We start from the raw sequence: 139,665 nt of genomic DNA, 5'->3' as shown, positions 1-139,665 counted from the left end.
TGAGTAAACAAAGATCCTGACCGGTCACGTGTGTGGGGTGAGAGCAGGTCGGTCCGTTACCCCCACACTGACAATGAAAAAGAAAGTCTCCAGTATTTCCGAAGGGCGCAGGTGGACCATCTTGTCCAGCAGCGGTAACTCGAGATGACACCGGGAGACAAAGGGAAGCCATTTCTGGAAAGGGCGGAGTTTGCTTCCGTGCAGGTAAGGCTTGGACTACGGGGCCCATCCAGCAGCTGAGGGGGGTGTGGAGAGGGGAGGGAGTCACACGGTTTCCTTTCTTGGCCCAGACAGCCCTTAAAGGAGTTCCGCTTATGACACCTCCCTAAGCTGCGCATATGTTACGTGTGTTTCTCTGTAGATGTTTTATCTTATGATACTAAGTGAACAAATGGAAGATTCTTTTTAAGGTGGTAGACGCTGTTCTCCCTGTGGGGGAGGCTCGCTGCTATTGGCGCTCCTGAGAACATGGGAAAACCCGATTACAGGCCAGTGGGAATAATTAGGGGACTCAGACCAAGGACGGCTTCCTGGAGGTGGTGGAGCTTGGAGAGTGGACGGGATTTGGTTTGGATCAGGCCTTCTTGACCTTGACACTGTTGAAATTTGTGGCGGAGAATTCTTTGTTGTCGGGCTGGTCTGTGCCCTGCAGGATTTCAGCAGCAGCCCTGGTCTTTACCCACTAGACGCCAGGGGCCCCTCCTCCCCCAGTTGGGACATCAAATGTTTCCAGAAATTACCAAATGTCCCCTGGGGACAAAATTTCCCCAGACGAGAACTACTGGTTTAAAGAACCATAAACAAAGTAGAAATGAATAAAAGCCCAGAACTTCTTGGGAGTCTCTGCTTGCGGGTACTCCTCTCCTTTCTTTGGCTTCTAGGCCCATGAGAGACCAGAGCAGCTGCTGGTCCAGGCCCCACGGGAGTCTGTTTCCTGCCCGAGCTCCTGCAGGTCTGCCCACAGTCAGGGCTGGGGGTCCCGTGACCCGGGCTGTGGCCGGAGTCAGGCAGGGTGGTTGCAGACACCCGCCCACCCCCCACCCCACCGCACCCCCTCCCCCGGTGCTAGAACACGTGCTTCCACCCTTGCCGGCCAAGGAGGAACCCGGAGCCGAGAGGGAAGTGCCAGGCTGCGGCTCAGCAGAGGCCAGCAGGGACGCATCTCTGCCCCCAGCAAGTCCAGTCTGTGCGGCCCCGAACTGCAGCCTGGCACCAGAGGGACTCTGCGGGCACCGAGCTCAGTCCCCTCATTTCACTGTGGGGAAACTGAGGCACGCCATGGGGACAGAGACTCCAGGCTGGCCCTCGGTGTCCTGATTCTCGAGGCATACAAGACTCCTGAATCATGAAGGACCTCAATGTCCTCCAGGCTTCCCCTGGTTGGTAATTTCTGAGCAGCTCCCGCGTGCTTTGCCCTGGGCTCAGACGAGTCTCTACAGCCCTTCACCCGTATTCCAGAAGCCCCCTGATGCCGGCTCCTTGTAGGGGCAGAGGACCGGAGGGGCTCTGTGTCCTGGAGCATGGAGGACCAATGGCAAACCGTGTCGGGCTGTGACATGTGCAGCGAGGGGTCAGCCCGCCGAGGTGGCTGTGGCTATGGTGACAGTCCCTGTTGCCCACTAATCTTGCACGAGTTTCAGAGAGACAGAGAGACCCAGTGTGCACACCAGGGAGGACTGCGAGTTCCCAGACCGCCCAGGGACCACCGTGCCAGGGGTTGGGAGGCGGCGGGGAAGGGTCACTCCGGGCTCACCGTCCAGCTCTGCTTGGATTTGCCTAAGATTTCATTTGAAGCAAAGAATTCTGCTATTTTAAAATACAAGTTCTCAGGATGTCTGGGTGGCTCAGTCGGTTAAATGTCTAACTCACGATTTTGGCTCAGGTCGTGATCTCAGGGCCGTGGGATCGAGCCCCACGTGGGCGTCCATGCTCAGCGGAGAGTCTGCTTGTCCCTCTCCTTCTGTCGCTCCTGTCTGTCTGAGCTTTCTTGAGAGCTCTCTCTCTCTAAAACAAATAAACAAATAAAATCTTTAAAAAACAAGTTCTCAAACCACAAAGCTGGGTTGTCTATGGTTGGAGACCACCCTGAGGGCTAGAGAAGCCAAGGCAGGCGGGGGTCCTGAGGAGTGAGGACAGCGTGGGGCAGGGAAGGACGGCGGGCGGGGCTGATGTCCAGGTGGTGGCGGGCTCTCCCTGACCTGTGGCTGTGGACCAACCCCAGAACTCGCCCCCGTGCTGCTGGGCTCGTGGACTCTGGGGCCATGCGTCTGGACAGGGCTCAGCGAGAGACAGCTTGTCTCTGCTCTGCGACACCAGGGCCTCCGCGGGGACCTCAGCTGGGGTGGCTCCTGGGACGGAGACCATTCAGCAACTGAGGGCAGCGGCCACCTGCAGCCTTCTTCCCTCACATGCCAGGGCGACTGCCACACGGTGCTCTGCTGGGACAGGCCCCTGGAGCCTGCCGTGTGGCCTCACCGTGGAGCCTTGCTTCCTCACCACGTGGCGGTTACTTTTGAAGAGGGGGCATCCCGAGGGGAAACATCTGGAGAGGAGCCGTCCGAGGAAGCCAGACAGAGGCCCGTGGGCCTTGGTGATCCGGCCGCGGGGGCCAGGCAGCGTGACCTCCGCAGCACAGTGTTAGACAGCTCAGCAAACAGCTAGACTCGAGGGGACGGGACACAGCCCCTCTCTTGGCAGGATGAATGCCAAAGATTTGCAGTCATTGTTTTTAAAAACCACCACAATGACAGTTACTGAGCCTGTCCTTGGTGCTAGGTACCGCCTAAATGCACAACCGGCCAAAACTATGGGAAGGTGTTGGGAGTGAGCATCCCATCCTACAGAAGAGGAAACTGAGGCACAGACAGGGTAAGGAGAGCCTGGTGCAGGGCTGGTAAGTGGCAGAAGCCATGTCCAGACCCACGTCCCTCCCCTGGTTGAGAACCACCTATTTCTGCCAAGTGCACTTAGGATAAACTCAGCCTCCCAGCCCCGACAAGGAAGACCTTGCCTCATCTGGCCCTGCCCTGTTTCTGCCTCCTCTCCTGTCCCATTCTTCCCACTCAGGGAGCTCTCCAGCCACACTGGACATGACACACGGGCCTGTCGGGGGCTCTGCCTCAGCAGTGTCTCCTCCCACGGTCCACTCCCCGGACCGTTGCTAGTCTGCCCCTCTCGTCATTAGGCTCTGGCTCCCGTGGTTCCTCCTCCCCCCATCCTGGCCTGTAATGCAGACTGAAATGATTCCACTGGTGTACTGGTTTTATGCTTGGCCTCCACCTGGTGGAGCACAGGGTCTGAGAGAGGAAGCTGTTCCTTTCTTGTGGGTGCTGGCTCCATCAGCACCTGTCGAGGCCTGGCAGAGTGGGCGCTCAGCGGACGCAGCCCGGGGGCCGGTGGTGAGTGAGTGAGTGAGTGTCCGCCTCCGCGCCAGCTTCTCCAGCACTCCGTCGCCCTGCACGGTGCCGGCTCGCCTCCACTCACCTGTGCCCTCGCCGTCAGACAGAGTGGAGGTGTGTTACTATTCAGGGCGGACTCAGCGAGCGTGTGCTCAGCTTTGGGGGGGGGGGTTTCAAGTCTGTGCCACCCCCGCGCTCATTCCAAGTGTCTGTTTGCCAGGTGGAGACACCAAGGCCTTGAGCTGCCCAGGGTGGTGTAGCTGGCTGGTGGTGCCAGGATCAACACAACGCCCTCGGGGCTATCCACGTCCACCTCCCCAATGAGAAAAGCAGTCCCTGGATGCGAGGGACTGGCCTGGGGTTCCCTGGCTCCTGAGTGCAAAGCCGGGGCTAGAACCTTGTCCCTTCCAGGGTTCCTGGGCCCTCCGAGGGCTCCCAGACTCCCCTGCGGTACCCTCCAGCCCAGGCCCTGCCCCCTGCACGAGGGCCACCCCTGTGCTGGTGAACAGGACCTGACTGACCTCAAGGAGCCACCCTCCTCTAAAGAGGGAAGAAAAGCCCCCCACCGGCGTTTCCTGTTTCCAGGAGAGCCCGCCAAGGGCTGCCTCCGTGCCCTTCCGCAGTAGCAGCTGAGCGAGGTGCTCCCGGGGGGATGGGCGGGCCGCAGACCTGCAGGTTCTGCACAAAGCAAGGAAGCTGACGTCACCAGAGGGAGGTAAACAGAAAGACGCTTCCTCTTTCGCTTCCAAGGGCTCCTGCCCGATTTAGAAGGTTCTCAAACTACAGAACAATTTCCCTCCCAGCCTGGACGGGAGCTCTGTGACCTGTTCTGGGGCTGCCCCCTTTATGGCACAGAGAGGGTTAAAAACAGACAAAGCGGGTGGGAGTCCTAGAGCTGGAACAGAATCCCAGAGCAGGGCTGGGGGGGCGGTTTCCATGCCAACAGCTGCCCCACCCCATCCCGTCCCCTTCAAGGGTGGGGAAACTCAGTCCCCAAGGGTTCAAGCCATCTCTGCACAGATGACTTGAACAGACAAGGCCTCAGCCCTGTGGTTTGGGGGCCCAGGAAACTCGCCTCACCCAAGCAGCTTTCTCACCATTGGCTCCAGATGCCTACATGTCCGTCGTCGTGTGATTACTCCCTGGGGTGTTTCGTCTCAGCTGGAGCAGCAGGGACACCTCGGTTGGGAGGAGCTTCCATTCTGCCACAGCAAGTCCTCTTCTCTCTCTGGTCTCAGTCTCCTTCCCAGAGGAAGGGGCTCCGGCAGCTGCCTCACAGAGCCACTGGGAAGACTACTGAGGCACGGTACGGCCGGAGTGGGTGCTTCAGGCTGCTTTCTGTATAGTGGAGATCAGGATTATACCTTCTATGGCCATTAAGACTAGGCAACACGTGACAGAAAACCTCTAAAAGTGGTAGTATGCAAAATGAAAGTTTGTTTTTTCTCATTTCAGAAAAATCTGGGACTACACAGTCATCAGAGACCCAGGTGCCTCCCATCTTTCTACACTGCCATCTTATCCCCTTGTGGTACAAAATGGCTGCTAGAGAACCAGCCATCACATCCTAGCTCTGGGGAGCAGGAAGGAGGAATGAGGAAGAGGGTCATCGTGCATTTGAACTTTCCTAGAAACTTCACATAATGGCTCCTCACTCATTCCTATTTTCAAGAAAGGAGGGAAACATCATTTTTTCAGCTGGGCACATTGCCATCACCAGCAGTACAAAGGTTCTGTGAGTAAGGAAGAAGAGGATAATGGATACTAGGAGACCAGAAGTCTCCTACACGCACTCCTCAGCCTTATGGTTGACAAAGTGCTCTATTAACTGGAACCATTAATCAAATATAAGGGAATCAATATCAGAAAAAATAAAATTAGGGGCGCCTGGGTGGTTCATTCGGTGAAGCCTCAGGTCATGATCTCGGGGTCCTGGGATCAGGCCCCACGTCAGGCTCCCTGTTCAGTGGGGAGCCTGCCTCCCTCTCCCTCTGCCGCTCTGCCTGCGTGTGCCATCACTCTCACTCTATCTCAAATAAACACATAATTTTTAAAAAGAAGGTAAAAATGAAATTAAAATAGATTTTTTTAAAATGACCCTCTTTTCACAAAGACAGCACCAAAACCAAGAAGGAAGCCCCTGTCCAGGCCAGACCAGACCCCGAGCCAACACGGACACCCAGAAGTGCACGAGGCGGCATGAGGTTGGCAGGGACACAAGGTAAGTGTCCCGTCCCCGCCTTCAGCAGCCCAGATGCCTTGGGGAGGAGCCCCCCGGGATGGCGAGCTTGAGCCTGATGCCCTCATCAGGCCCCCCGTGAAGAAGAGAGAGGAGCACCGAGTGTCCTTTCTGAGTGCCCAGGCTGGGAGGGTGCTCTGTAGCCTCCTGCGGCCAAGGCCAGCGCCTGCGCTCAGCTGGCTCCAGCCTGTGACACTTTGATGTTCCCCAAACTGGAGTCCCCGGAGCCACGTCGAGCCGGCGCGTCCTAACAGGTATTTTTCATCACAAAGAAAGAAAAGCCCTCGTGGAAGAGCCGCAGGTGGCCTCGAGGGCAGCCACGCCACGCCCGCTCCCGGGGCTCATCCGTTCCGTAGCCGGGACTCTCGTGCCAGCCCATGACTCCTCCGCAATTACGGTCCCAGGAGCTCCGGGACCTGCACGTCCGCAGACCAGTCCAGTCAGTGCCGCCGGGCAGACGCTTATGGGAGGCCAGCACCCGCGGCTGGAGTTTCCTCCGGGAATGAAAACTGCCCCTGAGGGTGTATCGTGGTACCTGCGCAGGGCTGCCGGGGAACCCGCCGTGAGCAAGGATCCCAATTCCTGCTCTCTGAGCTTCAGGACAGGAGCCAGGGCCCAGGGTACGAGCCGGGGAGGAAAACGATGATGGGGACGCGGGTTGTGGAGTGCGTGTCGCCGAAGACATTGATGTTTTGGATCAGGTGGCCCTGAAGACCTCGGTGAGCAGGTGACATCAGAGTAAAGACAGAGGAGGAGGGGAGGGAGGGGCGCAGGTTCTGGGCAGAGGAACAGCAGGAGCAAAACCCCAGGTGGGAGCAGGCCTGGTGGGCCAGAAGAAGAGCCAGAGGCCAGGGTGGCCGGGGCAGGAGAGAGCAGGGTGGAGCACCAGGGAGAAGGTCGGAGAGGACGTGGGACTGGACAGGAGCTGCGGCAATTCCGGGCCAGAGGGCTACTGGGAGCTGCTGTCCTGAGAGGGGAGGCGGGGTAAGGCCAGGGTCCAGAGAGGCGTTTTTCTGTCAGGAGAGGGGCGGGGCGAGGCAGGAACGACCTGGGCTCTGTCCTCAATGTGCAAACCAGCTTTAAGGAGAAGCGAGAGGCCTCATGTTCATTCATTCATGTGAGACCACCACCCAGGCCTCAGACCTGGGGCCCACGTGGACGGGGTCAGGAAGGGCATGTAGAATGGGGTGGGGGGCAGCCAGCTCTGAGCTCACTGGGAGTTTTCAGGGACCTGGCCAATAACAAGGGCCCATCGCAAGTCCCCGGCCTGTGCGCCTGATGGTCCTGGCTCTGAGCCAGGAAGGGGTCTTCACTCGGAGCTTTTGGATGGAGGAGTCCCTGGGGAGGGGGTCTCAGGGCAGGAACAGTCATGGGGAGTACCTGCTGGGTCAGCCAGGGCTGTGCCAGAGGGGAGGCTCGCTCTGTGGGGAGGTGGGAAGGGAAAATGGTATGGAAGTTTCTGGAAGGGCCTAGAGAATTAGAGGCCGCCGCGCCTCCTTTAGTCAGGTGGGAGTTGGGTGTGGGGGGGCCCAGAATGCCGATCAGCGGGCTGTAGCACCAGGGAGCCATGGAGCACCCTGAGCAGGGAGGTATAGGACATTCCGATCACGGGCAGAGCAGCTGGGGGCCTTGCCGGACACCAGGTGCCACCCCCAGGCTTTTGCTCAGCTCGGTCCACACCATGGGCCACATCCCACAGCAGAAGGCAGCAGTGAAGACCGGACCCCTGCCAACAAGTGGCCTCCAGCCAGGCAAGTGCTCCCAGAGAGCCAGGCAGGCTCCCTGGGGCTATGGCATCTGCTCAGGAGGGCAGCCAAGGTCAGCTGGGAGCAAAGGGGGCGCCACCAGGCCAGACTGGGGACCTGAGTGCCAGGCTGGGCATGGAGGGCAGCCCTGGCTAGGAGGCAGGTGGGGGATTGACCAGAAGGCCAGGATGGCAAAGACGCCCCGAGTAAGGTGCTGGTGAGCGATGGGATCAGGTTTGGCAGCAAAGCATCAAGGATCTGCTCCGCTGCACACCGAGGGCTCGCTGGGCCTCTGCGATGGATGGACACGTGGGCTTGGCTTCCAGCCCCAGCCCCACCTCGGGACGCCCCCACACCTGACTTCTATGAAGTAGGTCTAAGGGGAGTCCTGGCCCAGAGCATGGGGTGTGGTGTGGGTCTGTGGGAGAGGCATGACCAGGGACCCTTGGCTCCAGGAATCACCAGCTGTAAGACATGGAGCCGCTCTAGGAGCATTCGCTGGTGTGAAACGGGATGCCCGTTCCCATCTCACGAAATGTGGCAAAGGTCCGGTATAGGGCATGTAGGCAACGGCGCGACTCTACAGATGGCCCTACCACCAACCTGCAGGTCTCTCTTCAAGAGCTCTGCCAAGGTCGCAAGTTGTGAGGGCGCTGAGACCGTCTGGCACGTGCTGTTCACGTGTTGCTCTGGCTTGGTGTTCCCCGCAGACCCGTCGATGGAGCATTTGTCAAATACACCAAGTGCAGTTGGGCCAGGAGGCGAAGCCAGAGGTGCGGCGGTGAGAGCGGGTGCTTAGCCTTCCTGCCACAATGGCAAAACTCCGGGTGAGGACAAACCGCTTTCGGGAAGACTAGACCCCGGCACTGGCTGTCGCCCCAGTGCCTTCGGTGCAGGGACGTGGCGAGGCGGCCTCCTGACCTGCCCGGGGGTTGAGAAGCCTGATGCAGAAATCAGGGCATGAGATGAGCTCGATCTGTTGGAGGAGAAATCATTTTACATAAACGCGCTTTTGGCTAAAGAAAGATTTCGCAGTAAGGGAAAGAGCAGAGTTCGGGGTTGACTTGGCGCTCTCACACGATTCTTTAGAAAGGGTTTAATTAGAACAGGTTCCAAACGGCTGTAGGAAAACCCCACAGTCCATACTAACCCAGAGACCCCTTGCTAAATCCAGGCTGTGTCTGGGGCAAGGGGCCGCGGTGCTGGGGACAATCGCCCCGTTTGACTTGGATTCCCACCGTGGTATGAGCCTGTCACTCAGTCGCTGAGGCGGGGGGCGATGCGGCTGGTCCACGCCCGGCTGGCTCCAGGCTCCGGGCTGCTCTGTGCTGGGTACGGGGTGAACGGTGTCTCTGAGAAGGACAGACCGACACCAGGCTTAGCAATCCCCCCACTGCCCCCCAGCACACCTGAGGGCACACAGCAGTCCAGCGTCCCCAGACCTCAGCATGAGGCCTGCCGCCCCCCCACCCCGCCATCTTGGACAGTGGTCTGGAGCAGGGACCTGACAGTCTGGGAAGGTCTGGGGCTGCGGGGACCTGCTGACTCCGCACCCCTGACACACGGCAGGTGCTCAGTGATCGCTGCTGTGCGTGCATCGGGGAACCTGTCTCCTGGATCCGTTTTCGGAGACTCATTAAATACTGGTCAACGCCATGCCTGACAAACACAAGGGCAGGCCTGCCCTAATCCAGGATGATCTTGTCCTAAAGTAGCTTCACATCTGCAAAGATGTTTCCAAGTAAGGTCACGTTCCAAGGCACAGGGGACATGAGTTTGGGACGCTTTTCCCTCCAGCTAAGAGTCTGAGGGATCTCCCCCTTCCCCATACGATCTCACCGCTGTCCGCTCATAACGTTCCCATGGGGGGGCTGCTTCTCAGGGGTGCAGGGCTGATGCACAGAGCTGTGCGGCGAGAGGCTAGGGCTCGGCCTGGTGCAGGGCGGGTGGGGGTGTCCCGAGTGGCTCCCACAAGCCCGAGACTGGGTACCGAGGCACAGGTCAGAACCGGGAATGGCCAGGCCGGGGGGGGGGGGTGGGGATGCGGCCAGACTGGAGCAGAGGATGGGGGAGGGACAGGGCGGGACGCCGCGGATGAAGGCCATGGGCAAGTTCTGGGGGGGGGGGTGGCTAGGTGCGAGGATGCCCCTGGGTTCCTGGGCTCCCTCTCCTGGGTTTCTCCTGCAGCAAGCAGACACTCCGGTGCCCGTCCAGTGGGGGAGGAAGACCCCAGCCTGGGTCAGTGGAAGGTGAGGAGCTGTCTCCCTTCTCCAGGATCTGACCCCCAGCGGGAGCCGGAACGAGCTCTTAAACCCATGCACAGGGCGCGGGCTGTTTCCAGGTAAGGAGGACATCTGAGACCCAAAGCCTGTGGTGCTTTTCACGAAATGCACCCTGACTGACTGTGCTGACTGACCATTTGCTGTCAGGGCCCTCAGTCCTCCCAGGAGGGGCTGGAGGGCACTCAGGGCCTGCCGCCTCCTCCCTCAGCAGGAGTGTTCCTAGACGCTGGGAGGGAGTGGGAGGGGCTCCTTCCTTCCTTGAAGCCTTTGGAAGGGCTTCAGGGCTTGATGAGGACTAAGGACATCTCAGTGGGTCAGGGGTGAATGGGGGAGGGGGGACCCAGGTCCCCCAGGGATCCACTGAGTCCCCTGTCCGCCAGATAGCTCTCCGTTCCCTGTGCCCCAGGTGTGCACACGCTCACGCACGCACACGCACGTGCAGAGGCAAACACACAGGTGTGAGTACACACCTGGAAATGCCGCCGCCAGCTGGGGAAGGAGGGATGGAGCTCGGGAGCAGGGGGTCCTCCAGGCCTCTGCCCCACCTTGACCATGAGGTCAGCCTGGCTTTGGCTTTAGAGACAAAGGCCGGGGTGGGACAGGAGAGCCCCCTGCCGCTCTGACCTGAGCTGGCCCAAGAAACCCACCTGCTGGCCGGGGACCTGGCAAGCCCAGGACTTCTGAGCCTTCTCTGTGGGTGGGAATAGGACCAACCTCCTGGGCCGGGACAGAGCGTCCCCTGCTAGGACTGGGCTCCACAGGCTCGTTCAAGAGCCCTGGGAGGAGGAATCCTGTCTCTTGGGGAAAGTCGTACTTCCAGTCTGGCGGCGGAGGCCCCCCCACTCTGTGTCCCTGAGGCCCTGCTCTGTCCTTTCTGAGCTTGTTCAGGACCCAGCTGGGAGCCCTGCCCTGGGTGGTGAAGCGACAGGGAGGCCACCAGCCCTCCCCAGTGTCCATGCCAACACGCACCGTGTGTGGGGGGAGACAGGCCCCACCTGCACTTACAAAGCCCTGTGAGGTGACGGCTTTGAACTCTCACCGTCCTGGGAGCTACAGACTGGACTGACTTCGGCCCAGTGGTCTGAAAAGCCCTTCTAGTATACCGTTCCCATGAGGGAGCTGTTGTTAACTGCCCAGCAGACGTCAGGACCCCTGCAGAGGGGCTGGAGGGCTCGCTCGGGGGTGAGCCTGTCTCGCCCGGGGAAGGCTCTGGCCACACACAGAGCAAGGTCAGCCTCGGGCAGGGGCCTGGGCTTTGGAGGCAGACTGGCCCAGGTGTGCCTCTTCGCGCTGACCACTGGACGCTTTTGGGTCAGTGGCTGATCTGCCCGAGCTTCGGGTCCTGATCGACAAAGTGGGGGGCACGTCGTCATGGTGTTGCAGGCAACGGAGAAGAGAATGCACGTGTCTACATAAGGCAGCGCGCACAGGCTGGGCGGGCAGACTTTGCCAGCATCACCACAGCCTGCCCCTCACCTCTGTCGGCCCTGGCCAGGCTGGGTAGTGTCGCAGGGGGTCCCCCGGAGGGGAGAGTCCAGGAGCAGGGACATCTGTCTTGGACTGAGGGTCCAGCTGTGCCTTCATGCCAGCCTCATGGGGTCCGTCTAGCTCTCCCCCTTCGCAGCTGGCCAAGGGTGCAGGGAGGGCTCGGAGGGGTCTTGCCGCCTCCAGCGCTCATGCCCTTTGCCCCGGACGGGATGTAGGGCAGTACTTTGTCTTCTGAGGAGTGCCACCGGAGAGGGGCTGGGCTGGCCCGAGGCTCCGGAGCCGGGAGCAGGTGAGGGGGAAGGCTGGCTAGGAGGTTAGAAGCCCAGGGGCAGCACAGAGGTCACGGGCCTCATGGTCAGAGGAACACGATGAGGGCCTGAGAGCTGCATTGGAGTGTGGAGGGTCGCCCTAACTGGGAAGCAGGGAGGCAGGTACAGGGGGGCGGGGGGCTTCCTGAAGGGAGGTGGTATCTGATCCAAGGAAAGGTAAGCCAGAGTTACCAGGGAGGGAAGGGGAAAGAGCCTTCTAGGGCAGCAGGAACCACAGGTGCAGAAGAAAATAACCTTGAGTCACCTTGGCCTCTCTCAAGTGCAGGTTAGCGCCTTTCTTCCTCTTTTCCACCCATTCACTGTCAGCTGCCTCTCTTTGCTAGTCTTGATTCCCGCTCTCTGTTGGTTAAGATGGTTCTCGCATCTGTCCCCTCCTCCTGCCTGAGCACCAGCAGCGGCTGACCACAGCGGCAGCTGACGACCCATCGGGCACCGCTGGCTTCCCTGTTTCCTGTGGAAGTCACCTTTTGTCCCCGTCCTTGCAGCCTGCCCGCTGTCTCGGGACATCGGGGACAGGTGCGTGGGGTCTGAAGTAGGGGAAGTACTGTCCACGCAATCGCATTGCTGGAAACACAGTGGTGCTCCAGAAATAGACGGGACCATTGGCTTTCCCTTTTTTCAGATTTACAAAGTGTTTCGTATTTACGAAGAACGTGTCTGACTGTGGTAACATGGGCCCTTCTGCCCCACCTGCCGAGCACTCACACGGCCTCCGCTCCTGTCCCGGACTCAGCGTGGGCACCCGTTGTCCTGCCTTACACTCTTCTGACCCTGGTGTGTCTGTCCACGCTTGGACTTTGCTACCTGATGCCATAGCGCGTGTTTTCCTGCGACTTTATCCTTCTAACTCAGTACTGGGTCGGCGAGTCCCTGCTGAACGGCCAGCACCCTGCGGGGCAGCTGGACCCTCACCACGGACGGGAGGACTTTATCCTCTTACTCATCAAACATCTTGGGATGTTTGGATGTTTGGGAGCTGGGCCCGGGAGGCGATGCACGCAGGGTGCGAATGGCCGGCCTGGGGTCCCCAGCCTGTGGGCGCTGGGCCGGGTCCACGTCGGGGCAGAGCCGATTTCTACCCCAGGACGCCCCAGAACTGCCAGGCCCGATGGCGGCCGGCTCACGGGAGACAGGTGATGGACGTTTCTCGAGCAGAACGGGAGTCGCTCCTCAGGGGAGGGGGCACTGTTGCTTCCATTTTGCCACCAACAACGCAGAGCATTGGCCCGAGGTGACCCGGGCTTGAGAAGCCTGGCGGGACCTGGGCACCGCCTAGGATCCCTGCAGGACCACGGGGCCTGCCTGACACATGGCCCACCACCACTCGGGGCAGGGCCTGGTGGAGGGCTTGTTGGATCTGGTGGCCACAGTGATGGGCCGTCCTTTGCACCGCTGCAAGCCCCAGGAGACGCTGAGCTCCGAGATTATTCAGCCTCCGAGGGAGCCTCGCGGTTCGCACTTCCCAACACGTGGCTTCCTCCTCTTCATGAACATTTGGAAGAGAAAACTACCTTCGCCAGTGGGGCTCTCCAGCTGCTTAGGGCGGGAGGTCAGAAGCGTCTGGCAAGGTGGCCGCCGCCATGCCGTGGACCCTGTTCCGGGCCAGGGCAGAGCGGTGGGCAGGACAGACTTCCCTCGCCAGCTCCTCGGCTGCAGGACCCAAGTACTCGCTTGTGGGCTCTGCACACACCGCGCCGTCCCCTCTGCCTCGCCTGCCGGGCGCTCCTCTTCTCCCTGGGAAACGCCTCTTCAGCTTCGTGGCTGGTCTCAGGGGCTTCTCCTCCTGCCTGAGCCCCCCGGAACACGGCTCTGATTCCTCAGTGCCTCTGCCTCCCTGTCTCCCGTGGGTGCGCCCCTGCCGGCCCAGGAGCTCCTGGGGGGAGGGCTTGTGTTTTATTCTTTGTGCGCCCAGCTGCTATCATAGGACCAGACCTATAGTAGGTGCTCAATAAACACCCCAACAGAAATGAGGACACTGAGGCTCGGGGGTGAGGCGCCTTCCTAGCTAGTGCCTTCAGACGGCCTGGGTCCGGAAAGTGATCGCATCTCAGTGCTTCACGGTGAACCTTTTCTCCCAACATGCTGGTCTGCTCATTTCCTGGAGAAAACTGTTTATTCAGACTCATGTTTTTCTTTGAGGATATGCAAACTTTACCCAGAAAAGTCAAAGCCTGGCTTATATTTTCACATGGAAAACCAGCGAGCCCTTGGCTCTGGATTTTTGCGAGGAATAAATAATTTAATGGTTTAAAAACCAGTTGTAGGGGCGCCTGGGTGGCTCAGTGGGTTAAGCCTCTGCCTTCTGATCAGGTCATAATCCCAGGGTCCCACATCTGGCTCTCTGCTCAGTGGGGAGCCTGCTTCCCCCTCCCCCCCACCGCCTGCCTCTCTGCCTACTTGTGATCTCTGTCAAATAAATAAATAAAATATTAAAAAAAAACACAACAACAACAACCAGTTGTAGTGCAGCTCCGTGTTGCTGGGGAAGGAGAGAGGTGCCCCAGATCTTTCCGGAACGCTTGGTCTCTTGGGCTCGACATACACCGAGCGAAGGAAGGGGGAGGAAAATGCCCTGGAACCCTGCAGGATGAATTTATTCAAAAAGAAATAACAGAAAATGCTCAATAGGCAAATGTCTGGTGAAGGTGCCAAAGGGCAAGGCGGCAGGTTCTTCGGAAGCCGCGGGGTGGGAGGCAGGATGAGGTGAGAGCCGGCCCGGAAAGCCTCAGGGGAGGGCTGACCCAGGCTGCCAGGGGTGGAAAGAGGACATACCCCTGGGGCATTTGGACCCTGGAGAAAGGACGAGCGGAGTAGCTGAGCAGAAAAGCATAGGGAAGAGAGAAGATCTGTTTTTCCGCTGGAAGCCTTCGCACATCTGCGTGAAAATAAATTCGTTGTACATTGCAAAGGAACACACGGCGGGCTACGAAGCCGTCGCTCAGTGTCCGCTCACCAGCGCTGCTGAAATCCCAGCCTGTGTGTGCGGGAGCCTGTGTACACGGATGTACAACAAACACTGAACGAACAGTCCCCCGCCCGTGGCGAGGAGCCCCCAGACGCCGCAGAGCGCGCGTTCGGCGGCGAGGGTTTGGGCTCGGCCGCCTGTGCACGTGTCCGCGTGCTGTGCTCTGGGTCATACGTGTCTACTTATCCTGAAGCCAGAGGACGGGCCCTGAGGATAATTCCCGTAAACCGTGAGGACAGAAGGCCACGCCAATTGCACCTGACCATCGCCATGGTCTGTGCAACGCTGGCCCTCAGAGCAGCCCTGAGAAGTAGGTAGTACTATTCCGTTCGCGGCCCAGAGAGATTGTCGCTGGCCCAAGGTCAAATACTTAGCAAATATTGGAATCAAGATTTGCAGCAGGTGATTGAGAATGAGGAGGCTGGAAAGGTGAGTTGAGGGTTGTAGGGTTCAGAGGGAGGCAGCCCCTCCCACTGGGGGAGGAGTTGGGAGAATGCAGGTGCCGCCAGTACAGGGGATGTGTGTACCCGGGAGCCTGCAGGGAGGAGGAAAGCACCATGCATTTGGGCGGAGGGAGGGTCCCTGAGCAAGTCTGGGTGGTGCAGGAGAGGCACAGGGAGGGGCGGGGCTGGAGACACTGGGGCCACACCCAGAGTCGGACTTGTAAAGATTCAAATGTCCCGCTCTCCCCGCTCTCCGCACGAGGCTCTTCCGCAGCCCCTACGATGTTCAATTTTTCCAGCAGTGGGTGAGGTGGGCGTCATCCCTGTCTTACAGATAAGGGAATAAGCAAATGTTTCTCCCATTCGGTGGGTGGCCTTTTCACGCCCTTGATAGTGTCCTTTGATGCCCCAAAAGCTTTAAATTTTGATGAAGTCAATTTATCTATTTTCTCTTTCATTGCCTGTGTTTTTGGCATCATATGCAAGAAATCATTGCCAAATCCAACGTCCTGAAGCTTTCCCTCTACTCCCTATATTTAAAAGAATTTTCACACCTAAACCACTGCTAAAATGCACAAGGCGAATTTGCTATACACCACGATTTGAGACTGTATCCTCTAACCCCCTTAGAGGGGCCCGTGGGCGGTACAGTGGGTGGAGCGTCTGACTCTTGGTTTTGGTGCAGGTGGTGGTCTTGGGGTTGTGGGATCCAGCCCTGCAGGGAGCCTGCTGGAGATCTCTCCTTTGCCCTTTCCCCCTCCCCCACACCGCGCAGGCGAGCCTGCGTTCTCTAGGTGATAAATAAATCTTTAAAAAAATAAACTCCATTAAAAAATAATTTATTGAGGTGAAATTCCAGAGCATAAAATTACCCTTTTCAGAGTGGGCAGTTTTGTGTGGTTCAGCGTACTCACAACGGCATGCCCATCCCCCTATTTTTGCCTCCGTCCTTTACGGTTTACAAACAATTTTCATATCTATTTTCTCCTTTGCTCTTCACAGTAATCCTGAGAGTGAGACAGAGCAGCAAGGCTGCTCTGCAGGATTGGGGGGGAGGGGATGCCCGCAGCGAGAGCCCCTGTGCAGCGAGCACAGTGACAGCGAGCTCTCGGGCCGGCGCCTGCTGCCCCTTCCCTGACTCCTGTGTAGGGTCCGGCTACGTCCTGCGCTGGTGGTCTTGTTAGCCAGGCTCCATGTGCGCCGCCTTCTCCCTCGCCTGCATCGTCTGCCTTTCCTGCCTCTTGGGGACCCTTAAGAGGCTTTTCCACCTATGCCTTTGATGGCTGGTTATCTGCACTTCTGTGTCCCATCAGCGCTTTCTCCAGGACTCAGGGAAAAGCACACAGTGAGGAAGGAGCCCGTGGAGGACCTCAGGCTTTCTCGGGCGGTAAGGAGTGAGGCCCAGAGAAGCAGAACCTCACGGCTCCGTGCACGGCCGCAGCCAGGCCCGGGCCCATTCCTACCCGGAGTTCCTTTCCTCAAACCCACTCTTGCACGTCTTAGAGGAAAGGCCGCTGCTCTAGCCCGAGCCTCACTGGGCCTTCTTGACAGCTCCCAAGTGTTTACCTCCCGGAATCCTGACCACACCCAGCGTATTTGAACAAACAGGAAGGTGAGGAGCTTGGCTGTCCCACAGCTCACACAGAGCCAGGCTCCAGCCCACATCCCCGGAGCCCAGGGCTTTGCTGCCTCCCTGGGGGGGCTCATGCCTCCAAGCCACATCAGTGAGCCTCTCCGAGCACTGGGGAATCACGGGTAACTCCACTCTGCCCTGTGCGGAGTCCACCAAGAGTGAAAACACGATGGAGAGAGCCAGACAAGGACGAACAAGACCTGTCCTTTTGAAATCAGTGACTATAACTACTTGTCTCACTGGAGACCAGTAAGATCCGGGGGCGCCCGATGGCCTTCAGACCTAAATGAGAACCAGCAGTGACCCACAGCCAATAGGTGACTTAGTGAGTGAAACTCAGATCCGGGAAGCCAGGCTGCAGGCGGTAGGGGCCTCAGCAGGCCGGGAGGGATGGAGGAATCCCTGCGTCCCCAGATCCAGGCCCACCCCGTCCCCCTGTGATTCCGACATTGCCTTGTTCCCTTTCTTCTCAGGCTGATGACAGATGTTTGACACTATTATTAAGCATTTGAGGTTTTTTAAAAAAAATGAATCATAGATTATTTGAACTAGAAACATTCCTTTGGAATCATTTCCCGCTGAGGTCCCCCCCCAAGATTTGATTTTATTTATGTATTTATGTATGTATGTATTTATTTATTTATTTATCTGAGAGCTAGAGTGACAGCACAAGCAGCGGAACAGCAAAGGGAGAAGCAGGCTCCCGGCTGAGCAGGGCTCTGTATGCGGGGCTCAGTCCCAGGACCTCAGGATCATGACCGGAGCCCGTCACACCGTCAACCCACTGAGCCCCCAGGCGTCCCACCCGCTTGGTTTTATCGATGCGTACGCTGGGTTCGGAGAGGGGTAGGGATGTGTCCAAGGTCGGCGCGCAGGCAGAGCTGGGACCGGGACTGGGCACGAAAGCCAGCCCCCTGAGCCCGGTCTGCCGCTGGGGGAGGCCCACGGTCCCCCGGGATCGCGCCGGTGCGGAGCTGGCCAGGTGCGGGCCCTGTCTCCTCTCGGCGCTCCCGGGCTCCATCCATTCCAGCGGTGCCCACCCCGGGTTCCCTGCTGAGCATCCCGGGTTCCTTGCTGAGCATCCCTCCAGCTCTCTCCGGACAGGGCCAGCGAGGTCAACCTGGCTGTTACGAACCGGGAACGGATGGTTCTACCCCTTCCCCGCCAGCCCCTTCGGCCGTCCGCGCCCGGCCCACCCCGCGGTCCAGGCTCCTGGGTCTCTTCACGCCCTGGAGGGCTGGCCCCGGGGCACGCCACAGCAGGTGACTTCCACGCCCTCGGCCCCTGGGTCTGGGCGCCCTCGCCCGCCACCTGTGGACACCACCAGTCCTTCCCCAGCTCGCCGGGAAGGGGGCGGCGGGCGGGGCGGGACCAAGGGGGGGCTGAGCACGCACTTAGCACGCACGCGCCAGGACCCGCGGACCGATTCGGAAATGACGACCTGGCGTCTGGCCCCGCGGACGCCCCGGCCAGACCCCGCCCCCGAGAGACCCCGCCCCTCCAGGCACAGTTCAGGCGCGGCCGGCCCCGCCCCCAGGGGAGGTCCCGTCCCCGAGCCAGCTCAGGCTCCGCTGGCCCCGCCCCCAGGAAGGCCCCGCCCCCGGGCCCCGGTAAGGCAGCCGGCCCCGCCCCCCGGAGGCCCCGCCCCGCGGACGGCTCCTGCGCGGACCCGGCTGCAGGCTGTGCGGCGCCGGGGTGCAGTGTCAGGCGGCGCTGCGAGTGCGCGGGGCGCGGGGCGCGGGGCTGGGGTCGGCTCGGCGGCCCGAGGCGCCCGAGCGGGGTGCGCGCAGCGGGCCGCGGCCGCCAAGCAGCTATGGCGGAGGCCGCGCCGTCCCACCTGGCGCTGCCCTCGGGTCTGCTGGAGCTGTGCGCGCTGCTGGGGCCCTCCCGGGACAGCCTCCGCGGCCCCGAGGTAAGGGCCGGCGGGGAGACTGAGGCGGGAGCGCCCGGGCGGCGGCTGCGGTCGCGGCGCGGGTCGGCCGCGGCTCGCCGGCGTCTGCGCGGTGGGGGCGGAGCGCGGGGGCCCCCGGCCGGGCTCACCCCCCGCCGCGGTCCGCCGGGTGCGGGGACGTGGCTGCCTCCCGCCAGGAGCAGTCGCGGGGGCTGCGGCTCCGGGAGCGGCCCCGAGGAGGAGCGCGGGCTCGGAGGACGCCCCTGCCGGTGCTCCGGGACGCACACCTGGGCAGGGTGGAGGCGGGCGGGGAGGAGGGAGAGGGGTGCGGCAGGGGCGCGGTTTCACGTCCCGGAGGAAAGGGGGTCCTTCGCGTGCCCGGACTCGCCGTCTCCTGGGTGCGGGCGGCGGTGTTGGGGCCGCTCCTGGGGGCCCGCGTCCGGCCGTTCGCGGGGAAGCCTGGCTGCTGGTCGCGCGCACGAAAGGCTGCGCCCCCGACCCCCCACCCCCCCTTTCCCTGTGTCCGGGCAGCCGGAGTGACGCACCCTTTCCCGGAAAGCGCAGTTTGGGACACTCTCAGTCCGCGTCTCCTTCCCGCGCCCTCACTTCACTTTGGTTGCGCGACCCTCGGCGCCTTCTCTCTGGGCTCGGGACGTCCGTACGACTCTCTGTGGCATTTTTCTTCGGTGGGTGGCGATGCCCAGAGGACTCCAAGGTTACCGGCTCCACCGCCCAGTTATCTGGGCAAGTCCGTATCTCGTTCTGGATGACAGCGGAGGAGGTGCAGGAGGGCACCGGCGTGTTTAGGGCGGCAGAGTGGAAGGGCTGAGGTCAGCAGGAGAAGCCAGATAGGCTAAAAATTAACTGGAGAAATGTCTCTTAATCTCCTTAATTTTTTAAAATTGTATTTATTTACTTGAGCGAGGGAGAGAGAGAGAGCGAGCAGGAGAGGGGGAGGGGCGGAGGGAGAAGCAGAAGCAGACTGCCCAGGGGGCAGGGAGCCTGAGCAGGGCTCCATCCGAGGCCCCCCCGGACCATGACCTGAGCAGAAGGCAGACGCTTCACCGACACCGACTGAGCCCCCCAGGAGCCCCATCTCCTTGACTTTAATACAGAGCTGACTTCTATGGTCTCTGGGTTTCCCTCCTTTCTTACTCCCCCCGCCCCCCCACGTCTGCATCCCCTTTTGACCGCTGTCTCCTCTGACCCTCAGTGACCGAGTTATCTCCCTGCCTCTACTTTGCCAAATGGCATTTCCTCCTTTTTCTTCTCATAGGAAATGACCTGGTTTCAGTTGCTTCTGGGTGATTTCAACACACGTGTCAGTTGCCCCAGCGTGAGACGGGTCTCCAGAGCGGGGTGATTCAGCTTCGGTGTGCATAGGGGTGCTTTCCTGACCCAAACAGGCCACGGCTTTCCCAGGCGAGCGGGCTGCTTGCTGCTCTGCATTTTGACTCTTACCCTTTCTATCCTGCATGCGGGTTCTGTTAGGGGTTCGGCAGGAGGCGGAGAGCAGGAGCACGGCAGCCTGGCGGGATGGGCCCAGCTTCCTGGACTGCGCCTCCTTCAAGGCCGGTGCTGACGTTCCAGTTAACCAAACAAATGACTTCACTTGGCTACTTTTGCTCTTACAGCAGTTCTATTCCCAGTGTCCGAGGCTTTTTTATAACTTTGAAAATCCCCATTTCTCTGTGGTTGAGGCATTCCTGCTTGGCGACAGAACAAGCCCAGAGGTATGCAAAACATCCAACTTAATGTGAGGGTAGCGAGGTGTCCGAACTTCCCATTTCATTTCTCGGATGGGGTGGTGTTTGCTCTGGGAGGCTAGTGGCAATGACTTGGAGCCTACAGGTCGGGCCCCATGGGAGTTTCTGGGCCTGCATTTCCCTGCACCCTGTGGTTGCCGTGGAAACTAGGCGTGGGGTGTGGAAGGACCACCGCTAGCCCTCCAAGCAGACAGAGACCAGTGTTCATAGAGTAGGTCACTAAGCATAATTCTTGCGTGCGAAGGCAACACTGTAACGGTTCTTGGAGAGCGTCCTGGCCTTCGGCCTTTGGTTTCTAGAGCAGCAGGGTCCACCAGACTTCCTGAGTGATGACGCCCGTGCTTCTCATCTGTGCCATCCAGTGCGGCAGCCACTGGCCGCACGTGGCTACCAGGTGCTTGAAGCGTGGCCACTGAGGAGCTGGACTTGAAATTTCATTTACTTTTAATTAATTTCAATTTCAATAGCCACGTGGCCCTTCACGGTGGTGGACAGCACAGTTCTAGAGCATTAAAAAAAAAATCTGTTTCCCGTCTTATTTCATGAATGATGACCCATCCTGTACGACGATCAGTGCCACTCTGTAATCTGTAGAAATAAATCCGTGGCGCTGGGAGGCAGGGCGTCGTGTGTCTCACTTTTTGTTATTAGCTCCGGGTTTTTGGAAATGGTTGTTACCGGGGAAGGCTTAGTAAATCAGTGCCTGCGAGAGGAGAGCAAGAATGGGCGTCAGCGGTCCGTGGAGGTGGACCTTGTCTCGCCCGGAGGGGAGGAAGGGCAGTCACAATGCTCTGGGATCCAGGACTGTGCCTTCTGGAACTTGCTCTGGTTATGCAGTCGGACGTGTACAGATGTGCGGCAGTGCACTGTCCACTGCCGCCTTTGCTCAGATTGCACGCGTGACGAAGAACTGAGAGCACACCGCGGTCCCTCTGTAGGGGACGGGGCGGGTATGCTACTGAGTCATCCCCGAGTGGCCCCGGTTGGTCCCAGCTGTGACAGGAAAGTCGGCCGCGCTGTGTGCGTAAGTGGGGAAAAAAGCTGGTGGAACTGTTGGACGGCGCTGATGGTGTGGAGGGAGAGCTCAGGCTGATAAACACCGGAGACGTGGGAAGACGGTGTTTCCTGCACAGGGCACTGACCACCGTTTCTCAGAATCAGGGGAGGTCTTGCCTTTCTGTTCTTTTATTCTTCCCGCATTGTCGTTCGCTTTTAAACGTGAGACTGTGCTGCTTACCCGGCCTGAAGAGACAGCAAGGATATACGTTCAGAGGAAAGACGGTGTGCGATGAGCTATAGGTGCCCGGTCAGCGGACGTTTGGCCATTTCACTCTAAGCGGCCAGATGAGTAGAGGGAGCGAGAGGTAGTTTATTGGTGTTAGCGTGAGAACCGACCGTGTTCCACGCAGACTGAGTGTGCTCTGCGAGATCGCGGAGCCCAGGCTGTGGGGGATGGCAGCACCCGCTGAGAGCCGTCTCCTGTGCTGGACTGGGGACAGGGAGAGAAACCGTACAGTCCCCGCCTCTCCCTCCCAGCAGCTCTGAAGGTGACATAGTTCCCCTGTGCGGGCATCGGTGCTCCAAAGGTGCTGAGCCAGCGGAGGAGGAGGCGGAAGGAGGTGCTCCAGGAGGGGAGGAGGGTGGGGAGGCGGGAAGAGGTGCTGTAGGAGGGGAGGAGCCAGGGGCTTGATGGTCTGGTTTCAGGTGAGGAAAGTCTCCCTCCGGTGGGGGTGAAGGGGAGGGGGTCCCTGATGAAGGTGGAGCAGGGAGGGCGCTGGTCACGTGTCAGGCAGAGTGGAGAGCAGGGAGAAGCCTTGGAATATGGGCGCTTGTGTCTGGAGAATGAGGTTCAGTGGCACACGGCTTTGGGGGCACCCTGGCACCGAAGCAGGCTGGCCCACGGCTCAGGCGTGTGGTCCACGTTGTCGTGCTGCTCTGTGACACAGGCACACGTGTGATACGTACAAGGGATACGTAGTAGTGACAATAACGTACTCAGTTTTCATTCTGGTGGAGGGACGGGCAGGGTCTGGGAGGCTGGTTTGGGCCAGTCAGAGGGTCTGCAGGTAAAAAGCTGGCCCTAGGTGGTAGGAGCCACTGCCCGCTGGGACATGTGATGAGGTCATATGTGTCTTCTTTTTTTTTTTTTTTAAGATTTTTATTTATTTGGGGGAGAGAGCTCATGCGCAAGCGGCTGGGGGGAGGGGCAGAGGGAGAGGGAGAAGCAGGCTCCCCAGTGAGCAGGGAGCCCCATGTGGGGCTCCATCCCAGGACCCTGAAATCAAGACCTGAGCCGAATGCAGCACTTCACTGACTGAATCCCCAGGTGCCCCCTGTTTGTGAGAGTGGCCAGAGGTGCAGGTGGGGTGCCCTGGGTCCGGTGGGAGGAGGCAATGTCATCCTCCTGGCAGAAACCTTGAAGGATGAGTTTGGGGGGAATCTGTAACCCCTCTGAACCATGGGCGAGGTGGCTGCGAGGTTTGGAAATATGCAGATGGGGTGGCCCTGGGGCTGCTCTTGGAGACCTTTCAGGCCAGCGGCCCTGCAGTGTGGGTTCACAGCTGGAGTGAGAGCAGGAGCTGGGGCGGCTCCGCAGACCCGAGGGTCACTGCCTCTGTCACAGCGGAGTGCAGGAGTGGAAGCTCGGGGTTTAGGGAAATCAGCAGGAGACTCATTTTTGAAGCTATAATTTCAGGGACCCACTGCGTATGTCATGTTGGGAGGCCGTTGGGTGTGGTCTGGGATTGGCAGGAAAGGAGTCAGCCCTGGGGGGCGGGGATGGGGGGGGGTCACAGCCTGGAAGGAGCAGTCTGCCTGTGCCCTACCCAGGAGCCCAGGGCGGAGGGAAAGGGCAGAGGGGGGGTTGCAGGAAAGGGACTGCACAGTGTGGCCACCTGTGCCCTGTCCTCCCGGATGTGATGTTTGATGGGAGGAAGGAGTGGATGCACATACTTTCATAGATAAATAGGTCCGAGTGCTGGATTTTGATAGGAAGTTTTTCAAAAGGTTTTATATAACTCAATCCGTGGTTTCCTTTCATGCCTGATGCACAAAGATTTAAAAATTAGCCAATAATATGGATTTCCCGTGTTTGGTCTTTGTTCCCACTGGTATTAACCGTTTTCTTCAACATAAAGAAATCATTGCCTGAATTTAAATCACACAGCATAAAAACAAGCTTTCTGATGTATGTTTACCGGCGGCGTGGTATGGGTCCTCCAAGAGGGAGAGTTCCCCTTAGGTTCCACGATTCTTACTGAAACCGGGTTGCTGGCTGTCCCTTTCCTGCCGGTGACAATTCCGTTTCTCCCAGTGACAGTGACGTCCTTCCTGATGCCCTGAGTCCCTCAGAGATCTTCTGTCACCCACTGCCCACCCCACCCTGGCATCCTCCCACCCTCCCACATGCTTACCGCCCAGCGACTCCTGCCCTTGACCTCTCTGTTTCTCCGCTAGCATGGGGCTGACCTGCCCACTTCGTTGTCTCGGCCTGTCGACCTCGTCTGGGGGCTCGGGACGCAGCCTGGCAGCCGTGTCCGCAGACTCGGCTCTCTCAGGATTCGTAGCCAGACAGAACAGAGATCGGGGCAGAGCCCGTGCTCTTTCTATCATCTGGGGGCAAGAGTGAAAACGTGAAATGTTTTGTAAAAATCGGGTACCGAGTTAAAGTTTACAAATGTTCTGTCCGAATGACCCCATCGTGTAGACCCCGGGCCACCATTTGGTTGCGGGAGGAAGGGTGCGTCTCTTCTCTCTGAGGCCGCCTGTCCTGCTCACCCCTCAGTCTGTGTCCCCAGGTCAGTGGTGACAGGACCGCTGGTGTGGGGCAGGGCGTCGGCACCCCATCTGCAGCGGCCGGACAGCATGCGGGGCCCCCGCCCGCCAGCCTCTGAGGGCATGTGGGGCGTCCGGTGCTGGGCGTTGGGGTTGAGGCCTTGACCTGCGACCCTGCCCCCTGGAGTGGGAAGCTCAGGGATGCGGCGTTCGCTGCTGCGGTCCTAGCAGAGCTGGATTTGAGCTCGGGTCTGCCTGTCGGCCAGGCTTGGAACTGTCAGGCCGTGTGCCCAGGGGCAGCCGCAGAGCCAGACCTCGCGCCGTGGAGTGACTCGCCTGAGCGCGTGACCCCACGGGTTCCTGAAAGCAGCTTCCGTGCTCCTCCCTGTCCTGGGCCGCTGGTGGTGAGGCCCGCGCCCGGTGGCTCACTCGAATTTGTCCCTGCTTCAGGTGTCCCTCAAGAAGGGGGTCGGCGGCCCCTCTCCTCTCGATCCAGAGGTCCTGTCCGTGTTTGTGCCTCCTTTCGTCACTAAGGAGGACGGTCAGACGGCCGGCGTCCCCTCTGCGACTCTGAGCAAGGCCAGAAGGCGCTCCTTCAGGAAGAAGAGGGACAAGCCCAAAACAGAGCCCTGGAAGGGCCTCCCTCCTGAAGACATTAGTGTCCCCGATGGCGTGGACCTGCTCGCCCTGCCGCAGCTCTGCTTCCCAGGTATCCCCCGCCCCGCCTTCCGCCACACCCACGGTGCCGTCTGGAAACCAAGTCAAGAAAGGGCAACAGATGGGGCTGGTGACCCCTTGAGGTCAAACTGCAGGGCTCAGTTATCTTCATCGAGGGGGTTTGGGAGCTGAAGGATATGCAGTCCATGTAGTGTAGCCCCGCATGTCGGAGAACAAGTCCCTGGCGAGGGGCTGTGGGGTTGGCCAGTGCAGTCGGGAGATGTGTTTTCCAGGGATTTTCCCCTTAGATTGGCGGGTCTGTCTTCCAAAGGTCAGCTTGTGGATCAGGATGAGTGAGCCTGCAGCGTCTCCCCCCAGGGCATGCTTTGGTCCGGGCTCCCCGGCCCCTGTTTTCTGCGCCCCTGGGACCCACAGCCCCCGCAGTGGGCGGCCGTCCTGTTTCCCCCGGTCTGTGAGAAACGCCGAGTGGCTGATGTAGAAAACTGAGTAGGGACTTGCCCTTCTTCATCTCCTGTCCGGAAGGTTCTGTCGGGAATGGCTGCTGTCTCCTGGTCTCAGGGATTACAACCCAGGAAGAGCGAGGACAGCCCCGTGCCCGCTGTGCTCAGACACGTTCGCCTCCCCCAGGCGCACCCCAAGGGGTTTGTCTGAGGTTGTCCTCGTGCTCCTTCTCTAGATCTTGCAGAGCACAGAGGGTGGCCGAGAAATGGGCCCTGCGGAGGGACAGGGGGTGGTGGCTGGCCAGTGGCCCGACCGCCCCCAGGTGCCACAGCTGGCAGGGTGAGGCCAGGCTCTGTAGGCCGAGAAGTGGGCTCGTGGGCAGCCCAGGCTCAGAGGTGGTTGCTGCGGGGTCGTGACGAGATTTCCTCTCCTTTCCTCATCCACAGGGGGTATGTACGTGGCCTCGGAGCCGAAGGAGGACTGTGTCCACTTCCTGGTGCTGACCGACGTCTGTGGGAACAGAACGTATGGCGCGGTTGTCCAGTACTATCGGCCCCTGCGCGTATGTGACTGACACGAATTCCCTCGGAAGTCAGGCCGGGGTGGTTTTTATTTTTGCCAAAATACACACCCCAAGCCACCACCCCCGCGACCACTCTAGTGGGTGTGGGTCCGTGGTGCTAAGTGCGCTCCTGCTGCTGGGAACCCCTCCCGCGTCTCATCCCAAAAGATGTTTGTCTCCGTGGAAGTCCCTCCCTCGGCCCCCCTCCTGCCTCCACGGGTTTGCCTGCTCCGGACACCTGGTGTTGGTGGACTCGGGCTGCACGTGGCCTCTGTGTCTGGCTCCCGCTCAGTGGACGGGTTCAGAGTTTGTCCATGCTGGGGCCGCAGCGCCTCTGTCCTCACGGCCGAGTCCTACTGCCGGTGTGTGTGAGCCGCGGCTGGTTTCCCACGCAACCACCGAGGGCCACTCGGGTTCTTTTGCTCAGGGTGACGGCTTTGGGCCTCCCCTGCCCAGCAGGGCCACTTGTGTGACCCGGCCGGCCTCTCGGGAGCTTATGGGGGCCACCATGCACCTGAAGAGGCGGCGTGACCCGCTGCCTGTGTCCGAGGGTTTTCGGGAGCAGAAGGGGCCCCACTGCTTCATCCAGGAAGTCCAGGAGTCCACACTGAGGGGAGGTGGCCGCCTGGATTTTCCTCCCCTCTCTGCCGTCAGAGGCGGGGGCAGCTGCGGTGGGAGAGCTATCCCTAAGTGTCGGGGGCACAAGACACAACTCGATGGGCTCTGTCCCTTCCTGCCCGTGGAGTGGCATGGACACACCTGGTGTGCGTCAGAAACACGGGGGAGCCCCGCATCCTGCTGGGTCTGAGTGCACAACCTCAGTGTTTAGACCGGGCGTCCCCGGGGCAGGTGGCGGGCAGCACGGGGAGGCCACCCCTCATGGCCGTGTGTGTGGGCTGTTGCAGCCATGACATTGACAGCAGGCCCGCCTGCCTGCCTGCCCGGGTCAGGTAGGGGTGGGAGACGAGAGGGCCTGAGTTCTTGCCCCTCCCTGGTAGTGTTTCCAGCGGACACAGGACGGGAGGCTGGGTCGTTCAGGAAGGTGCTCGTCTGTGAAGTGATTGCTATGAGAAGTACATGTTATTTTTATTATGCATTTGAAAAAGGTCACTGCCCTCAGCTTTACCCGTGACTTCCCCTACGCCTGGCTTTTGGGGTGCTCACCTGTCCGCTCGCCTGTCCTCTCAGCACCAGCATGGTTTCGGGGTGTTCCCCGGGCCCTACGTGCCGGCCTCCCCACCCTCCCCGTGGGTCCAGGGACCACCCACGCCCCGCCTTGCGCGCGGCCCCTCCCGGAGCGCAGACGGCGCTGTGGTCCTCCTGTGCCGGCCGCCCGCTCCAGGCACGACCCTCCTGCTCTCATTTAATCCACACCACAGTGAACCGACCCCGCTCTCCAGATGAGGACGTGAGCAGTCGCACGGGGTGGGGGGTGACTTGCCCGGGGCCCCCAGCGCTCTGACGTGTGGGCAGTAGGCGTCGGTTCGATGTCGGTGGCAGACGAACGACGCGCCTGCTGCTTGCTGGGCTCTGCCAGCACCCGTCTCGCAAGACCCTCACGTCCGCACCAGCCCCAGGTGAAGCTGTTGTCACACTCGCCATCTCTACTGACACCCCAAACTACCCTCCATGGGGGCCGGAATGTGGCCCCCCGTGACATGCCACTCGTAAGCTCCGCGGTGGTCTGTGCCTCTGGAATCCCGGCGCCGGATACTTTCTCCAGCTGAGACCCCCCAGCTGAGACCCTCACCCCTGCCCCAGCACACACACAAACGCTCGGCGCTACAGCGTTTTTCCTTCGAGAGCAGAGCCCGCGTTCAGTTCTGTGTCACTGTTCTCACTGTGGGTCCCTTCCCCCCAGGCGGGGTGGGTCTCACCGCCTCTGCCACCTCAGTATGTCATGAACTGCGGACAGCAGGCACCGGGAGCGGGGAGGGGGGTGTCCTGTGTGGACTGGGACTCCCAGTGACACAGGGGGCCTGTCCTCTCTGACTGGGACTCCCAGTGACACTGGGAGCCTGTCTGCTGTGACTGGGGCTCCCAGTGACATGGCGAGGGTACCATCCACACTGACTGGGACTACGGAGGGAGGGCGGGCCGGGCGGTGGGGGAGCTGGGTGCTGTCCAGGCCCCTGCCCTCTCGCTCATGATAGAAGCCGGGAGCGGCCAGGTCGGGAAGTGACACGGGCCTGTGGTTTTCTCTGCAGGACGAGTCGTGTTTCTACAACGGCAAGGCGCACTGGGAGCCGTCCTGGCTGACGGCGGGCATGGCTGGCTGCTTTGTCCCCTTCGCCGTGTGCGTGGTCTCCAAGCTGCCCTATTACAACGCCCTCAAGGACTGCCTGTCCTGGTGAGCCGCACGGCCCGCGTGTCTGCGAGGCCGTCCCCCGGGCTGGTGGGTGGCAGGCGGGCTCTGGTGTGGCTCCGTGAAGGCCCAGAGGCTTCTGGAGGTGGTAACGTGTGGGGCGCTCGGCCAGACAAGGGAGGGCGAAGCCAAGCTGTGGGGAGTAATTAGTGCGGACGATTTGATATTTGGTTTTTCAAAAAGACGTGCATGAGAGATGGCTCTTCTGGCTGAGACAGGAGGCTGTCCCCGTCAGGCCTGGCAGTTCACGGGCAGTTGACGAATCACCTCCCTTGGTGGCATCTTTACATTCATGCCGACACCGAGTAGGAGGCCTGAGGACCTAGAGAGGTTGTGACGGCTCCGGAGAGCATCGCGCTCATTGCCCGTGGTCGGTGGACGACGGTGGCCGCAGACACGGTCCAGCCCCTGGCCACACGCGCCCTGGCCGCCTGGTTTTCATTCTCTCCAAGTTCTAGTCTTGGAATTCACGGCGGTTTTGTGAAAGACAGGGCGGTCCGCGGAGGCTGGCCTTCGTGTCGTAAGACCCACCCGTCACCCCTGGCAAGTCACAGACTTCTAGAAAGATAGTCATTTTGGTTCTCTGCCTGTGGTCGGAGGGACGAGCAGGAATCCTTCCCGGCCGAGCTCACGATCTTCGGAGCTCAAGTGCCAGCGCCTTCATGTTTCAGTTTTCGAAGTGCGGCTTGTCTCCGCACAGGGCGTGGGTCTAGCCTGCGTCTTACTGCCCGACACGAAACGCCTCGTAGAACAGAGCGCTCGCTCGGTCTCCCGCCGGGGCGGCGTGAGTTGAGTGTGTGCGCGTGGGCATGGCGTGGGCAGTGATGGGATGAGAAGTTAGGACAGGGTCCCCGTTTCTTTAGTTAACCCTTCATCTTCAGCTCCAGAGGGTGGGGGGCGCGTCCGCCCATCGCAGTTTCCCCTTCTGGGAGGCGGGGCCGGTGATCCCACCTTCCTCGAACAGAACAGGTTTGGGCCGCACAGCGCCCGCCTTCTGAGGACGACAGCACCTGTTCCTCCACGGGGTCGTTCTCATGCCCCTGGCAGCAAGTGCCGTCCTGCTAGACATTCATGCACATGAGTGTGTAACTTGAAAAACGCGTTTGCTTTCCCTGCTTCTCAAGTTTTCTCTCTCTCCATGGTTGTTGCCACGGGACGGGAACTAGAAAGCAGAAAAAACAAATGACAGAAATCCAAAAGGCGGTTTATAAATGTAGATTCATAGGTTTTTAAAGTGTTTTTCTGCTATCATGGTAGCATGTAAACTGTGCCTCTGTGGACAGACGTTGGGAGAGGATGCTTAGCGGTGTGTGCAGAACTGGAGTATGGAGTCTTTGTTCTTTTGTTTTTGTTTTTTTTTTAAAGATTTTATTTATTCATTTGACAGAGAGATCACAAGCAGGCAGAGAGGCAGACAGAGAGAGAGGAGGAAGCAGGCTCCCCGCTGAGCAGAGCCCGATGTGGGGCTCAATCCCAGGACCCTGAAATCATGACCCGAGCCGAAGGCAGCGGCTTAACCCACTGAGCCACCCAGGCGCCCCTGGATTTTTTTTTTTAAATCAATACTATTCTTTTACGATAAATAACATACAGAAGGACTATTGAATTATCTCCAAATCCTGACACTGACTCCAGGAAGAGCTATGATTTGTTACTTAAAGGAAGAGCATTAGCACGTGGCTTGTGGGCATGCGTGGGGGGCGAGGCTGGGGTCCGGCCCAGGGCACCAAGGCAGGGTGTTCGCCAGCACAGTTGGCTGAAATTTTCCAAGTGTAGACACTGTGTCACCACTACCGCCGTTAACACAGAGAACATTTCCACCCCGCACCAAAGTCCCCTCATGCCCCGTGGTCGCTTCCCAGCCGCTCTGCCCCCAGGCACCTGCTGGTCCACTGTGCGATTTGGTCAGTGACCGCGCTGCCTTGAACAACACGGCTTGAACTGTGTGCGTGCGCATACACCGGATTTTTTTTTGACAAATATAGTACAGCCCTGTAAATGTATTTTCTGTTCCTTAAAATTTTCTTAAAATCGTTTTCTTTTCTGCAGCTGACTTTACTGTAAGAACACAGCATATAATGCATATAATACACGACCGCCTGTTCATTGGCTGGGTCAGGGGTCAGGCTTCTGGTCAGCAGTGAGCCATTAGTAGTTCAGCTTTTCGATGGGGTGAGAAGTTCTACGCAGGTTTTCAGCGGCGTGGGGGGGGGTGGGTGCCCTTAACCCCTCACATTGGTCAAGGGCCAACCATACTTCAAAAGTTAGAATGCGTTTGGGAAACAAACATGGTCAAGCACTTGCTTTTGAGATGTTTACTCGCTGCTGAAATAGGACCCAGGCAGAAAATTGCACAAATTCCTGCTGCGTAACCAGCACCCACAGCAAGAAGCAGAACATGGCCGGACCCCACCCCCCAACACCCCACTCTCCCTGTACCCCCTCTGCAGGCAGGTCCCCCTCCCTGACCCTGGGCGACCATGCCCTGCCGTCTCATGTCCAGGGTTGTCCCCCATTGCCCGACGGCCCCAGAGCTGCTGGCAGACACATGAGCACAGATTAGAAATGCTCTGATGAAATTGGAGGCTCATACTTATTTTGTGATTTGATTTTTTTTTCTTTTAGTTTATTGACTCATCTGAAGCTCTGTAAAGATTTTGAAGTTGACAATCACATAAAAGATTTTGCTGCAAAACTGTCTTTAATACCTAGCCCGCCGCCTGGACCCCTTCATTTGGTAATTAAATCTGGAATTTTGTCTTTTCTTTGCGAATAGCTCAAGTCATATGACGACGGTGGTTTTAATGTTTTAAACTATTTCTTACGTTCTGGTGTGTTTAAATTAGGCTTCTTGGGTTCCTTACAGAATCATCTGATTACACAGTTTCTAAAGATGAGTTTGCCCGGTGGCCCACGATACATGGTGTGGAGCTGGTGATGGCCCCCTTAGTGCTTAACACACAGGTGCATTACTTGCAGAAAACATACAGAATTTACTTAAATTACAAATTTCCCTTTGGTTTATTTGTCTGGGATATTGGGTATGACATTGACTCATGTTTTCTCCTGTCCACGGTGATTCACGAAAAGTACCCGGCTTATTTTTTGGTTTTTCCCAGTGCCACTGTGTTGTTGAATGACTGGCCAAGCGTCCCGGGGATCTGGGTTTCCCTGGCGTGCTCGTCCTGAAACGTGGTTGGCTCTACGTGAGGGTTTTGGGCTAAGGAGAGCTGTGGACAAAGACAGCCCACGTTCCCCCTTTGCTGAGTAACGGGCCAGACAGCTGGGCTGTGATGACACCTGTCTGGCTCAGCAGTTTCCAGACTGATGCAACCACCAGGTGCTTCCTCGTTCTCCGAGAGGCGCCCACCAAATTAGTGTCTCGACGCAGATTGTAAATGTCGACCCTGTTCTGCTCAGTCCCTTCTGGGAGATGAGACAGGGAGATCTCCGTTCCCTACATACGGTTATTCACAGTTGGAAAGCTTTATTTTCTTTTGCAGGAGACATGGGATTATGAACTTAAATTGTATTTTTAGTATCACCCTACAGTGTGTGGGGTCGGGGGGAATCCTGCCTGATGCTTTCCAGGCCCAGAGACAGAGCAGGTTGCCTGTGTACCTTGGTTCCACTCCCAGAATCCTATGTAGGGACATTTTTGGGGGACGTGTTTTGTGCAAGGCCCTCATCTTTATTATGTGGATAATTGGTATTTTTTTATGGTTCAGTGAAGTCATCAGGGTTTCCCTTCTTGCTCAATTCACTTAACAAGTGTTCCCTGAGGACCAGCGAAGCAGGGAACAAGACCAAGTTCAGGACAGGCTGAGGGTTGGCCGTCTGTATTAGGTTCTGCCTTCAAGCATGAGTGAGGCTCGAACCCGTACCAATCTTGGCCCCTCGGAATCTTGGATTGAGTCATACGTGGTTCTCCGACTTTCGCTACCTCGTAGAAAGCTTCCTGGGAGTCGTTCTGGATGCCTCTTCTCTTGCCTCTTCTCTTCACCCCTGCGTTCCCTCCATCGCTCACCCCTGACGGGCCAGCCCCTGGCGTTTGCCTCTGGTTGGCCAACCCCCCCCCCCCGCCAGTGCAGGGCCACAGGCTTCTCCATCTGTGTGACCCGGGGGGCCGCAGGTCGGTCCACGTCCATTCTTCACCCTTCGTTCAGTTCATGCTTCGCACAGTGGCTGCAGAGACTGTTAACATCTCTCCGTTGGACTCTCCTTTTATGCTTAAAACCCCAAATGGCTTCTTGCTGTGTACCTACAGCCAGTTCTACCTCTCTGGCCCCTGTGTCATCACTGTCCTCCTCTGTCTGTGTCCTCACCCCCTTGCCCACTGTTGTCCAGCCACACTGGGTGTCCCTCCGTCCCTCATGGGTGCTGCCCCAGGGCCCTTGCACATGCTGTTCCTGGAAGTCAGGTTCTTCGTGACAGCCTCTGTGACCTCCCACCCCATCTCCATGCCCCGCCCCCTTCCCGCGGAGCCCAGCCCTGTCTGCAGTTGGGGCTCACGCACGTGTTTGCTCCACGTCCCTCTTCTCTGTTGGCCTCCGAGCTGCGTGAGGAAGGGGACCCTGCCGAGCTGCATGTGTGGCACTGTTACACACCCGCCCTGCCCTTACTGCTCCCACAGTTGTGGAGCAGAAGAAAGAACAGATGGGTTGTGTTTTAGTGTTAGCCTGTCGTGTTCTCAGAGCGGGGCCTGCCTCTCGCTTCTTGCGCGTCTGTCTGAACGAGCTGAGCCCGGCTCAGGCCTGCTGCTGTGACCCTCCCCTTGTGGCCTCACCGGCTCTGAGGCTGAGACGGGGCCCTGACCCATCTTCGGGGGTGTTGAACCACCGTGGCTGTTCCTTGTTTCTGAGACACGTGAGGCCAAGGTTCTCCTCTGACCCAGGAGCCCGTTCAGGAATTTCCAGAGCCCACTGCAAACAAACTTCGGTGGCGAGGCCGTGTAGCTGGAGGTCAGGAGCTGCAGTTCCTGTGAGTCAAGTGTGGGGTCATCTCCGGTCCGGGTCGGAAGAGGCGGCGCCCAGCCTCAGCCCGGCCTGGCGCGGCGCCCGTTCGCAGGTGGCGCCTGGACCACTGGCCCGAGGGCGGGAAGGACACCCCACGGCCCTGGCTCGCTCTGCGGCTTCTCTGCCCACCAGTGGCTCTGACCTCGCGGGCTTTCAGAGCTCGGGCCAAGTTACTGGGTGTGCACGCGAAACGTGCCTTTCCCTTCTCACCGTACCTGACTCGCTTCCTGTGTCGCTCTCGGTGGGGAGCCCGTGTGTGTGCGGAGCTGCAGGCAAGCGAAGCGTGGGGAGCGTCTCTCTGAAATGTCTCTCCCTCAGTCTCTTCCCCTGTGAGGTGGGGGGCCCCAGAGCCCAGCTCAGAGGGTGTGGGTCTCACACGCGGCGAGGTCGCTGGCGTCCCTGGTAAGAATGATTGGCGTTTGTATTTAGTTTTTATCTGTAGTTGGGAAGCCGGTCGACATGTTTGTTTTTTTTGAAATATTGAGGGGAGTTTTCCACATACGCTTCACCATTTTCCCCAGTTCCTCGCCCCTGGGAGCGTGTAACTCTGCTCCTCCTTGTTTCGCTACCGTCCACACAGGCGCACCCGCCTTGCTTCTGACGCGTCCTGCTGCCACAACCAGTGGGTGACAAGACGCTGCCGTCAGGGGGCACTTGCAGAAAGTGGTCTGTCCTTGTCCTCTGCACAAGCAGTCACACAGAGCAGTGGTGACACGAGCGGGAGGAGGTGTGGATGGTGACCATTCGTTCTGGAACCTTCTCTAGCGAGGGCTCTGCGTCTCTCCGTGTCTCTCGTGTGTCCTCCTTCCATGCTTTCCCCGGCGGGACCTTCTCTGTCCTCAGATTCTAATCTCCTCCCGGTGTTTTCAGCCCGGCACTGCTCACACTCAGTTCTGCTCCTCCCCAGCTCCGGGGCTGCTGCTGGGACCCTCCACAAGGCTGACATCCATGGTCAGGAATGAACTTGCCATCAAGCTGGAAGGCCCCTTGGCGGAGGGGCCTCTAACGTCCTCCTCCGTCCACTGTGTCCTTTAACACAGAGAGGGCATTTTGCAGATATCAAATGGGAATTGAAGTGTTATTTTGAAATATTATCACTTGGAAAAATAAAGTCTTCTCTGCGATTGCTTGAAGTGCATGTCTTTAAGGCTTTGACAGTTACGTTGAAAATACTAAGAGAATTTGTAACGTGCAGTGAGCGTTCTGGCCAAGATGAACCTGGCCGTGCTTGAGTTAGAGCCTGTGCTGACTGGAACACACGTCCAGGCGTCAGTCACTCTTCACCGATGGGCAGGTTGCTAATGAGTTAGGAGCGTAGGCAAGACTGGCTGAAGGAGATCTTCAGTACTGGATCCGCGTGTGAGCCTCTCTCTGCAGTTGTGCGTGTCTAGACTGTTTGGTTCTGGGACACACACGGTGACAGTGTGAGTCTTCCAGCACGTATCCTAACTCAGACGCCTTTGGCGCCTAAACGGAGAGTCTCGGTGTCTCTCGGTCTCTCCTAGGAGCGGCTGTAAACTAATTACGGAACTTGGTCATCACAGATGTTTAACATGAAGCCGCTGCAGATCGTGTTTCCCTCCCGTGCGGACCCCGAGAGCCCGGTCATCGACGTGGACCTTCACTTGCCGTTGCTGTGTTTCAGGCCCGAGAAGGTGCTGCAGGTATGTGTCCCTCCGGACCTGGGACAGTGTGTTGGTTGGCTTAGTGGGCATCTCACCTGTCATCTGGAGGGCGATTCCAGGGCACGTGTGTTCCAGAACATTCCAGAACGTTCTGGAATGTTCCACCACGCACTGGGGATAGCTGCTTTTTGGCTTCAAGCAGCCATTCAGGACAGTGCACGGCATTGACAAGTAGTGCTTTTTGGGGGGTGAAAGGGGCTTTCGTCTCGGCACATGGAGCTGGGAAACCGGGTGAGAACTGGCTTCACACGCGTGCTCAGTGCTCGGAGCATGGTCGCAGGCGTGCACACGGTGTTGTCGGTTTCCCCAGATCCTGACGTGCCTCCTCACGGAGCAGCGGATCGTGTTCTTCTCCTCCAGCTGGGCTCTGCTGCCGCTGGTGGCCGAGTGCTTCCTGGCCTACCTGCACCCGTTGCAGTGGCAGCACACGTTCGTGCCCGTCCTGTCGCGCCAGATGCTGGACTTCGTCATGGCGCCAACGTCCTTCCTCATGGGCTGCCACCTCGACCACTTTGACGAAGTCAGCAAGGTTAGACCTCGACCGTTCACTGGTGAATGTCAGATCCTTGTGACCCCTGCGGGGACCGGGAGAAGTGGCTCCAAAAGGGTCCCGCAGGGAGGGCCACGTGCTCCGGCCACGGGGAGATGGTGGTCCCTCCCGTCCCTGGGGCTCGTGCCCCTGGTGCCACAAATACACACAGGGTGCCAGTTGCACCATCTGCCTGTGCCTCTGCGCGTGTCCAAGGCTGTAGGGTCCTGGGCGCTGGGACCCTGTGTTGCCTGCCCACCCGCTTAAATTCCCAGGGTTCCGTGGCTTCCTGCAGCTCCAGCGAGCGGAGCGCGGGCGTCAGCGCCGATGGGGCCTGCTCTCTGGCCTGGCTGTGGCCGCTTTCTCCTTTTGTGGCCTCGAGTGAGGTGCCAGCCCTTGCTGAGCCTCAGCCTCCTTGAGTCTGAATGACTCGTCCTCCTGGACGGGGCTCCGTGCGGGGACCACTGCACACCCGCTGACACGGCCGGCGCCCCCGCCCCCCGTCTCGTGTTTCTCTGTTTGGCTGAGCTTCTGTGGTTCCGTACTGCTGGGGACCCTCCTGCTGGAAGGTCCTGTCCACGCCACGCGTCGCTCACAGTGCCGGTGGGTGTGGGCCTCGCTGCACGCAGTGACCTTTCACTCGCACCAGACCCGCACCAGAGCGTTCAGCCGTGTTGTCTCGCAGAGCTTACTGGACACTTAGGTCGTCAGGGCTGGGGTCCCCGACAAGAAAGCAGAAAAGCCGGGCAGCTAAGACCAAACCGCACTGGCACCCCGCTTGACACCTTAGACGAGACCACAGCGGCATCCTGTCTAGCAGCCTCCGTGGGAGTGATGTTTTTGAGACATCCTGAAACAACACCACTATCCCTGAAACACGGGTCACCGTCACAAGTGAGACCGTCTCTGGATGTCAGCCCATGTGACCAGCAGCAGGTGAACAGTAACCTGCTGGGTGGACGGGTGTGTGGTCAGAGCCCTCGCTGGTGCCCATGCTCAGGAGGCTCAAGATGGTTTCTTTTTTTTTTTTTTTTTTTTGACAGAGATCACAGTAGGCAGAGAGGCAGGCAGAGAGAGAGAGAGAGAGAGAGAGAGAGGGAAGCAGGCTCCCCGCTGAGCAGAGAGCCCGACGTGGGGCTCGATCCCAGGACCCTGAGATCACGACCTGAGCCAAAGGCAGAGGCTTTAACCCACGGAGCCACCCAGGCACCCCTCAAGATGGTTTCTCAAAAGAGCTTATAAAAAGTCTAAAATCTGAATGCCAGAGCGGCAGCCCTCTCGGGTCCCCTCGCTCTCAGAGAGCTTTTTTTTTTTTTTTAAGATTTTATTTATTTATTTGACAAACAGAGATCACAAGCAGGCAGAGAGGCAGGCAGAGAGAGAGGAGGAAACAGGCTCCCTGCTGAGCTGAGAGCCCAATGTGGGGCTCGATCCCAGGACCCTGAGATCATGACCTGAGCCGAAGACAGAGGCTTAACCCACTGAGCCCCCCAGGCGCCTCTCCGGGAGCTTTGCACCATCACTCGAGAAACCTGGCCCCACTGCCCGCCCCTCTTCGTGTGGTCTCCCTCTTCATTCCTCGAAGTGTGTGACCAAGAACCCAGGCTCGGAGGGATCAAAACTCCTGTAACAGCAGTAACTGTGCCGGCCTCGCTGTCATGGCTGAGGTCGAAGGAGCCAGAAGCACTTGGCATACAGTAAGTGCCTAATAACGTATATTTAGATGGTGAGCTCCTATGGATTTGTGATGCTGTGATGTCAGGCAGAGCGGGTTTGGCTTTCGAAAACACCTTTATTCACATAAAATACCACAAAGTTTGCCTGAGGAAAATGTGCAAGTCAGAGGCTCTTAGTAGCTTGGCAGAGTTGTGCTGACGGATTTTGGATGTTTTTGGCCCCATCGAGAAGACCCATATGCTTCGCATCACCCCACATGGTCCTCCGGCCGCCCCCACCTACGCGTGTCTCCGTGGATTTGCCCGTCCCACACGTGTGGTTTTAGGGCCGTGGCTGGCCTTGAGAGGCTGCCTTCGCTCAGCACAGAGTTTTCTAGGTTTGTCCACGCCGCCCATCCACGTAGCCGTGGTTCTCGCTGCTGAATCAGATCACGTCATGCCAACGTGCCACAGTTTCTTTGTCCGTCATCTGTCGACGGACATTAGAATTGTTTCGACTTTAGACTGTCGTGACCGGCGCAGCTGCAAGCCGTCCTGTGCGTGCGAGCTCCCGTGCGGACCTGTGCTGTCGCCTACCGTGGGCGGCAGCCGCTCACCATCCAGCACCTTCTCCACCCCCTCCCCCACCCCGCGCTGTGCGTTCCTGTCCTCCTGGCCGTCCTGGCGAGGGGGACGTGGCGTCTCACTGTGGATCTGGTGTGCGTTTCCCCGGCGACTAACACCGGAGCACCTTCGCACGTGCCTTCCTTCCCGTCCTCAGCGCTCACCCGCTGCCGCCCCGCTGTCACGTGGAGCCTGGAGCGTTTCAGAGCAAATCCCGGGAAGGTCCTCAGGGCCCTGTGGAGACTGGCCGCTCCTGGGGAGGAGCCGGGTTCTTGCCACGTTCTTGCCAAAGCCAGTGACTCACCAAGTGACAGACTTTGTGGAAAGGCCATTCAGGCCCTCGTAGAAGGAATGGAAAACGTCTCCCAGTCTGCCTGCAAATGAGGAAGAAATAAGGCTGTGCTCTCAAGTTGAAAATGTGTGTCTTTTTTTAGACATTAGGGAAAAAACCACCTTGTTTCAGGCCGTTCCCCCAGGAACCTTCACGGGCACGTCCATCCGGCAGCTCGCATCCGCAGTCCGGAAGGAGGCCCACTCAGGGACTTGCGTGTTCTGGAAGATTTCAGGATAGGCACAGGCTGGAGAGCGTGTTGGGTTTGGACGTTTTCCTCCGTGGGGCCGGGGACTCAGATGCCGTCGTGCGGCACGCGTGTGCGAGAATGTTCACAAGGGGCCTCACGGCCCACCTTGCCTGTCAGCCGTGTGTTTGGGCCGGAAGACGACGTATGCTCGGTTCCTGTGCTGCCTGGACACGCATTCAGAGCGGGGCCGTCAGAGCGCCCAGGGGCTGCTGGGCGCCGGGCTCCAGAGTGGGACTCAGTGTCTGTGTATCTCGTCCCGCATTAGGCTTGACAAGGAACCCGGTACACAGTGCAGGAATCCTAAGGGTGTGCTCCTTGAGCCCGGGGCCCGGCCCACCCCCAGCCCTGGAATGTTCTCTCCAGGCTCCCTGAAGTGGCCGGCAGTGTTTGTACCCGGGCCGGGGAAAGCCAGAGACCCGTCCGGAATCCTGACTCCGACTGGGGCGGGTTCCATCCAGTCTAGCTTGTGGACGTGACTCATGGCAAGCCTGCGTTCCTTGGTGGGACAGTAGAAGGCGCAGTGTGTGATTTCATCAGCGGTGACGCCGCCGTAGGCAATGCAAAGTGTGTTTTTGTGTTTTCAAAGGCGTCTGCAAATGCAGAATCTTAATCGATCTTTCTCAAACTTGCAGGAAGCTGATGGTCTAATTCTGATAAATATGGATAATGGGAGCGTCACGTGTTCTGATGACCGGGAGGTCGATGTCCCTGACATCCCCCTGCTGGCGGCGCACACGTTTATTCAGAGGTAAAGGTGGGGGTCGAGTGCGCCCGGACGGCTCTGTTCACTTCTGCGCTTGTGGGCTGCGAGTGTCTTTCCCGTCTTACCTTCCAGAGCCACGCTTTTTGTCTTTAGCGTTTGGAAGTTATTTGTGAATGTTTTAAGGTGGAAGTCATTAGTCTTTGTTCTGAACTTGTCTAGATACCAGTTATGGCCCCACTGAGTCAGGTGATGGTCCCGTCCCCCGGAGACCTCCCACCCTCTCTGCCCTGTGGTCTGCCTGTGACTTTTGAGGTTCCCTTCCCCTCCCTCCTTCCCTCTTCTACTCCTCCCTCCCCTCCCTCCTCCCTTCTTCCCTTCTCCTCTTCCCCTAGGCCCTCCCTCCTCCCTCTTCCCTCCCCTCCCCCTCCCTCCTTCCCTCTTCTACTCCTCCCTCCCCTCCCTCCTCCCTCCTCCCCTTCTCCTCTTCCCCTAGCCCCTCCCTCCTCCCTCTTCCCTCCCCTCCCCCTCCCTACTTCCCTCCCTTCCCTCGCCCCCCGCCACGTGTATACAGACCCACATGATGCCCCCACGGGGCAGGATCTGTGTGCTGCCACCACGCCATACAGCGCAGAGGTGGGCGCCTCACCCAAGTGAGCGAGACGTCATCCTGTCTGGGTTCAGGGTCAGGTTGACTAATGTCAACCCCCATCAGTGCTCTTACCGCCTTGGCCCATATCGGGCAGCCGCGGCCTCTTCCTGGCAGTGCCAGGTTAGGCTCTGGCCTGTGTCGTGTGGGGCTCGAGGACTTTCTTGCTGGAGCTGCTTCTGGGGCGGGGAAGGAGCTGTCATTCGTCTGCCAGGACGAGTCCCCGGGTGGGGGGCCGCATCTGGCTGCCCCTGGGTGTGTGCAGGGGAGTGGAGCAGGGTGTCCTGGCGGAGTGTCTCCGGTGTGAGCCTGCAAGGGGAAGCCGACATTTGTAACCGTTCACGTTTTGGTGAGCCGAAGCCGCCTTCCCCCGACTCTGGGAGTCTGACGATTTGGCGCTGCGGGGCCTGGTGTCCGGTGGTTCTCAAGCGTGCGTTTTGGTGGCACGTCCCCCGTGGGATGGGGGCCCTGTGCTCGTCCGTGTGGTGGTGTCCGATTCGAGGACAGACCCGGTGGCTTGTGTCTGTGCTTGGCTGGACCCGCACCTGGTGGGACGTGCCTCCTACAGCCTCAGCCACGTGAGCTAACCCGGGTGCGGTCGTGGCGCCTCGGGAAGGCTCCGAGGCCGCTCCAGGCGACGGTGGTCAGTATCCCTGAGGTCCTGGGGTGCTGGGGTGTCCACACAGGGCCTTTGGTGGAGCGGGACAGGAAGCAGCACCCTTCCCCGAGAGCCCCGCTCCTCCTCACCCTCTCTGTCCCCCATCTTCCTCTTCCTCACCTGCATCTGTGTTCACGGTGTCCTCCCTGCCCCCGACCTCCCCGGCGCAGGATAGGGGCCCCAGCTCTCTGGGGCAGAGTGTTGCAGAGCGTCCAGGTAGGAGGGCCAGCCTTCTCCTCCAGCGGAGGGGTTGTCCCTGCACACAGCACGCAGCGGGGAGGCCCCGGCCACAGGCAGCACCACGACTCTGTGTGGATTCCCTCCCCGCCGCGCCCCTGTGCTGCCAGTGCACGGCCAGCTCGTGTTCCTTCTGAGTAGGGGGTACCTGACCGGGTCCGCTGGGGTCAGCGGGGCTGGGACACCATCCCCAGCAACAGCTTCTTGTCACACGCAGGGGTGAATCTAGAGTGCTCCTCAACCCGCCCTAGCCCTGCCAGCTACTCGGACCTGGTCTCAGCCCGCCTCCCCCCCCCCCCCCCCCCCACGGCCGCTCCCTGCCTGCTCAGGGCCATCCCGTCTGTCTGGCGTCTCACCTTTCAGGACTAGGGTCCTCGAGAGGCCCCCTCCAGCCACCAGCGGGCTCTTTTCCGGCTGTCCTGGTCTCCGATCCTCCCCTCCCCCGCCTTGAGCTCCTATTTGGGGTGTACTCCTCTGTTCTTTTCTCTTTCTTCCCCCTTGAATGTAAGCCCCACCCTGCAGCTTTGTCTGTGGTCCCCACGCAGCCCATGCCCAGGTGGCACCTGGCATTTGGGGGCGCTCAGGAAACACAGGTTGGACTCAAGGGCATTGGGTGTGTGTCTTCTGCAGTAACCCCGGACGCTTGCTGGATGGTTTCCAGAGCTGCAGCCTTGATCGTGCTGGGGAGGCTGGGGAGCCCGGGGAACCCGGGGTGGCCGGATACCAGTGCTGGGTGTCTGGAGAGTGGGCGGCCGTGAGCTGTGACACACAGGCCCTTGGGTCCATCCGGTCCTCCCAGATAGGGCACGGTGGTGGGCAGCCCCGGCAGGGAGGCAGCCTGTGCTGGAAGCCCTTTGTCCTTCCCGGGGTGCGGGGTGCGGGGTGCGTGCTGTCGCGGGGTGGAGCCGGGCAGGGACAGATCCGGCTCTGGTGGAAACGGGAGCGGCCACGGCGGAGGCCCCCGCGGGCTCGGCACGGATGAGCTGTTCGTGTGGAGCAGGGACCGGACGCTCCGGGGACAGGTGTTTGCCATCCCGGTGTAGAAGTTCCCAACGCGCCTTCCCAGCACCCGGAGTGTTGGTGCCCCTGGGAGCGCGTTCTCCCCGCCCAGGAGCGCGGTCCCAGTGTGCGGTGCTCAGCGTCCCACTGTCCTTCCCAGGATCCAGAGCCTGCGGCTGCACCACGAGCTGGACCTCGCGCACCTGGGCGCCAGCACGGACCTGAACGAGGGGCGCGCGCGCCGTCGGGCCTGGCAGCGGAGCCTCAACCGCCAGGTGCAGCACGCGGCCCTGCAGCTGCTCGTGGGCGTCTTCAGGTACCGGGACCCTCCCTGCCGCCCCGGGCGGACGCAGCTGAGGTCCTCGCCCTTCTGGGCCCAGGCCGCCGGTGGGGGCTCATGCCGGCTGCGGCTCGGGGCCGGCCCGGAGTGGGGACATCGGGTCACTGCGGGAAGGAAGCTGGCCCCCTCGGCCCCCCAGCGGGCGGCGGCACTCAGGATCTGTCCCCGTCATCCTCCCTCTGTCTTCACTCCCGCCAGTGCTGCCGCCCTGCAGGGCCCGGACGGAGCCTTTGTCATTCGGCGGCTGGTTCTCAGCTGACAGGGAATGTGGCCCGTGGGCTCGCTGACCCCAGTGCAGACTGTACTTAGCCACGGCAGATCATACGTGTTCGCGCCCAGGGTCGGCCTGTCCCGGGTCGCCCCCTCGTGTCCTCTTTGTCATCTGCAGGACGAAGGAGGGGCTGGAAGGGGAAGAGGGCGGTGACGGTCCCCGGGGAGGGGAAGCCGTGCTTGTCCCAAAGCAGCTGGAGGAGAGAGCACGCCCCAACCCAGCCCTCCCGGGGACGTGGGACTGGGCTTGCAAACCGTGTCCTTTTGGTCCTTTCCGTGTTGCCGAATCGCCATGGCTGTCTCCCGTATTTAAGGATGCTTCCACACTTAGACCGTCTCTCTCTCGTTGTCAGGGACGTGAAGAACCACCTGAATTACGAGCACAGGGTGTTCAACAGCGAGGAGTTTCTCAAAACCAGGGCTCCGGGCGACCAGCGGTTCTACCGGCAGGTGAGGAGCGGGCGGGGCTGGGGCGCACTCGCGCGTCCTGTCCCACGCCCGGTCTGGGTTCCCGGCGCCGTGTGGGGTTGCTCTCTCAGCGTGTTAGTGTTTCCAGAAAGTTCGTTCCAGCTTGCTTGGTTCCTTTGGACCCTCTGGCCCCATCTCAGTTTTTTCCTTTTTTTTTTTTTAAAGATTTTATTTATTTATCTGTTTGACAGAGATCACAAGTAGGCAGAGAGACAGACAGAGAGAGAGGGAGAAGCAGGCTCCCCGTTGAGCAGAGGGGCCGATGCGGGGCTCAATCCCAGGACCCTGGGATCATGACCTGAGCCGAAGGCCGAGGCCTAACCCACTGAGCCCCCAGCCGCCCCCTCCATCTCAGTTTCTTGACGTGCTCTGCAACGTGTAGTTCCCCATTAGGAAATGCACCCATGATATGTGTAGCGGCTGGGACATGTTGACAGACACGTGTGCCCGGGAGCCGCCCCTCGGCCCAGATGGAGACGGCTCCAGCGGCCCAGATGGTTCCTGTCGCAGGCGCACGGCCACAGGGCCCTGCTGTCGGACACGGCAGGGGGCGCTGGGTCGGTCCCCTGCTCACAAGCCCGTGGGACACATCTGTTCGTGTCTGTTATGAGGATTCGTGTCTGGGGCTTCGAGCTGGCGGCTGGTGCCGATCTTAGGGCTGTTCCCACGCTTTCCGGGTGGGCGAGAGCAGCCTTTCCCCGGGGGCTGGTCTCCCTCCTCCAGCAGGAGCTGCTGCCCTGGCCACCGAGAGCTCCCAGGCCTCCCCCTGCTCTTCCCTGCCCGTTCCTCTCTCCCTAATTCCACGTGCTTCCCCCTGCAGGGCAGAGCCTCCGCACCCAGCCTGGGTTAGGGGGCCCCCATGCAGACTTCCAGAACTTTCTCTGCAGAGCTGCCTCAGTCTTGAGCTCCAGGCGGGTCTCTGGGCTGCTGCCCTCCATGGTGCCCCGTCCAGCTGATGACCTGAGGGGTGTCTGAGCTCCTGTGCTGCGGCTCCTCTCCTGACTGAGGTCCACACAAGGTCATTCATGTGGGCTGGCCGGCAGCCTCTGCCTCTCTCTGGGCATTGCCCACGCCCTCACGTCTGCTCTGACGTTTGCTTGACAGACATGCTTCCCCCATTCATGGGCACCCCGGCTGTCCGCTCCCTCCATGCATACTGCCCAGGGCGTAGAGCCTGGCCTGTGGGCCCATGAGATGCTGCCCACAAGGGACCCTGCCATGAAAGGCGCCACAGACAAGCACAGGGAGAAGCCACAGGGATGCTCGCAGGGCCAGAGCAAAGGCGGGAGCCCTGCTCGCAGTCGGGTCACAGCTGTGACCGGCGCCTGGGCAGAGCTCCCTGGTCTGTTGGCTCGTGGGGAGTTCTCTAGCGGTCCCCGTGAGCCATGGCTGCCGCCTCCCATCCCGTCCCGCCCACTCCTGCCGTCATTCATCTGCGGGTGTTTTGCACATGGGGTTTCCAACACTTTCCTCATGGGCCCTGTGCCCCTGAAGCCCTCCTGTCACCCAGCGGAGCCATGGCCTGTGGGCCTGGGCCTTGTTCCCTGCAGGCGGCTGGCCCACAGCAGGGAGCAGTGTGGGGACAAGGTGGGGACAAGCCCTGGCTGCTGGAGGGTCGCCTTGTCCAGTGAGAGACCAGGGCCAGGTCATGGGAGCCACAGGCGCTTGCTGTGAGGAGGAGGCTCTGGTCCCCGAGATCTGGAGTCAGAGGCCACAGGGCACTGGCACTATGGCTCTTGCTGTCATGGGGGGAAGCGGTTGAACTTCTGAAAGTTTGGTGACTTTTCAGACACGGAATGGCGGCCCGTGGCAGTGGCCTGGGGAGGACCTGGAGGCCAGCACTGCCGGGTGCGATCAGTGGGGACAGACGCCTGCTTAGGACCTTGTGTCTGAGGAGCCAGGGGCTGGGGAGAGGCCGCGGCTGACGGGGAAGGGGCCGGGTGGCCGCTTGGACGGCTCGGCGAAGGCCAAGAGCATGGCGGTAAGTGGCCTTCCGTGGTCTGTTTCAGGTGTTGGATACCTACATGTTTCACTCTTTCCTTAAAGCCCGGCTCAGCAGAAGGATGGACGCCTTCGCCCAGATGGACCTCCACACGCAGTCCGAAGACGACAGGTGCCGCTGGCTGCGCGCATGACTCGGGACCAGACGCTTGAGCAGCATGGGTTCATTCGGGGGATGAATGACACTTTGACCAGAAAATCTCACATTCAGAAACATATAACACGTGGGGCGCGTCCCCACGAGCTTCTGTCTGGGGGGGACCCCGAGCGCAGTGTGCACGCCCTGCCGTCGGCCTTCCCTCTCCTGCCGCGTCGGCGCTGCCCCATGCTGTTCCAGCTCTTCCCACACGGTTCCTGACAGACTTCGTTTATCTGTGTCCCTTCCAGGGGACAGTCTGTCCTCCAGCCGCTGGCCGCACGGGGGGAGACAGATGTGGTGCTCCCGCTCTGTGTCCCGCTCGCGTGTGGGAAGAGCGGGCAGCGGGTGTCGCGTGGAGAAGAGGCTTGGGTGCTGAGACGTGTTCTGCGGCCGTGCTTGTATCTACAAGGTGTTGCTTTCTTCTGACCCCAGATTAAACGGGATGCTGGTAAGCCCAAGAAGACCCACCATCGAGAAGATGACCTCACGGAAATTCTCGCCCCCGCACATCGCCCACAGGCGGATGGTGGTCAGCATGCCCAACCTGCAGGACATCGCGGTTCCCGAGGTGCCCGCCCGGAACGCGTCGCTTCGCAAAGTGGACACCACGGGCTGCGGAACCGGCAGCATAGGTGATAAACCGGCCCCGTCCTCACGTGTCTCCCGCCGCCGGCGAGTCGCTGACTGCAGCCGGGCTCTGTCTCAGTGCAGGGGAATGCGGGTGTTGTTCTTGTTTTAGTGGCTTAAGTGTTTGAAATATTTCTCGAGTGTTTATCTTGCAAACTTGTTCGTTACAGGATATGCTTTCTTACCCGTATTTTCCACCCACCAGTCACGTGCCATAGCTAGCGGCTCTGCACGGTTTCAGTGTCCCTCACGTACATGCGTGTCTGTGTCCGGATAAAACACCGTGAGCTGCGGGCCTGGGGAGGTCCCGTGGCCGCTGCCTTAGGCTGAGGCCACCGGTACCCGGTGCTGCCCCCTGGTGACCGCACACAGCAGAGCGGGAGGGGAGGGGAGCACCCGGCCAGCCACAGTGGGGGCCGTGTGTCCAAGAGAAAAGCCCTCCATGACAGAGCAGGCGTCCCGAAGGCACTGCTGGGTCTCTTTTTGCGGTGTCTTCCTCATTGTGTGAGTCTAGGCAGCTGGCTTCCCCTCTCTGGGCCTGTAATTCCTCTTTTGTCAAACCCAGGGATGTTTTTCACCCCCGGCTGTGCTCACTTCACTGTGGGAAGGTGCTCTGCCCTCTCCGTCCTCTGAACCTTCACCTGGAGCTCCCCCCACCCCAGGGGCCTTCCTCTCCTCTGAGTTTCACAGCTGAGACTCTGTCTCCCTGGGTTGAAGGGCCTACCCACACGACTGCCTGGTCCTGGTCCCCTGGTGCCACCGGAGAGGCCCTTCAGTGACATTTGTGGAAGGAATTAGTGGGAGACACACCTGGGTGAGGTTGGCTCTGGGCCCCGGGGGGCTCTGGGCCCCTGGGACATGTGAAGCCTCAGTTTGCACGTCTGTACGATGGGGTTGATGGCAATGGCCTTCTCACAGAGCGGCCGTGCAGCTGGACGAAACCAGCAGTTTCTGGGGCTTGGAGCTGCCCAGGGGCGTATCGTGCTTGTGTCGTCAGCATGACCCTCCCCCGAAGACTCACTACCAGGTGCTTCCATTTAGTGCTAGTGTCCTAGCAAATAAGATCATTCTGAACTCTCAGGGTGCCATAGAAGCGGTGGGGGGGCATTCAGCTCGGGGGCACGTGGAGCTTTCTGGAAGAGGCACAAAGGTTCTCGCTTGCACGGCACCCAGGGCCCAGAAATGTTGACGCAGGCAAGGTGACGGGGACCCGGGTCTGTCCTCGCAGCTGCTGATGGTGCGCGTGTCTCCTCTCGGCTCTAGCTCTGAATGTGAGTCCGAAGCCGACGTACATGTTCAAGATCCCGGAGATCCACTTCCCGCTGGTGAGCCAGTGCGTGCAGGCCTACTACGCCGACTGCGTCGCCCAGCTCACCAAGGCCATGAGCCTCCTGGCCCCCGACAGCTCCGTGCTCCTGGCCCGGTACTTCTACCTCCGCGGGGCGGTGCACCTGATGCACGGGCAGCTGCTGGACGCCCTGCTGGACTTCCAGAGTCTCTACAAGACAGACATCCAGATCTTTCCCGCCGATCTCGTGCGGAGGACGGTGCGGTCCCTGTCGGGCCCCCAGCGCGCCCAGGCCGAGCGGGTGCCCGAGCTGCGGCGGCTCATCAGCGAGGTGGTGGACAAGGCCGGCGAGGCCACGAAGCCCGACGACCGCGTGAAGAACTTCGAGCTGCCCAAGACGCACATGCAGCTGGACGATTTCGTGAGGAGGGTCCAGGAGTCGGGCATCGTGAAGGACACGGACATCATTCACCGACTGTTTGAGGCGCTCACCGTGGGTAAGCGGCCGCGGGGCCCGGACGGCGGGGTGGAAGCTCGTGCGGCCAAGTCCGCCAGCCCCACTGCGAGCCCGTGGCGGGGGGCTCCACCTGAAGGGCAATCGCAGGACCTGCGGGGGGTGAGGGGCCGCCCTAGGGTCTAGGGGAGCGCGCAGAGTCGGAAGCTGCGGCAGGCTCGCTGCGATCCCAGGGCCCGCCCACTGCGCCATCCCACCTCCCCGGGGGGCGGGGGGGGACGTTTCACACGACCCGATGGCGCGGACGGGCACACTGCCTTGTCCCATATTTACTGCCGCTGCCTGGCTCATTTGGGACCTTTCTGCCCACCGCCACCCCCACAAAGGGACCAGTGTCCCCAGCTTGACCAGGTCTTTACGAGCTTACTGAGCGTGGTACGTGGGTGTGCGTGTGGTTTCAAATGACATGTGTGCGTCCGGCCGCATCGTCCGCGATCACGCCATTACTCAGCCTTCTGCTGTCACAGCTCACTGCCCGGCTTATTCACTGGACCTGCCCACGGCGGCATAGCGGGAACAGGGCACGTCGCACCTGTCTGACGGCCGTCAGCAGCATCCGGGCCTCTTACTTTCCCAGACAATGACCTAGTGAGTTTCACCGTGCCCGCCTCCGTCTGTGGTTGTGCCCGGTCTCCCGGGGGCTGGTGCTGAGAAGCCCAGTCGGGGTCGGGGGACGCCATCCTGTCGGCAAATCGCCTCCTTGCCCTCGGGGGCAGCACGGCCCGTGACACACCCATGTTGCCGTCCTGGATGTCCGGCTGGTCTGATGAGCGTCCGCTCACACACTTGGAGCAGCTCTGGTGTCTTCTGTCCATTTCTACATTAGGATGTTCGTCTTTTCCTTGCGCCACGTGGGAGAGCCTTGTGTCCCCTGCAGCCCAGCAGCATCTCCCTGGTCTCATCCAGGGCCCCCGTGGGCAGCCTCGGCCAGCTGGGTCTGAGGGGGACAGGTGCTCACAGAGAGACCTGGGCAGCGGTGCTTGGGGCTGTCGGGAAGGGGAAGCGTGGGCCCCCATGACTCAGCAGCCCTCAGGGGAGACCCTGCCCCTTCCCTTTGGGTGGCCTCTACGAGGACACCAGGGCCAGCCTGTTCAGTGGCGAGGCCTGAGATATGGTGGTGTACGGCCACTGGTGTTACTGTTCTTCGGGAACGAGATGTCCAGGCTGTGCCCGGCTGATCCTAGATGTCACCAGGCTCTCCTGGTGTGGCCTTGTGGCTTCATGGCATGGTACGCTGATGGCCCCAGGGAGCACTATTCTCCCAGTGGAAGATCAGGGTCTGTCCGCACTGCTGTGGCCAGAAGTGTGTTCCACAGCCTGTAGCTGCCTGGGAAACATAGTTTAATGGCCGGACATGTGGACAGTGTCCAGCTTCAAGACTCATGCTAGCAGCGACGCAGAGGATGCCGGTGGGGGGGACCAGCGGACGTGGCCCATGCGGATGGGCCATCGACGGCCTGGTTGTCACTTTGGTTCCGTTCACATCACAAAATGAGTTAATGGTCCCGACCCTGGGACGTGTGAGCCGCTGTAGCACAGGCAACACCAGATGGACGTTTCAGCCTAACAGCCGCGTGTCAGAAAAGCTCCGTGAGCTCAAAGACGAGCGCTACTGTCTTAGAACGAATTGCTGTGGTCTAAGAACACATCTGAGATTCTGTACAGAAGATTCCTGTCGCTATCGTGTCGTCATACATGTTAATAGACATTTCAGAGTCTGGTGTTGACACTGCAGGACCGCTAGCTGCCCCTGACAGGCCGCAGGGCAGGGAGGTGGCCACGTGTGTGAGCTTGGGGCCCGGACTGCCGCCCGCGCTGCGAGATGGGGGGTGTGTGGGTGATGGGGCACACAAGGGAACAGCCAGCGTTTCTGGGCAGACCTGGGGACAAGTGCATGTGACCTGTCTACAGGGGCGCATGCAGGAGCCGTGGTGGTGCATGGCGCCTCCCCAAGTGCGCGGTTGACATGTGGTGCTCATGGATACGCGTGGTGTCCGCAGGCTTGCACTGTCCAGTTTCACTGCCGTCCCAGAGGGGGTGGTGGCCAAGGCCTGCTGACAGCTGCAGGGACAGTTCAGTTAGGCCATACTCACGGGTGGCCGTGATAGCCACGTCCCCGAGGGACCGTCCCGACACCACGTTCTGGAGCTGGAGTGGGGACGTGGCTGCCCTGGACCTTTTCCGTGTCTTTTGGCCATTTCAGATCCAGCATCCAGCGGGCGGGCAGGGAGGACACGGCAGGATGGCACGGCCACCCACCCGCCCTGCCAGCAACGCTTTTCCTCCCCGTGCCTCGGCTTCCTGATTTGTGGACAGGCTGCCAACAGTACTGGCCTCCTGAGGGTATGGGAGGGTCGAAGGGGCCCTGTGTCGTGTGTAGCGGTGTGGAAGTGAGTTGTGTGTGCAGCTTGGCGGCTGCCCAGCTGGGACAGCCACCGTGGCAGGGAAGGGAGCATGTGAGATGGTCATCCCTGCGGTTTTATCAGGATGTTGCATAGAACGCGTAAGAGTTCTCTGGCCCAAACGTCCCGGGCCAGTGTGTGCGGAGGCATGTGACGTAGGCCTGTTTCAGAATATACTGGTCTGACTGGAATGTGGGTGTGTGGAGAGCCAGAGGGGCCCCGTCCTGGAGGAATTTGGGGCTGATGTAGACGAGGAGCCCTGAAGTGTTTGAACGCGAGAGAGGGAGCGCCTTCTTGAGTCTTGGGCATTCCGGGTGCTGAGGGCCGCAGGCTGCGAGGTTGTGCGGGTGTTCGTTCCTGTGCAGGATGGGACGGGGCAGGGGACCCACTGCATGACCGAGGGATGAGAGCAGAGGCAGAACCCGGCCAAGGCAGCAGCAGACACAGGGAAACGTGGGGGTCAGAGTGGGCCGGACTTCTTGGCAGTCGGGTGAAGTGGGACTGGGGTGGTCCCATTTCCACTGTAGGGATGAGCAGGCAGGTCCCTTACACAGCTTGCTTGAAGTCCCACCACTAACCAGGGCGGCTGGGCTCCAGACCTGGGTCTCTCTTTGACTCTAGAGCCCATGACTGTTGGGCGTTTAGAAAGGTTACTGTATCAGGTTCTTCTTGGTTACAAATAACTTATTTGCTCACATAACCAAAGAATACTGAGATAGTGCTAGCTTCAGGCAAGGCTTGATCCAGTGGTGGAGGAGGGTCACCAAGGATCTGGTCTGTTTAGCATTCGTTTCCTCTGAGGACTAGCTCCCCTCATGGCCCTGGGATGCCTGCCACTGGGTCCAGTGCTGCCCCAGGGCTTTGACACTGTGAAAAATGCCCCAAGAGTTACTGTGGCCACCGGGGTCAGGCCACACAGCAGTCCCCTTCCCCGGGATCGAATGCCCGCGCTGGGCATGGGCAGCTGGGGTGGGGAGACCTGGGTGCTGGCGCCCCTTGCTGGCGTCTGTGGACAGTGTCCCGTCTTGCGGGGGCAGACATCTGCCAGGCACAGGCTGTGTATGTAGCTCTAAGAAATCTGTCTTCTCTACCAAACCAAGGACACGAGAAACAGATCGATCCAGAAACATTCAAAGATTTCTACAACTGCTGGAAAGAGGCAGAAGCAGAGGCCCAGGAGGTCAGTCTGCCTCTGTCGGTGATGGAGCACCTGGACAAGAACGAGTGCGTGTACAAGCTGTCAAGCTCTGTCAAGACGAACCGCGGCGTGGGTAAGATCGCCATGACCCAGAAGCGCCTGTTCCTCCTGACGGAAGGGAGACCGGGCTACGTGGAGATTTCCACCTTCAGGAACATAGAGGTAAGAGTGCAGCCAGCCGGCCCGCGCTGTTTGCTGCTGGGAGGGGCCCTTTGAGTGTAGATGTGATCATCTTCCCCCCTGAGGACACTCGGTTCCGGCCTCCCCTTCAGCCTTATGTGTAACTTCGAGAGGTGAGTTAGATGTGTTAATCCAGCTCTGAATACTGCTGGGGACGGAGAGGCAGGAAGGTACTGCAGCCGCGGTGAAGGTGGCCTGTGGGTGCCCCCCCAGCCCCGTCCTCCAGCCCCCCACACGGGCTTGCACAGACTGCCTCCTGGAATTCCAAAGAAAGAGGAGCATTTCGGGAGGCAGGAATGAGTGAACCCTGTTTGAACCGGACGAGAGCCTTTGTGCGGCTGTGCCAATAGGTCATGGCCTTGGTTGGCCAGGAAAGCCTGTGAACTCTCAGACATGGGCGGGGGTCCAGTCGCTGGGACTGGTGTCTGACAGCAGGGTCACACGGATGCCCCTCTCCGGGGCCGTCCCTCTCCTCCCGCCCGGGGCTGGGCTCCGCCTGGGGCACCCTGCCCTGTGCCCCAGTCAGCCCCAGCTCTGCCCCCTCGGTCCTGGGCCTGCCTTCCCGGTCGGGTGGCCGCTGCTGAGGGCCCAGGCAGGTGCGGACAGGGCGCGTGTGCGCACAGGGCAGGAGGATCTCCAGACTGCCGCTCTGCCACCTTCCCTTGTGGACCCGAGTTCCCACCAGGGGACATCTCTCTACCTGCTTCTTCTTTTTTCTGCCTCCACAGGAAGTGAGAAGTACCACCGTAGCTTTTCTGCTTCTGAGAATACCCACTTTAAAAATTAAAATGGTGTCCAAGAAAGAAGTGTTTGAGGCTAATCTGAAGACGGAGTGTGACCTGTGGCACCTGATGGTGAAGGAGATGTGGGCCGGGAAGAAGCTGGCTGACGACCACAAGGTCTGCGGGCGTGCACACCTGCTCATCCCAACCCCCGGCTCGTCTCAGGGGTTCGGGTGTGGCCCTATGAGCACACGTCGGGTTAGACGAGGTCCCTCTAGAGGCACTGGAGATGCCGTGGTTTGCATGGCCAGTGCGTGGCCAGTGGCGTCTGGGGACACTGGAGGAACAGGGGCCGGACTCCGAGGTCTGAGTTGGGTCTTCCGGGCACCCCCTGCTCCAGTCGCCTCCTCCTCCACCCCCTGCCCCCCCGTCCCCCATCCCCCAGGACTAGAGTTCTGGTAGGGGCACATCATCTGCTAGACTTGCGCTTACAGCCCAGGGATCTGTATGTTTTCAGTGACTTGGGCCACACTGGTGGCTTTGAGTACACACAGTGAGGATGGTGCAGGCACGAAGGGCCCGTGGACGGAGGTCCAGATGGGGCACTGGTGGGGCAGAGGGTCTGGCTGTCTAGACCCAGCCAGCAGCCGCAGCCGCGTGCGCAGAGCGTGGATGGGAACTCACACGGGGGGCAGGTCGGGCTGCAGAGGGGTGCATGGCCCCCAGTCATCAGGGGGAAGGTTGGGGAGGCAGCCACCACCCCAGGGGCAAACATTAGAAAGCACAGACACGCCCACGGTGGGAGCACTGGCCTTCGTGAAGGAGTCACCAGGGCCCAGACTGTGGCTACGGAGGGTATCGTCTGTCTGGAGCGGGGAGGGGGCCCAGGGCCTTGCCGGGTTTGGAATGTTCCGTGACTTTCAGACCAGCCATCTGCTCTTATGCCCGCTGCTTTATTTCACATAAACTCGTACAGTCCAGCGAGAGCCTGTGGGCCACAGACCGTCTCTGGCTATTCAAGCCGTGGCCACAGAGCTGAGCGGTTGCCACAGAAATCCCAAGGACCATGGAGCCCACGTAGCTGCAGAACACATGGGCCGACCCCGGCTATAAATGACCAGGGTTTGTCTTAACTCGGACGGACAAAAGCAGTCCCGTGACATCGGCCCCTCACATCCGCCGTCCGAGCGGCCTGGACAAATGTGCTTTTTTGAAGGCGGTGTTGGCTGTAATGTCATCAGGCCTGGCAGGCATTTTGCTGACTGCGTTGAAACAAGTGCCTTCTCCCGCAGGACCCGCAGTACATCCAGCAGGCGCTGACGCACGTCTTGCTGATGGACGCCGTGGTGGGCACGTTGCCGTCGCCCGGCGCCATCTACGCGGCCTCTAAGCTGTCTTACTTCGACAGGATGAAGAACGAAAGTAAGCAAAGCTTGTGTGCGACAGAGCCCTGGTGTCCCGACTGTGCCTTCCGTAGTTTTATCTGGCTGACGTTAGAACCGATCCTGAATGTCTCACTTTTTCCCTTTTTACACTTTAACACATGTATTTTTGCGCCACACGCGTCCTTCTCTCCTCTTCCCGGGGCGCTCTGCACCTACCAGGACCCACGGAGGTGCTTCCCCCTTGAGCTCTGAGTGATGTGCCACACACGCTGGGTGCTGTTTGCCGGGGCTCTTAGTTGCAGCAGCAGCTCTCCGGTAGCTGGTCATGTGCGGTGGGGATCGGTGGATGGCTGCTGAGTGGCTCGCGGAGTCCCTGGCAAGGTCGCTGTGTGTCACGAGTGCGCCCCCCCGGAGAGCCGTGTGCATGTGGTGTATCGACTGGAGCCCGAGCAGAGGTCCCCGGGTGGATGGGTCTTTTCTTCCCCTGGATGTGGTCAGTTTCCCCCGTTAGGAGTTCTCTGATCACCTGCGTGCACACTGAACGTGGCTCTCACATTCTGGAAGCCATACAGACACAGGTCGCATGGGCTGTTTTAATTTGTCGGGGGTGGATTTTTAAGTCTAGGAAATAGCAAATGGGTAGGAACAACTTTATGCATTATTTTAGCTACTTCTGTGTGCTTCAATTTTTAAATGATCTAAAAGCCAGCAGTCCTGTGATTTGCATAAAGGAGAGAACACGGAGGACTGCTTACCTGTTACCATCACTCCAAGCCGTGGCCGCCCTGTGTTAGGTCCAACAACATCAAGTTCATGAAACAGGCGAACTACGGAGGGACATCTTTAGACCATCTCTAGTCCTGTTTGTATGCGCTGTTTTCTTAAATCACAGCTTTGCTGAGACGGAATTTGCACACCGTACGCAGGGACGGTGCACAGCTCTGTGGTTCTAGCGTACTCATGGTCGTGTGTAGTATCACCGGAGGGAACTTTAGGACATCTTCATGGCCCCAGAAAGAGACCCTGTACCACGTAGGAGCCACACAGGCCCCAAGCAACCACTGAGCCACTCTCTCTCTCTCTCTCTGGATTTGCCTGTTCTGGGTGTTTCTCATACGCGCCGCCTCCAGCACGTGTCCTTCTGAGAGGGGCGTCTTTCCTTAAGCTGCTTTCAGAGCCTGTCCTGGAGCAGGTGTCCCGTGTCACTCTGTCCTGGGGCTAAGCGCCGCTGTGCGGGTGGACCCCTCGGCTCACCGTCGTCTGTTGACCATGTGGGTTGTTTGTTGCAAATAATGCTGGGCACACGCGCGGGTGGATTCTGTTTGCGCATGCTGTCATGGCTCCTGGGCACACAGCTGGGGACGCTGGCTTTTAAAATGTTCTTCCAGATTCAGAAAAAACACATCTCAGTTAAGTGTTGATTTGCTTTGGTGCATGTCGCCCTTTGCCACGTCTGTCACCGTCTGTGGGATCGCTGATGCTGCCTGGTCCCAGAATCCCCCGTCCTGTATCGCAGACCCTCCCCCCACTGTCCTGGAACCCCCATCCCAGAACCCCCTTTTCTGGGAGCAGGCAGGATGCTCTGGTCACTGCAACCCCCACAGAAGGGCCTGGGAGGGGCTCTTGTCAACAGTCTTAGAAGCAGACATTGACGGCTTGTTATTTTTTTATTTTTTAAAATTTTATGTATTTGACAGAGATCACAAGCAGGCAGAGAGGCAGGCAGAGAGAGCGGGGGAAGCAGGCTCCCCACTAAGCAGAGAGCCTGACGTGGGGCTCGATCCCAGGACCCTGGGATCATGACCTGAGCCAAAGGCAGAGGCTTAACCCACTGAGCCACCCAGGTGTCTCAGCGGTTGTTATTTTTTTCATTAGGAACAAAATCAGACACTCAGTTCAGCTCTTTATCTCAGTTCTCTGCCAGAGCCTTCTGACTCCTTTACAGACGAGGCACACCGTCACCTTGGTGGCCACCAGCGCCTGCCGGCTTGCTCTAATTGTCCACCTGGCTCCATGCGGTCAAGGCGGGTGGTCTTGGCTCAGTGTCCCTGACCCCTCGTCACCCACAAGAACTGCTCTCGGGTGAGCAAAGCATGACAGGATAGAGGCAGGAAGCCCGGCTTCCATCAGCAGCCTGGGGTCTGCTCAGGATGGAAGGTCTAAAAGTTAAACTTATGAAGTGCTGCACCCAACTCGGCGGGGAGGCACTGGGGGAGGCTGGAGACATCTGTGGTTGGGGGGTGCGTGGCATCCGCTGGGGCGCCCAGGCTGCTGCTGGCTATTCCGCAGTGCCTGGGTCCATCCCCACAGCTGCCACAGCCATGGCTGGAGATGGCCACGGCGCCCAGGCTGAGAGACAGTTCTTGGGCTAGTTGTCTTGGTTCCGTCACTGGGAAACAGCTAAGGTCTTGTCTTTAGTGGATAATCAGCAATGGCCAAGTGCAGACAGAGGTCACACTGCCTCCCAGCTGGGATGTGAGTGGCGTCCCCGTCTTGCCCGTGGTCCGCACTCGGAGGGGGGCGGGGAGGGCCCCAGGACGGGGATGCCTTACTCTCTGGTCTGGGGCCAAGCGTCGGAAGCTCCTGGAGAGAGCAGAGAGTTTACCGGAGAACAGGATGCTAACAGAGCACTTGGGTTTCAGTGCCCATGGCGGTTCCAAAGACGACCTCAGAGACCCTGAAGCACAAGATAAATCCTTCGGCGGGAGAGACTTTGCCCCATGCCGTGGACGTCTTGTTGTACACCCCAGGTGAGCAGAGCCGCTTGCTTCTGGCTGCCCTTCTCAGCACTCCCAGGACCTTGGGTTTGTGTCCGAGGTCAGCCCTGACGTGAAGGGGGACAGGACGTGACGTAGGGTCCGTGGGGACCTGGGGTCTCCGCGGGCTCCCCCAGCTCTGGTTTTCCTGAGGTCGAGTCCATGAGTGGCTGCCCAGCTCACCTCAACAAGCAGAAACCCCCCACCGCATCAGGGAGGCGGCAGCTGGGGTCCCATGGGGACTGATATGGAGTTGGGGGGCACCCCACTGGGACTCTGCCCAGCAGTCCCTCATGCCGCACGGCGCTCTACAGTTTGGACAGCGCTCACACTCACACCCTTTCCTCCGAGGGCGCTTGATCTGGGCCTGCTGTCCCGACGGCTGCGCCCCAGATCTCGCCTCGAGCTGTGGGCATGCGGGCGCGTCCGAGCACACGAGCCCACGCGCACACGGCTGATCTTCATGGTGCGCGGCTGTGCAGCCTGACTCCCGCACACGGGCCTCCCGGCTCCCCGCAGGCTGCGGCAGCATGAAGGCTGGACAGGGACGGGCGCCGCTGCAGGCCTGAGCGGGGACGAGGACGCCTTCACGGAAGCCGTCCTTGTCGGGACTGCGGCAGGAGGGTTGCTCGCGGGCTTACAGAGTTGGGAAACGAAGGACCTCATTCTGGGCGGGAAAGAACCCGTGTCTGGGCGCTTGGCTTGGGCTCACGGAGGGCGCGGTGAGCGACCATGAGCACCGCGCCGTGCTCCCCTGTCCCTTCAGTTCTGCCTGCACAGCATCCCCCAGCTCGCCTGTTCCAGGGCGACAAATGGCCGCTCAGTGGCAAAGCTGTTTCCCAGCAGACGAGGACCCCACAAAGTGACAGACGGAACGTGGAGGAGGACAGAGCCCAGTCAGGACCTGCTGAGAAGGGGAGCCCGGTAAAGCTGTTAGTGGTGGCTTCGGACTCCAGCGCTGCCCGAGCGTTTCGGAGCCAGCTCTCCGGCGCCGCCGCCCGGCCTCAAAGCGTCCCAGTCCCTGGTGGGGCTGACTGTGTGGGGCTGCATCTCCCAAGGGGGCCCGGAGGCCATGGGATGAATACCTCAGAGAGAGCGACACACTTACGCTTCCTTCATCAGTGCCGGAGGGGGTGTGACCGAGCAGGGGTTTGAGGGAAAGGCAGTCGTCACCATAAATGACACTGGGACATCTTGCATCCCTTGGCCGCACCTCAGGTCACGTGGTCAGTTCCCAGCGGACGGGAAGGTACCTGGGGAGGCACTGACGAGTGTAAACGAGTGACGCAGGCAAGCTTATAGCAGCCAACACAGAGGGCCATGATCTTGACCTTGGGGTAGAGAAGGAAACCGTGCGGAAGTGCTAGCCAGGAAGACATTGGTGGATTTGACTGTGAAGATGATGGACTTTAAAAAGACACTTTCTGTGCACCTGTGGGCTCAGTCGGTGAAGCCTTTGCCTTCGGCTCAGGTCATGATCTCACGGTCATGGGATCGAGCCCCGCATCGGGCTCCCTGCTCCACGGAGTCTGCTTCTCCCTCTCCCTCTGCTGCTCCCCCTGCTTGTGCTCTCTCGCTCACTCGCTCTCTGATAAAATCTTAAAAAAAAAAAAAAAGGACAAAGGACCCTTTGAAGAGAGTGAACAGGGTCGTCCGGACGTGGATAGGATGTTGGTAACACAGCAGAGCCGACAACGGGCCCAAGTCGCAGAGAGGAGCCCCGGCCAGCTCCGAGGCAAGCGAGCAGAACGCCCGCCCCCAGAAGACGCCCTCCGCGGCGATGAAAGCTGTCGGCCGTTTGTGCCGTCAGGGGAGTGCAGGCCAATCACGGCCCCGAACCCAGAATCTTCACACCGTTCAAATGGCTGAGATGCAGTGTGTGGGGACTTGCAGCCAGGGGACGTGTGCGCAGCAGGCGCGGGGTGGGGGCGCGCACTGGGGCCGCACGACGGCTCCCGTCCCGGCTCGCCCGCCGCCCGCCCTCCGGCCTTCATCCCCGGCGCACACCTGCTCCCGGTCCCCACTCGGGCTGCTGGTCTTTGGTGACCGCCCACCCATCCTCCACACCCTGGCTCGGGGAAGCCACCCTGGCCGGGGGCCCTGCCCGCTGTCCGTGTTGTTCTCGGTCAGTCGGCGTGTCCCCCGTGGGCACCGGGCCTGGCATACGCAGGGCCCCAGGCGGCACCCGAGGAACGACGTCACCGGCTTCCCGTTAAAGACGTGTTTGGGTTGCTTCCTCCCTCAGGGCATCTGGACCCAGCAGAGAAAGTGGAGGACGCCCACCCCAAGCTGTGGTGTGCTCTGAGCGAGGGCAAAGTGACCGTGTTTGACGCCTCCTCCTGGACGGTCCACCAGCACTGCTTTAAAGCGGGCAATTCCAAGGTGGTGAGTGAGTGCCGTGCCCTCCCACGTGGCAGCTACCCGGGTCGGGCCGTGCGTTCCAGAAGGACGGACACGTCCACCGGTCAACAGTGGTGGGGTACACGTTGCCCGACAGCATCGGCCTGTTTGGTTGCACTAGCCGCACACCTGTTCTTGCCTGTTAATGTCCGTGCGTGAGCAGACGGTGGCTCAGCCGCCCCCCAGCCTGGAACCCGAGCATGGATGTCAGTGACGCGGATCCGGGGTCCTGTCTCGTATCCGCGTCCCCTATCCCAAGCAGACGTGTGCATGTTTTCACGTCTGTGGGGTTGGAAACCAGGTCTTATCTCGCGCTGCATAGTGGGGCGCCCGCAGGCACCAGGGCTTTTGCAATGGGCCATTGTGGGCACGTTTCACGTGCTCCCCTGTGTCTGCTTCCACACCACCCCCCAGCTCAGGGTACGTTCCCGCCGACTGCCTGGTGGGAGGCATCTGCTCGGGACGCTCTAAGCGAAGAAGCTGCTGTCCTGGGAGGTGCTGCTGGAAAGTCCTCCCCTCCTTCCTCCTCTAACATGAGAACAGTCCAGTGGGGTTAAGGACCCCAGCGTCCTCCCCTCCTTCCTCCTCTAACATGAGAACAGTCCAGTGGGGTTAGGGACCCCAGCGTCCAGCATCACTTAGTGTCAACTTTGGTGGCCACGTCCCATCACTTAAAATAATGTGGCCATCTGGGGCCCAGTCTGGGCTTTCCAAATGGCTGCGACCAACAGAAACACCATGAATTCAGGCGCATGTTGCTGGGGGCCGGGCGCATTCTTCTCCGCACCGGCAGCAGACCTCACGCTGGCAAGACTGTGAGGTTACTGAATTATTCCCCCGTAACCACACAGGGAGCCTCAGCCGATAAAGTAACAGGGTCTAGATAAGATACTTACTAAGGTCAGTAGTGCTCGAGCCCAAACAAACAGCAGTTGAGGAAATCCCGTGTATTCAAGTCTAGATTTTTGCTGTGGCATCTTAGTGATGTGCATTCCCGAGTGACCTGTTAACAAGAGAATAACTTAAAATCCTAGTTAACATAAAATCAAAAGGCCACATTACGGGGCCATCTCTGCTGCCCCCAGGCAGGCCAAGTAACAACATCCCCGCAGTGCAGCAAGTTCCCCCGCTTCCCGGAAAACACCCTCCTGCTCGCCTCCTGAGATACTCCGTCCCGTTTCACAAGAAAGAAACTCGGACGTTATCTCAAGAAGACACTGTCTCTTCTGAAACTTGACGTTCACAGCAGTTTATCTGAAGGATCTTTGGGCCACTAAAGAAAAACATTTACTAAAATTATACCAGTTCTCAGATACTTCAAGAGAAAGAGCTTCTTTTTTCTTTTAATACTTACTGTTTTTGGTATCAAACAAGTAAACTTTTTTCCTTTTAAAGATTTTATTTATTTGACAGAAAGAAGGAGCAGAAACACAAGCAGGGGGAGGGGCAGAGGGAGAAGCAGACACAGACCACCCCCCACCACGAAGCAGAGAGCCCGAAGTGGGTCTCGATCCCAGGATCCTGGGATCATGACCTGAGCTGAAGGCAGACACTTAACGACTGAGCCTCCTAGGCACCCCTAGAAAGGGCTTTTTCAAATGATTAATATCTGAAATTAGTAAGCTAGCATCCTTTTCTAATTTATGGGAATATTTATTGGTAAAATTAAAACTACCAATTTTTAGGAGTGGCTGGGTGACTCAGCGGGCTCCTCTCCCTAGCTCATGCTCTCGCTCTCACAAATTAAATAAAACTGGGATTCTGGGTGGCTTAGTGGGTTTAGTGTCTGCCTTCGGCTCAGGTCATGCTCCCGGGGTCCTGGGATCGAACCCCACATCCGGCTCCCTGCTCCGCGGGAGGTCTGCTTCTCCTCCCTCTGTTGCTCTTTCTCCCTCTGTCAAATAAATAAAATCTTGGGGAAAAAAACTACATAACAAGTTTACACACTGGTCCGTGGACAAAACATGACCAGCGTGCACAGGAACGGCTCCCGTGTGACCCGGAGCAGAGGTGCGGGGTGGGGGGGCAGCGAGGCAGAGGCTGGGCCCTCGCAGCCGACGGCGGTCTCTCCCCGCCCTGTGTCAGAACTGCATGGTGATGGCGGAGCAGAACCAGGTGTGGGTCGGCTCCGAGGACTCGGTCATCTACATCATCAACGTCCACAGCATGTCCTGCAACAAGCAGCTCACCGACCACCGCTCCAGCGTCACAGACTTGGCCGTGCAGAGTGGGACGCCCAGGTACCACCGGGCTCTGCGGGGGGAAGGGGCCCCGGGGCTCCTGGGTGGGTGGCGAGCCCCGAGCCGGAGGGGCTCACAGTCATGGTGGGCGACTGCCTGCGGAGGCCGGGCCGGCCACGTAGAGCGAAGCAAGCAGGTCCGTCATGAGCCAAGTTGGGTGACGTTCTCACTCGTTGCTGGCCCTGAGCACGGGGGAGCGGGTCGCTCCTGCGGGCCACATGCAGGGTGAGCGCGGCTGGCACGTGGCCCTGCTCGCCCGCTCCTGGTGTCTGGGCGTCTGCCCGAAGCCCGCGGCTGCACACACGTCACACGGTTCTGTCTGCCCGCGTCACAGTTTCCCCTGTAAGGACGCCAGCCACGCTGGGCTCGGGCCCCACCGTCAGCTTTGACTCGAATGCCTCCCTGAGGGCCCTGTGTCCAAGGACGGCCGCACTCTGACGTCCTGGGGGTTAGGACTCCTGCCTGTCTTTTTGGGGATACAGTGCTGTCAGGTGTATTTGCTTCCTCCGCTGTCCCGCCATATTCAGCACGTCTGCTCAGAGGCTGGCACCCGTCGTTCTGTCTTTGCTGTGGGTCCTGTGCTTAGAACCGGGCCTGGCACACAGCAGGTGCCCAGGGGGAGTGGAGAACGCGGAGGGGTCCCATTTCCCTCTAGGAAGGAGGCGGAGGCTCCGGGAGCACGGTCACGGGGCACAGGCACCCCCAGCTCAGCTGCTCTCCTCCATGCCTTGTCCCCTGAGTTTTAGGGGCACCGCCTGTCCTCAGTGGGGCCCGGCTCAGAACACAAGGAACTGAGCTGAAGATTAATCACTCTTGGGAGGTGAAGGGGCCGCGCCTCGCACCGGCTGGTGCCCTGCGTCAGGGGCTAGACTTGACTCCGTGGTCGTGTCACGGTTCTGCAGAGCAGGCAGCAGACGCTGTGGGGCGACGAGAGGCACCCTCAGGAGACCACCCGCGCCTGCCGCGTGGGTCCCATCCTAACTACTTGTTCTGTCCAGCGGGCAGCGTTTGCTGGGACGGGACGGGGACCCTGGGCTCTGGGCGTGTTGCCGCCGAACTTACGTTGTGTTCACACCCCCAGCAAGGTGTACTCGAGCAGCGCGGACGGGACCGTCCTGGCGTGGAATGCAAGCACCCTGCGGGTGACTGACAGGTTCCAGCTGCCCGGGGGCAGGCTCTCGTCCATCAGCCTGCATGACGGCTGCCTCTGGTGCTGTAAGTCCTCGGGCCCCTGCCGTCCCCGGGTGCCGGAGCCCCGCTCCGGGAAGAGGAGACGGAACGCGAGCTCGCGGCCGACGTCCTTTGCTGTGCACCTTCCCACCTTCCAGCTCGGCCTGCTCTGTGCTCGCTGGCTCCCTGCTCCCCTCCCGTGCTGGCGGCTTCTCAGGCCTCCTCCACGGCCACCAGGACGCCAGCGTCCTTCCACCTGCTGCCTCTCCCTCCTGCTCGCCTCTGCTCTCGCTGAGCCCTGCTTGGGGCGTGAATACAGCTCGTGCCTCGGGAATCATCACTGCTCCTTCCAGGAGCCCCCTGTGGCCCCGTCACTCTGTGTGTGGCCCACGTCCCCCCTGCCAGGCGCGTCTCCACCCAGACCCCGGGAGTGTCTGTGGAGATCGGCCGGGCACCCTGCCGGGCTGTGACGGGGACAAGCAGGGGCTGGGGCTGGAGGCACGGGTCCTGCATCTCTGAGCCTCCCAGATCCTCTGCACTCCCAAGCCTTCCCTGGCTGTGCCACATGCCAGGGCCCTGGTCACGAGCGCAGCTTTCTGGACTCGAAGCCTGTTTTACATGAGGTAAAAGGCTTGACCTCGTTTTGTTGGTTGTGGACTGAAGCACAACCACAGAACCACCCAGGGGCCCAGGCGTCTCCATCACCGCGGGAGGCTCCCCTGCACCGCGTCCCGGGCAGCGCCCGCCCACAGGGCACCCGTTGTGGATTCTGCCGCCGTGTCACCTGTCCTGGGCCTTCCCTGCATGGACGCCATGGCCGCGCGGTTCGCGAGTCTCGTGTGCTCAGGCCACCTGCGATGTCTGGCTCCAGCTCCTCTTGGGGAGGTCGATGTGGTTGTGCAATTACCCGCGACGGCACCCGCGAGTGACCCCGTGTTCACCCCTTAGAGATGCCGTCAGACTCTCCTTCAAAGCTGCTGCCCCGCGTGGCGCTCCCGCCAGCCGCGTAGGAGGGTTCTGGGTCGCTGGCATCTTCACCAAACCCGCTGGCTTTTACCGTCGACGCCCTCGTGGCTGTGTGTGGCGGCAGCCCCCCCGGTGGCCGCAGTGCCTTCCCAGCCATGTGCCGGTGCGCGTGTGCCCTGTGCGTGTGCCCTGCGTGTGCGCGTGTGCTGTGCAGAAATGTCCGCGTGCCGGTCTGCTCACTCCGAGCGCCGTGCCGACAGCTCACGCGGGAGGCCGCCGTCCCCTGCACCCCCTCCCTTTCCCACCTTCCCCCTTTGCTTTTGTTACTCCGTCTAAAGGTAGGAAAGGAGAATTTTTTATATTTAATTTACTTTAGTGTCATCTTAGCTCTCCATTTTTTGGTTTCACTTTCTTGTGGTTGCTCGAAGGATTGCAATTAGCAGCCTGAATGCGGAACATAGGGAGCTCACGGCCGCATCGGCAATTCCATTGACCTCTTCCTGCCCCTTTGGCGACTGTTGTTAAAAGCAGTATCTTTTTTTGTGATAAACCTCCAAAAAAATTTTTTTAAAGATTGTATTCATTTGTTTGACAGAGAGAGATCACAAGCAGGCAGAGAGAGGCAGGCAGAGAGAGAGGAGGAAGCAGGCTCCCCGCTGAGCAGAGAGCCCGATGCGGGGCTCGATCCCAGGACCCTGAGATCATGACCTGAGCCGAAGGCAGAGGCTTTAACCCACTGAGCCACCCAGGTGCCCCCTTCCGAAAATATTTTTAAAGTTTTTGCATAAGTACTGATTTTTGCCCGAACATTTAACCGCTTCTGGAGAAGTCCGTTCGTGGTTTCCTTCGGGCATCGCTTCCCTTAGCATTAAACATCTCCCTTAGAATTTCTTATGACCTGAGTCTGCTGTAAGTGAATTCCAGGCTGACGGACTGGATCCCCCCACGGTTTAGAAATCTCTTTCTGTTGTCATGTAGGTTGTGTGTTCCTGACGAGAAGTCATTCCTGTTGTTCGGCTGAGCACATCGTGTCTGGGTTCTGAGGCTGCGTCAGGCTGTAGCGTGCTCAGGGGTGAAGGTCTTCTCATCTGTCTCACTTGTGGTTTACTTTCATGAGCGGGGGAGACTTTTAACTGTTCCCTTCTAGTATTTCTTTTGTCCATCCTTTCTCCGTGTCTTTTGGGATTTTCGTTGTGTGTGTATGTATGTGTGTCTGTGAACGTATACACACATACGTATTCTAGAATCAGAGCGTGATGTAAACATATACAATAATGTTCTAACATAGTAGGCTACTTGATCATGTCGCCCAGGCCTCCGCACAGCTGTAATTCTTTCCTTCCTTTCCTGTGTTTAGCTTGGTTAAGACCTTAACTTTTCATCATCAGTGTCCTGTCTGCTGCTGGACCTGTCCAGCAAATTTTCATTTCAGCCCCCAAAATTTCCATTTCTCTTCTAAAGTCTTTATTTCCACCCGTCCTCTATCTTCCTGTGAGTTTTTAAATTTATTTGTAATTGTGGGTCGAGGTTGTTCTCTGCCAGATCCTGAGTCATCTGTGGGTCTGCTTCTGTGTGCTGTTTCTTCTGCTGCATTCGTGTCCTCGTGTGTCACGTGTGCAGGAGTTCTTGTCATATCCTGGCTGTTGTGGACATGTCTAGGAGAGCAGATTACAGCCTTCTTTCGAGATCATTAGGCTTTGTTCCGAAAGGTCACTGAATCACTTACTGGCCAGTCCTAATCCTGCAGAGGCTTGGTGTTCCGCTTTTCTGGGTTAAACACATTTCACTTTTGAGCTTAGTCCTGGAGCACGTGACACACGTTCTCGTGTGTGGTCTTCACTTCCGTAAGCGTGGCTCTTTTGGGGTCGCAAGGGGATGCCTGCGGTATGTATGCAGCCCTCCTAGCTGGATGAGCTCCAACTCTGAGCTGTTCTGCTTCTGCCTTCTCTGTTTATACACAGTTTAGGAGTCGGCCAAGGATTTGAGAATTATACGTACATTTTTGGGCTCCCTCATTTTGGGGGTATTCCTTCTCTTCCCAGCCACATTGGCAGCCCCGAACCAGACCCTTGAGCAAGGTGGACCGTGACATAGCGCGAGAACGCTTCTTCCTCGGGGTCCTGTGGAGAACCGGGAAGCACCGGCAAGGAGAGCCTGGGTCTGGGTACTTGGTAGGAGTTTACTTCTCTCTTCAAGGACGTAGGTCTCAGGCTTGATCTCCAGAGTGCATGCACGTGTGTGCGCGTGTGCACGTGTGTGCTCGGAGGCAGGCCTGACAGGGAGGGCCGGCCAGGTGGTGCGCCCCGCTCCTCCCCAGGCGTTTGGTGAGGTGAGCCTGAGGGGCTGTGGCCATCCTCTCTAGCCCAGCAAGGCCACCTCGGACGTCCGCATCCTCCCCGAGGGCTGCGTGGCCGGCTGCCCTTGCTCGGGCTCTGCGTCTGAGGGCGAAGCAGACCTGTTCCCACCCGCCGTGGTTCAGGCTGCGGCCTCTCTGGAGTCCGTGTCTTCATTTGCAAAGTGAACTAGAGTATGGCCCTTCGCGCGGCGGAGCTCGTCAGCGGCCATGGGATGCGAGGGGCCAGGGACGGGAGCCCTCCTCTGTCGCTGTCCTGCTGAGCCCCTCTTGAGCCTCGTCCTGTCCTGGGCCCCTTCTTATCAGGACCCCTTTTGGGGCTCTGTGTCCAGTGCACTGACGGGGGCCCTGGGGGCCAGAAGTGCCTTCCATGGGGCGGGCCCGGGGTTCCTGGCCAGCTGCGGTATCACAGGGGCCTCACCGGTTGGTCCAAGTGGCTAACAGTGCAGCTGGCCGACAGGCCATCTGCAGGACCAGGTTTTGCTTGGGGGAGACCACCCTGACCCAAGCGTCGAAGCAGGAAGGAGAGGGTGAGGGCAGCTCTCGCTTTCCATGACTGAGAACCCCGCTGAGCTTCCAAGTCTTTGGGGCAACCACGGCCAGGGGTGCCCGAGGGGACCTGCGGCCGCCTGCGGGCTCCCCCTCCCTGTGCATCCACCTGGGGCAGCCCCCGAGGCGGCGCCTGCCTGCCCCCGTGTCCGGGTGCTGGTGCGGCAGCCTCAGTGCAGGGGCCAGGGCGCCGTCCCAGCAGGGCAAGTCTCGGGCTGCCCAGCCGCCTGAGGCTGTCGAGCTGCAGCGGCTTTCGGGTCACAGACATTGTCTGAGTCACAGATGGAGACGCACTTGGCGACCTGTGGCGTTGTCACTTTGAATTCTCATCTGCGACGGGAGAAGGACTGGCTGGGGCTCGGTGGGGGAAGGCTTCCCAGTGGTAACGTGATCCCACAGGGTCTGCGGGGCCTCGGAAGGCGCGGCGGGCGGCGGGCTCCCCGTCAGTCACAGCGGGGAGACGGCCCCCGGGGCTGCTGGGCGCACTCGGCCGATGCCGGCTCCTGCCAGCTGCCCAGGTGACATTTCGAGTGGCTTCATCCCTGTGCCCGGGTGCGCCCCCCGGGCCTCACGCTCGCCCTTCCTTCTGCAGGCACCGGGAGCAGTATCGTGGCCATGACGTCCAGTGGACTCCTTTGTCAGGAACTGAAGATCAGCGAGAACTTCAAGGACATCAGCACGTCCTTCCTCAGCTTCCAGCTCCTCCCGGAGGTATCTGTCCGGGCTGCAGCGTCTGTCTGGGCGGGCTCCCCGGGGCGGAGGGCCACCGGCAGCCACACCGTGACCTGTCTTTCAGCAGGAGCAGCTCTGGGCGGCCTGTGCTGGCCTCGACAGCGTCTACACTTGGAGCCTAAAGGACCTGACCCAGCGCCCTCAGGCGGTCCGCCTCCAGGACTGCTCCGAGGTCAGCTGCATGATCAGGGTGAAGAAGCAGGTAAGGCGGGGAGCCACGCACCCCCCCCCCCCGGGTCCCAGCTCTCGCCCTGGCCGCGTCCCCTCGCGGCCTGTCCAGGAAGGACTCGGATTCGGGGGTGTACTGGGTAAAGCACACCTCCAGGGGTCTCCCTTCCCGGGACAGTCTGCGTGTGGCCGACGCCCCCTCCGTTTCTCCCTGGCAGATCTGGGTAGGTGGCACAGGCCTGGCCCAGGGCAAGTCCAAAGGGAAAATCTACGTGATTGACGCTGAGAGGAAGACGGTGGAAAAGGAGCTGGTGGCCCACGTGGACACGGTGAAGACCCTGTGCTCGGCGGAGGACAGATACGTGCTGAGCGGGTCGGGCAGTGGGGAGGGGAAGATCGCCATCTGGAAAGTCGAGTAAACGTGGGTGGACGTGCTGAGCAGCGCTGTGTCCCGCCCCTGCCGGCGCCCCCCCCCAGGAAGGTGGGGGAGGGGAGCCAGTCCGGCCCCCCGTGGGGGAGGGCGGTGTGCCGCGCTCCTGATTCCAGCAGCCAGCTTGGGGTGCTTCTCCGGCAGGCAGCTGGATCAACTTGCTCATAGGCTCTGCCGTGAGGTTACCCTGTGTGTTGTCTAGAAAGTTCCAGAACTCACGACTAGGGGCCGGCACCAGAGCGGGAGGAAAGTGATTCAGCCCCATCACGCATGACCTCAAGTCCCTGGTGTGGCTTCCTCTGCTTCGTTCGTTCAAGTGTACAGTGAGCATCAGCGAGGGGACCGACAGCCTTGGGCTGACCGCTTATTTCCAGCACGTGCGTGAGAGGAGGCGCTTTTTAAATGACAACTTTGTGGCTAAAGAGACTGGTGGCTGCCCTTGCTGGGCCCGCTCAGAGCAGGTGACCCAGGACAGCACCGGGCTCAGGGTGTGTGGCCAGGCTGGGCTGAGGCCAGGTCTGTGTTTCTTTAACTAATGTCCAGTCTTTATAATGAAGAGACCTAGAGAGACTGTGCTACCAAAGGTCACCGGTGAGGAGTTCCACCTAAAAGAGCATCCATGATCGAATTTTCTAGTGACGTTGCTGCCACTCAGTCCCATATATTTCAACCATCTGCATCTTGTCTATTGCCGTAGATGGTCCGTTATTTATCTGAAATGATCTTATTAGCTATAAATAAGTATTTGCAAAAAAAGACCTCTTACACATTTTTACTATAATATTGAGATGTCCCTCCCTCAGTGTCCAGGAGGGAGCATCCCCCTGACAGCACCAAATGAGGGTCTGTCCCTGTCCCCCGATGGACCCACCATGAGCTCAGCCTCAGATGGGGCCGCTGGACCCTCTGCCCTGGGCTTGTCGGACTCAGAGGCCTCGCTGACTCTGAAAGGTCAGAGGGTATCTGCCAGCCTCCGGGATGGGGCTGAGCTCAGAGTGTCCGGAGCCTCCAGACGAAAGCTTAGACCAGGCCTTGCTCTGCAGAACTTACGTGGTTTGCGTGGTCCACATCACAGACCCAGATTTTGGGGTGTTCTGGGAATGTGGTGCAGAGAACAGCCAGGTGGGCTCACGCCCCCGTGACTGTGCTTACGAAGAAGGGGTGTTCCTGACTTCTGGAAGGGAGACTCTGCCATAGCAAAGGACACAAGGTTGAATTCTGCTTTTGTGAACATGTGAAAAATTACAGTCAAATCCGGTCAGAAACACTCATAAATTATTGATTGTCAGTCCACACGTAACCAGCTATTTTTACCTGTCGATAATAAATTCCTTCGTTTATTAAACGCTGATGTCCGAGACCCTCACTTTCCCCACATTCGCTGGTGGGCGACAGCTCCTAAAGTAAGCCGGGGCCGTTTGGGGTTTGCCCTGGATTCACACGAAGCGCACTTCCAGTTACTTTAATGCCGACTTTTCGTTCCCTTTACTCTTGGTGATAATTTCCAAGATCTTACATGACAGTGACAGAGGGGCCGGTGGGGGCTGTTAAGGTGAAAGATCACTTTCTGCCTTCAGCGTCTCCTCTGTGCTCGGGGGACGGTCCATGTTGAACGCCTTGTCACGGGAAGCCCCACGGGAGCTGCCATCCGTGAGACGATGCCTTCCCCGCCTTGGCTCCAGAAACTGGAATTAAGTTGGTACCAAAAAAAAAAGTGTTTATCTTGAATGGGAAGCCAGGCTACTAGGATTTCAGTGCTCCAGCCGTATCTTGAACAAGAGAAGAGAAAGCTGGCTTTGGGGTGCAGCCCTGGGCTACGGCGCCAGTGGCAGGCTTGCCCCACTCCCGCTGACACTGCACAGATGGTCCCTCAGCCTGGTCGTCAGGAGCCACTCTGAAGATGCGAACGCGTTGGCCACTCTCAGTGACAACCTTGGAATCGGATGTGAGTGTAACATCTGAATTAAAAGCGTATGACTGACTTCCGTCCGTTTCTAGAAGGTTCCTTAGGAAGATGAGGTGCTTTCCCTGCAGGGCTGGGGAGGGCTTGGCCAGAGAGCCGGGCAGAGGTGCCCTGCTGTGTCTGCTGCCTAGAAACGTCTGGAAGCCCTGGGGTCCCCAGGGGCTCAGGCTCAGACACTCGGGAGCTTGTTTCTCACTTGCGCTACTAACTGCGGGGCTGCAGTGTGGCCTTGAGCCTGCAGGACTCCAGAGCTCTGGGTTTCTTTGCCTCGGAAAAGAGGGGCTGGGTGCCCTAGTCCTGGAATTCCTGGGCTGGCATGGCGACTAATAAGGGCACTCCCCCGCTGGGCCCAGGACCAGCCCAGAGAACACTCTAGCCAGGCTGCTTTACTGGGCACCTGTGAAAATGCTCAGAACGAGCTTGTAAGCACGTGATAGCAGCTGTAGTGGCCCGGAAAGGCCAGTCCATGTCCTGACCACATGTCCTGTGGGTGTGGCCCTGTCGATCTCTAGATGAGGTCATCCTGGGTTAGGGCGGGCCCTAAAGGCAGTGACAGGTGTCATTAGAAGAACAGAAGACGCAGACCAACACACTCGTCATCTACAAGACACACACTTCAAATACACCGAGGCTGGGGCTGGGGTGGGGTGGGGGGCGGGGAGAGCGGGGAGAGCCGGAGCAAGCACACCAGGCAGACGGCACCGTCGCGGCACCGCGGTTCCCGTCAAGACAGAGCCTCCTGCTGAAGTGTGCGCATGTGAGAAAGGCAGTTCAGGTCCTTGAGACGGTTACTAGTTCCTGAGAGGTGATAATCCTGTGTGTAACAGGCAGGACGTGAACATGGTAGAACGAATCCACACTAGGAGTCGGGAGATTTTCACACCCTCCTCTCGGTAAGTGGGAGAACCAGTAAACAAAAACTCAGTGACGACACAAAGTTTGTCACCGTCTGCCAGTGCGACCTGACATTACAGAACGCTACACCCCACACCGCAGAATCCCCCTTCTTTTCTAGCAAACAGAGTGTTCCTCAAGCTAGATCAAATGCTGGACCATGAAGTGCAAAGATTTAAGTCTTACGGGACGTGTTCTCAGACCAGCCCAAACTTAAATTAGGAATCAACAGCAGCAATTCCCTCAAAATCCCCAAATTAAAATCATGTTGGAAATTAAACATTACTTCCAAATAACCTAAAGGTTGGGGCGCTGGGTGACTCAGTGGGTTAAGCCTCTGCCTTCGGCTCAGGTCATGGTCTCAGGGTCCTGGGATCAAGCCCCACGTCAGGCTCTCTGCTCAGCAGGGAGCCTGCTTCCCCCTCACTCTCTGCCTGCCTCTCTGCCTATTTGTGATCTCTGTCTCTCAAATAAATAAAATCTTTAAAAAAAAATAAAATAACCTAATGGTCAAATAAAGATATCACACAGGAAATCAAAATAATACAAAATTCATGGGATGCAGTTAAGGCAGTGCTTAGAGAAAAGTTATTGCTTTAAGTGCCTCTATCAAAAGAAAGGTTTAAAATTAAACTTCCATCATGAAAATATAGACAAAAAATAAAAGCATATTTAATCCCAAATATGCAAAGGAGGGAAATAACAAAGATAAGACCAAAATCAATGAAATGGAAAGCAATGAACAAAGCCAAAAGTTGGTTCTGTAAAGTAATTGGTAAACTCTCATAACACCAACAAGAGAAAAGGAGCAGACACACATAACCACTACCATGAACAAGAGATGGGCTGACATCTTCTAGACATCAAAACAGTAAGGGAACCGCTTTATGGCAATAAATTTGGTGAAATGTACAAATTATACAAGAAGAAATAGACAATCTTAATACTTCTACATCTATTAAGGAAATTGACTTTAGTCAAAAACCTTCCCAGGAAACCCCGGGCCCTGTGGGTGTCACAGTGAATTCTAGTGCACTCTTAAGCACGGAGTCCTAGAATCCCACACAAGTCCGTCTGAACGACAGGGATCACCTCCTGACCCATTCTGGAGACCAGCCCCATGTTGTACTAAAATCCGACAGATCATCTTAGAGGAAAATAAAAGTACACATCGGTTCCCTTCACAACACAGATGCAAAATGCCTGAACGAACTCTTAGCCAGTTGAATTCAGCAACATTTTGAACGGATAACAGAGCATGACCGAGTGGGGCTGGGCCCAGGATTGCAAAGTTGATTTAACAATCGGCCATCTGTAAATGCACGTATTAGCGGAATAAAGGAGAAAAGCCAAAGTCGTCTCAACAGATGCAGGAAAATACTGATGGAATAAAATAATCGTCCATAACAAACATTCCAGCAAACAGAGGGGAACCTCCTCAGATGGCCCACCTGACGGCCGTGGTCCGGCTGCTCCCCTCCAAGGCCGGGAACAGGCACGAGCGCTTTCATCCCCCCATTCAACACCACACCGCAGGTCCTGGCCTTCGCACGAAGGCAAAGATGAATGATTAAAAGGTTGGACTAGAAGAACAAACTGTCTTTGTCCACATACTGATTACAGAAATCCTAAAGAATCTCTTTTTTAGGGGCGCCTATGTGGTTCAGTGGGTTAAAGCCTCTGCCTTCAACTCAGGTCATGATCTCAGGGTTCTGGGATCGAGCCCCGCGTCGGGCTCTCTGCTCAGCGGGAGCCTGCTTTCCTTCCTCTCTCTCTGCCTGCTTGTGATCTCTCTCTGTCAAATAAATAAAATCTTTTAAAAAATGTAAAAATATGACTTATGATCACATTCAAAACACATAGGAATAAATTTAATGAAGCCGATGTGCTAGACTGGTATACTAAGAACACAGAATAGTTCTGAGATTTTAAAAAGCCTAAATAAAAAAGTATACTATGTTTATGGATGAGAAGATTAAATACTGTAAAGACGTTAGTTCTCTACAAGTCAACCCAGTACATTCGAGGTAATTCCAATCCGAACCCCAACACAATTTAAACATACGTACGTTGACAATTTGACACGCTCAGGTGTACACGCACACATGGAAACCCCAAGTTGAATAGTCAAGATAACCTTGGAAAAGATTGGAGCTAGAGAACTCACACCATGTGATTTAAAGCTCCCCCCCCGCCAAGCAGCAGTGATTAAGACGGTAAGAGCGTGGGCATAAATAGATCGATGGCATGGAACAGGATGTAGACACAGTCAGCTGACCGTCAACAGAAATCGCCAGACAGGCCAGTAGCAAGTCTTTTCAACCAACAGGGCTGCGACAACTGGGTAAATGTATGGAAACAGGAGGAAGCTCAACCCTAATCTCACTCCCAAAAAAATCCTTCCGGGTGGTTCATCTAGACGTAAAGCTAAAACTTACAAAACAGACACAGAACATCTTCGCACCCTTGGTACAGATGAAGGCATCTTAGAGAAAACACAATAAAAGCTAACTAGAAAAAAAGTGATAAATTGGACATCATTGAAATACATCATTAAGAAGTTAAAAAAAAAAAAACCAGGCTGGAAGGAAATATTGACATGCTAGATCTGACAAAGACTTATACCCGTGACATATAAAGAGCGTTTACAAATCAATACAAACAACCCAATTAAGCAATGGGCAAAGGATACTTGACCAACGGAGATAAGCAGATGCCAATTTGAAAAGATGCTTAAACTCATTAGTCATTTAGGAGAGACATTAAGCCACAGTGAAGCTCTACCCGACAGTCATCAGAGTAGCTCACATTAGAGTCCCAAGAACGAACGCAGATGAGGGTACGAAGCAAAAGGAACTACCATGTGTGACGGCGATCGCCCACTGCCGCATGCAAACAGCACAGCCACTGGGGAGAACTGTTTGCCAATTGTTTTTCTTTTTTCTTTTCCTTTTTTTTTTTTTTTTTAAGGTTTTATTTACTTGAGAGAGCAAGTGAGCACACAGCCGGGGCAGAGGGGTTCGGGGAGAGGCACAGGGAGAGGGAGCAGCCGACTCCCCACTGAGCCGGGGACCTGACGCAGGGCTCGATCCCAGAACCCCGAGACCATGACCTCAACCAAAGGCAGACAATTCACTGACTGAGCCACCCAGGCACCCGTTTGCCAGTTTCTACATGGCACAAACCTACCATACAACTCCACAATTCCACACCTCGGGGTTTTATTCTTTCTTTCTTTCTTTTGGTTTTTTTTAAAGATTTACTTATTTTAGAGCAAGAGAGAGAATCCCAAGCAGACTCCCTACTGAACAGGGATCCAAACACGGGGCTTGAACTCACGACCCTGAGATCGTGACCTGAGCTGAAATCAAGGGTCAGACGCTTTACCGACTGGGCCCCCTAGGCACCCCCCCACCTCGTGTTTTACCTGAGAGGAATGAACACCCGTGTCTACAGAGACACTCCCACGAGTGTGTCCACAGCATCTCTGCTTCTAACAGCGCCACACTGGAGACACGCGTCAGCCCGAGAGTGGAGGCGGCCTGTCCTCTCGTCAGTGCGGAGAGACTGGCCCGTGTGGCACTCAGCAGTGTGCACACTCCCAGAGGCAGCGTGCCGCGTGAAAGCAGCCAGGCGGGAAGGCTGCACACCCCTGCTTCCACTCGCCTTTCCTCCGAACGGGCAGAGCTACCCGTGGCGCCCGCGCTCATCCCAGCGGACGCGCGATGGCTAACCGGCGCGCACGCGGGACACAGTGTAAGTGCAGGGCAGAAGAGAGAACCTTCTGGAGGGAAAACTCCAGTCTGCTATGCAGACTGTGTGTTTGCGACTCAGGAGTGGGCACGGGTCAAAACTCACGCTCGCACGCTGTGCCTGCCGCCGTGTGTCCGCTCACCTCCACTAAAAACCAGAACACAAAAATCACTGTGGATCCTACAGCTGCTGAAAAAGATCAGAAGGGACTAGTTTGAACCTGATGCTAATAAATTTGACGGCTTGGCTGGAGTGGAAGCATTATTTGAGAAGCACGCAGCAAAGCTCATTCCAATCATACAGCCCCAAGAGCCTCATTTCTGACGAAGACCGTTAACCCCAGTTCCAGAGCTCCACATGAAGACAATTTCTTAAAGAATTCACCGATGGGGGCGCCTGGGTGGCTCAGTCTGTTGAGCGTCTGACCCTTGGTTTCGGCTCAGGTCATGATCTCAGGGTCGTGGGATCGAGCCCCGAGTTGGGTTCCGGGCAGGGCGCGGAGCCCGCTTGGGATTCTCTCTCTCTCTCTGCTTGGTGCCCGCCTCAATGTTTTCTCTCTAAAATAAGTAAATCTCTTTAAAAGCTCACTGACAAACCCTTCAAACATACAAGGAAAACATGTAAATTCTCTGCCAGTTTTTTTTATAAAAATGAGTGAGCTCTTCCCTATCTCATTTTATGATAGTAATGATTACCTTCCTACCAAAACCAGACATTACAAAGGAAAACAGAAACAAAAACAGGACCATTTCCCTTCATAAACATAAACATCTTTAACAACATTCTAGAAATTCAAATCCAGCAGTAAGTAAAGAGGATAATACGTGTAACGGGGTAGAATCCATCCCAGGAAGGTAAGACGGGTGCGGCACGCGAGACCACGATGTCCTTCACCACCACATTAACAAACTCAAACACGGGCTCATCTCGACAGATCCAGGAAGAGCACGAGACGGGATCAGAACCACAAAGCAGGAACAGGAAGGGCTTCGGGCGGCCCCAGAGCAGCTCCAACGCCCCCAGCAGACACCGCACTTCCCGGGCAGAGACTCAGTCTTGCCCTCTGAACTCCAGAACAAGGTGCACACCTCTCTCTCTCCGAGACTAGGAGAAAATATTGATCAGGACTTGGGCCCTTAGAAACCGAGTAATGAGAAAAACCCACTAAAAACAGGACAAAATGTCGAGTTCAACACTGCACCGAGGAAGATGGCGAACACAGGAGATGCTGAGCGCCCACGTGTCCCTGGAGCCCCACTGGGGTAGCGCTGCACAGCGGAGCACTGGCCGACACTGGGTCAGCCGGCCTGGCCGGGACGCAGGCCAGCAGGTGCAGCCACAGAGCCCTCGCTTGTTACTGTGGTAACACAGAGACGTGGGTCCACCACCAACCCCTGGGAACGTACAGTAGCTTTTTATTTTTTAAGTTTTTATTTATTCACTTGAGAGAGAGTGAGCATGAGAGGGGGGAGGTCAGAGGGAGAAGTAGAACCCCTGCCGAGCAGGGAGCCCAGGGCGGACTCGAACCCAGGACTCCAGGACCATGACCTCAGCTGCAGGCAGTCGCTCAAGCCACTGAGCCACCCGGAAGCCCTACGGTAGCTTTTAATAGTTAAAACCACACAGCACTCGACTCAGCAGACCCACTCCAGCAGTTACGGTGAGATCGGAAAGTCTGCGTCTGCAGGAACCGAGAAGTGGCAAAACCCCCGAGCCCACCAGCTGCTCTGCGGACGGGTGGACGCTCGTCATCGGGTCCTAAGCAGCAACAAAGCGGGAACAAACGCGCGATACCTGAAATCACACAGGCCGCGCACTGCAGCGCACGCGGGAGGAGCGCGTCACACTGCAGGGTTCTCCGGTGACACAACGCAGACCCGGGATGGTCAGTTCGAAGTGGCGGGAGGAGGGGAGCACTTTTCCATGTGACACGACATCTGGCTGTGAGCATGTGTGATAGAAGTTTCTGGGTTTTCCTTTCTCTCGGGAAACACCCCAAGGCGTGAACTGCTGGGCTGTCCGCGTGAGCCGTGAGACTGGGACGGCAGCGATGAGTTCCTACTGTATGCATTTGTCGGAACGCTGTGCGCTTAAAACTAGTCAGTCTTATTGCATGTAAATCAGACCTCAATAAAGCTAATTTTTAAAGCAAAAAGAAAATAATAAATCACAATCAAACTTCAATTATATACGTTACCAATGCAGTTTTCCAATTGGCGAGTTGATGCCCGATCTCTGCTCACTTCGTACTGTGTGGGCCCGGCCAGGGGCAGCACCGTCCTGTGCCTGTTCAAGGAGCTGTGGCAGTGAGGGCTTCAGTCCGGGACCCGGCCACCTTCCGCCAGGGAGCTGTGGGACAAGTTAGTTGCCCCCCACCCCACCCCCGCCCCCTCGGTGCCTTCCCAACCTTTTGCAGAAGAACCCCTGAGCCTTTCAGATTGGGCTTCCTCCCTCAGGCTGACGGCTCCCACCCGCCCAGGATTCCTTCTCTTGTCTTGAGTGTACGTGTGTTTTCTATCATTTCTAACAGCCTGGAATAGATGTGTGCCCGCCTTCTGCTCTCTGGCGTCCTCATCTAAAGATGATCACAGTCTGCTCCTTTCCATTTCGTTGGAAGTGACCTAATAGCGTTAAAGAGCCACGTTAGTGGAAGCAAAGACTGATGATTACAACCAGAGTGGTGTCCAGACAGAGTCAAAACCAGAGGGGAGCTCTCTCACGGACAACTTCACTGCTTCACAAATAAAGTGTTCTCGTCTATGTATGTCCCATTTGAGGTGTCCCACTCTTCCCAGGAAAATCCTCAAGTGCATCACCAAGAAAAAGTAAATTAATGCTACACTTTTAGGAAGATAGAGATCTACACAGTAGATAGATATAAACTTCACTAACAAAAGCCAGAAAACCCCCAAAACAAAAACCCTCTGTTCAACTTTTTTTTAAAGAATTTATTTGACAGAGAAAGACACAGTGAGAGAGGGAACACAAGCAGGGGGAGAGGGAGAGAGAGAAGCAGGCTTCCTGCTGAGCAGGGAGCCTGATGTGGGGCTCAATCATGACTTGAGCTGAAGGCAGGCTTAACTGACTGGGCCACCAAGGTGCCACAACCCCCGCCCCCCGGACCCCGTTGATCTTATTAAAAGATGTAGACCTAAATGTGCAAATAAGATGATCAAGGTTTTACTCAACAGAACATGTAGATCGCAAACCCATGTGTGGTTCCATTTTTGTAAGAAAAAAACACATCAGCATGTGCGGAGTCTGGCGGACTGCCCCTCCAACCCCCAGTTTTCTGTCCCACCCCCAGCCAGGTGGGTGGCACCTGCACTAGGGGAGGCTGGCGGAGGCTGGGCAGACGGCAGGGGGCGCTGTGGCTCCAGGCGGCAGGAAGGCTTGCGGTTGCAGGCGAGGGTGCTCCAGGGAACTCCAGCCTCTGGCCACCACCCCCTCCTTCCCTGGCCCCTCCTTCCCTCCCGGGGCCCCACCCAGCCTCTGCTGCACCCTGTCCTGGGTTCAACTATCACTGGCCGAGTGGCCTTGGGCAAGCCCCCACCCTCACTTCCTCTGGGCCACGTTGGGGGGGGGGGGCAACACCTTCCCCTGCCCAGGACCCCACCCAGGCCGAGGCCCAGGCATCCTGAATCTCAGGCTTCAGCTACTTACCTGTGTGGCTGGAGGTACAGGCCCAGCTTCTGAGCAGCTCCTTCTTCAAGGGAGGGGCTGACAGACCTGCGACCACACCTGTCCTGGGGCCCCAGCCAGCATGCTGGGCGGCAGTCACCCCCAGCCCACCCCCAGCTGGCTGGGTCTGAGCTCCCACTTGGGCGCCCCCAGGCGGGGAGGCAGGCAGAGCTGTGACCTCCTCCCCTCTGGCTTGGGATCTGTCCTGGTGGCCCCCCCCCAGGCTGAAGATGGGGGTTCCAATACGGGCCCCCAGGTTCGGGAACTGGTGGGGAAGGGGTTCTGGGGAGACTTCCTGAGCCCATACTTTGTTCACACAGCAGTGGGCCTGGGGGCTCTCTGCCCTCCCCCACCAGACCCACCTGGGCTCAGGACAGGGGGAGGGGGGGGGCTGGGTCCCCAGCCCAGCCCCAGGAAGGCACAGGGAGGGGCTTCGGGGAAGTGACTCAGACACACCCACGTGGTCACCTGGTAGGGAAAGGTTTATTAAGATTTAACCACAAAGTTACAGCAAAACAGACCCAGGGAGGCCCTGGGGGGAGACTGAGCGTTGCAGACAGAACTGTGTGCATGACAGAACCGGGCGGACATGCAAGCTCGGTGCACCCAGACACACCGTCAGGCCCCTTCTTAGCACCCAATATAAAAACTTAATATCCGCTATTATTCTTCTTTATAAGCGCTTTTCCTCATAAGACACTGTGTGTCTAACACACACTTACATTGTTGCTGAAATCAGCAAGTTGTTACACTACCCAACTTAATAAGTTGATAAGAAAATTCTGTGGCAAGATCGCAATGGAACTAAATAGGGTTGTTCGGAGATGCATGGGGACTTCGTCCCGTAACAAGAGGCATTTCCAACAAACGGTCCTTCTGCCACCAAGAGACCGTCTTGGTCCACAGCATCAGAGACGCCCCTGCCCACAGCCCCGGGGAGAGCGACGGGACTCAGCAGCCCGAGGTCCGGGAGGAACCGCCGGCTCCGGAGCACGGGCTGGCCAAGAGGCCCTCTCAAGACTGGGGGGCTTGGGCAGGGACGGTGGTGGCTGGCTTCCCGTGAGGGGGTAGGAAGCAGCTGAGGCTGGGCTCCCAGATGTGATGCACGTTCAGGGCCGGGGTGCATCGACCCCACTTCCCAGCAGGTGCTGGGCCGAGTCCACCGCCAGCCGCATGCCCACTCGGGGAGCTTGGGGAGCAGGCCAGCGGCCCCCCCAGGCCCGGAAACAGGAAGATGGATGCCTGCGGATGCAACATGGGGAAGACTGGCCTGTCCCCGGCATGAGCCACCCGCGAGGCCCGGCCACCCGCACCCCACCCTCCCCAGGGTGACAGGAGCCGGACAGCTGGTGAAAAGGAAAGTTCGGCTACGCCTGTTTGGGAGGCGGTGTCTGGTGGGAGCTGGTGTGCTACGAACTTGGGCAGTGACAGGTGTCACCACCTCCAGCTGCGGCAGCCACCGGCAGCCACAGGACAGAAGCTTGCCGTCAGACGTGCTATGGAAGCGTCACGAGGCTGGGCCACCCTGGGGGGCTCACAGGCTCAGCTCAGCTTCCTAACCACGTCCTGCTTCCTGCAGCCCCACAGACAGGTGGGCTGAGAACCCCGTCCCCACACACTGGCACCTGCAAGAACACACCTGAGCACCTCTGAGGGGGGCCTGGCGCTCACAGGGGACTCCAGGGCGGGGACAGACGCTGCGGACCCTTAGCCACCTGAAGGTCACAACGGCGTCACACAGGACAAGGATACAGGTGCAGGGGCGGAGCCCCCCTGCCCCCACACAGGTTCCAGCACAGACCAGGCTTTGGCTGCACAGGTTTGGGTCATCTGAGACATTCACTTCGTTGACTTTTACAGGGAACAAAAGGGCAAGTCAGCCACGTTACCCTGTTTTGGTAATAAGCCCATTTCCATGACACAGCAACCAACTGAACAGAACCCCTCCAGGCTACACTCCCAGCCCACGGACCTGTGCCCATGAGCCCCAGGGCCACCTGTCCCGCGCACCGACACCTGCAGGCCTGCTGCAGAACCCTCAGGCACAGGCTGAAGATGGCCCATTCCGGGACACTCTCCTGCTGGGTCCCCACCAGGTCCGCCCCGGCTACTGCATTAGAAATCACCCCCCCCAGCCCCAGAGCGCAACCGCGTGCAAACCGCCAGGTCCTCCTCGCGGCTCTTAAGACACTCGAGGCTCTCGAGTCAGTGCGACCCTGAAATCATCTCCCCGCATGGGTGGGCTGAGCGTCCCTCTGTGCTCCCACCCGGAGCGAGGGCCCAGGAAGGCAGCTACGGAGAGGGACTGCGATCCAGACCACGAGGCACCTCCCTCTCCCCACAGGTCTGCGCCCCGACCAGACCCAGGAGTAAGGAAGACCCGTCAGAACATCCACATTCAACCAGAATCTGCTGAGGCAGCCCCGCCCCGGGCCGGCTGGTCCTGGGAGGGGCGCGCCTTCCGCTTCCAACGGAGTGTCCTCTGGGGCCCGTGTTATTTCAGAGCATGGTGAGGGGACGGCCGGGACGTCCAGGGTTAACACGCTTTGTGGATGGCGGCCCCACCGTAAGCCCCCTAGTGCCTGAACACCAAGACCTGGCCAGGCCCCAAGCGCCTGGCCCACGCAGCCATGGGGCTCCCACGTCTGGGAGCACCAGCCTCCCCGCCCCGGAGTGGTCCTCCTGACCCAAGACATGTGCTTGCTTCACTGCACACCTGGATTCGGGACTTTTCCAGCCCCCACCCCCGACCCTGGATCAGCTGCTCTCCTGCCACTGGCTTTCTTGGCTGTCGGGAGCAGGCCGGCTACTCAGACCCTGCGATCAGGAGGACCCATGGCGGGAGGAGCCGGGGCTGGGAAGCCACCAGGGGGATGGGCTGAGCTGGAGATAGGGACCTGTCCTGGGGGCCCGCCCAGCTGGAGCAGGAGACTGGGGCTTCGCACCAGGCCGGACAGACTCTCCCTGTCCCCGCCCCGCGTCCACGAGGCCAGCCTCCCGCATGAACACGCGCAGAACCCTCGCTTCCCGGCGCCGGCTCTGGGAGGTCGGCTCTCGGAGATGAGCTCAGAGGTGGAAGGGGACCGACGCGGACCCAAAACGCCACCTGCACCGCGTGCCACCAGCAGCTGCGAGACGCGACGTGACCAGAGGCCGGGCAAGCACACCAAATAGCCAGTCCTTGGAATACACAGAAAATTCAAGTAATTTATTTAAAAACTGCTTAGTCTCCTCTTGAAATATATATATACGTATATATATCTGCTCTAGAATGATATTGCGGCATGATTGTTCATGCATCTGAAAGTTCTTCATTAAAAAAAAAAAACTTGAGGCAGCGAAGTATGACCATCGTCTGTGTCCAGGTGCCATCAGGAAGCTCAGACCGGTCGTTCCAAGTGAGAAAAACAGGCACTGCTCAGCCGTGAGAATGGTCTGGAAAGCACTCCCCAGCAGCTGCGGCGTCTATCAACCGCGTGCCTTCCCCCAAGTCTGCGTTTGGCTGAGATGCTCAGAGCCGAGACCCCACCAGGTCCTGCGGGGGAGGGGACCGTCCTCAGGTCCCAGACACTCACATCACTTCGCCATTGCCCCGACTCCGGCGTCGGGTGGGCCCAGCAGGCCCGAGAGGTCAGAAGAGGTCAGAAGAGGCCGGGGCCGCGTCCCACGCACCCGAGGTAGGCCTGGCGGCAGGTCCCAGGGGCCGAGGCCGCGCCTGGAGCTCTGCCCTCATGATTTCCCAAAAATGGTTTAAACACGAGTCAAAGTGCAATGAAAGAGTCCATCTCCTCTCTGGGGAACTCCGGACAACGATGAGGGGGTCGGGGGTCCAGGCGCAGACATGGGCGTGCACCTGCCGGGGGCCTGTCTGCTCCCTGGGATGCTGCTGGCCGCAGGTGCCTGTCCCAGCCCGCCGTCCCCGCAGGCCACCCCCAGTTGACCCTGTCCCACCCCCCAGGTGCCCTGGGGCCCTCCCGGCAGCACAGGTTCAGGATAGGGATACGTGGAGGGGGGGCGGCTGCCACTTCCCGCTGCCCAGAGGCGGGCCTGCCCCTCGGCGCCATCAGAATCTCTGAGGAGAAAAAGAAAACATGTGGTTTCCTTAAGAAAACCAGTTTTGAGAGAAAAAACATTTTTTTTTCTAAAATAATGATAAAAATACTCTCCAATAATGGCAGCACCAACAGAACGTGAGATCTGACACCTGCAGGCCCCCAGAGGGTGCAGAGAGGCCCAGTGACTGGCCACATGGCTGCTGTCTTTAATCCGCAGACCGCAGGCACCGAGCCACAGCAGGACTTGTGGTTTTCAATTATGACCTTGGAAATGAAAATCTTATTTTTCTCTGGATTGCTAGCGTCTATTGTAAATCTGCCTTACGATTTAAAAACATGCAGAATAATATACCTGCGAAATTAAACAGTTGAAATCAGAAGCTCCTTTTCAATTAAAAAAAAAATTTTCAAATGATTTTTTTTAATCGTGGAAAAAGTAATCAGTGTGGTGTTTCTGCCCAGAGGCCCAGGCCTACCCTAGAGCTACCGCACCCCTACCCGTGTTGTGAAGGAACTCTGCTTTGTGCCGTCACCAAAGCCACAGTGACCAACCCGCCCGCCATCCCCAACCCCCCCCCCCCAGGAATGTGTGTGCACAGGGGCGAGGCTCAGACCATCGACTCTGTCTCCACCAGCCCCTGCAGGCCCTCCTTCCGGGACAGGGTCAGAACGGTGGGCTTCTGGCTGCCGTCCCTGCTGTCACCCGGCGGCCGGGAAGACAGGCCCTTCTGCTCCTCCTTGGCCTCTTCTGACACCTCCGGGTAGATCACCAGGAACGTGGCTGTCAGGAAGCCCAGGAAAGAGCCCACGGAGGCCACCATGGGGATGACGCGCACGGTCCCGACGGCATCCACCACGCCCCCGAGGGCAGACGCCACCAGGATCTGGGAGATGTACACCTGGCAGGACAGGATGGCACAGTCTATGCCGAAGCCGCGCTTGGAGTTCCCGGGGCTGTGCTGGACGTACTGCAAGAGAGAGAGAGCCCGAGAGTGAGGGCCGCGGCGGGGGTCGGCCCATCAGTCAACACCGCCATGGTTTGAATGTGAGCTCAGAAGTCTGGAAACAGAACTTGCCTTCCGTCGGCTGCTTGGCGACCACTCAGCCTGTCTCCCCGACCCCGTCCCACTTCTATTCAACACTGTATTGGAGACTCTGGCCATTGCAATAAGGCAAGGAAAATGGAAAACGTATTAAGGATTGGAAAAGAAAACATAAATCTCATCGTACACGGGTGGTGGGACTGTGTGTGATGTCAGAAGTACCTACGGATGCGCTGGAAGAATTAATAGAAGAATGTGGCATCTCTATGGGTAGAAGGCCTCTGCACTATCAAGTTCGTAACTCTCCCCAAAATGATCTATACAACCAACGTACTTCCAATGCCAAAGCCCAGAAACTGCTCTAACACTCAGATGAAAAGTAAACCGTCAGGAACACCCAAGATGATCTCAAAAAGCAAAGATGAAGGACCCGCGGCACCAGATTTCGGTCTTACTACGAAGCTACTTTAGAACAGAGCACTTGTCTGAGAACAGACCGGCCAGTGGAAGAGGACAGAGGGACCAGAAACGCCACCCAGCTCGGACAAGGACGGCACCGTAGTGCGGGTGGACACCAGGTGGCCCTCATGTGAGTGGCACTGGGTCACACAGCTCCCCGGATGTGGGGAAACGAAGTCACGCTCCTCTACGACACACACACACACCCCCGTATCCCAGGTGGACTGCAGACGCGCACGGGACAAGGGTGCCACCCAATGCCACCGCCAGCAGAGTGCAGCACAGATCTGGCCGATGGTGAGACCGGGAGGGAAAGAGCCGCGTTCTGCAACCACAGGAGGGAAGCACAGGCACGAAGGCAAGGCAGACACTCTGGTCCCAGGAGGTTCAAACACCAGCAAGAGGACGACACGGCGTCAGAGGTGAGGACAAGGACCAGCTTGCTGTTGTTGCTGCGTCTGCGTTACCCTTTCCAGTTTGTTGTCCAAAAACCCACTTACGGTGTTCGCTTACAGTGTGTGTACTTTTATGTAGTCGCGTTACTCCAGCACCACAGCTTATTAAAAAACACGATGTGGTTACTTGGATTTTCATTAGTTTGGCATTTCGTAGGTACCTAATCACCGTGGATTTACTTTGCTTCCCTAATTGTGCAAGAGAAGATTAAACATAGTTTGGGTTTATTTTTCCTTTCTCTGTTTTTTCCTCTCCTTTTAGAGTCTGAGTTTGAGAACCACGGTCTACACCAGCGCTGCGGCCACGGAGCACTTTGAGATGCGGCTGGTCAGAGCCAAGAGGGACTGCTGGCATCAGATACACACTCCCTCCAAGGCTCGGGGAGAACAATCAGAGTTTTACATGGGACGTGCTGAAATCGTGGCGTCTGGGATACACGGTGACCAACAGCACTCGCTGTTACGCTGACTGCACCTGCCTGCTCCATCTCTAAATGTAGCTGCTCAAAACACAGACGGACCCAGGGGGCTCGCGCCCTACTACGCAGGCCAGTGCCGGCCAAGCACCCCCGCCTTGGGGTCTGCAAGGGGACAGCAAGGGGCAGGCAGCCTCCCGCGTGCCCGACCAAAGTCCCTTAAGATGCACCAGAAGCCGCCAGGCCGGCCGGCTCAGGTTGGGAGTTGGGGGGCCGTCAGGTAGGCCACGGAAGGAGCCGGTGCCTCAGACCGACCCAAGTCGGGGGCACTGCAGAACCAAAGACCTGGGGGGGGCCATTTGCACTCCAAATGCCCCCCCAGCAGAAGGTACAGAGCTCTCTGCCTAGAGACGAGTGGAGACGAGCCAGAGGAGTCGGATAATCTGACCTGTGCTACATCCTGGGCTGGTGACCTCGGGCCCCACCACTGCATCCACTGCCCCCGGCCCCAGCCCCCAGCTGTGACGCACCTCCTTGATGTCGTGGTACTGCCCGAGCAGGGCATAGGGGCAGTAGGAGATGCTCATGGAGACGATACCCATGGTGCTGATCATGACCATGGCCACATAGACGTTGGCGAATAGGGCCATCACGGCCGTGCCGATGGAGAAGCCCAGCGTCCCCAGCACGTAGATGACCCTGATGCTCAGATCGTAGTTGTCCAGATACTTCTGTAGCAGCGCTGCAGGGAGAGTACGGCCATGGGACAGTGACCCACAGGGCCGGGAGCTGTATGCTCACCCCACTCCTGTCGGCCACCCCCGCTGCTGCTGCTACCCGGAGCACCCCCGCCCCGCCGCCCCACCAAGTCCCACCTGCCCCCATCACGCGTGTGAGCCCATGGTACCCCGCTCAGCTCCCTGGGGCCCTGGCACCTCAGACGTCAGCCCTCCTAGATTGGGTCCCAGAGTCCAGCGCCTGGTCCCACCCAGTAGCTCCCTGGGGCCTCCTCGCCCTGCAGGCCTGCCTGGCCCAGACCCTTCCCGCCAGAACATCCCGACACCCAGTCTTGACTTAAGATCTCAAATTGTGGCTGGTTTCCCCAGGGGGTAAACCCCTGAGTCTAGAGGGACAGACTCCTGCTCGCCCGTTCTGGCCCAGCGGCTTAATGTCACCTCCCCCAGGAAGCCTCTCTGAGGCTTCACAGACGTGTGACCTCCAGGCTGGCTTCCCGCTGCTCCATTGACCTTGGCCATCCTCAAGTCCAGGCCAGGCTGAAAAAACACCGACCTCCCCCTCTAGGTACATGTAGAGAACAGGAAGGACCCAGGCCAGACTTGTTCAGGGGACCCTGGACCTCGCTGTGCCCCATTCCCGGAAGGTGGGCCTAGGCATGCTGTTCCCAAGACTGAGGCCTGTCACCCCGACCCCCCTCCTCAAGGATGAAACCACACCTGCAGGGAAAGGCCTCTCCTCCATGAGGTCTGCAGGCCCCACCTCCCCCTGTACTCCTGGCTAAGCACAAAAGACCTCTCTCCCAGCCCGTGGGCCCGGTGCCTGCTGTCCCCAAGCCCGGCCCTTGCCAGAGCCCCTCTCTGAGGCGCCCCCAGGGAAGGAACCAGCACAGAGGACAGCCTGCACGTGGTCTGAGGATGCCCAAATCCAGACACATGAGTTTCCATGCTTCTGGCCCTGAGCCACAGCCCTGTTCCAAGTCAGGCCCATCTTCTGGGCAGGACGACCTGGGCCCTGTTTCCCGCCACTGAGCACCCCCGAGGGAGTGCGGCTGCTCCACCTGGAGGTCGGCCTACCTGAGCAGATCGCGCCGGTGGCCGCGTAGATCACCAGGCCCCAGCAGCCCATCTTCATGCCCGCGTTGTAGGCCTGCCAGGCGGTTGAGTTGGAGGGGGCCTGTTCCAGAAAAGAGACTGGGGCTCAGGGCGGGGGCAGGGATCACGTGCCACAGCCTTTGGGCAGAGGAGGGGACTTTCCATCTCAACCGCAGGCGGGCTGTTTATGAACCGCGATGAACGCTGCGCCGACGGGAGATGCAGTCCCGGTAGCGGCTGGGCTCCGCACAGGTGGTTCCAGCCCCTCCCAGCCTCGCCCGGCACCGGAGCCCGGGTGGAGGCCATGGGGCCCAACGTGAGGCAACGCAGCCCCCGGAGACAGCCAGCCGCCGGCCGGGGCACAGAGGCCGATGCCCGCCAGGCCCCGGGGCGGGCACATCCCGGCCCTCACCTTGGGGTCCCCGTCGAAGATGACCTGACCCATGAAGTCGGTGTAGAAGACGGCCTCGGCAATGACGGAGAACCAGGTGAGCAGGTGGCAGAGGCACAGGCGCGTGAGCTCCTTGGGCATCTTCAGCATGGACAGCCACAGCAGCCGCACGGTGGTCTCGCCCTCCCCCTCCTCGCTCTCCGTGTCCCCGCTGGAGGCCGTGGCCCCGCTCTGGTTGCGGTGCCGGCAGCGCTGGCGCTTCTGCAGGTCGTACAGGTCACTCATGCTGCGTGACGGCTTGATGAGAACCACGGCGTTGGCCCGCCGGTAGCGGTAGCGGTGGGAGCCGATCTTGCCGTAGTAGGAGAAGGTGCTGGAGGCCTGGCGGCGGAACATGTGCCTGCGCCGCCGCATGGAGCCAGACGCGGCGGCGACGGGCCTCACGTCCACCCTGGTGTAGCCCACGGGGCCGTCCATTGGCGGGGAGCCGCTGCCGTTGGGGACTTTGGCTTCGGGCGCGTGATTCTCGAGCAGCGTGTCGTCCTCCTTCGCGGTTTCCCTGAGCAGTGAGGCCAGGCAGGGCGGCCTGGCACGGGCGAGCTCCTGGCTGGTGCTGCGGGGGGTGCCGGGGTACGAGCCGTCGTGGAAGATGGAGGGCTCGATGTCGGGCAGGAAGGGCAGCTCGGGCTCCAGGTCAAGCGCGGCGTCGGGCACGTGCAGCACCGAGTCGCTCTTGCTGCGCACCATGCCCGCGCCCAGGTAGTCCAGCGCGAGCTCGTGCTCCGACCGCACCTCCTCGGGGAACAGCCCCGCGCCACCGTCCAGCGCGCTCCCGCGGGCAGCAGGCGGCAGCGTGTCGGCCGCCTCCCCGGCCCGCTCTTGCTGGGGGCTGTACTGCTCCTCGTCGATGCTGAACAGGTGCAGGGCCACTGATACCACGAAGATGATGGCCGCGAAGAAGAAGAGCACTTGGTTCTGAGTCCGGAACCAGGTGCCCAAGAAGGTCTGGGTCCAGTCCAGCCCGCCCAGCACATAGCCGATGGCCCCGCCGAGGCCTGAGCGGGTGGGAGAGACAGAGGGGGCCTGTGAGCAGTGTCAGGCACCTCGACACTCCCTCCCAGAGGGGGAGAACCCAGGACAGATCCCAAAGGGCCTGTGCCCTTAACCACGGACCAGGCCTGGCATTCGTAGCTCTGGCCAAGTCAGGACACCTTTGGGGATGGAAAATGAAGTGGTGGGAAAAACACAGTGAGAAACTCCAGCTGACCCTAGGTTTGGAGCTCTGACTTAACAGAGTCCTGTCCAAGGAATCAGGAGCAGCTATCTGCCAGGATAGGAAACAGATGCTTGCCCGCGACTCTGGGCAGCGCCGACCGCCATCCCTCAAGCTCAGGAAGCTGCCGCTCCCAGCAGATGAGAAGAGCGCCTGAGCACAGGGAGAGGTCAGCGGGGGCTGACCAGCACCATCCAGCACCCTGCCCTCCCGCCCAAGGTGGGGAGGACGGCCATGGGAACAGCCTCCCCCATGCCGGCGGTCGTGCCACGTGCCGGGTGGGGTGGCGGCAGGGGTGCGCTCTCACCGGCAGAGAAGGCGTGGATGTTAAGGGCCATGTCCTGCTCCTCGCTGTCCACCACGTCCAGCAGGTAGGCCCGGATGGGGCCCTCGGTCGCGTCGGCACTGAAATCCAGGACGACCACCCCCAGCACGGTGAGGACAATGCCGATGGGCTGCTGGCTGGGGACATCGCCGAGGGAGAGACCTACCCACACACACGGGGCAGTCAGACCGCAGCTCCTGAGAGCAGACCGCCCCCGGGCAAGGGGAGGTGGGGACACTCTCACCAACGCCAAAAAGTCGCGTGCTCCTTGGCGCGGAAGACAGGCCTTGTGTTTTCCACTTCTGTTATGCGCATGGTTATTTTTTCTCCCGTCCCATTAGCTGCTCCGTGAACCTCAACGCTTACTTACTTTGACGTTTTGCAACTAAAAAAGGATCCTTCCTCCCTAACCTTTACTGGGAAAGGAGGGGCATGTTGGGAGCACTAAGTAAACATCTAGGAGAAAATGTGACGTGTGACACGTGCAGTCACACACACATATGCACACGCACCACCTTGGGGTTCAAGGTCGGCCCTGGGACCAGGGTCTGCGGGGGCGCTCCTATGGCGCTCCCTGAACACGTGATGGGTCTCCCTGGTCCGTCCACCGTGGTTCCACATCTTCCAATGGAAGACTTTGAAAGCTGTCCTCCTGATGCTACCCAGTGAGCATGTTTCTTTTCCAATTAGCCTTTTCCAAGGCTAACACTTACAACATTTTGTACATCAGACTGTACCCGAGGCACCCAGCCAGAAACATGGGCCAGCTGTGCAGAGGGCTACAGTCAGACCCCAGATGACAGCCCACCCCAGACCACAGGAAGTACTCATGACCTCCCCTGGGGTCGTCAGGCGCCTTCTCGGAGCAGCCCAGGTTCCAGAAAGGGGCGGCTCTGCAGCGCGATGGGAACGGCCCTATCTCCAGAACGATGCCTCCCGCAGCAGGCTGTAAGCACCCAGAGGAAGCAGCGGTCACACGCCACCTCTCACTGGCCTTGGGGAGTACGCCCTGAGCCCAGAGACCGAACCGGTTCCCCGACGGCTGAGCTAGAGCTGGGTCCTGAGACCGGCAGGAATCCTGTGCCCACAGATGCGGGAGGTGGGGTACAAATCCCGGGGCCCAGAGCAGGTTAGCTGCAGCACGGGAAGCACAGGGGAGGCCAGGAGAGGTGTGAGCCCGGGTAGACACAGGGTGCCACAGCCAGCCCACGTGCAGGCGCAGCCTCAGAGAATGCCACAGCTGTCTCCCCGGGGGACAGTGCTGCGAAGGGACACCAGCTCCGTAGGGTGAAGGGGACAGGCCGAGAGCCAGCAGCCTCGAGCCCACAGGGTTGTGGAGAGCGCCCCCCGCCCCCGGACTTCCGCCAGCGGTTGCACTGCCCTTCCCGGGCCCCAGCCCGGCACCACACAGGCCTCTGAGAGTCCGAGGGGCTCTGGGCCTCTCTGTGAGTGTCCAGCGCACTTGACGTCGACCTAGGCCACGTGTGTGCACGTCAGAACACAGATGAGGCCTCGATCTTAAAAAGCCGTTGCCAGAAAACAGGTTTTGTTTCTAAGAGTTCTGATGAGCTCCCTCGGGGCAAACCCATTTTCCCAGGTAAAGCTGCTTGACTTAAAAACAACACAACAAAGCACGAGCACACGAACAGAAAAACAAGCATGGAACCGGGTCTGGACACTTTCGATCCCACGTCTGAGAAAAGGAGAAAGAAGGGGGGGGTTCTGAAGCCGCGCTGGAAACAGGACGTGCTGTCGGACGCGCGGGGCAGACAAGCGGGTCACAACAGGAAGGGCTGCCCTGTGAACACGTCCCCACGGCGCTCCCACGTGGGGCCCGGCCTCAGCCCCGCAGGGAGCGCCCGGAAGCCCCGCGCCTGCCCGCCGGGCGCCGTCGAGAGCACGGCCCCTCCCGCCGGGACGCGGGGGGACACTCACCGATGGCCGAGCCGTTGAGGAAGAGGGCCACGCCGAAGAGCACGCCGACGCACAGGGCGAGGATGAAGGGCCGCCGTCGGCCCCAGCTCAGCGTGCAGCGGTCACTGGCGGAGCCGATGATGGGCGTGAAGATGAGGCCGAGGATGGGGCTCAGGAACCAGGTCAGGCTGTAGTACTGCTCCGGAAGGCCTGGGGCACAGGGGGCGGGCGGTCACGGGGCGCGCATGCGCACGCAGACACGCGCGCCCCTGGGTCCGGCGGGGACCCCGCAGGGTCTGAGCGCCCGGCTCCGAGCCCGGGACATCTGACACGCACCCGACGCCGACTGAGAAGCCGGAGGCCGGCACCTGGGCCTCGGAGGTGTACCCGGCAGCCGGGCGCCCAGTGAGACAAGGGGCACTTGCTAGAGCCGGCAGACCTGGACCTGCCGCGTGCAGGGAGACCGAGCACCCGTGGCACTGACCACACTGACCAGGGCCCGCGTCTACAGCTGCTCAACGCGGCATCGCAGGCACCGGACCCAGAACGGGGGTAGTGGTGAGAAACACCCCCTGCCCCCGCGCCATCCTGGGCCTCTTGGCCAGAACAGATGACAAGAGTCTCACTGAGGGGCCGCATGTGCTCAAGGACCCCCGCCATGGGCTTCTATGAGGGCAGGGAGCGCCCCCGAGAGGGGAGGCATGAATAGGTGTTCGGCTGGAGCCCAGGTGTTCCCTCAGGCACCGGATACCGCTCTGCTCTAACCTCCTAACGGCCCAGGGAGGTGGGGATTGCCGTGCCCGTTGTCCGGCAGGGGAATGTGACGCTCAGAGAGATTAGGTAACCTGCACAGGGTCACACAGTGACAAGGTAAGACCACCCTTGCACAAAGCCCGTGCCCATTGCCAGGGGAACGGCACACTCCATACACCAGAGCACTACACAGTGGCCGGGGGTCCCGGCTGCAGCTGGGCATGGCCAGCCACACCCCACACATGCCAGCCATGGCAGGGCACACGCCGTGGGCTCCGTTTACATGAGGTCTGAGTGGCTGACAGAGCTTCTGCTGGCAGAAGCCAGCGCAGTGGCAGCCCACGGGAGGGGTGGAGGCTTTGGGGCTTGTGTGCTCTCTTCGTGATCTGGATGGGGGTCACTAGGGACTGGCCACCCTGCTGCAGGCTGCCAGTGTCCTGCGTCCATGAGACATTGACTCAGACGACGACAGCGCTCCGCACACCAGCGGTCCCCGGCCAGCACTCTGCCCAGCCATGGGCCCTGGGAAATGGGGGGCTGGGCTGTGCCCCTAGGAGCCACACCCATCTGGCAGAGGGAAGCACCCCCTAAAACACTTAGGCATGCAGTCCACAGTTCAAGGCATCGGCTCTGACATCTATACCACACGGAGCCCTAGGGAAGGTGGGGTGGGTTCCTACTGCAAGTCACCAGACGGACAGATGTCTCAGTAAATGAGCGGCCGGCTGAGCACGTCCCCGGTGCCGGCTCTGGTTTCTCCCACAGGCCTGGGGCCTCCGCCCTCCTCAAAGGCAGGCAGAGCGGAGAGCAGCAGCCACACGGGCAGGGCCCACGCTGTCCCTGGGCAGGAGCCCATGTGTAGCACCACGAGCCTCGGAAAGGACCAGTCACATGCGCGACACGGTCCCTGTCAAAGAATGGAAAGTGTTCCTGACCCCGGGTACATAGACTCTTACTTTCTTTGGAGCTTTTAATACGGCACAATTTTACCAATAAACACTGCTTGGCCGGCGGGAAGACCCTAACCGTCGAACCCTCTGTTTCACCCATCCTCGGGCAGCCCGTGAACCCCTCTCCAGTCCAGCTCTCGGCTGTGGCTGGTGCTCTCCATCCCTGGACTGCTCTCACCCGCCAGGCCTGTCTCCACCCACCCTGTGACACCCACCCTGTAACGTCAGGTGTTCCCACCAGGCCCACGCTCTCCAGTGAGAGGACAAGTCTCCTCCAACGGCCGCGCCCCTAGCCCCCTCCTTGGCCACAAGCACTCGTGCCCAGCAGCACCCGCCGCGGCTCCAGGCTCCCGCAATGTGCGCGCTGCTGGTCCAGTGTCGGGGACCCGTGCACACGACCAGGGGGGACCTGTGGGGCCTGCCTGGGGGTGGGGCGGTGAAACTTCGAATTAGGCTCACCTTTGCCTTATGTAGCCCCGGGCCCTGTGTCAGGAGCACACACACCCCCGTGGCGCTGCCTCACGGCTCCACGCTTATGTGCCACGTTACTGTCCGCGCCCCCGCCTTGTCTCTCCGCACCTCCTGTCTCGGCCTGCTTTCGGCCAACTTCACGGAATACTGTCTCACGCTCTGTTTTAATTTACACTTTGGCTTTTCAGCCTTATCTTGCAAGGGTCTGCTCGGGAGAGTTCGTTACACAGCACTCTCCAGTCTGGTGCAGAAGCCCAGCACGCGAGCAGGGACCTCTGGAGGCCGCTGTCCTCACCCCTGAGGCTCTTCACGCACGCGTCAGGCACGTGTCCCATCTAGAGGGCGTCAACTCCGTCTGTGCGACAGTCCTTACTTTAAACCGTCACGTTTAAGGGAATTAAAATGAAAACTCCCTTTGTTTTTGCCTCCCACTGAACCATGTCTCCCTCCCTTTCTGAAGACCCGAGTGTTCACACGGTAGCCCGTCCCTTCTGCCTCTGGGCTGTCTAACTCCTTCAGCCTTCCTTCCAGCAATCTGCCAACGGCAAACCCGCTTGTTATTTTACCCAAAATCTCTTTCTCTTCTATTCTGACAGAGTATTTTTGCTGGATAAAGAATTCTGGGTTAACTCCTCCTGCAGCCCCCTCTGGAGCAGTGAGGCGGTCACTCCCATTTCTGCAGAGAAGGCGGTGACATTTCACGTGACTGGAGAGGCCAATCGTCTTCCTCTCCTCTGGGTTCTTTCAAGATTTTCTCTTTCTTGTTGGCGTTTAGCAGTTTGACTACGATGAACCTAAGTTAAGTTTCCTTTTTCTCCTGCTTGGACGCCACTGAGCTCCATGAAGCTGTACCTACCCGCCTTCCAGCACACGCAGGAAACTTCCTGTTAGTACCCCAACTTTCTCCTGCCCCCTTCTCTAGCTCCGCTCCTCTGGGACCCCCAATCGCAAGAGCATCCGACCCGCGGACACTGCTCCACCGCATCCTGTGGCCCCGTCCCTTTCTGGTCTCCGCCTTTGTCCCCTCTGTTCTTCATCTCTGCCAACCAAGCCTTCAGTGGGCTGCGTCTTACGTCAACCCAATCTCCCCTAATTCTCTCACATATTACATTTTTCAGTCCCAGAATTTCCATTTGCTTCTTCAGCAGCATCTCTCTGCTGAGCTCTCCCACTTCCCACTGTCACAGACTCGAGCACACTTACACACGCCTGACGACTACAACGAGTCACCACCTTGGAGTGAGGGTCACGTTTTCGGCTTCCCTATTTCTTCTAACACCAGTAAGCTGTACCCTTCACACCGTAAATGACGTGTTGTAGACACTCTACGTTCTGCTACATTCCTTTGAAGAGTGCTGCGATTCTCATTTTAAACACATAACTTAGCTGGACTCAAAACCCTCCCTGCAACAGGACCCGGGGAAACCTGTTCTGTTCTTTCTGCTTTTATCCGAGCTCCAGCACGCAGTGTAACAAGCAGCGCCCTCTGGCCCCCATGATACAGTCGCTCAGCAACTGCAGACGGGCGTGCATGCCCCACTGGCTGGTCTTGAAGGTGGGGTACACCGCACTCCTGGGCAGCAGCTCCAGTACCCAGTCCCACTGAGCCAACGGGCAGAGAGAAAGCTGCATAGAGGAGCTCCTTAGAGACGTGGGCTCCGCTGGAGGGGCTGCGCTCCGTCATTCCCAGAGCTGCGCCCGAGGCTGAGAGGCTCCGGGGCTGGTCACGGAGAACTGCGTGTGCAGGATCTTGCCTAACTTCTGCAAACACCCACACTCCTGTCTGAAGTGCGAGGCTCCACATGCCAGAGGCAAGCAGCAGAAGACAGACTGCCGGGCGCACACCACCACCTGGGAGCAGCCAACGCCTGCTGTGAGACGGGCCCTGACCCCGTCCCACCGTCCGCTAAGCCACGGCCCACCAGCACCCAGCTCACGGGAGGCCAGGACGGTGTCCCTAGGAGTTCTGGTGCCAGCAAGTGTGAGACACAGCACAGTCTTCCCCAGCATAGGCAACAGCATGGATGGGACTTGAGAAGCTGGCCGTCAAGGGGCCCGGGAAGGAAGCCATTCCACTGAAGGGGCCCTCTGGAAACCAGGGTTTCCCATCCCTCTGGGAGAGGGCTGCCAGCATGGGCAGCAGCCTGGCACTACCGTGGACGGCTCCCCGTGCCCTCTGGATGCCCAAGAATGTGCCGTGGTGGCTGCTGAGCCCAGGGGCAGGCTCACCCTGTGGCCCGCTCTCCCGACCAGGACAGGTGGGTCAGGCCTCCCATCTTCTCTCTGGTCCCCACTCATCATCCCCCGCCCCCAACCAAACGGCCAATCAATACCCAGCGTGATCTCCTCAAGACACGCCTGGCTGCAGCACTTGATGGCCAAGAGCCTTGCCGGTGTCTCTGGACTGGGACACTCGGGGCGGGAATGCTGGGCTGGATCCTGCCCCGTCACACGTCATCAGAGCAGACTCACCGGGCCCAGCAGCTACCAGGCTTCCTGGCCCCGTCTGTCCCCTCTAACTGGGCACCCAAAGTGTGCACCCATTGAGCAAAGTGCCCCCAGAGGGGCCCCCAGAGCAGAGGCTGAGGTAGGCGGGAGCGCGAGGGAGGGGCCGACAGGACCCACAGCAGTGCCAGCCCAATGGTGGTGTCCCGGGTCCTCCCGAAGGTGAACCCAGGGCTCCCCCACAGGAAGCCCCATGCGCCCCAGCCAGGCGGCCTTGGGGAGGGGGGACGAGCTGGGGATGGCGGAAGCGACATGGGGCAGTGGCTTTCTTTGTCCAGCACATTGGCAAGAAGCATCAGCATTTCCCATCACGTCCCCCAGGCAGCCCAGGGGTGAGCGAATCTGGGTTCCCCGCTGCCGCGAGGCCGCCACTGGGACACCTCCAACAGCGCATTTCCCAGCCCGGCTCTCAACAAACAGCACGCCGCCCGTAGTAAATAATTTTTGTTTTCTCCCGGGCAGAAGGCGAACAACAATGGTGGGACCAGGAAGGCTCCCCGTTCACAGGAAATGCTCAGTGTGTCAGCATCGTCGGAGGGCCGTGTGAGGTCACGGGCAGCGGCCGCCACACTGGTCACGCGCGGCAGCTCCCATTCAATGCCACCATGTCGTCTTTGATAAACTGGTACTTGTGGGGGGAGGGCAGCCAGGGGACTGGGAAAGTGGCCTATAAATGTTTAACAAAAGATCTGAACCGGGAATGGGAACATACATTCTTTCCTTCAATAGACAAAGCCTTCCACATCAAGATAGGTCTGTATCCGCAGCAAGAGTTCCATGATAACGCTGGACTCGTGAGAACCAGCGCTCCGTGGGAAATGCCCACCAGCCTCGCGTGACCTCTAATGAACGGACGTCAACAAGCCGTGTGGGGGGCCCTGGCGATGGCCATGGGTACCCCAGAGACGGCCTGAGGGAGGAAAGGGCGCCTGGCACAGGGAGGGTCTACAACTGGGCAGAGAGGGGGCAGGCACTCCTCCATCTGTGTGGAATGTTCTAGAACCCCAGAGCCGCGGGCAGGCAGGGAGTGGGGTGAAGCAACTGGAGTTTCCAGGGGAGGAGGAACAGGCCCTGCGTGTGTGCACACATGTCCCTCCCAGAGAGCCAGGAGCCCACCGCCACCCGGGCTGCTCTCAGCGGCGTCCCCAGCACCCAGGCTGTGCTCCGACACCCAGAAGGTGCAGTCCCCAACCTGGGCGGGCCGTGGGGGGTGCAGGTCCCCGCGGGGTCAGAGACAGAGGGGAGGGGGTCAGCTGGCTCGTGCTCCCTGTGGGTCGATGGTGAAGTCTCGCCCGAGAGGGTCCCAGCGGCTCCACGGGCCACGTCGGGACGAGCTATTCCGGACAGAGTCCCCCAGACTTCCTGGGCAGCACTGAATTCCGGGGAGTCCTGAGGGCCTTCCTTCTGGTCGAACAAGCACCCCGCAGCCCCTGCGCTGGCCCTGAGGCCGGGCTGCTTCCAGGATTAAGCGTGCACAGCCCCCCAGCCCTGCACTGAGGGCTCCCCATGCGTCCGTGCTGGGGGTGCCGGTCCTATCTTAAAGGGAGACCCAGCACCCCGGCTGGGTGCACTTGGCGGGTCACTGAGCCTCTGGGAAGCCAGGGGCGCGAACCTGCCGCCTCCCGGGTGCCCAGCAGCTGCAGGCAAAGCACCCCAGGTGCACAGCCCGGCCCGCTCCCGCCAGCTGGAGCGCCAGCCGCTCTCGCCCCAGCCGCTGGCACAAGCACCCACCTCGCAGCTCTGAGGTCTGCTGCCCAGAGCAAGCACCTTCACGACGGGACAGGAACTCACAAGGCCAGGCATGACATTTCAGAAGCTTCCAGAAGCTTCCCGAAACATATAAAATGCACGGCTTATCCTACAGAGTTCCGTGCCCAGGGGGCGTGGACACTGACACTTTCCTGACCTCCTGGCAGAAACCGGCAGAAGAACGGCGACGTGGCAGCGATGCCTAGGCCACAGGTGGGCGATGGGAACTGGGCGCCACGGCGGGTCCACTACCTGCGGAGCCCCGCGGCTGTGACCGCAGAACAGGGAGGGCTGCCTGAGGCCGAGATGGGCGGGCGGCTGAGGCAAGATGCTCCCCCAGTCGGCTGTCTGAGGAACAAGCAGAAACTGCCGCTCAGAGGAGGCTGAGCTCCCCGAAGGCCAGAGAGCAGCCGGCACAGGCCCGCACGTCGAGCTGGCAGGGGACATGGCTGCGGGGCCCTCTGCGGCCCTCTCCGCCAGTCCAGGCCCAGCCCCCCGGGCCCCGGGCCCCAGGATGCCCTGGAAGCGTTGCTGCGGCCTCAGGCGGGCTGGGCTGGGCCGGGTCCGACACGAGCCAACCTGCTTCGAAGGAAAGGACGCAGGAGACTGCAACGTAGCAGGCGAGGCGCGGGCCAGAGTGCGGGCAGGCTCTCGCGTGCGAACTCCCCATTGTGACACTCGCCTTTCGCGCTCACAGTCGGCGTCCCATGGGGCCTGGCCTCCCCATCAGCGCCCGCTGTTCACCACCAAAGGCTCCCAGAAGCAGTCGGGACACGCTGGCGCTAGCTGAGCCCTGGGTCCCCAGCAGACCGACGGCTTGCCTCTAGAGAACTCCCCTCCACGCGGCCATGACTAGGGCCCACGGCAACCGCCCTGACAAGTGGCCTCGTGGCCCAGGAAAGCTGGCGCTCCATGGCCACTCGCCACCCCGCGCTCGGCTCAGCCACTTTCCCCAGCAGCTAGGCTCCCCGCGGCTGCCCCAGCGGAGGCCGTGAACTAGCGGTTGAAGGGCGTGCGCCCTCCTCCAACACTGGTCTGTCCTGAGGACGGGGGGCTCGTGCTGCCTCACCTCCCCGCGAAGGGGAAGCACTTGGGCCCAGGGCCGCAGGGGCCCTCAGGCTCCGCGTGAGCCCCGCAGAGGTGAGAGCCAGCGGGACACGGGTCCTCCCCTCTGCTCAGACACCGCTCCCCTCTTCGTGGAGGTGAACAAGTAGGACACAGCAGATGCCCAGGACCCCCGCCGAAAACTCCCCAGTGTCATGGGGCACCTGGGGGCTCAGCTGGGGAAGTGTCTGCCTTCGGCTCCGGTCATGATCTCGGGGTCCAGGGACCGAGTCCCGCATGGGCGCCTCTGCTCCGCGGGAGGCCTGCTTCTCCCTCCCCTTCTCCTCCTCCCTGACTCGTTCTCGCTCTCTCGCACTCTCTCAAAATAAATCTTTAAAAAAATGAAGTACAAATCCTGAGTGCCGAGTCACAGCGGCGCAGAGAACAGCCTCTAAAACCCACAACGCGACCACGTCTACACAGCCTGCAAATTCGACTGGGCTGTGGTTAAATTCTGCTCTGCTGCCATCATCTAGCAAGGTGAGAGAATCGGGAACCAAAGGCCTTCCGCTCGCGCTGCCAACGCTCCCCGGGGCCGTCTGCACGCAGTGTGGACCAGCAGGCTACAGGCAGCAGGCGGCGCAGGCCCTGGTGAGATCGGAGAAGTGTCCAGAGCTCAGGCCTCCCTGGGGGCTGGTGGGGCGGGCGGAACAGGAAGCGTGTGGGGCACAGCACGGAACCGCTGCTGGGTCCACACAATTACCGCCCGGACCGGCAGCTGAGCTCCTTAATCACGTTTTCAAATGACGGCAAAACGTAAGCAAGTGTAAGTCTAAAAGGAACTTAAGACAATTTATTCGCACTGATGCAAGGTCAGACCTCCCCACCCCTGCCGCCCAGCCCACCTCCTGCCGGCAGAACCCTCCAGGGCTCTGGCCACTTTTAGGAAACCAGGCCCATTCACCCATCCGGGACTCTCCCCTTGTCCAGCCCCGACCACCTCCAACAGAAACTCCGGTTTCAGGTCTCCCGTTTTGCATTCTGAGACCCACCCCCGACCACACTTGCAGATACAGTACTTCTAACGTGGTTATTCCAAATTCTCAAAGTTCAACTGAAGTTTCTTAAAGTTACTCTCTCTTATGCTCCTAAAAGCCTTCATCAGCGCTAAGATACACCGGTATCCACTCTTCATCTAAATGGAGGGCAGATGGCCTATGCTGCACCCAGACACAAAGCCTACCGACATGCTATTTACGTAATTTATGTGTGTCCATGTTTTGTTAAGATGTGAGTGGTTATTTTTTTTAAACAAAATTACCATTATCTGGAAAGCATTTTGCGGGTGGACACATTCTATACCGATTGTTTTTAAGAGAAAAGTTAAGAGAGCATTTGCTCTAAAGTTTATCATTTAAAAAACCTCTCTGGGATCTGATTTTATTTCTGATACAGGTTTAAGGAAAATACTATTTGCAGTAAGTCCTTTGCAACTGTGCCTTGAACATCGCACTTCTGGAGGGAGCCGGGAAGCCACCTGGCTGTGCTCACTTCAGGAGGTGGGGGGTGGGGGACAGGACACCACACAGGTGCCACAGGTCACCCCAAATGCACACTCAAGTGTCTGGGCTGCCTGGTATCTTATCATTGCAACACATACTTCTAATGTTTTGTTTACAATTTACTTAAATGACCTTTGGCTTTCATTGTACAGTTAAATGAGCTTTTCCTGCAGGAATTATGCACATCATTTTTTCTGTCTTCTTTAATCAAGTTTGTGCACTTGCTTCATGTTTGGTCACCACAATTCTGAGGACTAATCTGCTAAGTCTGGAAACTGCTACAAGACACTGCTTACTATTAACGCTTCTAAAAACCTGTTCCTTTACCAATGCTTATATGCTCAATATTGAAAAAAGGCACAACTGCCCAGTTTCTCTGGAAATCACCTCCATGGAGTGGCACGTAATGCCTCCTGTGATCAATCCCTGACTACCAGACGCCAGATCTCTGCTCACACCACTCTGTGGCAAGCTCCTGCCCTTCTGCCTCTGGCCACGCCACACTCTCCCCTACACCTCTCCCTGAGCAGCACAGCCTACAATGCGCTGACTCACCCTTGCTTCAATGACCTCAACTTACTCTTTGCAACAGGGAGGCCCAGTGTCCCCTCCTCCACACAGCCTCCCGACTTCCCGTCCCCTTCCTGCACACAGGTTGGTAGCCTTCTGCCTTGTTTGCTGTTCCCATGCCTGCCTCCAACAGTGAGTACTCTAACTGTCCTTCCTAACCTTACTTCTCCAGCCCATCAATCACAACCTTCCCCCAGGTCCTGGCAGAGCCCCCAGCACCGGGCAGCCCTCGAGGCCAGCCTGCTGGATAGATAACCTCCCCGCAGGCCTCCCCTGCTCAGCAGTCACTTGATCCCTGGACCCAGGGCTCCAGGGGTCCCCACTGCCTCCCACACCTCTGACCTCACCCAATTGTTCTGGTCACATGGCCCATCTGCATGTCGACTCTAGGCCTCGCCACCGCACCTGGCCCCATGCCCAGCACCGAGCAGGTAGGCGCTCAGTCAGGCCTCGACAGAAGAATAACAGGCTTCGTAATTCCTTGGGAAAAAGGACTACAGCTGATGTTTCATTGTTTCTAAAATACAATGATCTGAAACACAAGGAAATCCAGACTTCCCAATCCAAACAAAACAGCCTAATGTGAATTTTTTTCAATTATTTTGGTCAAAATTCAGGAGATTTTGACAAACTCCCACCTTCACGTGTGCCTCTCCCACTGGCCTGTGGTCCATAGTGGTCAGTGTGGATGCTGGTGGGTGGGGGGGTAGGCAGGAAGGGTCCCCTGACCGCAGAGGGCTGTCAGGTTGGGACTCCCAGGCTCGGACACCACGCCTGCGGGCCCTGGAGTTCTTGCTGGATGAGGGCCGGCCGTCTGCCGACTCTAAGCCCGGGCCACGGGGCAGCCTTCGGGCTTCCTCAGTCTCGTGTCAGCAGGAAATCCCGTGTTGAGCTGCATAGTCTGTGGGGCCCATCCTATTTTCTTCCACATTCTGAAAACCATGGTCAAATACACATAACGTAAAACTGGCCACTTCAATCATTTTTTGGTGTGCGGTTCAGGAGTATCGCATACACTCACGTGGCTGCGCAGCTGTCGCCAAGGTCCACCCAGGGCATTCACCTTGCAAAACTGAGACCATCCCCGTGAAACACTGACTCCCCATTCCCCCTCCCCAGCCCCCACCACTTTGGGTCTCCAGGAATATGACTGTCTGGGTCCCTCGAACAAGTAGGATCCCACCACAGGATTGTCCTTCTGCATCTGGATGTTTCCCTGAGACGCACATCTTCCAGGGCCAGTCCGATTTCAGCCACTTGCCATCCCCTCCCCCACTCAGTTCCTCGGGCCTGGAGGTCTGGCTCTGCAGCCCTCGATGCTGGGGACGGCACTGAGCCCAGCACTCCCCGTACGAGGAAGCGTCAACCATGGAACGATCGTGCCCCCCCGTCCAGCTAGAAGCAGTGTGAGCACGCCTCCCCCAGCACCAGGTCTGAGGCTAGATGCACACGCAGGCACAATACCCAGGAGACCATTGGGACCAGGGCAGTTGTGCCCCTGCCCTTGGGGCCTGGCAGACAAGCAAGCAAAGATACGCCAAGGGCAGAGCCAAGTGCCAGGAAGGAGGGGTGGGCCCTGGGGGAAACCCACCCGAGAGAGCCTGCTGATAACCCCCAGGCTTGTGCGGCCTCAGTTTCCACTGATCCGGGAAGAACAGTTAGAGAAGGAGCCTCAGCCCCTCCAGGGGAGGCAGCAGTGCCTGACCCAATGTTCGGCTGCTAGAGAAAAAACAGGGGAATACAGAATTAAGTTCCAAAACTCCAGGGCGCCTGGGTGGCTTGGTGGGTTAAGCTTCTGCCTTCTGCTCAGGTCATGATCTCAGGGTCCTGGGATCGAGTCCCGCATTGGGCTCTCTGCTCAGCGGGGAGCCTGCTTCCCCCCACCCCTCTCTCTGCCTGCCTGTTTGCCTACTTGTGATCTCTGTCTAATAAATAAACAAAATCTTTAAAAAAAAAAAAATTCCAAAAACCCCAATGTACTCTTGGCCAAGACAGTGACCTCTCCGTGCAGGGGAAGTACCCACACTGCCCAGGGCTTCCGGGCTACCGTGACACTGAGGGTCCTCATGTTGCCGGAGGGGTGGGCCTCCCATGCCTGGGTGCCAGAGGGCAACCCCCGGCATGGGTAACAGGTGTGCAGTCACTTGTAAGTGGGGCGATCTGTCTCTTGCTCCTAGGCTCTAGGTCCCAGGGGACGGCTCACGGCTCTGCACTTGCCCATTTTACCTGGCATTCAGGGACAAGGCCTCAGGCCTTCCTGACTTCTGCAGGCTGACCTGGCCACCTGAAGCTTTGACATCTCCCTTCAGGGACACGGCTTCCTTCCTGCCCCCACCGGGACACATTCTGCCAAGCAGGGGAGCCACGCCTCAGCAGAAGCAAGAGGCCAGGTGTCCGAAGCGATGACTCATCTCATGTCCCTGGGCTCAACTGTCTGGGTCCCGAGGCTGAGCAGGGCCGTCGTGGATTTCTGCGGGGCCCACGTCAGCGGGACAGCTATGCCGTGGGGAAGCTTCCCGAGCAGCGGAAACTGGGGGTAGCTGGCCGCTGGGTCTGCTCTTGCAAAACAGGAAAACCAGCCAAGCGTGCTAACTGCAGCAGGCCCTGGGGTAGCAGCACCGTCAGACAAATACAAAGCCTTCACTGGACCCTCTGGGCGGCGTCAAGGTACACAAAGGGGACTCGCAGGAAGACTTTGAGAGCATGTGAACTGCAGAAAGTACCCTGTTACCAGAACCCGCTACGTCCCAGGCAAAGGGAGTCACAGCGACACCCAGTACAGCCCTTGCCACCCAGATTGCAACACACCTGCTGGAAGCTCCACGTTCGTCAGAGGCACCTTGCAGGAAAGACGGTAACCTGATCGCACAGAAGGTCACCTGGTCACCCCCACCCACGTGGCCTCCGACCCGGAGTTCATGCCCGTACGCACGCACTTGCTGAGTCACCAGCTGCGATTCCAGTCCCGATGCAGCGTGACCCTGTTTCCCAATTCTCACCGAGACTGTGCTGACCAGCAGGGGCACCCTGCAGACTTCCCACGGGCCGCGCAGTAAGCTGCCCCAGCCGGCAGCCGCTACAGGGCAAGGGCACGGTCAGCAGCCCCCCCCGCACCCCCCAGGCCCCTGCCAGACCCACCTGCAACACGCCCCTCCCTCAGCAATCCTGGGAGTGGAGCGGAGTGGAGCGGGGGCACTTCAGATTCTGAAGGTTTTCTCTAAGGGCTGCTGTTCAAGGGTAAGCTTCTCCCGCAAGAAGGAAAGGGGAGCTTCACAGCCCAGGCATCCTGGTTCACACAGAGCTGTACTGTAACGGGGGAAAAGGCTGCATTTTTTTTTTTATTAGACACGCACCAAACGCACACAAGCTGTACCCTGCACCCTGGATGAGACAGGCAAGCGGACAACGAACTTTCCCCGTGAATTAGGAGCCTATAAAGACAAACGTGGTTCTCATTCCTCAAGGAGGTGGCCTCCTTTCTTCTAGATGGCTTTCCTTCCCTTTTCCCTGGAGGGTACACCTTGAACCAAGAGGAAACCGGGGGCAGGGGTGGGGCGGGGCAGGGCAGGGCACGGATTGACTTCTCCCCAGTGAAGGGGAGCTGGAAGGGGTCAGGCCAGGAGGGGCGTCTGCTCCTTAGGAAGGGCTGCTCTGGGGCTCAGGGCAGATGCTTCCCCAGGCTTCCTTTGAAGAGTGACCCCACACATCCCCTTGAGGCTCACCACTGCCAGATCCCCGGGGAACGTGGGACCAGGCAGGTGGTCCCAGGAGGCGTCTTCCCTGGAGAAGGGCTGAAGCCTCCTTAGCACGAACCAAACCAAACCTGGGACCTGGACTTGGAGGTGCCAGTCTGATCTCCTTTACGCCAATATTTGAGCCTGGGGCCCAAGAACGCGGTTTTTAGAAGTCCCCTCCCAAAGCTGACCTGTTCAGTAAAGGGGATGGGGATCCAGTGTGGAAGAAACAGGAGAGAGAGGGACGGGGACCGCTGAGCAGGCATGAGACGCCAGCACAGACCGGCTTTGTGCTCCCACCTGCAGTCGGGATCCTCACCAGCTCTGGATGCCCCTGGGAGCGGCCACTAGGGACATGGAAAAGTCACAAAGCCCCTTGTCTTGTGTCTGGCCTAAAGGAAGTCTCCAGAAGGAGGCTTCTAGGGCTGGCTGCCTCTAGGAATGAACCTGGAAGGGGAGTGGGGGTTAGGTGAGGGATGGAAACCTCACCATCCCAACAGTCGGGAACTTCTGAATTCTGACCTTGGTGGCAATGCTACTAATTAAAGAAGAATCAATTTAAAGACGGCCTGCCCTGGGAGCAAGGGTTCAGAGGCGCGGGCTAGGGGCTAAGCTGGGCCTGCTCCAAGAACAGTGCTTGGGGACTGCTGGTGGCATCTTCCACGGAGCACGGTGTCCTTTCCATGCCAACGTCCTGCCCCTTGCCAGCCAGCCAGAGGCCTGGGGCACAGAGCCAGGAAGGACGGGCCCACCCCACCATCATCCCTCCACCTCGTCTGCCGCCTCCTGGGCCCAGCCAACATGGCAGCATCCCTTCCAGGCCCAAGAAATGGCACCTGCTTCTAGTCTGAAGGCTCCTTTCAGAGAAAGAAGCAGTCACGTGGGATCGAGACAGCTGACTTCGGGTCCCCAAATGGCCAGGTAAAGCAGGGACAGGGACGAGAGCTCGTCTGGGGTAGAGCTGCCTTTGGGGAGTGTGGCCACGGGTGCTGTGGCACTCTTTACACTTATCGGCCCATCAGGGAGTGCACGCCTCCCTCGAGTGCAACACACACACACACACAGTTCAGACTGTCTGGACTTAAACCAGCACGAACCCGAATGCTTCACCTCCTGAGCCAGCTCGGCACCGGAGCTCCCTACCAGATCCCGCACAGCAATGGCCTGAGCCAGCCTCAAAGTTCAGCTCCAGGGTCAGAGGAGAAAGGAGGCAGCGGGACCCTGTCCTTCCCAGAGCGACTTGAAGACAGACGGCCTCCGTCATCCTCGAAGCACGGAAACAGACCAGTCCTGCCAGGTCGCTTGTCACCACACGTGCACTTTGCTGAGGATCACAGGAGACGGCGTGCGACCAAAAATAAAACCCCCAAGACCCAACCTCCCCGGGAAAGACCAACCAGCACCGCTGACAATGTCAAGACCCGGGCTCTTCCTTACAATCCTGCTTGGGCAACGAGCGGAACTTATGCAATGAAATGAAGTCAGTCCTGGAGTTATGACTGTTGTCCTAATTTCTCCAACCGAGGACGGCAACAGGCCAGGCCAGCTGACTTCCAGGGCGTACCACGTGTGGGCTGGTTCCTGGCTGGGGCATTTCGACCCTGCATGCCCACAAAGCAGGGAAAGCCGCACGGGGCGCCCGGGGGCACCATCGGTGTGAAGTGTCTTGACTTCTGACTTTCCTGGTTTCCACCCCAGTCCTGATCCTGGGGTCGGTCATGATCTGGGGTTGTGAGACTGAGCTCCCTGCTCGGCGGGAGGTCTGCTCGGATATGCTCTCACCCCCTGCCCCTTCCCCACTCACGCTTTCTCTCGCTCTCGTAGATAAATAAAAAAGTCTTAAAAAAGAAGAAAGAAAAAGTGTGACTACAGTTGTGGGATCCAGCGTGAAGAAGAGCCCGCCACGCTCCACGGTATCGAGAGCAAGTTACCTGGTTGGTCACCTGCTGGAGATGGTGGTGTGGGGCAAGTGCCCCAGCTGGCAGGCCACCGGGCCCAGTCGGAGGCCGCCCACCTGCTGGCTCCGGCCGTCCCCCCACTCAGCTCACAGACTCACCAGGGAGACAGGTGACCCCGCCTCCCACTGGAACCTGCAAGTCCACGCACCACCATCTCCAAGCTCCAAGCTGAGCTGACACAGATACACGCCCTGGGAAGGGGACTTTCAACCAAAATACGGGTCCCCGCTGTCACTGCTTAACACACCCTAAAACGTGGCTGTGGAGTTAGAGCACATCCAGCAGGCTGCCTGGGTCCCAGACTGGGCAACGGGAGCCTCTCCCAAGGGAGGAGAGGATCCAGGTCCTTCTCAGTCTCCCAGAGCACGCAACATGTGGCGAGCACACCCGGCCAGCTGGCTTTCCAAACCTGTGTACGTTCTACAGATGTATTACGCAATAATTGTTTCACCCAAACAGAAAGTCCATTTCGTTAAAAACCCACTAACCTTCAGCCTGCCACAAAATTATGTCAATGCTAGAAGACCCAGGAAAGCCAGGGGGCCAGACATAGGGAGATTTAGCAAAATGGGGCCGCCGTTGGCTGCTGAGGCCAGCTCCGGGGTCCCCTTAATGGGGCCCAGGTCCCCCGAGATCACAAGAGCTCAACAGCTCGCTCCCTACCATCTCTGCCAAGACCACGTGGCAGGGTCATCCCTCCTCGATGATATATGCTTCATCTCCCTAACAGAGGCCTCCAGAACTCTCCGTATCTACCAACCCAGACTCCTGCTCAGCGGGCAGCCAGCAGGGAAGGGATGGGATCCCCCACCTCCACGCGGTGTTAGGGACCCCAGTAAAAATGACCACGGCCACGGGGACGTCATTCCCCTGGAGGCCCCTGCACACTCAGCCCATCCTCTGAGCCCAGTCGCCTCTGTTCCACTTGTCCTCCAGGCCGGAAGGCTGTGGGTTAAGGGCACTGTGCCTTCCTTCCGTGTCCAGAGACGCCAGCCCTGTGACTCACCAGAGCCCTCTAGCACCACTGACCCCCAGAGCCAGAGGGCAGGCGGGCCGGACTCAGCTTACAGACCCATGCAGAGGGCTGGGGGGACAGAAGTGGAAGTCACCTGACACCTCCCGGCTCTGCACGCCGCCCAGCCCAGCAGCCAAAGTGAAGACGCCACAAGAGCTGGTGTCAATGCGCGGCTTTAGGACCACAAACCAGACAAGGTCGTGGCAAAACCCAATGCTTCCACCTGTGGGGACAACAGAACAGCTCATGGCCAAGGACGCTGAAGCTGAAAGTGTCGCTGAACACTTTCCACGTTCTCACGATGCCCATTTCCCTCCCCAGCAGGTCAACCAGGTGACTGGAGATGTTTGGTCCCTGCTCGACCCCAGTGGGCGCCCGCCTGAAGCAGGCGCATCCAGGGCATCTCAGGGCCACGAGGAGGCTCCGTCTGGGGTCAAGAAAGGTGCTGACTCTAACACCTAGTTCTCAAAGGCCTCTTCGCTGGGTGGCCCCACAGTCTCAGCCAGGTGCCACACGCACAAGGTGAACATCTCCTCGGATCCCAGCTCCATCCCCTCGGACGGGGTGCGGGGGGTCACCATGGGCCCTTTGGGGTGGTGACCACATACAGGGGCCAAACGGGGCCGGTCACGCCGGCGGTCACCACAGACGTGAGGCAGGTGGACGGACTGAAGGTTACTGTTTCCGCATCAGCTCCGGTAACTGCAGGTAACAAAACTCCGTGATAAACAGCACGTGCCTGGGCCCTGCAGACAACTGTTCTAAGAAAGTCAGGCTCGAGTGAGAGGACATTCTGATCACTACGTCCCCCCTGAGTATGAAGCCCGACCCCGGGAAATAAACTGGGCCTCCTGGGCTCAGGGCAAGGACCCCCACCCCCAAGCCCTGCTCTCCTGAGCCAGCGCCCTGTAGTGCTGAGGGGTCCACACCCTCCCCCACTCCTGAGGGTCAGGGCCTGTGGAGGTGGGCAGCAGCAGCCACTCCCACGACCTCCCGACCTCAGACGCAGCAAGTGCCTTTACGCTCCAGAGTAACACACTCGTGTCTCCCGCCCCGGGCTGGCCAAAACCATACCAGCCTCCCGGAGCACATTGGGTACTCAAGCCCCGACAAGGAAACGCGCTAAGTTGTACAGAAACTGAGCCTCGCAACCTAGAAACTGGAACATTCCAAGAAGCTGTTAGTGCCAGGGTTTTAAGCCACGATACACATAACCTATCACAAAGAAAGTCTGGGAATAAGAGCCCCAGACCTGTCCTTCTAGAACAACCTACTTCTCAGTAACCGGAGCTTCTGAATTCCATACTAGTCACCGGAAGCACGAAGTGGTCTAGAGACTGGACGGTGGCACTCCATGTGGAACTGTAACCACCCGCTTACAGTTCTGCCTGCCTCTGGGATGACCTCAGCAGCGGTGCCAGACCCAAGTCCCTCCGTGCTGAAGGCCCAAAACAAACAACGTCTGGTAAAACCCATTGCCGCCAGATTCCCTGAGGTCTGGCCACAAAGCCAGTCTTCGTTTCTTAAACTTGCCAAGCCCATCTCCCCGAGTGCCCTCTGCTCGCCATCCCCCACCGTCACCTGAGGCCCCTGCATGGGGCTGGTGTCCCTCTCGGAGGTCTGCGGCCACCCCGCTCCCTCTGGCTCCCTCCGGCTCACAGTGCTGCAAGGCGGCTCCGGCTGGTCCCGCACGAGCAGAGGCGGGCGTCCCGTCCCAGCCTCGGGTCCCGGCACGCCTGCCTGGGTGTGGAACGTGAAGGGCAGAGACGCAGAGGCGACAAGCGTGGAGATGAGAGCAAGAGGGACCCACATCACTCACGCCGCACTGTCCCCAGCTCTCCGGTAAAAAGTGCTCAACCCGGCCTGAGGTCTCATGAAGCCTCCTCAGGACACCTTTAAAGATGAACTAGGTAAGGCCCGGGTTTACAGAGAGAACGTGCCACAGGGTGGTAAGCTCAGCAGGGAGAGAAGGAACGATGCTGAGAAGAGGCAGGGGTGTGTCCCGTAACCACGGCATCGGAAACCATCCAAGTACCTGCCACCACCAAGGTGGGAAACGAGGGCACCATTTGTCACTGACGGCAACGCCGGGGTTTTCAGACCCCTGCACTTGACCGACGGAGCCGAGGAGCCGTGAGCGCTCACCGAACAGGAAGCATCATGTCTGGAGAAAGAAACATTCCTAAAACCACCAAAGCAAGCGGACACTACACACATGCGGAGTTCTGGAACGAAAGAGAAGACGTTTAACAGCTCAGCCCCTTATCCAGGAGGCTCAGAGGCTGGAAAGTTGCAGATTTTCAAACTCCCTTAAGCAAGAGGGAAACTGAACACCGACAAAACACACAGGGCCTAAGGCCCCCCAGCGGTGATCCGGAGGGGACGCCACGGTCTTCCCGTATGGGGCTTTGTAAGGCTCACTGAGCAACTCCGCGAACTCCAGTACTTCTGGAAATACCTGTCATTCAGCCATGCAACGTCCACTCGAAACTCAGATTTAAGTCATCAACAAGAAGCTGGTGATAAAAACAACGTGATTCTGGGTTTTCCAGGCCGGGCTTTGTTCCAAGCACTTGCCTTGTGCCTGACTGGGAGATGGTCTGCAGCCACCCCCCCTCCTTGGGAAGGAAGGTGAGGGAGGGTCAGGGAGGTTCCCTGGCCTGCCCCGGGACAAGGCTGGTGACCACGTCCGGGAGGCAGGAGAAGGGTGGGAGGTACCGCAGGGGAGCCGGGCACCCCCGCGATTAGAGTGACCGGAAGCTGACCACGCACACCCCAGCACTCGACTGCCCCCTTGCCAAAACAGGTACTTCCTCATCCACACCCAAGGCCCACCCGCCGGAGGAAAAAAATGGCCAGAGGAGGTGGAGGGGAGCAAAAAGCCCGGGACGCTGGCTCCCAGGGCTCCTGACGCTGTCCAGCGCACTGACAAGCCCGGCGTGCCAACATGCGCGCGAGCTCCAAGCGCGACTGCCAACGGTCGGCACCGGACACCGGGCAGAGGCGCGGACGGCACTTACCAATCTGTAAGAGGACCGGTGTGACCAACGCCGTCTCCATGGCGTAACAGAACTCCCTGCCAAACATCACGGCCCCGTGCATCACCCACAGGCGCACGGGGATCCGGTCTATGGACCCCTCGCTGATGGTCTCCTCGCGGGCGTCGGCGCTGCCTGGCTTCTGCAGGTCTGGCAGGGCCACGGGTAGCTCCTGGACTTGCATAGACTCCGAGTCGGCGTTCTGTGGGGCCATTCTCATTACCACCAGAAACATAGATATATGCGTGTATATGGATCTCCTCTGCCTATATAGATAATGCTATCGGGTATCGTTAAGGATAAAGGAGGACGCCTTCTCTCTCCGCGTCAGTTGTGTTCCTCTGGCGAGCGGTGCTTATATCCCTCCGTGTACAGACAGAGATCTCTCAACTTCTCACGAACGGGCGAGGCACGCAGCAAAACGAAATGATGTTTGGTCGGACTGTAAGCACACGGCTTGCTGGTTTACTGTGAATTAGAGTTAAAAATCCATAATTGCCATTCAGTTAATACTAGCTCCATCATCGTTATCGAAGCGGTGCTGAAGTTATTTTTCTTGCTACAGAGAGGTGGGAAGGTGACACAAGAAGGGGGTCCGCCGTTGCTCCCCATCGAGCGACTGGTTGATCTGCAAAAGAGGAAAACAACCCCAGCAGAGAGTCAGTCGGGGGTGGCCGCCATGTGGCCTCCCACCCCCTGGCTGTCCAGGTGCTCTGTGGACTGGTTCTGGGCCACCCGGGAGACCCCGACCTCGGATCGCCACAGCTCTCTGATGCTGCCTCCGGCTCAGCCGTGGAGAAGACAAACCCTGACTCCTAGAGAAGCGTCTTCTTGTATGATCTGATCCCAGGTTGGGGTGAAGACAGGACAAGGAAGGGCAGACAGCAGGAGAGGGTTCCGCTTTTGGCTCTTGAGACAGTGAGAACTAGCAAGAATCAGCAGCCTTTGGGGGTGGGAAGGAGAGGCTGGGGAGGCAGGGAGGCCGGATAAAGGAGCAGAGATGCCGCCCAGGAGTGGACAGCAGGGAGGCGGGTCGAGCAAGGATGGGTGGCTTGCCACCCGCAGGGCAGGGGCGGTGGGGATGGGGGGGGTGTTCCAAGCCCACCAAAAGGCAGCTGAGTGCATGCTGTGGGCTGTCTACAGCGGTGGTCTTTGACCTTGGCGGGTTACGGCCCCTCTCCAGGAGAAAAGTGCCTGCATCACAAACTCGAGTATCTTGTCTAGGGGCTCACAGACTCCCAACCCACACACGCCGTTCCTACCGGTGACCAACTCTTGACCCTGGCCCCACATTCCCACTGTCCTGGCGCCTCCATGGGCTTGGGAGCGCATTCTGTACCCACAGGACACACCGCAACAAAGCACCCACCCCGCCCTTCTACTAGAACTTTCCCCTTAGAAAGGTTTTAGGAAAATGCAAGGCAGACTAAGGACACAGCCCCACCCAACCCACGTGCTTGGCCAGATACAAGCCCCAGGCACCGGGGTTCTCTTCACCCTGACCTGCAAGAGAAGATGGGCCCTGAAATCACACCACTGCCTTCCCATCTTGTTTCAAGGTCTGTGAGTTGAAATCTTACGGAGATTTTCAACAGCTCGTTTACATAAAAATACTTCTAGTTAATACTCACTTAACCCAGGATGGACTTCATCAGTTCCTTCTCCCCTTCCCCCCAGAACCTGTGAGCAACCAAGGGCAGCCTTCACACGGAGCGGCCCCTCGGGGAGCCCCGGAGGCCATGGAGAGGCCCCAGCCCTTCCCTCACCCCGCCACCACGGCAGGGCTCCCTCCCGGTCCCTTCCCGCTGCCACAGGAACATCTTTGGGGCCCACAGGTACGCGTCCTGTCTTCACGGTGCATCCTACACACCCCCTACCCCGTGCCCCTTCGCTTCACTCCGACGACCCCCGTCCTCAAGACAGCTCTCAGAATGCCCCAAGAGCCCCCTACCACCTAACAGCTCCATCAAAACCAGGGGGTTGAGGGCACCTGGGTGGCTCAGTCAGTGGAGCATCTGACTCTTGGAGTCACCTCAGGTCATGGTCCCGGGGTCGTGAGATGGAGCCTGCTTGACACTCTCCTTCTCCCTCTGCCCCCTCCCGCCTTGCACGCGCTCGCACTTTCTGTCCCTCCAAACAAAACAGAAACAACCAGGACTTCTAACTAACCTCAATCTTTTAAAAAACGTGTTCTGAAACTACTTCTAAAATACACAGTAAACAAAACAGCGTTAAAAAGAACAATAAACCCAAGTTGTCCTGCATTAATAATGCCAATACCCGCTGTTCCTACTCCCTCGCTACCTTGGGAGAGAGCCCTGTCCTAAGAAAATGGAAGAGAAGAAATCCATTTGTCAGCCCGCCAATCTTACATCAAAATAGGGTCCGTGGTTTTTGTGGGTTTTTCTTCAAGATTTTATTTATTTATTTGTCAGAGAGCAAGAGCGAGCACAAGCAGGCAGAGTGGCAGGCAGAGGCAGTGGCAGAAGCAGGTTCCCCGCCAAGCAAGGAGCCCGATGCAGGGCTCGATCCCAGGACAGGGGGATCATGACCTGAGTGGGAGGCAGCCGCTCAACCAACTGAGCCACCCAGGCATCCCTGGGTCCACAGTTTTAAATGCCTTTTTCCACCAAATAAGATAGATCATTTTTATGTGAGGGACATGTACCCCAGACAGGTTTCCAAAGCCCACACTGATGACCTGGGGTTTTAGGGGCAGGAATGACGATCATCATTTTCCAAGAACCCTAGCGACTTAGTCATGAACACACAGCCGTCCAGCTCAGTCCCCGCACTGCTGCCCAGGGCCGCCGCCATCCTGACACCCACGCCTGAACAAGGGCGGCCTCTGCCAAGGCCACGTCCACACCAGCGAGAAATCAGGCGGCTGAGCTCCACACTAGGTATCTGCGAGCTCTTCAAAGGCCCTGGTCTCCGGGAACTCTGCCCCTCTGAAGACAGCAGCCGGCGTCTGGACAGGTTCCCAGCGTGGGTGGGGGCCAGGCTGCCCCTCAGCGCAGCCCCACGCTAGAGAATGATCTGGCCCCCAGGGTCAACCAGATCAAAGCTGAGAAACTGCTTGAAGGTTATTATGAAATGGGGAGAAGTCTCCTCCAGAAATGCCGAAACATTACATTTTACACGACTACATTTTGAATCCATCAACTGGGCCAGATGTGGCAAACTCAACGTCATCGCCTCTTTGTGGAACCAAATCAGTCGTTGCTCAAAGTGGATGGGAAAATGCTGGCGGACCCAAGCCACACTCTCCCAGAGCGGGAGGAGGTGGCCTCTGAGATGCAGCCTGCGGCACGGAGAAGGGTGCCAGCAGTTCCCTCCCGAGAGCCTAAGCATCTCTGGGGAATTCTCCAGAAAGCCCCAGCTCGCCGCCACAGTGTCCGGCGACATGTGCTCAGGTGGCCTGTCTGAGGGCCCCGCTCGGGCTCAGCCCTCCCCGGAAATCGGGCCGTGGCCCCACCCGTCACGCGATGGGCTCTGGCCTGTACCTCTGTCACACGACCCCAGCCCGGACAGCGACAAGCTCCCGGGGCAGGGGCCGCCACCCACGCTTCATCTGTCTCTGCACCTCCCAGTGCCCGGCCACACAGCAGGAGCCCGGGGCGGCCCCGGGAAGAGCGGATGAACACATGAATGAACGAACGCGTGAGGCCAGCTAACCGCTGAGCAGAATGTCCCAGGGGCTGCGCGCAGTGGAGACCACCCCCGCCCGCACCCCGGCCCGGGCAAGGGCGTCAGGCTGCAGGGAGGCCCGCGTGCGATGGCACGAGCGTGGCGGGGTTTTACCTGTCGTTCAGGGTGGCTAGGCATTAACACAGCCGGCTTCCCTCCTGCTCAAGCGCAGTGGCACAGTGACCAGGTTTTACTCACGCGGCTTCACTGTCATCTACAGTGATGGAAACGACAAACACCGTTGGCATCTTCAGGGAGTCTGCTCCGTGGCAGCAGTTAGTAAACCCCGTCCGTCTGCGCCTCACGGCCCGACAGAGCCCCACATCCGCACTCTCAAGCCAAGGCAGCAGCGCTGCCCCAGTGGCACAGTCCCCAGAGCGAAGCCACTGTCCCACTGGTACCTTCCACTGGGGCTCAACTAACAGCCCCGTCAGCAGACAGCGGGCTCCTTCCAGATCTGGCCGAGCCGGTTCAGAGCCAGGCGCCCCAGAGACAACACCCGGGCACCCATCGGCAGGTATCACCGGGCGGAGCTGGGCTCTGGCCGCTCTCTCTGCAAGCCCTGGGGGTCTTATAAGCTTTTAGGGGGTGACAGAAGACACTTTACAAATCGAGTTTAGGCATCACGCACTTGGAACCATGAACACTGGGTACCTAAGACGGAAACGGAGACCCACGGCAAGCAAGCCTGTGGGGGCAGAAGGTAGAAGAGCCCAAGGAAGCAATTCCGCTGAAGAGCCACAGTCGAGGCGTGTCGGGGGCGCCCAGTCAGTCAAGCGGCCGACTCCTGGTGTCGGCTCGGGTCATGATCTCAGGGTGGGGAGATGGAGCCCGGCATCAGGCTCCACGCGTGGCCCCAAGTCTGAATGGGATTCTCTCTCTCTCCCTCTGCCCTCCCACTCCCACTCGTGTGCTCTCAAATCAGTCTGCAAACAAAAGCCGCGGTCAAAACGTCCACGGCACGTGGGAGGCGTACCAGCCCATTCTGAGACCCCCAGAGGACAGAGCACGATTCACAGACTCTGGGTCAGGCTGTGCACACAGGCTGTGGGTTGTCCACCTCAGCCATTAGTTCGCAGTGACATCTCGTGGAGCACGTGTGACATCTCGGACGCATGTTCTTGTGTGTGGTGTGAGGGAAGGACACACCGTTCTCTTCTCACAGTGGCCATCGGATCGTGTCAACGGCATTTATCTGGAAGGCCACTCCCGCCACTCCCGCCACACCGAGACTCCTCTTTATCCCCCATCAAATTTCCACCAGTACTTGGGTCTGTTCCCCAGGTTCCCATTCCGTCCGACCGTCTGCTGCCCGTGCCCAGTACGCTGCCGCTGTAAGGACAGAGGGTTCTGGAGCTTTCAGACTCTGCCGGGGCTGTACCCTCACTCCCCTATTTCTCCTTGCAGGCTGGTGTACACGCAGACGAGCTTGAAGAGCTGGACTAGCTCAGGAAAGAAGTAGCTTCTGTTGGTAATTCTTACTGTGATTCCATTAATTTTATACATTACTTGAGGGAGGACCTCTGTGTACCCTCAGCCGGAGGAGGACGGGCTTTCTGTTTGTCCGAGACCACCTTGGTGCCTCTTGTGAGAATTTCAAAATACTCTTTCCACAGGCTTTGACCATTTCTAGTTAAGTTTCTTCCTAACGATTTTATCTTTTTTTTTCTTTGTGGGCACTGTAAACAGGATTTTCTCTTCCCTTGTACTCCAACTGTCTCGTCATCTTACAAGAAGACTGGTAAGTGTTCTTTGTTCATTTGCTCAGGCAGGACTTACACATGATGAAATCATGCCACGTTCAGTCTGTCAGACAAACTTACACTGACATAGAACACTTCCAATACTCTGGCATGTCCCCAAGTGTCCCTTCCCCTATAGTTAAGTCTAATGACTTTCACATTTTAATTCGGTACTCTACTTAAGTGTCTGAGAACAGACAAAAAGGCTACCACCAAGTTAACAACAGATCAAATGTCACCAAACTACACAGAGTCCCCGCCCTGGCCTAACAGGGTTGTGTTCCAAAGCTCACGTACACGTTGCCTGGAACCTGATGGTCAGCTCCTCGGAGACAGAACTCAGGGTCCCCCCGTCTGAACTGAACTAAATCACAGCACCGACAGGTTCAGGAGCAAGGGACCAGGACCCGCGCCGCACAGGGCCGCACGTGTCCTGGGCACGAAGACTCTGACATAGTCTCCCCTCACTTGCTCTACTTCGCGGGCCCTTGCCAGCAGGACTCCACAAGGAAAGGAAGGAAGATGGCTTCGAGAAGGAAAGGCAGGAGCTCACGGGGTAGGTCCCCCCACTGCTCTCCCATCAGCTGAGCACCTGGGCGGAGGATGAGTCATCGCACTGAGGGGAGCCACCGGACCCCGTAAAAGCAGGTTTGCGCTGCCCACGAGCCTTCTTATCGCCAACGGTTTTCTTCAAGGAAGCTGTTTTATATAAATGGTAGACCATTAACCAAAGGAACTAAAACTATAAAAAGGAGACATTTCACACACATCCTTCTGAAGGACCGAACTAAGCCCGAGCTCGAACCTGGCAAACCCGCGGCAGCAGCTGGACAAGGACGGGCCTGCTCCTGCCCCGCAGCACGGACAAGGGGGTGCTCCCAAGAGCCTTCCGTCCTGAAGACCCAGAAACACGCTTCAGACAGGTTTCCCCCCCCGCAGAGAAGACGCGCTTGCCTCCGGGGCCCGCAGCAGGGGCTGCCGCAGCGTCCAGGGACAGCGACGAGGGTAGGATTTGCAGATGCACTTAGACCAGTGAAACTACCATTGTTCCAATCAACAACTTCCTCTATTGTCCTGTTTCTAATTTAAGGGTAACCAATGCCAGAACACGTGACTTCCTACAATTTGCTCTGTGGAAAGCTGGCTGTGAAGGGAATGCCATCAAGCAGTTAACTGCGGAGCCGTTTCGGACAGACCCCACGAGCTCCGGGGTTCAGCTCCGCGATTCCATCCGTCTCCGGGAACGCGGTCGGAGGAGGGAATGCGGGTCCGCGAAGCGACGCCAACATGTCCTGCTCCTTCCACCCCCCCGCCCCCTCCCCTGGCAGAGCTCTGGGCACTGGAGGCCACGGTGGCTGCTTAATGGCAACGGCCGTTGGCTTCGTACACCCGCCCTTTCAAACCCGCCATCCGTAACCCCGAGAAAATCCACGCAACTACCAACACCTTAAAACGTCATCAGCTATTGCCCTCCGAGGACCCTGTCGAAGAGCGGCTGTCCGGTGCTCGGCCTGCCTCTCCCTCACCAACGACCACCGCAAAGAACCCGAACCCGCACGCGACACAAATCCCAGGGAAGCCAAAGACCAAAGACGGGCAGCGGGCAAGAAGGAAGACCTGCTTTCGGACCAAGAGCATAAGAAGATGTAAAATCTGATCAAGCAGGTTCAAGGTGCCCTTGATAAGAAAGCGGCACTCCGGCAGATCTGTTCACAGGGTTGTTTCCTGCAGAGCACTTAAGAAATCCCACAACTTCCAACATCAAATCAATGTTGTATCAAGAGACAGAGCAGCCACAGACGGAGAGAAAGGATTTGCAAGCCACACATCTGCGGAAGGACTCCTCCAGAACACAGGACACGCTCAGCAACAAGAACACGAACACCCTGACTTACGAAAGGGCAAGACGGCCGCAGAGACGGCTCCCTAGAGGTGCGCGGACAGCGAGTCGTCGCATGAAGACGCTCCATACCACGTGGGATCAGGAACCGCTAAGACAAACGAGACCCCATGGCGCACCCACGAGAAGGGCCGCGGTCCGCGCACAGACAACACCAGGGGCCAGCGAGGACGCCGAGCAGCAGGACCGCTCCCTCGCGGCTCGTGGGAACGCGGGACGGCGCGGCCACACGGGAAGACTGGCGCTTTCTCTCAAACTAAACACGTTCTTCCCACGGGGCCCAGCAACCAGGCTCGTCCGTATTTACCCAAAGGAGCTAAAAACTTCTGTCTGCTCGAGAATCTGCGCGTGGATGTGTCCAGTTTTATTAACTGCCCAAACCTGGAAGCGACCGCGGCCCCCTTGTCACCTGGGATCCACCCACACAGTGGGAGGTTATCTGGTGCGAAAACGAAGGAGTTCTCCAGCCATGAAAAGATGTCCAGACCCTTAAATGCATATCGCTAAGCAATAGACACCGATCCCAAAAGGCTACTCCCTGCGTGATCCCAACTCCTTGACACTCCGCGAAAGGCAACACTACGCTAGAGACAGTAAAAAGACGTGTGGCGGCCAGGGACAGAGCGGGGTGGTGCGGTGGGGAGAGGGGACAGACGCACACGTGCAGAGGCATTTCAGGGCGGTGGGACTGCTCTGTAGGGTACAGTCACGGTAGATACCGGTCATGACACAGCTGCCAAACCCGCAGAGTGGACAGCGCGGAGTGACCCCTACCGTGGACTATGGACTTTGGGTAATGATGATGCGCCAGTGCAGGTTTCTGAGTTGTTTTTGTTTAATCTGAGAGCGAGTGCGTGTGAGCAGGGAGAAGGGGGAAGCAGGGCCCCCGCCGAGCAGGGGCCCGATGAGGCCGAGTCCCTACGGGACGGTCATTTCAGATGTGAGGAGGTGCCCCCAGGTACGGAATGTTCAGACTGATTACCTCCTGAGTCCTCTCTTGTCAGCGATTTTGGACCGTGTGTGTTTTTTTAATGTAAAGGGCACTTTTTAAAGAATTGGTAAACTATTTTTTAGACAAGTTTAGGTTCCCAGCAAAATTGAGCATCAAGTACCACTTTCTGTATCTCCCCGTCCTCAGGCACGGGAAGTGGCCCCCATTGAGGGGTCCCCCAGCAGCGTGGCACGTGCGCTACAGCGGGGGAACCTGGGGCGCCTGGGGGCTCAGTTAAGCGTCTGCCTTCGGCTCAGGTCTCGATCCCGGGGACCCGGGGTCCGGCCCAGCGTCCGGCTCCCCGCTCAGCAGGGAGTCTGCTTCTCCCCCTGCTCCTTCTGGTTCTCCCTCTGTTCCTGCTCCCTCTCTGCCCCTCCACTCTCACAAATAAAGTCTTTTTAAAAATGAATGAATAAATAAATAAGGCACGTGACTTTGTGGTGTCCCCAAGCACACAGCCCCTCAGTGTCGTGCCCCCCACCACATTGCTGGGCTGCCAGATCAGGGGCTGGGGTCTCTGAGAGGTGATGAAGTCGTGAGAGTAGAGCCCTGGTGAACGGGGTTCGTGCCCTCATGGAAGACACCCGGGCCGCTCTGGCTCCTTCCCCCATGCACGGTGAGGCCACGGCGAGAAAGCGAGTCTGAACCGGGAAGCACGCCCCTCAGACAGACAAAACGCCTCCGGGACTGTGAGAATTCCGAGTGTGCTGGCGAGGAGCCCCGACAGCCCGAGACCGCGCCAACCCGACACGCACGCATGGCACAGCCCGGCGTGAGACGCTCCCCACGGGTACGAGGACCACGTGTCTCACTCACGTGGCACGGTTATTAGCGGCACCCCCAACTCCCGCTCTCGGGTGTCCCGGTTCGGGCAGCGCATCGCCACTCCGGAGATAAATGATCAGAAGCTTAGCTGGGACTTGAACCTTTTCATAACCCAACCTTGGAGTGTTCTGTGTCACCAGACGTAGGGGGCACTTCAGAAACCAAAGGCGGCCACGTCGGACCGGACGGCGGTCTCTACTTGACTCCTGTGGGTCGGCTTGCTGGGAACTTGCCACCGGGAAGGGGGCGGAGGGAGAGATGCATGTGTGCGCACTGCTGTGTTAAGAGACCGAAGCAGAGCAGCAAAGGAAATGTGGCAAGAGGCCCCTTGGGAGCAAGGGATGAAAGTGTTGCTTTGCTGTGAACAAGTGAGTCTAATTAAAGTGTTTCTCAATGGATTCCCATCCCAGCGGGAAGCAGGAGGGGCCCAAGCCCGGGACCTCCAGCGCTCCTCCCAGGCGGCTCTCATACTGACCATACTGCCCGACCCCTCCCCGCTGGACAGCCCCGGTGGTCTCCTCCCCTGCCCTCTTACACACCTGCCCCCTCAAACACATGCCCAACCCCGCACAGATGCCTCCAGCAGAGACCTGGGCCAGGACATTCCCTCCTGCAGCAGGCCAGGGCACGACACGTGACCATTCAGCAGCAGCCTCAGCCCCACTGTAAGCTCCTGGAGTAGGGACAGGCCTACAGGACAGGAAGGAGCAGCTCCAGCCCACATGCCTGGCAAGCAAGACGTCCTCTGGGCTGGCCAGGCCCTTCTGCTTTGCCTTTAGGTCCCACTGGCCTGAGGACAGAGCCAGGACCAGCTGTCTGCCTTCCCCCGACGCTGGCCGCCTGGTAAAGGGAGGAGCACATCCCCCGGGGGAAAGGCAGCCTGAGCACACAGCAGACAGCAGGCGCCAACCCTGAGGGCAGAATGGCTCGGACCCCACTGGGTGGTCCAATGCCTAACCAGTGCAGGCACTCCAGACGACTGGAAAGAAATGGATTCGTGAACGCTGAAGGTGGAGGACGAGGGGTGCCTGGGGGGCTCAGTGGGTTAAAGCCTCTGCCTTCGGCTCAGATCATGATCTCAGGGTCCTGGGATCGAGCCCCACATCGGGCTCTCTGCTCAGAAGGGAGCCTGCTTCCCCCCCTCTCTCTGCCTGCCTCTCTCTGCCTACTTGTGATCTCTGTCAAATAAATAAATAAACTCTTTAAAAAAAAAAAAAAAGGGTGGAGGACGAGACCAACCCATAATTACTCCATTAGGAAAAGAAAACCGATTTTTAGAACTGCCTTCTCCCTTAGAAGAGCGAGATAAGCCTCGAGGCTTATTCTCTTCTGAATGGGAAGCAGACATCAGTGTGTCAGTGCTAATGAGTAGCTGAGATGATTTTTTTAAAGCCTTAAGACTGACATATTGCAATTCCAGTAAACTCTCAAAACACACACGCTACTTACAGTGTTCTTTCGTTTTAAGGAACCACACCCTCCAAATAAATCACAGCAGCTCCCAATTTCACAGGTAGGTGGAATTTCTCAGGAATTCTTCTGCTTTGATCAAACTGCCTGAGTCCAGGGGTGCCTAGAGCATAAAACACTGCCCAGCCACGTCTCACAGGCAGCGTCCTCCAGCCCAGCACCCGGCCACCTGCTAGGGCTCTCCGTGCTGGGTCCGAAGCCCGGGCAGTCGAGGGGACTGGTACCGGCCCAGCTGGGAGGCCTCCGCTGGGCCTACATTCTTAGTAGGACACCACAGACACCAAGAGGCCTTCCCCTCCAGTGCAGTGCCCGGGAGGACTTGACCTGTCCCATCGTCCTGATCCCCGCCGGCCCCTGGGGTCACACACCCAGTGGGTGGGAGAGACCAGGGCAGGAGGCTGCTTCTAGTCACCATGGAGCTCGGGCTGGGGGCAATGAGAGCCAGCGGTGGCCTGCCAGCTGTCACAGGAGCACTGGGGACCCCCTGTGCCAGGGAAGGCCTCTTGGCCTTCAAGATTTTATTTATTTATTTGACAGAGAATGCATGCACAAGCAGGGGGAGTGGCAGGCAGAGGCAGAGAGAGAAGCAGGCTCCCTGCAGAGCAGGGGGAGCCCAATGCAGGACTCTATCCAGGACCCTGAGGTCATGACCCGAGCCAAAGGCAGTCGCCCAACCGACTGAGCCCCCCAGGCACCCCAACCTGCTTCTTTAAACTAAGCCCGAGCTTGTGACAGGTGTGGCGTGGTCATGGCCTGGAGGGAGCGGGGCGGCGGGGTGCGCCAGTTCCAGTTGGAACGCAGTGCCCCGGTGCTGTGTCCCTGGGACAGGGTTCAGGCACACCCGGGCTCTCCCCAGCGACTCCTGGCTTCTGGAATGGGGTCAGGAGGGAGTTGCCGAGGTGCTTGCTGTTTGCTCCCCACCCTCCCGCTGTGTGTTTCCTAAGAGACGCCTTCCTGGATGGCTGGGCAGGTCTGCGACCTGAGGAACCTGTAGCTGTGCCGTGGCCCCCTGGGCCTACAAATTCCTGCTCGGGTTCCTGCAGCTCTACGGGCACCCTGACATTGTCCCCGTGGATGGAAAAGTGGCTGCTGGAATTGGCTGTGCCCCACAGGGCGGCTCTGGGGCCCGGCGAGTAGATAGAGATCCTCGGTGCCACTGCGGTCGATAGGTTAGTGCCCTGCCCGGAGGGCTCTGCTTCTGCTGCCTTCCCGTGCCAGTAGGTACGGGGTGAGGCTGGTTGTGAGCCTGGTGAGTCACCCTGTACCCTCTGAGCCTCTGCAGGACATGCTGTGGGTGGGGCTCTGGCCTCTGCTCCAGTGCAGTGCCCGGGAGGACTTGACCTGTCCCATTGTCCTGATCCCCACCGGCCCCTGGGGTCACACCTCCAGTGGGTGGGGAGGGCAGGAAAATACATCCAAGCTAAATCAGCAGATTCCACAGTCTATGTGACGGTACATATTTTGAAGGTTGGACCAAATCAAAGCACTATTCTTCCCCAATTTTAGGGGGCAAGGCATTAGGACCAACCCCAAGGACCTCTCTACACAGAATCCGTCCGCACTTCGTGCTACAACAAGCTGCTCCCAGATACGAGGAACACAGCCAGCATCCAACCCTCGGAAAGCAAGGGCAAGTCCGTTTAGGAGGAGGTTATGACGAACGAGGACAAACTGCCCCCGGAGGAAAATATTCCCTGAAATGTTTGCCTTCTGCTAAAATACAGAGACTTTCTCCCATAAATACTTCCTACCTCTGGCCTTCAGAGACTTTTCCCAGATTTGCATCATCAACTCAGTGGGATGGGTTGGTTTCCTTCCCCTGCCCTTCTTCTCCATGTCCCAAGCAAACCACTGGCGTCTGCAGAAGCTTCGGCTGCCATGGAAACAAGAGCGTGGCCGTGCACCACGCGGCAGCCCCGGTGAGCACAGGCAGAGCAAAGCCTCAGGACCGGCCGCGATGCCGAGGGGCAGCGGCGCTCAGCACTTGCAGCTCTGATCGTGCACGGACTTCCTCTGAGGGCAGAGCCCGGCGCACACGGACCCCTCTCCAGGCCACGGACAGGAGACGCAGGCAGGCCGCAAGCTGCCTCGGGACACTCGTAACGCCTCACGTTACAAACACATCTCCGAGAGCCAGCGGAATGAGGGAGAACCACTAGCCACTCGGCCAAGACACAACGAAACCCTGAGACCTTTTGCCAGCACTTATATGTCAAACCAAAGCAAAGCAGTTTCCAGGTTCCGCTTTTATCCTAAGGCAAGAAGGCCACAGAGCCACGGAGTCAGACACTGGTCTGACAACATGGAATGACTTGAATTATGGGCCACATTGTCAGGTGAACGCAAAATGCCTGTTCTGGTGTTTTTTGTTTGTTTTTTGTTTTTTTAAGATTTTATTTATTTATTTGACAGAGATCACAAGTAGGAAGAGAGGCAGGCAGAGAGTGGGGGGAAGCAGGCTCCCTCCCCACTGAGCAGAGAGTCCGATGAGGGGCTTGATCCCAGGACCCTGGAACCATGACCCGAGCCGAAGGCAGAGGCTTTCATCCCCTGAGCCACCCAGGCGCCCCAAGAAATGGCAAAACCAAACCTAGTTTTCTTATAAAAGGTCAAGTGCTGGTTAGTGAGTAGAACTTATATGCGCTCTATATATGGCCTGGAATTAAAATTACTCTCACTTTCTAAGAAGTACAATGACAGCAACAAAACCAGCCTGTTTCCCTCCATACACATGAAGCCAGAGACCCAGGCTGGCGATGTTCACGGATGGGATAGGTCGTGTGTACACCAACAGGCAGCACGCGTCACTGAACCGCTAAAAACGCGGTCTTTTGTATTTTTATGCCCTTCATAAATCCCTCCATCTCACAACTCTTACAGCACCTACAGCTGGTTTTAGATCGAGGAGCGCAGGGTCCTGGGACCCCAAGGGGAAGCCCTGCCCAGAGGGCAGGGTGGCCACTCCCCGACCCCCCCTCAGCCCAGGGAAGAGGCTGGGAGCAGAGACAATCTCTTACAGAGCGGGGAAGGGGAGACGGGAGGCTGCTCTAGTTTTCTAAACGGCATAAGTCAGACTCTACCTCCACAGACAAGACTGACCCCTTAACCTGGAGGCTCCCTGATTTTCTGGGACAAAGAAACCCAGTCTGGTACCTCTCCGACGGACCCTTCCGCCACCCGGAGAAGTCAGCAAATCAGAACCGGGGCTTCCTTGGGAATCCTGGGCGGACTCTCCCCGTGGAATTCGTGAGGGTGGCCCCGGCACCACGAGGAAGACTTCTGAAACATGGAAGCTGTGGTCACTGTGTGTCCAAAGCTTCAGAATGTGAATACCCCTGGGCTGCCGTTCCCTCTTCGGACCTCGTCCTTAGAAACAAAGGCACAGGCAACGCTGAGGAAGCCGCTAGAAACCCGAAGCGTCCATACATAAAGCATGGAGCACCAGGCTCAGATTCGGCGCCATGCCTCCCTGCCGGCGGGGGAACACAGCCCATACCGCGTGCAAAAGGCAGGTAGAAGTCAAGCGCACGTTACGATCATAACAAGTTTTTCTTTTTAAGTACAGAAGCAGAGAAAAAGGTATTATTTCTGGGTGACTTATAGTTGTAGTTGTTCTTCTTCTGTAGGACCTAAATTTATTTTAAATTTAAAAAGAGGGGCGCCTGGGTGGCTCAGTGGGTTAAAGCCTCTGCCTTTGGCTTGGGTCATGGTTCCAGGGTCCTGGGATCGAGCCCCGCATCGGGCTCTCTGCTCAGCAGGGAGCCTGCTTCTTCCTCTCTCTGCCTGCCTCTCTGCCTACTTGTGATCTCTGTCAAATAAATGAATAAAATCTTTAAAAAAAAATTTTTTAAAGAAACAGTAGGGGCGCCTGGTGGCTCCTAATTTCAGCTCAGGTCATGGCCTCAGGGTTGTGAGATGAACCCCCACGTCGGGTTCCGTTGGGAGTATGCTTGGGATTCTCTCTCTCCCTCTACCCCCATCTTGCACTCACTCTCAAATAAGTAAATCTTAAAACACACACACACAGAGTAAATTATCTTTAAAAATAAATTTCCTGGTGGTCTCCAAGTGCAGGATAGGATGGGGGCGCGCGGTGGGACACAGCGTTCTGCAATCACTAAGTCAAATCTCGCAGGAGCGAGACTGGCAGGTCCCCCCATCAGTGCAGGTTCCACGCGGATTACCAGGAACCGGCTCAGAAGCTGCTCCCAGCCCGCCTTCGACACTGGCAAGGTGCAGACTGCACTCCAACCCCCCTCAGCAAGCAGCACACCCGTCCCACGCGTTTTGGGGCAGGAAAGTTATTCATTCCTCCGGTACCCTGGGCTGGGTCGTCACCAGGCTTCTACCCCAGTTCCCAAACACAACCCCATGGCTTTCCTGCCCACAGCACCTGTGCGCCCCCGCCCTGTAACTCAGGACACTCGGTTGCACTTGGCCCCCTGCCTACCAGACGGAAGGCAACCACCCGCTCCAGTCATCAGACTCTCCCACTTAGAGGTACTCCCAGGTCAGCCTGTCTACCAGGCCCTGTGCCCACCGAGGAGAAAGGAGTCAACTGCTCTCTCCTCTTCTCTCCGGGTTAAGAGACAAGACAGAAAAGCACCGCATCAAATAGGCCCAACGCGGGATGAAGAAACCCTAATCTTGTCCAGGTGACACGCAGCCCTCCCCACCTGCGACCCAGACAGAACTGGGCTCCCGAGGCCCAAAGCCTCATGTGTGCTTCTCCGCTGCCCCCCACTCATTACTCTGCGGGTGCTGGCGTTCCCCGGGGCTCTCAGCACTGCCCTCCGGGACTGGATTACCATCCGTGACCCAGCAGAAGGCTGCCTCCATCCAGCCCGCGCAGAGAACACGGCCAAAAACCCAGCGCCGGGCTCACGGCCGGGCCTCCCTGAGCAAGGGGAAGCCCAGATCCCCAGATGCCCGCAGTGCAGGTGACAGCCAGCACAGCCAAGTGTTACCACCCCCCCCAACACACAGGGCAAATCCACACACAGGAAGCCCACTGTGGCCCTCAGCCTCCCCACGCGCCCTCCCAGGAGACCCGCAAGCTGCACCTAATGCTGACGCCAAGTCAGGTAGCGACTGGAATGTGTGCCACAGGCCGTGGGGAAGCCCAGAGAGATGGAGAACCACAGCCACCTTCCCCCAAAGGGCAGTACCTGGCCGCCTGGCTGCTCAGAAGCTCATGAGATCGGGGCCCAAGAATGAATTCAAACCACCCCTCTGGGCACAAGCAGGTCTCAGAAACAGAGAGTGACACCGGCTTTCCATAAACTCAGCCCGACGGTCGGACCTAAGCATGTGACCACAGACAGACCCCCCGTGCGCAAAACGAACGGGGCTCAACGGGCTAGATTTTCCATCTCCTGGAGATCCTCGGGCACTCGCGAGAAAGTCACTGCGCTTCATACGGTGCTCTCCACCCCAGACCAGCTCCGCGGCACACAGCCCCGGTGACCCCTCCGGCCAGCCCAGGGACCTCAAGCCCGACCGCCCTGAGGCCGGACAGCAGCAGCACCCACCACGGGACCTCACTTGTTAGGACGGATTTTCAGATGCATTAGAAATAAATGTGAGGGGGCCAGAGTTTCCCTCTGGGAAGACAAGAGGGTTCTGCAGACGCAGGGCGGTGACGGAGGCCACGTGGTGACGACTACCCAAGGCTGGAACTGAAGACGGTTCGGATGGTACGGTGTGCTGGGTGTATTTGGTGAGATAAAAGTGAACAGTGCAGTATGAGAAACTTACCTAGAAATGACCTGGAACGCCCTATCAGCAAGACAGTGGGGTATCTGCCCCTGTGGGTACTCGGCGCACCCCCAGACAATTCAGCCAAGCCCCCATCTTGGGCACACTGAAAGCCTTCGGGCACTGGGGCAGATGGGGCTGCAAATTCGCGCCACGGAGGGGAGGCCCCGGGGACACACTGCCACGGCCCCCAGCAGCCACACATCTAGCTCTGGGCCTGAGTCGGGAGGGAGGCAGGTGGAGACACACAGAGACGGCGAGACACAAACAGCCAGAGACCAGCAGATGGAGGAGGAACAAGTCAGCAGGAAAGAGTGAGTCAGCTGACCGAAGAGGAAGTGCACGGCCCTAAGCTTCCCCGCAGGGCACAAACAAGACTCCACGGGCGCCCCCTGACCTCCGCTAGGCCCCGCCCGACTGACACCCTTACCCAGGCTCCACATCTCACCACCACCAGAGCAGCCACCTCGGCCCCTGTCATCCCACCCCAACCCAAGGTCCAGCGCACAAGCCCCGCCCGGCTGACACCCTTACCCAGGCTCCCTCGGTCCCCGAGAAAGGCCTCTGTCTCCAGTTCTGGCCAGCCCCCGCAGGCTGCAGCTGAATCATGGTGACATTCTGCAGGGCCCAGCCTTCTCGGGCACCGCTTCTCACCTCCTCCTGCCCAAGCCCGCGCCAGTCCCCACCGCTGGTCCCTGACACCCTCAGCACCAGGCCTGGAGCTAAGGAGGAGCCTTAGACAGCCTGCGGCCCCGTGGGAGCCGGAACCCTGCACCCCAACGCACCAGGAGGCATTTCCCTCACCTGACAGTCAAAGAGGGCTGCCAGGTGGAGGACACAGGCTCCAGAGAAGATCCAGGAAGTGGTTCCTTTTACTGAAAGATTTACAGGAAAGATTTTACTTGAGTTTTTAAGGAATGAGTTCACTCTCAGTGTTGTTCTCCTGCAATCTCCAGACGGGACGCAGGATAACCACCTGCCCCCTGGTCTAGGTCGTGGTGAGGCCCAGGTTCCCCAGGCAAGGAAGCACCTCCGGCCTGACAGAGACAATCCCGAAGAGACAATCCCGAAGAGGCAGGGCTGGCTTCAAGCCCCAAAGTCCGCATTCCTGAAAAGCCTGTGGGATTGCAAAAGCAGTTAACACCTGACCGGACGCAGACTGAGCGGCCCAGGTTCCCCTCCCCCAGCGCAGGTTTTAGGCTCGCCAGCAACAAACAAAAACCGCGGGGACAAAGGCCTCTCTAGAAGCAGGGCCAAAACGATTCCATCTGTTAACAAAAACTAACTGTTGAATTAAAGGTTGCAAGTTCAAACACAATCTGCCTATTGTAAACAGCCCCTCAGTTTATCGAGGTAACAATAACGCTCTTTCAAAGACTGATAAAGTTCTCCACAAATACTTGCCCTCTGGCATTTTTAAGATACTTTGCAGGATAAATATTAGCTCGAGACTTGCCTACAGGAGAAGTGAAAGCCGCCAAAGAAGCAGTTCTAAAAAAGAGAAGAAAAACCAGGAGCGGCTTCAGCTGGAGGGAGGAGCTGGGCCCTTGCCCCCAGGCCAAGAGCGCTGTGCCATGGCTGGGCCTCGGAGCCGCGTTACCCCACCCGTCCTGGGCCCGCCCAGCCTAGGAGGGCAGGGCCGCAGCCCCGTCTCCCCATCCGGGGCACAGCGCCAGGCCCTCCACAAACAAACCACCCGGCCTACAGAAAGACCTGGAAAACTGAGTTAATTAAAAGGAGAGATTCTAAGATAATTGTCAGGATGGAAAAGAACAAGGAGCATCACGGCTTCAATCTGATTTAAACTTAATTTCCTGGAAGACAGTGAAGCAGTCTGGGTAGCCGAGGGCAGCGCAGTGCGGGGAGAGTGGGCCCGGGTCAGCAGCAGGCCTGGTGGGCGTGCGCTGCATCCTGCCAACGCCCCGACTCCCAATGTCACTGACCCCCGCACCTGCGGGGTCTTTTCATGGTTAACACAGTAGCTCACAACTCAGTACGAACTGGAAGTGAGCTCAGAACGAAGCTAGCCACCATGCAGGTGACACGTGGGGGACACACGAGTGCTCCCCAGTGAGGGACCAGCTCGGGGAGCTGGCTGGGCCCTGGGCCCAGGGCTCTGTGCAGCCTGGTGGGCAGAGGGTACCGAGCACCTGCCAAGCACAGCCTCGCCCACCACAGGCCCTGTGACACCAGCCCCAGGACCTTGACACCCACCCCTCTGACCTTCCGAGGCCATGCTCTCCTCACACTCTAAACAGAGCAGCACGCTGAGCGCCCTCCCAGCCCTGAGCACTTCACACACTTGACACAAGCTATGCTGCCTCCCACAGCTGCGGGCGGTGGGGTGGGGACACGGGCCGCAGGATGTCCTGAATCACCAGTGCACCTCTCGTGCCCCATCCACCCCGGCAACCACACCTCCAGACCGCACGGGTGATCGCCGCGGAGCCCAAGCCCTGCGGGTTCTCGGGGAGGGGAGCTGATGTCACCCTCAAACCCTTGCACGCAGGACAGCAGTCGCCTCCGATTTCACCCGCGAGAGTGTCGAAATCTCCCGCGTGACCCAGTCCTGGGGCGAGCACACCGATGCGCGTGGCCCTAGCCAAGAAATCGCACGAAGAGCAGAGAACAATTAGGCAGAACGTACGTGAACGAATGCGGTCTGATTTTGGTCTGACCGGCCTGGAGCTCCAGCAAGTAATCTAACAATGCCAACATGCCTGGTTTCACGGGAACTTTTACGCAGAGCTGTCAAAGAAAAATCTTTGATGGAAACACAAAACTTTAGGTTAAGTGCTTCTGCTCCCTCATCAGAAAGTAGGCACAGCCAGCGACTTCGCTGTAAAGGAAGGGACCTGTGCATCAGGTCTAGAATACCACGGAGCCTTCTGCACGGGACTTCCCCAGCAAGAGAATGCTGACCACGGAGGATGGAGATCAGCTACGTGGTCAGGACGACCCCCTCGGCCTCACCTGCGTAATGGGCAGGCATTGGGGACACAAAGAAGCTGCCACCTGTGGTCTAGGATAGGGTCCCTCCCTTCAAGGCACCGAAAACAGGGGTGTGGGGCTGGGTAGAGAAGAGTGAGAAGCGGTGTCAACGCAAGGCACAGCCAGTGAGACCGCCCCCACCCCCCACACGGTGTATCAGAGGTGGAGGAGACCCACGAGACAACAGAGGGCAGCAGGCAAGCCTAGACCGACCCAGGGGCAGGTGGGGTGCTGCACGTGGAAGCCCAGGCACAGTGCAGGGCACGGGCTCATTTTAGCCTTGTCGTCAGCAGGAGCAGGACAGTGGGCTCGCTCTGCTGTGGACAGCACTGTGTGCGAGGCATTTCCCAAGAGCAGCACCTACCCCCGCCGCAGCTCCACCCAGGGAGACCCCCGCCCCCTGTCGAGGGGCAGCACCGCCTGGCAGCCGGGGAGCTGGGGCGTGGAGAGGTGACGTCCAGGAGGTCTGCAGCAGCAGAGCGGCGCTAGGGGAGGGGGCCGGGGGCTGCCAGTGCAAAGAGAGGGGCAGGAGCTCTGGCCTGACCTGGGTCAGCCATGGGGTCTTCAAGGAATAAGAGAAGACGGCAGCATCAGGGCCGGCAAGTCCCTCGGGCATGGTCCAGCCCCACCGGAATCTCAGCGGAGAAATGGAACCCGAGAGGCCGGGGGACCCAGGATCGAGGACATATTCCCCCAGACAGGTGTGAAGAATGAGTGTGTGCTCGCCCAGGGCTAAGGAGAGAAGGCTGCCAGGACCATGCAGGCAGGCTCTGTGGCCGGTGACAGCACTCCCTTCCACCTGCTGGCCCTGCTCTCCGGGCTGTCCCTGCCTCCCCAGCAGTCTAACCTACCCCCCACCACCCCCACCACCCCCCACCAACCTCCTAAACTGTTCCCGCCCCGCAGCTCTCCCCAGCTCTCCCTGCTACTATGTCCCCAGCAAGAGGTATGGCCAGAACATTCTGTGCCCGACTCTGCCCCTCCGGCTGCCCACCCCTCACCACTTCCCCTCCTGCTCCATCTGCTCCCACCCTCCTCACCACTCAAGCACAGCAAACCCACACTGGTCCACACCAGTCCTCGTCTGGCCAAGACTCTGACTCCAAACTACGGCCACCCTCCACATCAGTCACACTGCCCCTGCAGATGTCCCATGAGTCTGCCGTGTTCCCCCAGCTTCTGAACAAGCCACCACAGGTCCAGGGGCCTGACCCAGCGTCCTTTTCTACTACAACTCATCTGGATGGCCAGAAGTGGGACAAGCTAGACCAGACAGGAACTAGAGGTGGCAGGACAGGGTCTGCCCAACGGGAGCCCAACACCCAGGCCAGCATGGACCTCCCAGCCCACCTTGGCCAAGGGCACCCGACCAAGGGCACCAAACCACCCCAACCATCCACAGGAGGTCTGTTATTTTACTACTGGCTGTATCCAAAATTCATGAGAAGCCACCGCTACCCCTAACTCGCCACCACATCACCACACAACACCCCACAACCTGGGCCTGTGCAGAGCTTCTCCGGAAGGAGTTAAACCCAAGACACCAGGGCGCTGCCAAAGGGCCTGGGCTCTGGGAGAAGCGGGGACACCTGGCTCTCCTCCTGTGGAGGCCAGCCGCAGCCTGTCCTCCAGCCTGCTTGAAGCCGGCCGGAGATACACACACAGCAAGATTCCCTGCCCGCCTGAAAGTTCTAGGACGGTCTACAGCCTTGAGCCCAGTGCCCTGGGACAAGTAGCAGCGGAAGGAAGAGCTGGGGACAAACAAGGAAGCTCTTGACGCTGCAGTCTAGAATGTCTCAACCTCCCCAGACATTCCGGGCATCGACGAGAGCGCGGGCTCCTGCACTTGCGGGCGCAGCCGGGGGCCCACCAGACAAGGGCCCCAAAGGGGCGACACTCGGTCAGCGTCTGGCATGGGCAGCTTTGGGGACCGTCCTGCAGTGGCCACTCTGCAGCTGGAAGGCACAGGGGGCAGGTGGCAACAGAGACACAGGCCACATCTTGGGTGCGCTCCAGTCCAGAAGACCGACGGAACCACGTGTGCAAACCTGAGTCCCGGGGTCAGAGGACGCGTGGAAAAGGGACAGCCCCAAATACCAGTGCTTTGCAGACCGTCTCCGTGAGCCCCAGCCCTGCTCCCGGGCAGCCCATGGCACGTCGCGTGAGCGAGAAAGTCAGGATGTTTTCGTGCTCATCTCAACAGTACGGACTTGCTTGAACAATGGCTGAAGTTGGGGTGTCTGGACGCAGCCCTGTAAGTGTCTGACTCTCGGTTTCGGCTCTGGCCCCGATCTCAGGGTCGTGGTGGGATCGAGCCCTGTGCCAGGCCCCGCGCTGGGCTCGGGGAGTGTGCTTCTGCAGGAGACTCTCTCTGCCTCCCCCTGCCCTTCCCCACCCCCCCACCCCCACCCCCACCCCCACCCCCTGCAAATCAATCTTTGAGCAGAACAAAACCTACGGCTTCAATCCTATTTCCTTCAGTGGCTTTTCACTATATAAGTGCTTTACCCTGAAATTCAATCAAGGACAGTGACCTTTGATGAGGTGACCTGCCACAACTCAACTGTGAAAATGCAGGGGTCTGTGACCCATGACAGGAGAGTCCCAGAAGAGAGACCAAAGCCCCAGGGGATGCTGGGCAGACAGGCTCCAGGCCTAGGGATGAGGGGGCAGGTGATGCTCTCTCTGGGGGAGGAAGGGCCCTGGCTGGCGGGCCACGGCTCGGGAGAGGAGGGGCTAGGCCTCAGCGCGCCCCTGCCAGCACCATGGAAAGTTGGCCGCGGCTGGAGAGGACGTCTGGTGTCTATAAAAATGTTCCTCCCGGGGGAGCCTCTGGAAGCAGAGACTCCGAGAGACTTTCATTCTTTTCCTTATTTGCCGCTCTGAAAAATAAGCCGTTTTTCCTATTCTGAAACGCAATACAGGTCAAAACCTTCCACGGTGAATAGTGACCCAAAGAAAAAGGTCACCAGATCCAAAATACTTCTCATTTGGCCCGTGGCCCAAAGAAACTCTATTCTGTTTACTCGGTTCCTCTCCCGGGAGATAAAAACCTAAAGCAATACAGCAAGCGGCCCGCGGTACTCTGAACTCTGCAGGGAGGGTGGGGCTGTGGGCACTTCCCGCCAGCTCGGCTGGGTCCTGCTGGGGTCCAGCACACCCCCAGCCCCCACCGTGGCCTCACAGGGGAGAAGAGAACCGCCTCCTGCGTGCCCACCCCAGCCCTCACAACCCAGCAAGGCTGACCCCGAGACAGCAGGTGATCTGCAAAGGCCTGCGCGGAACCAGGAACAGGGCTGAACATGGGGCTTGGTGGGGGTCTGCCGGCTCCAAGATGGGCTTCCCTCCCCATGGCAGGACGGCTCCCAATAGGCCTTCCCACCCCCAACCGCTTCCGGTGGGGCCCCGTTGGGAGGGAAGGAGCCCTCAGCTCACGCCTGCCTCACGTGGCCCTCGGCCTGACGTCCTCCGTCCGGGCAGTCGCTGAGCAAGGGCCCATGCTCCACCTGTCTGCAGGCCTTCCCCAGGCCGCGGCCCCTCAAAGGCTACCATCTCCCATCAGGACCACAGAGCAGCGACCTCCCACTGCAGCCAACGCCCCCAGGGCTCTCCCCAACTCCCCCATTGCTGAGTCCCCGCCCCAGGGTGACGGGGTGCCCAGCCCAGGCCAGGGCGCATCCCACTGTCCTGCAGAAGGAAACACTCTCCAGGGACACGAACCCCACCAAACTAGCCTGCCTCCAAGTTCTCTTTCAAACTGTGAGGCCCACACTCCAGCTGCTGCACACCCGCGTCCACCTTCCTGGAAGGTCTTTCCCAAGGACATGTACATCCAGGGTACAAACGCCCAGCCCCGGAGAAGCAGCAGGAGGCAGAGCCAGGGCACAAGGCAGAAAGCCCCCAACAGGGGCTGCTATAGTCCTGAAGCTGAGCATGAAGCCGCCAAGGCCATCAACATGAGGGGAGGGCGCAGTGGGGGTCACTCGGGCCTGTGTCCCCGGAGGCCGCAGTGACTCCCCCGTCGCTGACTACGTTTGCCGACGCAGCATGGGCAGGCGGACGTGCTGGCATGGGAGAGCTACCACTCACTGAGGAGCCCTGGTCAGCTCCCCCCAGCCCCAGCATAGACCCAGCACCAGCCCTGGCACTGCCCCCCCATCTCTGCCTCTGGCCCCACCCAGTTCCCAAGGTGGGGGGCGGGGGGTGCTGTCTGAGCCCTCTAGAAATAAGGCACTTAGGGGCAGAGGAGGAGGAATGGTGGAGGTGTGTGGCCTATGTCAGTCGGCCCTGACCGAGGCCCTCCCTCTGTGGCCCAGGAAGCACACAGCCTAGCGGCAGCGCCCACTGTTCAGTGTGAGGAAGGGACCAAGACAGAGCAAGGGAAGCACATGGCAAGTCCGCAAGCACATCTTTCTTGTATCTTTACGAGTGCCTCTTAAAAACATTCTCTACTTAGAGCGGCTTACGTCTTTTCCAGGATAAGGCGAGTATAAGCAGAGTAACACCCACAGTTCAAAACTAAGTGTCTCCCCATCAAGACGCATTTAAAACAGCAGATGGCATTAATCTGTCTCTGAGCTGGGTTCCTGCTCCCGCCGTCCTCAGAAGGGCAGGAGCACAACCCCTCCTCCCACAGGCCAGGAGACTCTCCTCTGCCTGTGCCCTGGCTCGCAGCCCTCCCCTCAATCCCCCTGCATCCCAGCCTGTCCACACCTTCCCCAAGCAAGCTCAGGACTAAGGGAGGGAAGAGAAGTAGCTGCTCATTAGAAACCACGCACACCTGCAGTGAGGCCAAATTCAAGTCACAGTCTGAGCTGGGCGGGGGTGCTCACGGTCCTGCTGCTCACAGCCACATGGATCCACCCTTGGTTAGTATTTTATCACCGGACCGACGAGTATCAGTCACGGGCCCAGAGCAGGACCCCTGGGCTACCACGAGACCTTGAGAAAGCCACTCACCTTTCCAGGCCACAAGCAAAATGGCAGGGTGGGACCCAAGCACCTGTCCCTACTCCTGCACTTCCACGGCTTTGATCCTACAATTTAAAACCACACACCAAGGGCAATACCATCACGAGAAAGGCCTGCAGGGCCGGCAGAAGCCTGTAATAGACGCGCTATAAACTCAACACACCTCACTCTGTCTTCAAGACTAATTTTAACAGGGAGAAGACATAACCGCAGCTAAGAAACCTTTCCTCGCGGATATGATTTACAGCGCTGTGACTCAGCTGCCCTGCCTGCCTGACAGGTGAGGTCACCTGCATGCAGCCTGGTGTTTTCACAGGGCCTACGCACAGGGCAAGGAGAGCAGGCTGCCACCGTCCCCGATCTCCCTCCTCCCAGGTCCCTCGAAGCCCCTCATCACCGCTTCATGACGCATCGGGATTTCCCAATTCCTCCCAGGGAGCACCCCCACGGCCGGCCAGGATGCTGGCCTTCTGGCCTTGCTGGCTGGGCAGCCGGTTAGGGGAGCTAGCTACAAGCACGAGTGTTACCCACGTGTTTGTCTCAAGAGGCTGTCCTTTTAAGCACCTGCAAGTCTATGAACAACAACTACAAAAAAAAAAAAAAAAAAAAAAAAGTCAGGCATAAAGGGTCCCCTGTGCCCCTTTTTGCCCCACCGGCCTCCTCAAGGGCTCTGCCAGCTCAGCAGTAGCCAAGCTGGGCCAAACGCCCCTCAGCCAGTGCTCAGACTGGTGACCAGGCAGCACCCCCAGCACCTATGGCACCAGTGGCCAGGCGCCTCTCCCGGTCTCCTGCCCACACGTGGCTCACACCTAGGCTGCCTCAGTGGCTCCTTTCTGACCACCACCCCACCCCTGCACCCACAATTCCCCCTCTCCAACCAGATCCTGACTTCCTCTCCCAGGCACGTCCCTAATGCCCTGATAGTGCCCCCCATGGCAGCAGGGGCCCAGCTTATGCACAGAAGAGGCCGACACACAGAGACCACATCCACCAGAACCTCGGGCTCTCGCTCAACTTGGTTCTGTTCATGCCCCTTCTGTCCCCGCTGCACCTCACCCCTCCAGGCCTCGCCCGCCCAGCCTGGCCCTGACCCCCAACACAGGAGGGCAGGACTGCCTCCAGGGAGGAAAGGTGAATCCCAGTTTCCCCCACTCCCTCTCTCTCGGAAACTCCGAAGTCCCTCCCCGTAGACCCTCATCTTCGACTGCTCCGTGTGGGGACAGAGCCGTTCTGACCATCCTTCCTACAAGCCGATTCTGACTCTAGATCACACACTCACACACACACACACACACACACACACACACACACACGCACGCACACTTGCTGAGCCCTCGGGACACTCCAACGCCACACAGGGAATCCCGCCATCGGGCCTAATTTCCAGACACAGAAACTGCAGCACCAAGGCTGGCAAGCACAAGATGCACCATAGAACCGAGGACGTGGCTCAGCGGCCCGGCCATAGCGCTCCCTCCCAGCACCAGGTCAGTGCTAGGCTGGGGAAAGCAGAGGGGATCCGAGGAGACGCAGAAGCCTCATTGTGGGCCTGATTTCTGGAGAGAACCCTCCCTGTGAGGCAGGCAGCCGGACACAGGCATCCAGAACTGCGCTGCGCGAGACATGGGGAGTCCATAACCTGGACAAGCGGGCGGTGGTGGGCCCCGGGAACACAGGGGCACGAGCGCTGGGAGACGGCGAGCGAGCGCTGGGAGACGGCGAGCGAGCGCTGGGAGAGCGCTGGGAGACTGGGAGACGTGGTCTGCAAAGGAGCAGGGTGGCTGCCGCGGGGAGGTGTGGCTCCAGGGAGGGTGGGACTTGTTGATGTAACTGACAAATTAAAACCTGGCCAGATCAAAAACCTTAGTTTCAAACAGGCCCTTACTGGGGTGCCTGGCTGGCTATTGGTTAGGCGTCAGATGCAAAATCTCGGCTGTCATGATCTCAGGGTCATGAGATCAGGCTCCACACTCAGCATGGGGCCTGCTGAAGACTTTCTCTCCCTCTGCCCCTCCCCCCAGCTCATGAGCATGCTCTGAGAGAAAATAAATAAAAATCAAACAGTCCTTTACTGGAGGGCCTGGCAGGCTCAGTCAGTGTAGCACGCAACTCTTGATCTCAGGGTTGTGAGTGCAAGCCCCAGGCTGGGTGCAGAGATTACTTTTTAAAAAATAAATACAGGGGCTCCTGGGGGGCTCAGTGGATTAAGCCTCTGCCTTCAGCTCAGGTCATGATCCCAGGGTCCAGGGATCGAGCCCCACATCGGGCTCTCTGCTCAGGAGGGAGCCTGCTTCCTTCTCTCTCTGCCTGCCTCTCTGCCTGCTTGTGATCTCTCTCTGTGTCAAATAAATAAATAAAATCTTAAAAAAAAAAAGAAAGAAAATACATAAAAAAATAAATAAAAGTCCTTTCCTCCACCTTCCATACGTAATACATGACCCCGTCAGGAACGTGTGGAGTCACACATGTAACCTGACTCATGCCTTCCCGTCCGGACAGGATTCCAACCTTTAGGGCTGCAGATGGGGTCAGCAGATGGCGGAGTATTATCAGTTACTATCCACAGTAAAGCCGCATTCCCCCTAGTCGACTGAAGAGCCCTTAGAGGGGATTTTACAAATGGGTGGGCCTCCGGGCTCTTCCCAGCTTGGAAGCGCTGGCCTCTTCTGTGGGGAAGCTGGCTGCCACTGTGGGGAGAGACTCCCTGGAAAAGGGCGCGTCTCCTTCTTCGAGGGGAGCAGAGTGGCCACGTGCCAGAGGCCTGTGGGGCCCCTGTGGCTGCGGCCTCTGCAGAGAAAACCAGCACACCTGGATCCTCCAGCCTAGCAGCGGGGCAGGCAGGGCAAACCAGGCCCCAGGCAGACCCCAAGTCCTGTGAGCCAGGAGCCAGCCAAGCACCTTCTCTGCCTGGCAGGCCCAGGACACAAGGAACGGACCAGAGAATTCCTGGTGGGGCGGCTTCCCACGGGACCACGGTCCTCCCACGAACCACGTGTCCCTCCCGCCAATGACACTGAGCTAGTGGTGGGGAGGGCACCTGGCTAGCTCAGGCGGGGAGGAATCTGCCTTCGGGTCAGGTCTGGGTCTTGGGGGTCTTAGGACTGAGCCTTGCATGGGGCGCCCTGCTCAGCAGGGAGTCTGATTCTCCCTCTCCCTTGTCCCTCCCGACTCATCTGCTCTCTCAAATAAGTAAATAGCACCTTTAAGAAATGTGTTATTTATTTATTTGACAGAGACACACATGAGAGAGGGAACACAAGCAGGGGGAGTGGGAGAGGGAGACAGGCTTCCCTCCAAGCAGAGATCCTGATTGGGGGGGACTAGATCCCAGGGCCCTCGGATCATGACCTGAGCTGAAGGCAGATGCTTAATGACTGAGCTACCCAGGAGCCCCTCAAATAAATAAATATTTAAAAAAAAAGAAAAGAAAAAGAAAAATGAGCTAGTGGAGAACTTGAACCCAGGCAGTCAGATATCCTCCCCCACCAAGAATTTTAAGTAAGTAAAATACACAGTACGATGTGACCTCATACTATATGCTACATTACGATATATCACATGCAACACGCCCTGTAATTGTGTCTATTATACAACGTTAACATCCCACCAGGTCCAATGACTGTAGATTCTTTTTTTTTTATTAAGATTTTATTTATTTATTTGACAGAGATCACAAATAGGCGGAGAGGCAAAGAGCAGGGAGGGCGGGGAGCAGGCTCGCCACTGAGCAGAGAAGCCCGATGCGGGGCTCGATCACAGGACCCCAGGATCATGACCCAAACCAAAGGCAGAGGTTTAACCCACTGAGCCCCGCAGGCGCCCCGTGACTCCACAGGGACCACTTGAGACCAGGTCAGTCTCTGCCACAGCACCGATCGGGCCATGGCAGGAACCGGTGCAGACGCAGAGGTCTGACCGGGTGACTCCCCTTCCAGGTCACACGAGCTTCCAGGTCACACATGCCGCTGCAAGCCTGACCCTTCTACCTTGGCTTGGCTCGGGGTCAGGAATGACACCCCGTGGCTCCCAACTTTTATCTCAATGTGACATTGCTTAATTCTTTTACACAACCTTGACGTGACTCTCCCACTGCTAATTTTAACCACCTTCCGTTTCCCCACAAAGTAAACTGGAGCGTCCCAATGTCACCATCACAACAGATTCCAATAGCCGCCCAAGATGGCAGGATGCCGTGCTGGCCCGAGACAGCGCTCTAAGTGCACGGCTGCTGCCGCTCTCTTGGCCACAGCAAGGAAACCCAACTGCCACCCTTGGGGTTTATCTCTAGCACACTCCTGGGGAGAGAGACTGCCCAAGGCCGGCACCAGCCCCAGCTGCCCGCCTGCTTCCTGAGCCACCAAACACATAGGCTCGGACCGACCACTGGCCAGGCCGCCCCCCCCTCCCCGGGCTTCCAGACAGACCAGGCAGCCCACGCTGCAGGCTCTGCAGCCGTGGTTCCAGAACAGGTCTCAGCTGAGACCCAGAGATGGGGGGCTGAGAGGGCCCATCCCTGGCAGAGGGGGTTAGGAGACCTAAGTATCTACAAAATGGTGCCTCTCTGCATTTTTGTGGGAAAGGTCCACACTTTCACCAGGTTTTCCAAAGGAATCCATGACCCAAGAAAGGTTCAGTCCAACCCCAGCCCAAAGTGGGGAAGAGGGAAGTGTCCACGGTCCCGCAGCTGGTTAGAGGGATTTCTGCTGTGAAAATTACTGCATTCCAGAGCTCACCAAACACTTGGTGACATCAGAAAGCTCAAACCGCGACTTCTAGAACTGATCCTAAAGGACAAAAGTATGAACCACTACAAGTCAAAGGGCTGTCACTCTGTCGGGCCACGGCATCTGGAATCGAGTCCTGGATAAATGTTACTTACTTGGCTCGCCAGGGTGATAATGAGCTTGTTTTGAACCTGCTGTATATGGTGTTAGCTCGTTCATTTTGAAAAGTAACCCAGGACAGACCCAGCTGGGGAAAGACTGAGCAAGGGAAACCAGGTCAGCAAAACACTGCTCTCACGTTTCATAACCAAAACGAGCCAGGCTCTGGGTAAAACCTTAATCTGCTCTGCGTGCTGCATTTAGACCAGGGGTCCAGGCATCGCCTCTCCCCCTCAGGTCCAGAGCGCAGCTGTGCTCTCTCCGCTGTGTCTGGCTCTAGAGCTGGCCGCCATTGTCACCAGACCCTGGGCAGTGGGCTCACAGTTCACAGACACCCCACCTACCCACGGCTCCCCTCCCTCATCCATCCCGCTCACTGCGCTCCCACTGTGCACACAGAGAGGTCCAGACTGCCTTCCAGTCGCTTCCAGGCCACCTGGCTGACAGCAGGAAACCAGCCAACGCCAGGAAAAGAGGAAGTGGCCCACGCGGCATCATCACAGCTACACCCCGGACCCGCCAAAGCCCACTCAGCCTGCATTTCTCAGCTATACCGGCCAACTCCGTTCCTCCCTTCCGCAACCTGACCAAGACCCCAAATGACCATAAACCCATAGGCATCAGCTCCCACCAAGCAGGGAACAGCGCCAGGCAGCCAGAAGGCCACACAACCATGCACACTCCATCTCAGCGACCACGTGGGAGCGCAGGGGTGCATGCAGGGAAAGCTGGTCCCTGGCCTCCCGGGCTCTCAACCTGAGCGGTCACCATCAGTTGACCAGGCCCCTGCACAGAAAACCATGCCCCTCTCCAGCAGACCCCCGAGCCCCTGGGCGCAGGGTCAGGTGAAGCCTTCCCTGTTGGCATCCCTTAACCCTGCGCACCCCTCTGTACGGCCCTAAGGCTTCTTGCTCTACTTGCAATGCCCACCTGCTTCCTGCAAACAGGACACGAGAGACACAGCGGCCAAAGTCCGTCCGTGACACGGACACAGTCGCTGACCCGGGGCAGAAGCTGGTAGCAGTAAGCCCAACAGCCCTGCGTAGTTAGAAGCAGTGACTAAGATCGTGCTCAGTGAGTTATCAAATCAAGATGAGAACCCTCGGCCTTGAAAGGGATTCCTGGAGGCAGACAGGACCTGTAAGCCTATTCCGGATTCTCCCGACCAGAGCCCTGCCGTGCCCTAAGGAACCCACCGGCATAGTAATCACCGGAAATGGGTAGGAGACGCTCACATGCGCACTTCCTCGGGGACAGTGCAAAGAAAAGGGATTGCGAAGGCAACCCCACATCAACTGGCAATGTGGGCCTTTGGCTGGTGTGAATTAGCAGCACGCTATAAAGACAGCGACCTAGTTACAAGCACCCCCGCATGAAGTGCTTGGGGAAACTCGGCCAGGGGGTGTGGACCTGCTCAGGGGGGCATGCAGGCGCTCACCAGCGAGTCAGACACTCCTGAGCTCCGGGTCCTCCAACGACCTGGGGCACAGACCCATGACCCTCCTGCCGATTGCTGGGAGGGGGCCCTGGGGCTCACAGGTGAAGGAGCGTTTCGTAAGTCAGAGAGGGCCAAGGGGAGGCCGGCCTCGGGGTCCAGTCTTGGGGGAACCCGTCCAGCTGCCTGCTCCCCGCCTGCAAACCAGCCGGAAGGTATGGTGCGGGACCAACCGCCAGTCCCTGGGGCCTACCAACAGAGACAAGGAGATCTCATTCTTAAAATGGACGTAACGACTGAACTTTGAAACAGCCCCACGGTGAGTTACCAGAAGCTGCATGTCGACTCCAGGACACTCGGCGGATGGAAGGTCCAGGAGATGCTTCCTTGAGCCCCCACCCCGTTATCTTGCAGGGGGTCCGTGGGCACCTGGTCTGCAGCACCCGTCTTCCGCGGACACCCCTGCGGGTGTAGGAGGGTGGCAGCGGCACAGGCTTCCACCAGCCACCGCCCCTCCGCAGCCTGTCTCTCATGCGCCACCACGGAAACATCCCCATGAGGCCGGGAAGGCGGCCAGGCAA

General features: G+C 58.7%; 2 protein-coding genes across 4 annotated transcripts; one reads left to right on the top strand and one right to left on the bottom strand.

The window, feature by feature from the left end:
• Positions 1 to 18,282: 18,282 nt before the first annotated feature.
• DENND3 (DENN domain containing 3) lies at positions 18,283 to 66,877 on the top strand. Of its 3 annotated transcripts, XM_032873465.1 has the most exons (24): positions 18,283 to 18,434; positions 24,404 to 24,662; positions 25,519 to 25,634; positions 27,842 to 27,984; positions 30,625 to 30,736; positions 34,559 to 34,678; positions 35,010 to 35,228; positions 38,721 to 38,836; positions 41,492 to 41,647; positions 42,295 to 42,391; positions 44,419 to 44,522; positions 44,982 to 45,181; positions 46,440 to 46,961; positions 50,481 to 50,740; positions 51,487 to 51,657; positions 52,773 to 52,902; positions 55,508 to 55,615; positions 57,867 to 58,006; positions 60,107 to 60,261; positions 61,343 to 61,476; positions 65,892 to 66,010; positions 66,096 to 66,233; positions 66,418 to 66,620; positions 66,774 to 66,877. In XM_032873465.1, exons 1-23 carry the CDS (start codon positions 18,336 to 18,338, stop codon positions 66,616 to 66,618), a joined length of 3,819 nt encoding a protein of 1,272 aa, XP_032729356.1. In that variant the 5' UTR covers positions 18,283 to 18,335; the 3' UTR covers positions 66,619 to 66,620; positions 66,774 to 66,877. The 3 variants fall into 3 exon arrangements, with proteins under 3 accessions (XP_032729356.1, XP_032729357.1, XP_032729355.1); XM_032873466.1 differs by lacking the exon at positions 66,774 to 66,877 and having other exon boundaries at positions 66,099 to 66,233; positions 66,418 to 66,688; XM_032873464.1 differs by lacking the exon at positions 66,774 to 66,877 and having other exon boundaries at positions 66,418 to 66,688.
• A 14,107-nt stretch (positions 66,878 to 80,984) lies between these two features.
• SLC45A4 (solute carrier family 45 member 4) lies at positions 80,985 to 108,664 on the bottom strand. Its single transcript, XM_032873463.1, has 7 exons — positions 108,412 to 108,664; positions 89,102 to 89,290; positions 87,149 to 87,328; positions 85,590 to 86,623; positions 85,160 to 85,259; positions 83,879 to 84,090; positions 80,985 to 81,943 (listed from the first exon to the last, which is right to left on the bottom strand). Exons 1-7 carry the CDS (start codon positions 108,662 to 108,664, stop codon positions 81,584 to 81,586), a joined length of 2,328 nt encoding a protein of 775 aa, XP_032729354.1. The 3' UTR covers positions 80,985 to 81,583.
• Positions 108,665 to 139,665: the final 31,001 nt, after the last annotated feature.

This window comes from Lontra canadensis, unplaced genomic scaffold (genome assembly GCF_010015895.1).
Source record: "Lontra canadensis isolate GAN:19392208 unplaced genomic scaffold, GSC_riverotter_1.0 scaffold49, whole genome shotgun sequence".
NCBI lineage: Eukaryota > Metazoa > Chordata > Mammalia > Carnivora > Mustelidae > Lontra > Lontra canadensis.
Note: the sequence above shows the minus strand (reverse complement) of the source record. Positions and strands in the feature narration are given on the sequence as shown.

Bases quoted from the DNA above. Each gene is read 5' to 3' on its own strand.
- SLC45A4 (XM_032873463.1), bottom strand. From the start codon at position 108,664: ATGTTTCTGGTGGTAATGAGAATGGCCCCACAGAACGCCGACTCGGAG. The intron at 84,091-85,159 runs GTAGGCCGACCT...CTCTCCCTGCAG, and splicing joins CACCGGCGCGATCTGCTCAG to CGCTGCTACAGAAGTATCTG. The intron at 81,944-83,878 runs GTGCGTCACAGC...TCTCTCTTGCAG, and splicing joins AGTACCACGACATCAAGGAG to TACGTCCAGCACAGCCCCGG.
- DENND3 (XM_032873465.1), top strand. From the start codon at position 18,336: ATGGCGGAGGCCGCGCCGTCCCACCTGGCGCTGCCCTCGGGTCTGCTG. The intron at 44,523-44,981 runs GTGCCGCTGGCT...TTCTGACCCCAG, and splicing joins ACGCAGTCCGAAGACGACAG to ATTAAACGGGATGCTGGTAA. The intron at 55,616-57,866 runs GTGAGCAGAGCC...TTCCTCCCTCAG, and splicing joins CGTCTTGTTGTACACCCCAG to GGCATCTGGACCCAGCAGAG.